The 110,382-nt window shown below is 41.6% G+C and overlaps 3 protein-coding genes across 5 annotated transcripts; 2 read left to right on the top strand and 1 right to left on the bottom strand.

Annotated features, from left to right (window-relative positions):
* Positions 1-32,872: 32,872 nt before the first annotated feature.
* Positions 32,873-57,521, bottom strand: KCNA7 (potassium voltage-gated channel subfamily A member 7). The gene is made up of 2 exons (XM_060780736.2): positions 56,661-57,521; positions 32,873-35,812 (listed from the first exon to the last, which is right to left on the bottom strand). The coding sequence occupies exons 1-2, from the start codon at positions 57,234-57,236 to the stop codon at positions 34,937-34,939; spliced, it is 1,452 nt and encodes a 483-aa protein (XP_060636719.1). The 5' UTR covers positions 57,237-57,521; the 3' UTR covers positions 32,873-34,936.
* Positions 57,522-67,320: 9,799 nt separating this feature from the next.
* On the top strand, positions 67,321-85,874 carry SNRNP70 (small nuclear ribonucleoprotein U1 subunit 70). 2 transcript variants are annotated; one of them, XM_060780735.2, is made up of 10 exons: positions 67,321-67,440; positions 72,619-72,775; positions 73,090-73,152; positions 74,052-74,106; positions 74,214-74,278; positions 74,473-74,535; positions 75,944-76,025; positions 83,438-83,539; positions 84,233-84,320; positions 84,965-85,874. In XM_060780735.2, the coding sequence occupies exons 2-10, from the start codon at positions 72,629-72,631 to the stop codon at positions 85,617-85,619; spliced, it is 1,320 nt and encodes a 439-aa protein (XP_060636718.1). In that variant the 5' UTR covers positions 67,321-67,440; positions 72,619-72,628; the 3' UTR covers positions 85,620-85,874. The 2 variants fall into 2 exon arrangements, with proteins under 2 accessions (XP_060636718.1, XP_060636717.1); XM_060780734.2 differs by having other exon boundaries at positions 84,944-85,874.
* Positions 85,875-91,523: 5,649 nt separating this feature from the next.
* LIN7B (lin-7 homolog B, crumbs cell polarity complex component) lies at positions 91,524-105,381 on the top strand. Of its 2 annotated transcripts, none has more exons than XM_060780732.2 (6): positions 91,524-91,626; positions 94,232-94,350; positions 95,832-95,903; positions 96,452-96,661; positions 97,538-97,701; positions 99,662-105,381. In XM_060780732.2, the coding sequence occupies exons 1-6, from the start codon at positions 91,590-91,592 to the stop codon at positions 99,681-99,683; spliced, it is 624 nt and encodes a 207-aa protein (XP_060636715.1). In that variant the 5' UTR covers positions 91,524-91,589; the 3' UTR covers positions 99,684-105,381. The 2 variants fall into 2 exon arrangements, with proteins under 2 accessions (XP_060636715.1, XP_060636716.1); XM_060780733.2 differs by lacking the exon at positions 91,524-91,626 and adding an exon at positions 91,857-92,023.
* Positions 105,382-110,382: the final 5,001 nt, after the last annotated feature.

Below are 110,382 nucleotides of genomic sequence, written 5' to 3'. Positions count from 1 at the left end.
GGCCATCCAGTCCAACCACCTGCCAAGAAATAGGAAAATCGCATTCAAAGTACCCCCTACAGATGGCCATCTAGCAAATGCTTAGAAGCCTCCAAAAAAAGGAGCCTCCACCACACTCCAGGGCAGAGAGTTCCACTGCTGAACAATGCTCACAGTGAGGAAGTTCTTCCTCATGTTCGGGTGGAATCTTTTTTCCTGTAGATTGAAGCCATTGTTCCGTGTCCTAGTCTCCAGGGCAGCAGAAAACAAGCTTGCTCCCTTCTCCCTATGACTTCCCCTCACATATTTATACATGGCCATCATGTCTCCTCTTTAGCCTTCTCTTCTTCAGGCTAAACATGCTCTGCTCCTCATGGGGCTTGTTCTCCAGACCCTTGATCATTTTAGTTGCCCTCCTCTGGAAACATTCCAGCTTGTCAACATCTCCCTTCAATTGTGGTGCCCAGAACTGGACACAGTATTCCAAGTGTGGTCTGACCAAGGCAGAACAGGGGGGTAGCACAACTTCCCTGGATCTAGACACTAGACTCCTATTTATGCTCGCCAAAATCCCATTGGAGTTTTTAGCCGTCCCATCCCATTATTGGCTCATGTTTAACTTGTTGTCCCCAAGGACTCCAAGATCTTTTTCACATGTACTGCTGTTGAGCCAGGCATTGTCCCCCATTCTGTATCATTGCAATGACCAGGGTTGGCACTGGACATTAACAACAACAAAAATTTCCGCCCACCTCAACTATATATGGAGTGGTTGAAATGAAAAAAGGCAGAAGATGTTTGGAGAATGAGACAGGTAAGTTCAATTCTGATATCAAAAGTATGCTCTTGATCAGTACCATAAATTTATAGCTTTTTTTGAACTTCCCTTCCTTCCTTCCTTCCTTCCTTCCTTCCTTCCTTCCTTCCTTCCTTCCCTCTGTCACATACAACATGCCTGCCTCTCTCATCCATAAATGCTGAGTTCAAACGTCTTAGTTTTTCTTATGAGTGTATTGCCTTTTATTGTGTTACTAGCCGTCCCCTGCCACACATTGCTGTGGCCCAGGCTGTGTATATGTGTTTTGTGTGTGTATATTTTTGTATATGTGTGTACATATGTGTGTTTGCGTATATATGTGGTTTTGCACATGCATTGTAATATTTTTGTGTGTTTTGCTTTTTAAGTCTCTTCTGCTGTGTTTTTCAGTGTTTTTATGAGTAATGGTCACTTATTGGCCTGATAGGTGTATTGTGTCCAAATTTGGTGTCAATTTGTCCAGTGGTTTTTGAGTTAGGTTAATCCCACAAATGAACATTATAGTTTTATTTATATAGATGGCTTTCCAAATACTACTATATGCCTGTTGGAGACATATATTGCTCTTCCCATTAGCCCCTGTTCCCTTCAGGATGACTAGCGTCCCTGCTGTATGTCACTTGGACTCTCCCCCTTCCCTTTGTCCTCAGAACAAACAGAAATCCATCATTTGTACAAAGAATGTGAAAGAATGGGTCAAATCATGTTATAAAGGTCTTACCGAAAGCAGGGGGGTGGCAGATGAATGAACCAATCAAGAAGAATCCTGAAATGGGAGGGGATAAGAAATTGCAGGGGGTGGGTGGCTTGTCCCACATTTGGTAAATATTAGTGCCCTAATCCACCAGTGCGTAGCCATGTGAGCTATTCTTTTATTGTTCATTTTTGCCCCCCTCTCTTTTTTTTTCAAGGACCTTTTCCAAATTAATAAAAGGAATGAATGTGCTTGGAGGGATACGTTTGTGAGAGCTTTGAAGTCTTCCCTTTGCCCTCTTCGATGGATGGATGGATAAATGAATGGGTAGATGAGGAAAGCAGAGGAACAGAAGGACTAAGTAAATTAAAAATAACGGATGGCCTGCTTGTAACATCTGCAGAGCAAGAGAGTGAAACCTGATGACTGTTCACAGGACCTAGATTCCAGCATTAGAAAATGAAGAATGACAATAAGCCAGGCAAGACCATGCTGAAATTGATTACTAGGTCCAAGTTCTTTATTTTGAGCTTAAATGACCAGTCCTTCCAGATATATGATGCAACCTAATATAACATTTATTTCAGGATGAAAAGAAATATAAACTTCAAAACACATTTCTCCAAGTCTTTCTGTCTATTGGGTAATGAGAAATGTGGTCCACCATAGATGAAGGATGTTGGTTTGAGGAAGGCTGCTTTAGATCCTTACTTCAGTGACTGAGTTGCACAGATGGAGGACTGGAAATACATTTCAAGCATGGTACAAATGAGGCAAATTGGGATTGGGGGGTGGGGAGTGAATGTCCTAACCTCCCAAAACAAAACCCTGTGTGTGTGTGTATCCACTCAGGGTTTTCATACACACACATACACACACACACACACACAGAGAGACAGAGAGAGAGAGAGAGATAATACCATTTATACTGGAGCATACGCTCTGACTGAGGGCAAGAAATGCAGCAGCTACTGGTACATTTCAAAATAAAAATAGATACCAATAAAATTATGTTAATTGAGGCATCAGTAGGTTAAATGTTTTTGAATATTTACATAAAACTGTAATTTAAGATAAGATTGTCCAGCTCTGATTAAGCCCTTATTCTAACCATCTTTGATGTAAATGTGCTTATGTATCCTTCCAATAATAATAAAGAGAGTAAAATAATAAATGTAATAAAAATAACAGAGTAAAAAATAAATGTAATAATGACAATAATAGAGAAAAATAATAAATGTAATAATAATAGAGTAAAATAATAAATGTAATAAATAAATATAATAGAATAAAATAATGTAAATGTAATAATAATAATAATAATAATAATAAGAAGAAGAAGAAGAAGAAGAAGTTGAGAAAAATAATAAATGTAATAATAATAATAATAATAACAGGGTAAAATAATAAATAACTTTGACTTGAGTATAAGCTGAGGGGGGCTTTTTCAGCCTAAAGAAAGGGCTGAAAAACTCAGCTTAAACATGAGTATATACATCATATCTTATCGCATATTTCTTTATTATGTATATCCTGTTTTCAATTACCACAAGGCAATGTACATAGTTCCTTCTTAGTCTAAGCTAACAACAATCCAGTGACGTGGATCAGACAGAGAGAGATTGGCCCAAGGCTATCCAGTTAGTTTCATAGTAGTCTAACTGGGTGGTTACCAGCGATTAGACTATTGTGGCCAGTTTATCTTTGTCAAGGAAAAGCTGTAACTTGGGTACCATTCAAAGCTGGTGCCAAGCATTCTTTGCCACAGAATCCACTGGAGCGTCCAGTGACCAGGAGGTGGATCTAGGAGCGTTCTCAATTGTTTTATTCAGAAATTGGGAATAACCTCCCAGTTGCTCTTATTTTTTGAAGACAGGTCCTGTCTTCTCATGCATGAAGAGTGAAAATATGGGATGAGACCAGCTGCTCATTCCCTGGAAGAGGGGAACTGTGGTTTTATGGACGTTTGGGCAGAGATCTATCCTCTCTAAAGTAGGAAAAATTGACAGCTTAGCCTCATAATTTCATTCTAGGAAAGGGAAAGGGAATGTCTTTCAGTATGCAGGATGTTCTAACATTTGATGTAAGGCCATCACTGAAGAGCAAAAATGTGGAATATGCAATCTGTGAAGTGCCTTGTGTTTATCTGCATGCACATATGCCATGTGTACACCATTTGGAAATAAGGTCCATCTTTTATTGTTAATGTGTGTCACAAAGTAGGTTCTGACTCCTTGTGACCCTAAGATGACCTTATTGCAAGATTTTCTTGGCAAGCTTTTTGGGTTGGGCTGACTTCACTTTTCTCTAAGACTGAGAGAGTGTGTTTCCATGGCACTATCTCTAGATCTATTTACTTCATGTGAACATCAACAAGATTAATAGTTTACAGCTTACCTTCTCCATCTCACCTTTCTTCCACTTCACACTGTGGGACAGCAGATAATATCATCTTTTCTCAAAAGTCACATTCACAGTACACAGGATACAGCACACGATTTCTGGTTGCATCATCATCTTTTATGCATAGGCTGTGGATATATTGAAGAAGGGGAAAATTTAGACACCAAAGTCTCAATATACTGGACTATACTTAACCTAATGACTTGTTGCCAAGACTTCTGTTCTCTCTAGGGCAAGGAAGCAGAGAAGCGGAAGGGGCAATGGATGACCTTTGCTAAATAATGCAAACCATGTTCTTTCCAAACCCAGAAGCATGGCTGGGTTGGCAAAGGTGAGGAAGAGGGTGGGCAGAAGGCTCTTGCGGTTACATCTTGACTTGTAACACATTCTTCACATGTGTACATATGTATCTACACACATGCATACCATTTATATATTCTTCCATCCTTAAGGCTTAGTGAAGCCTAAAATCTTATTGAGAAAGAGGAGGAATATTTATTCACCAGAATCCTGTTGGATTGTGACAAATGCCTTGCTGGAGGATGTAAAAATGAGTTGGTGTGTTAACTGAAAAATGCAATGCATGAAGCTGATTGGTTGGGCCACGCACAGAGGCTAGCTGACCCTGGGAGTTTTGGCAACAGTTACATGTTTAAATTTCCTGTGCAGGAGCTTGCCAAGACAGTTTTGTATTTTTGCTTCTTGACTACTGGAAGATCCTTCACATGGACACTTAAGGGCCATTTCAATATCTCTCAAAGGACATTGTGTGAGTCAGTGACTGTATATATGTTGCTCTCCATAAGAGTAAACACCTTATTCTTTACTGATCATCTGCGTGGCATATCTTTTCTCTAGCTAAACAGTGTGTGGATTGGTACAGATGTGAACTACATGTGATTTTCATTCCGCCACATGCCTAAATTAGAGTTTCTCTTAGTTTAGGGGTCACATAGGGACTGTGCAAATCTTCCTTTTTCCACTTAATGGGTAGCAGTTGTTGCCATTGATGGGCATTTATTTCCGTCAACGGGGAAGAAGCTAGCTGACAGTCTACCCGTTAGCTGTCTTTGGTATAACAGGCAAAAGCAAAAGGCTTCTCACACATACACACCCCAAGCACCGGATGCAATGTCTGTTATTGCAGTGAATGTGAGAGAGAGACACACACAAGCTGACAAGACTCCAAAGGCAGGAGAGGTATGATTTATTTCTTCACAAATTGTAGGAGAACATTCTGGACTAGGTCTGGCAAACACAGGAGCTCATTAAATATTATGCTTCTGTAATAAATGCAGATGTGCTTTGAAGAAATATTACATCACTTCTCCTTTTCATAAAGCCAAAAATGAAACAAGTCAATAAACACATCCCTTTGTTGTTGTGTGCCTTTAAGTTATTTCTGACTCATGGCGACCCTAATGTGAACCTATCACAGGGATTTTTTGGGGGATGAGAATGTATGATTTGCCCAAGATCAACCCATAGGTTTCCATGGCTGAGCAGGGATTCAAATACTGACCATCAAAGTCATTTTCCAGCACTCAAACCACTATGAGGTACTGGCTCCCCCACTTCACAGAACACATTACTATAATATCAATATACATATCAACATTAATATATTTGAAAAGATTACAACTGTTGTCATGGGGCCAGAGGTCACCAGTACCTAGCCCACTGTTGAGCTAACCCTAACCCTAATCTTTACCACCATCCTCAAGTAACATATCTTTCTGACAAAAGGAATACTGGATGCCTATCTATGGTTGGAAGTACATGTGTCTCAAGATCCACCATTATCTTCATTTATCTTTCCTTTGTTGCTCAAGGAAGCACCAAAAACCTAGCAGATTGAATTTTGGTTTATCTTGTCTTAAATCTATGGAAGCCTGTGTATTGGGTGTTTTGAACCTGTGGACCAAATATAGTATTACCAAAATAATTTATTTTCAAAGACAAGAACCCTGGAATTCCTTGTCATTTTGAAAAGGGGAGATGATGGGGGAAATGCCATATAAATATACTAAATAAATAAATAAATAAATAATATAAATACAAGGGAAACCCTTCAATTTGTGTTAGGGTGGAACTCGGTTGTTTGCTTTCTGCCACAGATTTTTCAAAATCTCTGAATCAATTTAAAATTTTTGGTAAATTCTTCATTTGCCCTAGTCAAACTTAATAGGTATTGGTTTTTGTAGCACAGGGAGAGTGTTATTGCACCTGTTTTTTTTTTTTTAATATAGTCTTTATTCACATTTTCAGTAGTATAAACAATCACATTGACACAAGTACTGTGGCTAAGACACTTTACAAAAAACAGTTGTATATATAAAAAGAAGGGGTATTATGGTGGGAGGGGGTTGGGGGGGGAGGTGCGGGGGGGGGGAAACATGAGGGAGGAAGACATAGGGGGAGGGGGGAGGTGGTTAAAAGGGGTGTTGTGACTTCCTAAATAGTTTGCAGGATCATACATCAGTCTTTAAATTTAAACTTTCCCTCTTCTACGTCGAATCCACTGTCTTGCTCACCGACGAGTTAACTTGGTATTCATTTTTCCTTTAGGAAAGTCTTTACTGGTTTCCAGTCTATTTTCCTCTTTTGGTTTGTGTCATATATCAGGTTTGCAAGTGCATCCATTTCCATTAAGTCAGTAACTTTTAGAAGCCATTCTTCTGTGGTTGGTAGGTTTGCATTTTTCCACTTACAGGCTAAGACAATGCGGGCCGCTGCCGCCAGGTGATATAGTATCTTTTCTTTATTGGGGTCGATATTAAAATCCAATAGGTGGAGCAGATAATAGTCAGGTTTTTGTTCGAATTTTGTCTGGATTATTTGCTGGGTCAGTCTGTGGACCTCGGACCAGAATCTTTTGACATCTTTGCACTTCCACCAGGTGTGGAAGTAGGATCCTAGCTGCTTGCCGCATTTCCAGCACTTGCTGCTAGCCCCCTTGTAAAATTTTGCTATCTTTTGGGGCGTCAGATGCCATCGGAAGAACATCTTACGCCAGTTCTCTGATATTGTAGCAGATTTTGCAAATCTGATTTTCTCCTTCCATATCTGTTCCCATTCTTGCAGTAAGATGGTGTGTCCTAAGTCTATTGCCCATGCTATCATGTTTTCCTTGACCAGCTCTTTTTCAGTGTCCCATTCGAGCAACTTGCTATAGAGTACTTTAATCAGCTTCTTTTCTTTTACCATTATTCGGTCCCAGAAGTTATCAGGCGGGGCGAAATCCTTTTTCTTGTCTTCTTTGAATGCCTCCACAATTTGGAAGTAGTGGAACCAGGATAAATTTCCGTCAACTTTCCTTAAAGATTCAAGCGATTTTAGTTCCCATTGGTTGCTTGTCTTCGTTATTAGCGTTTTGTAAGTAAGCCACTTGTTACTGGGGAGTTCCCTTTTGTGGTGTGCTTCGATGGGAGATAGCCACATAGGCGTTTTTTGGTAGAGGTAGGGTTTATATTTCTCCCACACCGCTCTTATAATGTGATTGGAGAAGTTCTTCTCAATTTTGGCCTTGCCGTGCCATAAATAGGCATGCCAACCTCTCCTGATGTTGAAGCCTTCTAGATTCAATAGTCTTTTCTTCGTCAGTGTGGTCCACTCCTTTACCCAAGTTAATGCGCAGGCTTGATAGTATGTTTGTAGATCTGGCAGGCTCCATCCTCCTCTTTCCTTTGCGTCCACCAGCGATTTGTATTTGATCCTCGCTTTCTTGCCACTCCATACCAGTCTCGTAATGTCTTTCTTCCAATGCATGAAGCAGTAGTTAGTCCTAAGGACGGGGATCATTTTAAATAGAAAAATCATTCTAGGAAGAATGTTCATCTTTACTACAGCTATCCTGCCGGAGATGTTTAGGTTCAGGTTTTTCCAACTATCTATCTTTTTGGCGATGTCTTTCCAGGTAGTTTCATAGTTGTTTTTTATTAGTTGGGCGTTATTCGATGTTAGATGTATCCCTAGGTATTTTATCTTATTTGTGATTTCACATTGCGATAATTCCTGTAATCTCTCCTTTTTGACTGCGTCCATGTTTTTTGTCAAGATTTTAGTTTTTGTCCTGTTAATTCTTAATCCCGAGACTTTCCCGTAGCTGCTTATTGTATCTAACCAATTTGAGATTGTGTTGAGGGGATTTTCTATTATGCAGACGACGTCATCTGCGTAAGCCTTCACCTTGAACTCGTCTTTTAGGACTTTGGTTCCCTTCAGGTTTTTATCCTTTCTAATTTCCTCCAGTAGAATTTCAAGTGTTAATATAAACAGCAAGGGAGATAGGGGGCACCCCTGCCTGGTGCCTTTCTCGATGTTTATGCACTCAGTTTCGTGACCATTAACCCGGATTTTAGCACGTTGTTTAGAGTAGATCGCACTTATCGCGTTGTTGAAGTGGAAGCCCATGTCTTTTTCTCTAATTGTCTGAAGCATGAAGTCCCAACAGACACAATCAAATGCTTTCTCTGCGTCGAGAAATAACAGACCCAACTCCTTCTGTGGATTCGCTGCATAGTATTCTATGATGTTCAGGATTGTTCTTAGGTTCTCGCTCATATGTCTAGTTGGTAAAAATCCTGTTTGGTCCTCATTGATGATGTTATTAAGGAGTTTCTTCAATCTGTTCGCTACTATACTGGTAAAGATCTTATAGTCCGTGTTCAGTAGCGAGATCGGTCTGTAATTTTTAACATTTTCTGTATCTGTTGCTTCTTTATGTATTAGGGTAATGGTTGCTTCCTTCCATGATTCGGGTATTCTTGCCTCTGTTAGTATGTTATTGAAGATTTCTTTTAGATGAGGAGCCAGTTCTTCCTGAAATACCTTATAGTACTTGGCTGAGAACCCATCTGGGCCCGGGGCCTTGTTGTTCTGGAGACCATTTATCGCTTTCCTGATTTCCTGTTCCTCAATTGGCTTGTTGAGGGCTTCTCTTTCCTCATCCTTTATTTTTTCAAGCTTGTGTTTCGCTGTTATTGCACCTGTTTTGACATCGGTGTTCCAGATAAGTTAAAAATAAGTTAAATCAGCATCACTCGCATGTCTGAATACACTGGGATTCAGACTTAAACTCTGTGAAAAGGTGAACAAACATTGAGAGTCTGAGGCTTGGATAAAATAAATCCACCCCTTATGTTTCTCTCCCCCAAATCTCAGTTCTTTTCAGCCTATCGTAGAATCATAGAATAAAAGAGTTGGAAAAGACCTCATGGCCATCCAGTCCAACCCTCTCCCAAGAAGCAGGAAAATCACATTCAGAGCACCCCCAACAGATGGCCATCCAGCCTCTGTTTAAAAGCCTCCAAAGAAGGAGCCTTCACCAAACACTGGGGCAGAGAGCTCCACTGCTGAACAGCTATCACAGGAAGTTCTTCCTAATATCCAGGTGAAATCTCCTTTCCTGTAGCTTGAAGCCATTGTTCTGCGTCCTAGTCTCCAGGGCAACAGAAAATATGCTTGCTCCCTCCTCCCTGTGACTTCCCTTCACATATTTATACATGGCTATCATGTCTCCTCTCAGCCTTCTATTCTTCAGGCTAAACATGCCCAGCTCTTTAAGTCGCTCCTCATAGGGCTTGTTCTCCAGACCCTTGATCATTTTAGTCACCCTCCTCTGGACACATTCCAGCTTGTCAACATCTTCCTTCAATTATGGTGCCCAGAATTGGACACAGTATTCCAGATGTGGTGTGACCAAGGCAGAATAGAGGGGTAGCACAACTTCCCTGGATCTAGACACGAGACTCCTATTTATGCAGGTCAAAATTCCATTGGGGTTTTTTGCCATCACATGACATTGTTGGCTCGTGTTTAACTTGTTGTCCAAGATCTTTTTCACGCATAGTACCAGGCATCTCCCATTCTGTATCTTTGCATTTCCTTTTTTTCTGCCTAAGTGGAGTATCTTGCATTTGTCCCTGTTAAACTTCATTTTGTTAGTTTTGGCCAATCGTCTCTCTAAGCTGTGAAGATAATTTTGAGTTCTGCTCCTGTCTTCTGGAGTATTGGCCATCCCTCCCAATTTGGTGTCGTCTGCAAACTTGATGATCATGCCCTCTAACCCTTCATCTAAACCAGGGGTCCTCAAACTAAGGCTCGGGGGCCGGATACGGCCCTCCAAGGTCATTTACCCAGCCCTCACCCAGAGTCAACCTAAGTCTGAAACTACTTGAAAGCACACAACAACAACAATTCTATCTCATCAGCCAAAAGTAGGCTCACATTTCCCATTGAAATACTAATAAGTTTATATTTCTTAAAATTGTTATTCGTTTTAATTATTGTATTGTTTTTAAGTGTTTTTGCACTACAAATAAGATATGTGCAGTGTGCTAAGGAATTCACTAGTGGTTTTTTCAAATTATAATTCGGCCCTCCAACAGTTTGAGGGACGGTGACCTGGCCCTCTGTTTAAAAAGTTTGTGGACCCCTGATCTAAGCCTAAGAAGACATGCTCATTGCGATGAGTTGAAATTGAAGTCTTGCCCATCTCTATCCTCAGGGCTTTGTGCCAGAATGAAAATACTTCTGGATAAAGATGGGAAATGATCACAGAAGAAAGTAAGGGACCGACATATTTTGAGTTTTGGCTGAAAAGAAAGGTGATATATACGGAGAAGCCATCTGATTTCTCAGAGCTTGGATGGTTCAGGAGAGTAACTTTTGCAGACCCTAAGGTTGTACCTGGTCAAGGCTGTAATGCTGCCCTGTTGCCACGTGGTGCTGTGAGCTCTTGTCAGTTGCTGTTTCAATCCAGTTTGCATGTGGACTCCTCTTTGATAGTCAGGGGTCAATGATGAGCCTACTCCCATTTCAAGTTGTCTGTCCTGAAGGAGGTGTGGATTTCTGCCTGACCTGGCTTTACCTGCCACTGCCAAATTATTTAACACCTGACATATGATAGGAGGAAAACAGAGAGATGGGAGGAGTGAAAGGCACAGAATCCAGATGGTGTTGGAAGGAGAGATGCTGGAAGATTTATGCGGGTGGCAATAAACCATTTGGACTATGGGGGGAAACTCTTTGGACCCTAGGACCTGATTTCCTGCTGCAAATAAACAAATATTAGAATAGGGAGAGAGACAATAAAAGAAATTGCCAATTCTCTGTACTGTGTCTAATGGAAATGTACTGTCAAAGAGGAGCATATATTTGCAAATAAACCCCATAGATGGTCATACTATAATGAAAATAAATGTGTCTAGGAGCCTATCCACAGTTATAATACTATGATTTCACTTTAACTGCTATGGCTGCATTGTGTAAAATCCTAGAATTTGTAGTATGATGAATTACTAGAGTTCTTTGGATCAGACTTCTAAGGATCCTTCTACACTGCCATGTAATCCAGGTTATCCAATCAAATAATCCAGATCATCTGATTTGAACTAGGTTGTCTGAGGCTGGATCCAGACAGGCCTTTATCCCAGTAGAATCTGTGTTTAAAAAATGTGGATTTTTCTGGGAGCCTGTGCACACCCACCCCAGAACTGCAATGAAGGTCCTGTCTGGACAGGCCCTGAGTCTACACTGCTATCTGGGCCCCCTTGGTGGCACAGTGAGTTAAACTGCTTTGCTGCTGAACTTGCTGACCAAAAGGTTGGCGGTTCGAATCCAGGAAGCAGTGTGAGTTCCCACTGTTAACCCCAGCTTCTGCCAACCAAGCAGTTAGAAAACATGCAAATGTGAGTAGATCAATAGGTACCACTTCTGCAGGAAGGTAATGGCAGTCCATGCAGTCATGCTGGCCATATGACTTTGGAGCTGTCTTCAGACCTGCTTTTTGACTTAGGAATAGAGATGAGCACCCCCTCCAGAATCGGACATGACTAGACTTAATATTAGGTGAAACCTTTTCATTTACATACACTGATATCTAATTCAGGACCAACGTATTTAACAGTCAGTATACTTTAAAGTAGGCATGGGCAAACTTTGGCTCTTCAGATGTTTTGGAGTTCAACTCCCACCATTCCTAATAGCCTCAGGCCCCTTCCATTTCCCCCTCAGAGAATTTTCCCTTTCCTGAGGGGGAAAAAAGGGGGCCTGAGGGTGTTAGGAATTGTGAGTTGAAGTCCAAAACACCCAGAGGGCCAAAGTTTGCTCATACCTGCTTTAAAGCAATGTGTGGAGCATGAAACAAATTCCAGACGCAGCCTCATTTATTTGTGTCAGGCTGCCCTCCACACTTTCCCCCCTTTCCCTGTTTGGAAAATGTGTAGGAAAAGACAACAGAAAGGATCAAGGGATTCCTTCATTCCCAAAAGGCAGAGGGCACATCTCTGGAATGCATGGATGATGAGAAAGAGCATTTCCATACCTTTCCTGGTGCCTTCCAAGTGTGTTGGACTTCACATCTCTGCTAAGCAAGGAAAGCGAAAGGCTGTTTTAAGTATTACAACTCTGAGACACTGCTAGCTTTAAAAAAGAAATATCAAAACAAGGCATAAGTTGAGCAATCACTAGGGCATTGATCCTATAAAAACACATTGCAATAATAAATGTGTAAACGGCAGACTTACAAGCAGAACAGGAGACATCATTTGTATCCAGTCAATGTCTGGTTTCTACAGTATCTTCTTTCAATGTAAATTGATAACAGGTCAAACTTTGCGGTTCCAGGCTCATATCAGATTATACATATCCATTCATCCGCTTTCATAAAATTCAGATTTGAAAGGGAATACAGAGGCCATCCAGTCCAACCTCCTGTTATGCAGGAATACATAATCAAAGGATTCTTAACAGATTTTTTTTCCGTGTCAGGAGCGAATTGAGAAATTGCAAGTCGCTTTTGGTGTGAGAGAATGGTCCGTCTGCAAGGACGTTGCCCAGGGGCTGACAGAGGGAGCTCATCCACGCTCTCACCAGATTCGAACATTGCCCAGGGGACGCCCGGATGTTTTGATGTTTTACCATCCTTGTGGGAGACTTCTTTCATGTCCCTGCATGGGGAGCTGGAGCTGACAGAGGGAGCTCTCACCGGATTCAAACCTCTGACCTAACGGTTTTCAGTCCTGCCGGCACCCATTGTGCCACCAGGTGCCCCTAGACTCAGATAACGCTTGTGCCGGCAGGACTGAAGACCAACAGGTCGGAGGTTTGAATACAGGGAGAGCCAGATGAGCTCCCTCTGTCAGCTCCAGCTTGCCATGCAGGGACATGAGAGAAGCGTCCCACAAGGATGGCAGAATATCAAAACATCCAGGCGTCCCCTGGGCAATGTTATAATCTGGGGCGTGCGTGGATGAGCTCCCTCTGTCAGCTTCAGCTCCCCATGTGGGGATATGAAAGAAGCCTCCCACAAGGATGGCAAAACATCAAAACATCCGGCCATCTCCTGGGCAACATTATAATCTGAAGAGAGCACGGATGAGCTCCCTCTGTCAGCTCAAGGCAAATCTAGCAATTTTCTTAATTGTTTTCCTTATGTCTTGGATCTCTTCCAGACAGGCCCTATATCCCAAAATCTGATCCCGGGTTTTCTTCTTTAAACTGGATTATATGAGTCCACACTACCAGATAAACAGAAAACCTGGGATCAGATACTGGGATATAGGGCCTTTCTGGAAAGGCCCTTGGATAGTTTTCTCAAAAGCGATGGCACTACCCATGCTAGTAGGGAATGATGGGACTTCAAATAAAGCACAATTGAAGAGGACCAAGTTGGAGAAGGCGAATCTAGCAATTTTCTTAGTTGCTTCTTTCTTCTGCTAATTGAGTTGTCCTCCCCACATGTAATCAATCACAAGCATGCCAGAGGACACAAATCCTATTACTACACTCACATGTGATGAAATCTCTTTAGTATATATTTCTTTTTGTTTAATGGACTGTGGAAACATAGCTTCCGGGAGGTTTGTTTGAAACCAATGCGGTTGCCACCTGGGAAATGACCTTAAAGAGACATTCCAGCGGGGAAGCTGTGTGTTAGTTTAAGACATCTGCCGATGTTGGTTTCGGTCTGCAAAAGTGTCTTGCCACAACAAATTATTTAAAGTCTTTCGGTTGTCACAAGATTTGTTATTCTCAGAAACAATTCTTGGTTTAAAGCTTATAAACATGTTAATTGAAAACATAGAGAGAGCCTTTGCCTGAGAACAGTTGGGGAACTGGTTTAGGGTATTCGTGGGAGATGCTATTTGTACCACATTTCATTGTACTGAAGTCAAACATTGCCCCCCCCCATAAGAGATAGTAACTTATAGTTTTGCTAAGGACAAGGACATCAGGCTGGATAATAGGGGTCAAGTCTTGGTCAATTTGCAAAGACACTAACAACAATAACAACAACAACAACAACAGGGACCCTTCCCATGTCAGATAGTGTGTACATTTAATCAAGGTTTTATGCCCTATGTTTCCTATATAGCAGAAGGTAACACATTTATTACTGAGAAACCATCTTCCTTTACACGTATGTAATTCTCTTGAACTTCTATGGGACTTTTTTCCCTTCTGAAGGACTCTTAGAAACTTTTTTGGAAACTTTACCTTTTCAAGCCCCCTATGAATGACCCTTGCCTGACCCTTCTGCCCTGTTCCCTTTTATAAGAAATGTATTAAAAAAATATAAGAAGCCACTCTCAGAGACCCTGGGAAGGAGGAAATCTCCTGTTTGTAAAGAACCTTGTCAAAGGACATATTTGCATGGAGAATACAATGGCCTTTGACTCTGGGGCTCGGAGTTTGACTCCCCCAGAGGGAGATGCCCACTTGGCATAAATGATCATATCTCAACAGAACAAAGGACCTTCAGAAAGCCACACTTTGTCCTGATCTGTTTACTCATTCAAACTTCCCTCAACCGAAACTTCAACCAAAATTGCCCCATTGTCTCCATATCCCAGCTCAAGGAAAATCCGGATCCTGGCAGGCTTGCCAGACATCAACGTTGATTGTCACCCTTCAAGACAATAAGCTGGCTGGCTTGAAGGCCCCTGAGGACTCGCCGGCCATTTGGACACCACATATTTCCATAATCCACTCAAGACTTCATTGTTTCCCTCTCATCCCGCCTCCCTCTCTCCTGATTGGCCAGGGGGCCGAGGCGGCAGAAGCTCACCCATTGGCTGAGGCACTCAGGAGGTGGCCAAGCCTCCTCCCAGCTGTAGAGTGCCAGCCAATCATGGCCAAGCCAGCAGAAGGGTGAGGAACGGGAAATTCAAAATTGACAGCTCTTTATTTATTTATTTATTTTACAGTTCTTATATTCCGCCCTTCTCACCCCGCAGGGGACTCAGGGCGGATTACAGTAAACACATATATGGCAAACATTCAATGCCAGTTTGACAAACAACATTTAACAGACAAATGCACCAAGGCTATTTAACTTTTTTCTGGCCGCCAGGGGAGCTGCTGCTTTTCATCATCCATCAACGACACCGATGAAGTTCTTCCGCATTCCACATTCCCCGGAGTCTTTTTTCTTTATGGCCTCATAAATTAGTTAAATTTTGCCTCCCACACAAGGTGGTACCTTATTTTCCTACTTGACAGATGCAACTGTCTTTCGGGTTGCAAAGGTCGACAACGGGCTACACAATGGCTGGGCACCCACTCCAGCCCGGGCTGGCTTCGAACTCATGACCTTTTGGTCAGAGTGATCTTAATGCAGCTGACACTCAGCCAGCTGCGCCACAATCCCGGTGCTTTGTAAATGGTTGCTCTGTTTTATGTATAAAAAAGATTTATTTTGTATTCAGGCCAAAGCTTGTGTCGTCCTGAGGAGAGTGAGTAGGCCAAAGCCCTGTTAGAATTAGTAGACCAAAGCTAGTGTTGTCTTAAGGAGAGTGAGTAGGCCAAAGCTTGTGTCGTCCTAAGGAGAGTGAGAAAGCCAAAGCCTGTTAGAATTAGCAGGCCAAAGCTAGTGTCGTTCTGAGGAGAGTTAGTAGGCCAAAGCTAGTGTAGTCCTGAAGAGTGTTAGTAGGTCAAAGCTAGTGTCATCCTGAGGAGTGTGAGGTAAGCCTCTGTGTGAGAAAAGCTTTGTATTTAAAGCTCCAGTGTGTGAAGGCTGCTGCGTGTAAAGCTACTATTTATTTGTTTATTTGTGTTATAGAAAACTTGTTATTGTAAATAGTGCAACCATATTGTTTTACTACAGGGAAAAGCCTCCTATGGAAGAGATAACATTAGTCTGTGTGTTTTTGTTCTTTTTATCACTTTGGGCTACTGGTGTTGAGTCACGCCGCTGCTAATAAGTGGCTCTGCTATACATTCATGACAGGGTCTTTTGCTAATAAGCCCATTCGCTCAACACATATGGGATAAATCTGCTTATTAGCAATTTACATATTCAGGTATGGAGGGCTGTTTTATAGTGGTTGCTGAGGAACATAACTGAACTTTAAACATTTGTGGTGTCCAACAGCGCAAAGGATTCCACTCGGACAAGCCCAGATCCACATTCTCAAAGCCTATTTTAAGGCCCATGTGCTCTTGGAAGAAGGCAAAAGAGGAGGCAAGGCCAAGGGAAAATATGTGCCCTCTGTTCCTGAAGATACTTCTATACGCCTAAGAGAATTCAGGTTGGGACAACCCTCTTAGAGTGATCCAAGATATTTCATTGCCACAGATCTTCCCTAACTCAAGGTTCATACTACTTAAAGCCAGACAATTATTTTGGCATATGAACATTCAAAATCCCCACCAGCAGCCTCTTCCCGTCCCTGGCTGTGAAAACATAACCACCACCAATTTAGCAACTAACATTTTGCTGCCCTTTCATAATACCAAGCATCTGTTATCTGACATAGTTGCCGGCGTGTACCTCGTGGGTGGGCACAGCAATAGCTATGATAATTGGATTGCAGATCTCATAATATCTTATCATTGTATATACTTAGAGAGCAGTGTTTCTCAACCTTCCTAATCCCTTAATACAGTTCCTCATGTTGTGGTGACCTCCAACCATAAAATTATTTTCATTGCTACTTCACAACTGTAATTTTGCTACTGTTATGAATCATCATGTAAATATCTGATATGCGGGATGTATTTTAATTCACTGGACCAAATTTGCCACAAATACCCTATACACCCAAATTTGAATACTGGTAGGGTTAGAGAGGAGAGGATTGATTTTGTCATTTGGGAGTTGTAGTTGCTGGGATTTATAGTTCACTTACAATCAAAGAGCATTCTGAACCTCACCAACGATGGAATTAAACCATACTTGGCACACAGAACTCTCATGACCAACAGAAAGTCATGGAAGGGTTTGGTGGGCATTGACCTTGAGTTTTGGAGTTGTAGTTCACCTACATCCAGAGAGCACTGTGGACTCAAAGAATGATGGATTTGGACCAAACTTGGCCTGAATACTCAATATGCCCAAATGTGAGCACTGGGGGAGTTTGGGGAAAATAGACATTTGGAAGTTGTAGTTGCTGGGATTTATAGTTCACCTACAATCAAAGAGCATTCTGAACCCCACCAACAATAGAATTTGGCCAAATTTCCCACACAGAACCCCCATGATCAACAGAAAAGAGTCCCGACCCCCAGGTTGAGAAACACTGTTATAGAGCTTACTGGGAATTGTAACCCCTTCTCTCTTTTACAAAACAATTTAAAATTATCTTTGTTCAATGGCATACGGGGAGGAGAATAATTAAAAGTTTACATGCAATCAATACACCATCTCCCGGATGCTGCTATTATACCCTAATCTTAGTTGATCTTCACCTAATTGGTTTATTGGCCATTTAATATTTTAATAACTACCTCTATTGTTGCTGTTGTTGTTGTTGCTGTTTATTCGTTCAGTCGTTTCCGACTCTTCGTGACCTCAGGGACCAGCCCATTGCTTTAACTATGCGGATCTTCATTGCCAGTGTGATGTCTCTACTCTACTCTTCACTTTTTTTTTTATCAGGATTGGTCCCAAGAAGTAAACGTCTTCGAATTTCCTGGCTGAAATCTGCATCTTCCCTAATCTTTGCACCTAGAAATACAAAGTCTGTCACTGCCTCCACGTTTTCTCCCTCTATTTGCCAGTTATCAATCAGTCTGGTTGTTATGTGTGTTTATATAATTTATGCATAATGTTTTCATACAAAATGTAAGGTAATTGGTAAGTTATATTATTATTTAATTTTTGTTCAATTTTGTCGTAGCTGTTGTTTCCTTTTGATATTTGATCAGTTTGTTTTGTATTTTTATTTATGAATGTGTTTGGCAATGAATGTTTGCCATTTTTTTGTTGGAAACCGCCCTGACACCCCTTGGGAAGAGAGGGCTGAATACAAATAAAGATTTATATTATTATTTGATACACTATGAGATTGGTACACAACAAACAAGATCACTATGCAGGTTTTTGTATTGAATCACACGTCAGACATTTCCCAAGTGTCTAGGACTATGTGATGTATTAGCAGATCTGAGCAGCATGGCCTTTTGCAGCTGGCAGCTGGTAATTTTGTCAGTGCCGATTGTTTTCAAGTACAGCCCAAGGTCTTTTGGCATGGCACCCAGTGTGCCGATCACCACTGGGACCACCTTGACTGGCTTGTGCCAGAGTCTTTGCAGCTTGATCCTTTAATAATAATAATAATAATAATAATAATAATAATAATAATAATAGTTGGGTTGTTGTAGGTTTTTTCGGGTTATATGGCCATGTTCTAGAGGCATTCTCTCCTGATGTTTCGCCTGCATCTATGGCAAGCATCCTCAGAGGTTGTGAGGAATGCAGTTAGTTAGGAATGCAGTTGATCTATTATTTATTTATTTATTTATTTCACGCATTTCTACCCCGCCCTTCTCAACCCCCGAGCGGGGACTCAGGGCGGCTTACAAAAGGCACAATTCGATGCCAACATAAACATAAACAATGGATAAAACATGTATACAGCAATTATAACAATTAAACAGTCACTTTATACAACAAAATCAATAAAAATCAATAAAACTAGTCAGTACTCAGCGTTCACCATCTCAGAGTCCATAAATTCATTCCATATTGTCTAGTCATCATTGTCCTTGTCTAACTGCCAGATTGCCCGAAAGCCTGGTCCCACAACCATATTTTTAATTTCCTTCTGAAGGAAAGGAGGGATGTTGATGATCTAATTTCCCCGGGGAGTGAATTCCATAGGTGAGGGGCCACTGCCGAGAAGGCCTGCTTCTCGTCGCCACCAATCTCACTTGTGATAGAGGTGGGGTCGAGAGCAGGGCCTCGCCAGAAGATCTCAGACTCCGAGGTGGGACGTAGAGGGAGATGAATTCGGACAGATACGCTGGGCCGGAGCCGTATAGGGTTTTGTAGGTCAAAACCAGCACTTTGAATTGTGCTCGGAACTGGATCGGCAGCCAGTGGAGCTGACATAACAGAGGGGTGGTATGCTCCCTGTATGACGCTCCGGTGAGTAATCTGGCCACCGCCCGCTGGACTAATTGAAGTTTCCAAACAGTCTTCAAAGGCAACCCCACATCTATCAGCAGAAAGGTAGTCTACTAGCCTTTCTCAACTTGATCTTTTCCAGATGCATTGAACCACCATTCCAATAATTGTCAATAATATTTGCAACAGAGGATAAATGATGGAAGATATCAAGGAAAACATCCAGAAGGGTGTTATATTATGTAAATGCAGTAAAATGAATAGATAAAGCAAGTAAGCCTTGGACCACATCAAAAAATGACTACACGCAGGTTGCCTTCTCTTGTCAGTACAATGCTGCCCATGAGTTATAACTTCCAGTGGGTTTTTTAAGGGTGTGTGTTATAACAGGTAATTTTCTAAGCCTTGGTTCCTAATTCTACTGCCTTGAATTTAATAAAAAGGACTATTGATTACGAGCTAGGAATTGAATTTAATCTTGTGTGATCTGGGAACCTTCCGTTACGATTGTTGCTGCAGCAGAACCCTTTATAAATCTGAAATAATTATTTAATGCCATGCAATATATACCTCTCCCCTTTTGTTTTAAAGAGGAATTTGGGGATCCTGGAGTTCACAACCCCTTTAGGATTATATTATATTTTAGGGGCTTTTCTACATAAAGGTAAAAGCTTTTAATATTACTGAGGAATGTTTTTCAATTTCGGAGGCCACATTTGTGCTTTTCTGTGATCCTGCACCACTTTAATAGTACCAGTAGAAATCTTGCTGTGAATATATTCACACCGCTTTTCTCAACTTCTTTTTAACTTTGTTGTTCTAAACGGAGTTAGATGAGAATTCCAGTGCTGATTTAAGCACAGAAGAAAGTGCATAGTTTGAAATTAATAAAAAAAAGAATGAAAAAGAATCCAAGGAAAAGTTTCTGGAACAGCAAGGCAGCGGGAAGGCAAGGTAATGAAGAGAAGTCTTGCTTTTTATTGTTTTTAATCTAATACCAACATGGTTATAATGACAAACATACCGGGGAACTGTTGGTATTTCCAGAGTGGGAAACTGGTGGCTTTCCAGATGTTATTGAACTACAACTCTCATCACCCTGACTATTGACCACCCTAGTGGGTGCCGATGGAAACTCAAGTCCAATAATATCTGGTAGGCCACAGTTTTCCAACTGCTACCTGTATCAAAAGGAAGAGGAAAACTTCCAATGCTATATATATACATTAATCTTTCTCTCCTTTTGTACTCTGGAGGAACCCTTGAAATCAATTTTGAGGTTTCAGGAAACTCCTGCATCAAAATAATTGACCAGGACTGGGACCCAAAGCAACTCACAGTTGTCTGTTGACTTAGTGCAACCCCATTCATTGCATTGGATTTTCTTAGGGAAGGAGTATTCAAAAATATATGTTATAGAGGCTTTCATGGCCAGAATCAGTGGGTTGCTCTGAGTTTTCCAGGCTATATGGCTATGTTCTAGAAGCGTTCTCTCCTGACGTTTCACCCACATCTATGGCAAGCATCCTCAGACGTTGTGAGGTTTGGTAGAAACTAGGCAAGTGAGGTTTATATATCTGCGGAATGCCTATAATGGGAGAAAGAACTCTTGTCTGCTTGAAGCAAGTGTGAATGTTGCAACTGGCCACCTTGATTAGCAATTGAATGGCTACAGCTTCAAAGACTGGCTGATTCCTGTGTGGGGAATCCTTTATTGGGAGGCGTTTAATGAACAGAATCTGGCTACCAGTATTTAAAAACTCTAAGATCAGGACAGTAAATAAAAAGTAACACTCAAACAACAGGGGGATTCCTGACATGAAACAATCAGGGCTAGTTAATTCCCCAGACCAAAATCAGCCAGTCTTTGAAGCTGCAAGGTCATTCAACATTGCAATGGTGTAGCAATGGTGAGGTCACGGACCATATTTTAGTTCTTGTGGACCACTGGCCATGGACCACAGGGTGGGAACCACTGCTTTTAAAAAAGACTACATATTTTTAGTCTCTTGAGAGCATGATTTAAAAGCAATATATTTTACTGGAGAGTAGATTTGTTGGGAAGCAACTGAAACACTTCTGAAGATCTACTATATATTTTGTGCATTGGCATAACTGAGAAGCTTAATTTGCCTTGCATGAATACTAGTGGACATTTACCACTAAGGAAAAGATTCACTCAAATAAGTATTTAACTCTTCTTAGGAAGATCATATTTTACAAAAGGTTATGATTATTCCAAATAGTCTGAATGCCAATTAATCTCCAAAAGGGTCACGCTTCCAAAAGGCTATGGAGATTCCTGGTTTTCCAAAAAGTTATGATCGCTAGAAGATCACGACTTTCCAAAACTAATAATCTTGGTTGGTTTCAACAGATGTGATGATGCTCTTACTCATCAGTTTCAGGTTCACACCAACATTCATCCCAACAAATTGGATCGAAACTAATACTGGAGAATTAGAGCTGGGTGGAAAAATAATTAAGTTCACTATGAGTTCGAGAATATAGACTAGCTCTTTTTAGAAAAACAGAAATTATGGGAGCTAGGATGACCCCACTGCCAACTTCTGTAAACTTATATCCACACACCCAACTTTATTTCTGGACGAAAGTAAGCTTGTAAACCTGCAATATTGTTATTATTTTATATTATATTAAAGTAATATTATTTTAAGTCATCAAATTTAAAACAATTTAATTCAGAGTAAGAACCTTGTACAATTTAATTCAGAGAAGAACCTTGTACAATTCAAAGGCCCCATGTCTTTGCCTACTTACAAAATGCAGTTCAATTTCCAGTTCAGTCTGCAAGAGTCAGATGCACATAGTCGAAAATGTGTACACAACATGGATAAATTTATTTTCCAGGCGGTGCTCCCCCTCTGAGATTCCTCCCCCGCCAGAGATCTGGTAGTCCTAATCTGGTCCTTACCACATATTCTCCCTTTCTCAAGGCAGTGGAGGGATATGCTGTCCTTATTTGAGCAGAACCAGCAATTCTGGCTGAGGGATTCCACTTATTGCAGTAGTGAGAAAAGCTCACATCACATGAGCCATCAAGCCTTCCTTCCTTCCCCAACCAGGGACCCTTCTGATCTGTTGGATTGCATCCTCAACAACTGCAGTTCGGACAGCATCAAACTGAGCAAAGGTTTCGCTAAAGCAGCATTTCTCAACCTGGGGGTCAGGACCAGTTCGGACAGCATCAAACTGAGCAAAGGTTTCGCTAAAGCAGCATTTCTCAACCTGGGGGTCAGGACCCCTGCGGGAATTGTGAGGGGGGTGCCAGAGGGATCGCCAAAGTCCATCAGAAAACACAGTATTTTTTGTTGATCATGGGAGTTCTGTGTGCCAAGTTTGGCCCAATTCCATTGTTGGTGGGGTTTAGAATGCTCTTTGATTGTAGATGAATTATAAATCCCTGCAATTACAACTCCTAAATGTTGAGGTCTATTTTCCCCAAACTCCTCCAGTGTTCAAATTTGGGCATATTGAGGATTCATGCCAAGTTTGGTCCAGATCTATCATTGTTTGAGTCCACAGTGCTCCCTGGATGTAGGTGAACTACAACTCCAAAACTCAAGGTCAGTGCCCACCAAACCCTTCCAGTATTTTCTGTTGGTCATGGGAGTGCTGTGTGCCAAGTTTGGCTCAATTTCATTGTTGGCAGAGTTCAGAATGCTCTTTGACTGTAGGTGAAGTATAAATCCCAGCAACTACAACTCCCAAATGACAGAATCGATGCCCCTCCAACCCTATCAGTATTCAAATTTGGGCATATCGGATATTTGTACCAAATTTGGTCCAGTGAATGAAAATACATCCTGCATAATGGATATTTACATTATGATTCATAACAGTAGCAAAATTACAGTTATGAAGTAGTAACAAAACTAATGTTATGGTTGAGGGTCACCACAACATGAGGAACAGTATTAAGGGGTCGCAGCATTAGGAAGGTTGAGAAACACTGCCCTAAAGTAAAAAATTGTTATGGAGAAACTAGTGCTACTAGTCTTTTGCCTTCTTTCTTCTTAGCTGCTACTACTAGATGCAGATGGAAGTTTTCTGCTGCAGTTTCCCTATTTTGTTTGTAAAATTTGGAGATAAGATCTCATTTGAATGGACGCCCTCCAATAGGCCCCCCTTTTTGCTCCTTGGAAGTGTCAATCATCTGCCCAACTAGAAGGGTTTAGAACAGCTGTTGGAATGATAGGGTTCCCCCCCCCCTTTTTTTAATGGGCGGAAATTACATTCTGGGCAGTAAAAGCCAGATGCTGCAGATGTGGGGAAACCAGGCTTGTATTGCTGGGGATGGGTGGGAAGATGGATTAAAAAGGGGCTGCTGCTGATGTTACATACTTAGCAGACTCCTTCTTCATAGTGAGATGACTAAAATAAGAGGTGGTGATATTTATGATATTATTGATGTATGAAAGTAGTCAGCAGGGTCAGAATATAGTATATTAGTGTAGAAGAGCCAGGGATGTACAGGACACAGAAGTATTTGCAATTTGCACATATGCAGGACCTCCACAAAGGTGAAAAATAGGAATGGAAAAAAAAATTAACATGGGAATTCCTCTCTCTAGTCAAGTCTTGCACCAGCTTTACTAAATATAGTCTTGCATCAGCTTTACGAAGAACAAAAACAAAAGATTGTAGGTTGCCATGTTGGATTGTGAATGGATCTGAATCCAAAGGAAGGAATATACCTATATTGTAGGTGTGAGCAGGTTCCAAATGTTGACATACTACAACATGTCACGTCAGTTCCACTGGCTGCCAATTTGCTACCAAGCACAATTCAAAGTGCTGGCTTTAACCTATAAAGCCCAAACAATTCCGGCCCAGTTTACCTGTTCGAACGCATCTCCCTATATGAATCATCTAGGAAATTAAGATCTTCTGGGGAGGTCCTGCTCTCAGTCCCACCACCTTCGCAGGTGTGATTAGTGGGGATGAGAGACAGGGCCTTCTCAGTGGCGGCCCATCAGCTTTGAAACTCCCACCCCAGTGAAATTAAATCAGTGCCTTCCCTCTCGCCTTTCAGAAAGAAAGTAAAGACATGGCTGTGGGATCAAGCCTTTGGTTAGTAAACAATGCAAGAAATTGACAGGGATTATGTGTAATTGACATTTGGAATGGCCTTGGATTACAGTTTTTGGATTATGTGATTTTAATGTTTATATTAATATGTTTTAATTCTATGTTCTAATGTCTAAAAGTTGCTTGTGTTTTATGGTTTAATATAGTTTTTTATGGTTTCCTGGTGGCATAGCAGGTTAAATCACTGAGCTACTGAACTTGTTGACCGAAAGTTTGGCGGTTCGAATCTGGGGAGTGGGGTGACCTCCCACTGTTTGGCCCAGCTTCTGCCAACCTAGCAGTTCAAAAACATGCAAATGTGAGTACACCAATAGGTACCGCTCTGGTGGGAAAGTAATGGTGCTCTGTGCAGTCATACCAACCACATGGCGTTGGAGGTGTCTACGGACAACACCAGCTCTTCAGCTTAGAAATGGAGATGACCACTACCTCCAAAGTCGGACACGACTAAACTTAATGTCAGCGGAAACCTTTACCTATAGTTTGTATAGTTTACTTCATAGTTATATGTTATTGTTTTTATGTTTTTGTTTTTCACATGTATGTTTAACATCAAATTTTGCTGTGATTATGTTAGAAACCGCTCTGAGTCCCCCCAGGGGTGAGAAAAGCAGTATATAAATTACAGTAAATAAATAAACAAATAAAAAATAGACTTCCATCATCCCTAGCAAGCATATCCAATGGTGAGGAATAATGGGTCTTGCAGTCCAGCAATGTATCTAATATTATTGTTTTATTATCCCCAATTAAAGAGTTTCAAAAGAGTAAAATTTTGTGATCATCAGAACTTTTTGGTCTGATGAAGAATATTAATGAACCTGAACCTCACTTTCCTATTTATGACCTTTTAGTTGCTTATTGTCAAAATACACAGGTGATGACAGAAGAGACTACACCTGGCAGAATTTTCCCTTCTGTTGAACACCAAAAACTACAGTAATGCTCTCAGTGTACGGAAATAGCAACCCTCCACCGTCACAATGGCAGAATCCCTATGTCAACACACTTTTACTCTCCCACCTGGTTGGGGTGCATTTGAGGTTGAATTTCAATGCTAGGATTAACATCAGAACAAGAACCGATGATAAAAGATCTCACAGTTGGCCTCATCCTCTCCCCTTTGGGCCCCAGAGGGATTTGGGAAGTTGGCAATAGTTCTCTTTGGTCATGAATATGTCCAGGAGAAAAAGGATTAACAGAACCAAGTATAAAAACGAACTGTGTGTACATGGAGGGGAAAGCTGTTTCCAAAGCCACTCTTCTTGGAAGCATGATCCTGGAATATTAAATAAGGATGGCATGAAGAGGAATGGACTGATGAAAACAAGAATTTAGGGAGAACTATTGTCCCCTTTCTTTTCTCTTCCTTGATCTTTAACAGCATCATAATTCAGCTGTTCAACAGGTGCATCCTTCCAAGCACACAGAGGACATCAGGGAGGTCTCTGCTGTTTCTCACAAAGTCTAAAAAAGGAGGTTGTGAGATATGTTGGAAACTATGTAAGTTGAGTTTATATATCTGTGGAATGTTCATGGTGGGAGAAAGAACTCTTACCTGTTTGGGGCAGGTGTGAATGTTTCAATTGCTTACCTTGATTAGTATTGATTAGCCTTTCAGTTTCAAGGTCTGGCTGTTTACTGCCTAGACAAATCCTTTATTGGGAGGTGTTATCTGGCCCTGATTGATTCATAGCACAGAAATGCATGGTAGTGCCAGCTCTAGATTTGAGAACATTAGGATCTTATCTACCCTAGGATGCTGATTCTACATAGCTGTAGTTTTTGGATTTTCATAAAATAATTGCATTGGGATCTGACCTGATGGGAAACACTGTAATATTTCCCTCACTTCCTCTAAAAGGCACCCTGGCAAAAGATAGGTGGATATTTATTTCTGGCAGTGTGCTAAAAATAAAGACATATATCCTATGGGTTTTCATTCTGTTTGTCGCCATTGCCCCCTGGTGTGCACAGTGAGAGCTACAAAATTTCTTGTAACTAATGGGGTCTGATTTCTCTTTCCAACACGGCTTTGTGAACCTGGGTCACAACTGAATTAAAGACGCCAGCAGCAGTTGTTCTTAACCTGTGGGTCCCCAGGTGTTTTGGCCAGAAATCCCAGTCAGTTTACCAACTGTTAGGATTTCAGGGAGTTGAAGGCCAAAATATCTGAGGACCCACAGGCTGAGAACCACTGGATGATTTGAATGCTGGAATATGACACTGGAGATCAGGATTCAAATCCTGATTCTGCCAAGGAAATTCACTGGGAGACCTTGGGCAAATCATTCTCTGTCTCAGAGGAAGCTAAAGGCAACCCTCTTCTAAACAAATCCTCCCAGGGAAACCTTGTGACAGAGTCACCATAAGTCTGAAAGGACTTGAAGACACATAGCAACAACCTTCTGTTCTTGTATAACTAGAGGACACAAATGCCCTGCTTTGTCCAAAAGTTTCCTCCTCCTGCAACAAATGCTGAAGCATATAGGTGCCTAGTTGAATGATGAACACATTAGGCTGTCAAATATTTGCCACTCACCTTCACTCTGGAACTCCTTTCCACTCTGGGCTTTTCCCATTTCAAAGCCAAGAAGGAGGTAAACCCTGTGCCCCCCCCCCTCGCCCCAAGTTGGCCTCTCAGGTTCCAGGACAGGCTATTCTTAGCTACCTGGAGATGCAGCCTGTTTACATTGGAGACACAAGCTTGGCCTCAGCTGACAGAAAGCCACGTGTGATTCCCAAAACCCAAAGTTAGCAGGAGGTATGGGGTGAGGCATGTGACATCTTTGAACTGCTACCACTGCCTACTGTGACCCTGCTCTTATAAATTTTCCCACCTCTTTCCTTATTCATACATCACTCAGGGGCAGCATTACCCCTAGCATGCCCTCCAATTGTCCCTATTTGGTAGGAACAGTCCCAATGAATTGTCCACCATAACCTTTCCAGCTGCTTTTCAAATGTGTCTTTCCTCATCTGACTCCCCATTATCTACAAACTAATTCTGAAGTTTTTTTTATCATGTCAGAAGCAACTTGAGAAACTGCAGGTCGCTTCTGGTGTGAGAGAATTGGCCATCTGCAGAGACATTGCCCAGGGACACCCGGATGTGTTGCCATCCTGTGGGAGGCTATCTCATGTCCCCACATGAGAAGCTGGGACTGACAGATGGGAACTCACCCCGTCTCACAGATTTGAACCACTGACCTTCAGGTCAGCAGTTCAGCCAGCACAAGGGTTTAACCCAGCGGTTCTTAACCTTTTTAATGCCGCGACCCCTTAATACAGTTCCTCAGGTTGCAGTGACCCCCAACCATAAAATTATATTTGTTGCTACTTTATAACTGCAGTTTGGCTACTGGTATGGATTGCAATGTAAATATCTTCTATGCAGGATGTATTTTCATTGTAACAAATTTAACATAATTAAAGCATAGTGATTAATCACAAAAAAACAGTATATTTGAGGGTGTATGGACAATGGATGATGAGATTTGCCTTACCTACAACAGATCTGTCACTGTGGAATGACAGATCTGGACCAAATTTTGCCAATGACCAAGATAAAATATGGAGGGATTTGAGAGGAATTGACAGTGATTTAATAGTAATAGGTTCCTAGAGTTGGAGGAGTTAGAATCCTAGGGTAGGAAGAGACCTCCAGGCAGGGCCATACAGTCCAACCTCCTTCTGGCATAAGAAAAAAGCACAATCAAAGCATTCCTGATAGATGGCCATTCAGTCTCTGCTTAATAATAATAGAAACCTGGGATAGGAAGAGACACACTCAATTTTTATCTTTCACAGGTTGGTGAATATGCTCTAATAAAATGTATAATAGCAATAGGACCAGTCAGCCCTAATGACCAAAATGAGATAGTTAACACAGGTGGCAGATGCTAGGAGGTGGCATTAATTACCAGAGGAGTGTGCCATGTAATCTGATAAGTCCCCTTCAACCCAAGTGAGCTTGAAGATGTGTAGCCCTGAAAAAAAAACCCGATGGGATATCATTTTGCCTAAGGCTACCAGAGTTTGAAAACTTATAATGCCCAGGAGACTCCCCCACATTTAACCCCAACCTTTAGCAAGGGACTTGTTTTTATTCTTTCTTTCTTTCTTTCTTTCTTTCTTTCTTTCTTTCTTTCCTTTCTTTCTTTCTTTCTTATTTCCTCTGTGACGTTTCTTCTCTCCTTCGGTCTTGCCAGAACTCATACTGGACTGCTGAGGTACATTGAGTGGTGGCCTTTTTATTACCTTGAGGTTCATTTTAGGTCAGGGTGTGATCTCTCAGGTGACTATATTGCTTATGCAGTACAGAATACTATTTACCATGCCTTACTTCAGCACATAAATCCACCAACTCACAAATTAGTATTCTCATTCAGTATATAACTTTGACTTGAAAAAGTGATTCTGAGGGTGTGTGGGCAGCTAAAGTATGGATTTTCCTGGAATAGGTAAGCAGCATTTAATGACCTTGAATCTTGTGCCCCAGAGTAGGGTATATTGGGAAGTACTGGTACATCTCTGTGAGATTTAAAATAGATCTGCACAAGTTTCTGATCTCTCTTGATCTAATTAATCAAGCAAAATTGAAATGTGTCACCTTCCAAGCGTTTACTAGGATTGACTTTATCCTAATAACGTATCTCTCAGCCACAGTGTCTTCCATTTATAAAACTTAAATTGGTTGCTTTTGACCAGAATTGCTTCTAGACCGACAGCAACTAAAATGATTAAAGGGCTTCATATTGCTGTTTAGTCTAATTGTTCTTATTAAGGATCACATAATGACAGGAGAGTTACAAATTGAAGTTGGCAGTGCCGCAACCTGTGGTAACGTTATGTGAATGAAGCAGGGCAACTGTACAAGGAAAGTCTTGTTTGGAAGCATCCTTCTCTGTTCCAGGATAACTTCTTGCCAATATCCAGATTTGGCCCAAGACATTTTGCTGCCAGAGTCTGAGCAGCAAATGGCATCCTCTCCACTGCCAAAGTTGAGATGCATATTACCTGCGCCTACTCATGTTACTTTGGCACCTAAGATAGAAAAAACTCACAAGCAACTCTCTGATTTCCTAGCAATAAAAATATAATCATAATAAATTAGATGACTAACAATATGACATGGCTTTCATGGAAAACAGTATCTGCTCTCAGAGATGACATTCTCACTCTGCCTAAGGGTAGGCCTGGTCCTGCCAATATCATAATCAGGTAATTTAGTTCCATAGAGGTGCCCTCACTCTCTGATCTCTGTCTTCTCATACCATCCCAAGCTCTGTATTTTTGAAAAGCATTGGTTGTCCAGCCAATTTTTTTTAATGGTTGGCCAAGCCTTTCTGGAATCCAGGCTATTCTGACAGCCTATATTTAAACTTTGCCACTTCAGCAGGGCAGAGGAGATGACTGGGCCCCCAAGACTGGGATGCAACTGAGCTTATGCCCTGAGAAAAGGGAAGGGAGGTGGAGGAGGTCATTGCAGGTTGCTCCTGACCTAATCAAATGTCTTGTTACTTAATCTATAACCTTCTCCCCAGGCTTTTTGTTGACAATGAATAGAGATTGGAAGCATGTTTTTTTTTTTTTTTTTTTGTATTTCGTATCCAGCCTTGATTGTGGGATTCTAGGAGTTACAATCAAAAACATTTTTCAAGGTGTAGAACAGAATTCCCAGTATATATGGAACAGGAAGAAAGGAATAACCACAGCATTATTATTCTGCTTCATTCTCAATAAATAACAAGTCTCTTGTACTTTATTACAGATAAAACCAGCAAGATGAGAGAACTTTCTCTTAATAATATACAAGATGGCAGCCCATAAGATCTTATATAAGGTGAAAGAAAACGAGATCACCTATTTTGAAGAGAAGCTCAGACAGTGTTCTGAAAACAACCCATCTTAGACATATTTGATAATGCAGAATCTGGCAATCCATAGTCACTGGGTTTACCAAAGTTACCAAAGTCTCATCTGACATTGTGAAACAGATCCAGTCTCACAAAATGTTTATGTGCTACTCTGTTAAGGCTAAGGCCAAGGACTCCAGTTTCAAGTGATGGAATTTAGAGGCAGCCTCATATAAACCATACAATCTCAAAACATGTCCCTGCCATCCGTTTGAAGTAGCAAAAGGTGGTTTGGCTTTGTTCTCGAAGGGCAAATACAAGAAAGCGGAGGATATATCCATTCCTATTTTGATTTTGAGTTCCACAGAGAGGAAGCAATGAAGTGGCTAATATGTGAAAACACACAAGTTTACTCACTTGTCTTCTAATAAGTAACTGGTAGATACTTCAGATGATGGGTGAGGAAATGGTAGCTGTACTCACAAGAGGTTTTTCCTTTGCAAAGCATACTCAGAAAGCAAGCCAACAGTATCTTGAAATCTCTTTTAAAAGGAAAAAAGAAAAGAAATTCTGTTATTCAAGTGTTCAGTGCATCAGGGGATCCCAAAAGGTTGCTTTTGCTTACAAAAGTCCTTTGCCTTTGAAGTTTGAAGATAACCTCCTTGGGAAAAAATCTTGAAAAGTTGAGCTCCAATCTAAGGTGACAAAGTTTTTTGATGTTCAGTTGTGGTATCGGAAGACAAGAAATAATATCTAAACCTGAGATTCATTTGCTTGGTGGACAATTTTAGGAGGAGCATCATCTGGAGAACGTTGCAGACATTGTCGCTGAGATGTATGATGACATCAGAAGGCAAGTAAATGGGCAAGTAGTAGCCTCTGTCTTTTCACTTTCAAAGATGTGGTAGAGCATATTACATGCATAGAGAACAGAAGGTATAGTATTTCCTACCTGGAAATATTATTAGGTAGTGTACCATACAGAGGAGTAGTAGCACTGTAGTCATAGGTCGCATTTAACTAAATCAGTTTTTATTACTCATCCTTGTATCACTACTTTAGTTTTTATTTGTGTTTTTGTTAATCCATTGTTGTTAACTGCTGTCACTTCAACTTATGGTGACCCTATGAATTAGAGATTTTTACCCAAATCACCATGTTATCAACAGTCCTGCTCAGGTTTTGCAGATTAAAAATCCTGAGTATATACATCTGGATTATAGCCTTCCTTGCCTCCTACTGCCTTCGACTCTACTAAACATTATTGCTTTTTCTATTGAGTCATGTCTTCTCATGATATGGCCAAATTAGAACAATCTCAATTTAATCATTTTTACTACATACCTAAGCAGAACAAGACTGTAGGCTGTTTACTCTGGAGTAATCCTATATCCTACCCTTACCTACAGTTACTTGAAATTAAATTCCATTGGGCTCCTTATGACTTACTTTTAGAAGGTGCATATAACATTGCAGTCTCAAATGCAGATTATACACCCATATTAGAAACACAAAAGTAGTCGGGAGTGTGAAGTTTTGTGGTCCGTTCAGCTTTTCTTTTTTTTATTTTGAACCTGCATTCACTTAAGCTAAATTAGCTATGGTAGTGGTAAACCTTGCCATTTTTAAATATGCATACAAGGCATATGATTATTCAGTAGTATATTTCACTACTATTTAGTAGTATATCAGGAGTATATTCAGTAGTTCATGCATGGTATAACCCTGAGAGCTCCAGTATGGCCTCGTGGCAATTGCCCACCCTTGCCTTGCAGTAGGCATCTATTTACAGTGCCACCAATGAGTGAGCTTTATAATTTGTTCTGCTGTTTCTAAAATATTTTAAAGTTATTGAATTTCTTTCATGGTTCATGAAAGACTATCATTTTTGTAATAGGTGAAAACCTTTTGCTTTGTCATCAGTCCTGACCAGTCTAATTGTGAAGAATGATGGAACATGCACTCTACCTATACCTAGATATTTCCAATATCTATAGTGAAGAACAGATCAATCAGTGAATCTCCCGAAAGTCCATTGTACACAATTAATAATGATCTAGAAAAGCTGTCATTTGCCTCTAGCTACCCTATGCTTTGTTCCAGTATCCTACAAATCCAGTTACAAGCAGCACTTACTACTCTGGCTTCGAGTGTAATTAACAGTTTGGTGAAACCTACACAATTAGCTTATCATTCAAATTCTCTCTGAAAAAATGGGGGGGGGGGACAACAGCATAAATATTATGGTAACTACAATGGCAGTTAGTTTTAATATACAATTTTTCTCAGATTCTCTTTATTTCAGTACAGCTTAATTTCCTCTCTATGAGTTCACCCTTACAATTAGTTATCCCCCCTTATCTCACCCGGAGTTTTTAAATCATTTTATGTACATGCGGCCCGCCCTTTGTTTGTCTGCCATTATGCTTAGCTCCTATGTTTTGTGTATATGGTTTTATATGCTTTGATGTTTTATATTTTACTGTTATGTTGTTTATTTGATTGCAATTTGTATTGTTGTATTGTAATTTTGTTCGGGCTTGGCCCCATGTAAGCCGCTCCGAGTTCCCTTTGGGGAGATGGTGGCGGGGTACAAATAAAGTTTATTATTATTATTATATCCATGGCCTCGTTCACATATGTTGCTCACTCTGTGGTTCATACTTGCAGTTATGGATTTATTCATCAACATGGCATTCCCCCCTCATATTCTCTGTATAAAGTGCTTAAAACTAGCTTAGGGAAAGTGCTGATTGGATGTAAACTTCTTCCTTTCTCTACCCAGCGCGTAAGACTAATAAAAGAAAAATACATATTAAGACAAGTAGCAGGGAGAACAGGTTTCCCATCTTCTTTCTGGATGGACATTTACAGAATTAAGACTTTTAAAACAAATCATTTAACTTTCTTCTCCTGCTCTGTCCCAGGAGATGATTTCAAAAGCAACGTATCTTTTTTTACAGCAGAGATTTTATACTCTGGGTATTGAAGGATATTTCCAAGCTCAGGATTGGCATAAGGAAAACATGCGCTTGGAATGAAGTACTTCTATACCTGCTTAGCTTGTGCAGGCAGGGAGTTGTACTCTGTTTGACTGAGTTTCAAAATCAAAGTAGAAGGTGATTACGATGAAAGAGAGTTGTATTAGACTGAGGAGAACCATGTCAACTTAGGTTGTGTTACAGGGAGATCCTGATGGGTTGTGCAAAAATAGCTCAAGACGTTTTGCTGTTACAGGTGGTAACATCTGATGGAGACTTTAGACCTCTTCTTCAGCATGGTGGTAAACATGATAAATAAAAACAAGATAAATAACCGATTGCCCACTGGTGGGCACCAGGAAAAGTCCAAAACACATTGATGCCTGAGGCGGAGCAGCAAATGGTGCCTCATTCTTAAAGTGCATGGTTCCTGAGGCCTGTTAACTTATTTTGGCACTTGAAGCAGAAAATCAAACAATCCTGGCAGTAAATATACAAAAATAAATTAAATAACATTTTGCTTGCTGTATGATGACACCCCAAATCTGTAGTCCAAAGCATCTGTCTCACTCCGTCTATGGCAGAGCCAGTCACAAATACTATCCCCACACCGGTTACCTGATCCAGGTTACCTCGTCCTGCTTAATGGTAGGGCAAGCCCTAAATTATATCCTCTGATTTGTAACATGATCTAGGTTCCCTCTTCCTGCTTAATGGTGGGCAGGGTTATCAAGTTTGATCTGAGATTGGGGAGTGGTGGGGGGAGAGGGGGCTGCACTGAACTGACCTCCTTGGAGGAAGAAGATGGTCACATTCCTGGCATTGCTTGCTTATGGAGAAACTATCTGTCACAAAAAAAAAACCTTTAAAAACCAGTGTTGCATAAACATTACTGCTTCATTACAGCTTGCCAAATTTATACATACCCTGTGAACTTTTTTTTTTTTAGCAAAATGGAGACCTGTTACGCATTTCATGACTTGGAGCAAGCAGGTCCCACATGATAGGAGACAAAGAGGTGGATTGCACTTTTGCAGCAGCTGACCTCATTTTGGAGATGTATTTATTTACAGTTTCTCCTAAGTGTGATTAGGGTGTTCCCCGTGATACCCTGAGTCTAAAGCAGTTGGCTGATTACATTCCCTTATTACCCCGCCCCGCTTTCTATTTGGGGCATGATTTCTCTTGGTATGTTCCACTGTGCGTTCCAGGAGATGTAACCTTAGAACACATTGCTGTGACTTCATGAAGGCATCTTCATGCTGAAGGCTCCTTTGAGTCATGAAAGGAAGATGGAAAACTGGCCCAAACAGTGAATAAAAGATGCACAGATAAGGTTCTTTTCCTGGGTTGGCTACACCTTAAGTCAACCAAAGAAGGAACAAAACAATAGGATGTGTCTGTGTGTGTCTGTTGAACTGTCTCCTGCAGTGTAGGCCATAGGACTCAATTTTCCCTCCCCCTTGCTGTGACTGTGCTTCAGTGACAGTCTACTGTGACTTGCTCGCATCCCAGATTTAAATGCAACAGTCTCTCTCTAGCCCCCTATCCAAACCAATTGTGAAATGTTCTTTCTGAACTTGTTTTTATCTTTGGGTTAAGCTCAACTAGAGAGCAGTCTCTTTTTTGCTAATTGTCTTATTATCTAGCAGCAGAGTCTTCCAATTAAAGACACTGAAGGGCAGGAAAGGTCAGGTCAGGGTGTAGAGGGATGGCTGGTTGGATGGAAGGATGTGGTGGTCACACTTGGGTTACAAGACGTTTATTGGGCACATCCGAATTGCCCATAGGCACCATCCCATCAAGCAATTCCGAATTGGGCTCAGAAATCGTTGTGTCTTTATTCTGGTGTTTCTCCCCAAGATGAGCCTTTTCCCGGATGGCAGCTACGGATGGAGATGGTGGTGGGGTGTATGGACAGGTAGTGATATGAGTGAATTGGCCTTGTTCTTCACATTCTGTCTCACGATGATAGAAGTAGCTGAAGTTGGAAACAATGACAGGCACTGGTAGGGAGATAGTGAGTACTCCAGCAATGGCACACAAAGAACCCACAATTTTGCCACCCATGGTCTCTGGGTACATGTCACCATAACCCACAGTCGTCATACTAACTACAGCCCACCAGAAGGCCGCAGGGATGCTGGTGAAGTTTGTGTCATCGTGGTCAGCTTCAGCAAAGTAGACGGCGCTTGAAAATAGGATGACTCCAATGAAGAGGAAGAAGATGAGCAAGCCAAGCTCTCTCATGCTGGCTTTGAGTGTCTGGCCCAAGATCTGCAAGCCCTTGGAGTGCCTGGAAAGCTTGAAGATTCGGAAGACTCTCACCAGACGGATGACCCTGAGGATTGCCAAAGACATGGCAGGCTGGCTTACACCACGCTGCTGTGCAAACTCAGTGCCAAGGGCTACAAAATAAGGGATTATCGCCACAAAATCAATCATGTTCATGATGTTCTTGAAAAATGCTGGCTTGCTTGGACAGGCAATGAACCGTACTAGTAGCTCAAAGGAGAACCAGCAGATGCATATGGTCTCTACAATGAAGAAGGGATCTCCATGAGACTTTGTTGGTACAGCATAAGGCACACTGTTGTTTAAACGGTGATGAACAGGCTGTGGAAAGTGGGGAAAGAAAGGAGAGGGAAAGGGAGAGAGAGAGAGAGAAAAAAAATACTAAGGTAAGAAGTTGAAACTTAAAAGTGTGCCAGAATTAGCCATTAGAAACAGTTGACAGAAATAAAACACTATTCCCTAAGATACTAGAACATACTTATTTCATCTAGGTTTCTACCCCCCCCCCCCATTCTAAGTACAATTGTACTTTCCATATGTTAAGTTACATATATAAATGCAAATGTATAAATTAAACCCACAAATGTGGAAGAATGACTCTATATTGACTAGGGCAGATGTGAGTTCCATTCTGTTGCCTGGAGGATTACACTCCTGAAATAACAGGTACCTCCAAATTAAGTCTCATCTTTTGATAATTCTTCAGAAACTATCCTCTGAAAAAATATAGAATTGCTATACTGATAATTGGAAATGGTTGCTTTACAGCAGGCCCACACATGTGGTCAATGCCGGATTTACCATTGTGCTTAGGTGCACATGACCCTGACCCTGATGGTCAGGAAGGGGGCATCTATCTGCCCTCCCCCCATTTTTTTACAATGGATTTTGCTTATGTGGTGCAATTCTAAATTGAAGGCATTCTGTTTCAGAGCAATTCCAGACATAATGATAAAGTTGATAGTCTATGGGAATGTGCCACAAAGCAGGTAGTGTAGGTTTACTGGGCCTATCTCCTTCAGGCCCATGTAAGGGGCCTCATAACTATCACAGGGTCTCGTCCTAAATTCAGCTCTGTGTGTGGCCCATGGACCACATGGAGCACAGACAAGCTGTTGGTGCAGCCTGCTGAGCACTGCTTTCCTCCACCTGCCTGTCCTGACCACCAACACCCGATGCCACTGCTTGCTTTTTGAAAGCTTTTGAATTTCTGAAATGTCAAGTCCATTCTATCCTGTTGGGAAATACTTCCCAAACAACTATTCTTTTTAATCTAATTTAATAAATTTGGGTTTGGGGCCCCTGTCTGAATCATTCAGTTTTTTTCTCTGAGACCATTTCGTGGCTGCTGATTCATCAAGCCTGCAAAGAATCCCTACATCCCAATTTAATAAATTATTAAGCCAAAATGGCAGCTGCTAATTCCAGCTTAATTCACAACACAGAGAAACTAAAAGGCAGTGTAACTCCTGTTGTAAACAATGTGACTCAATGCAACCATAAAAGCTGTTTGAAATTGTAGACTAGGACATTGCAATATTGAACACATTAAGAAATTGGCCAGTGAAAAACTTGCAAAAGACCTCAATTTCAAAGCATGTTCTAATAATGAGAAATGTATGAAGTTCTTAAAGGGATAGGGAACCAGGACTGTACATTTGTTGATCACTGCAAGTCAATCCACCAAATTATTTCATCATCTACATGATGATCTCTGTGGCCCATCCAACAAATTGGTATTCCTATTTCCTGACTATTATTATTGATGATTTTAGTAAATTCACTTATACTTACTTCCTTAAAAAGAATTAAAGTTGGTCATTCATAAGTTTCAAATAGTATTTTAGCCATGCCATTAACAAATTGGCTACAAACCCAAGAAACCACATACTGACAATTTTCATATTTTTTTCATACAGGCAGCCCCCAAGATAGAAACATCCATCTTGCAAATGACTCATAGTTAAGAACATGGTGAGAGAACAGGACATGGGAGAAATCTACCCTTGGAAGGGTAATGCACTCCTGAAATAGTTACCATAGGGAAAAAGGTGTCTCCAATGAAGCTTTCTCACCAGTCCTTTGTTTTCACAACAAGCCATTTTTTCCTTATTCCTTGTACTGAGTTTTATGAATGTTTTAAAAAGTATGACACAGAGGCTTAAAGCCTAGTGCAGAATGGTATAGTAGAGAAGAACATAAAATTCAGAAAGAGATGACAGTGACTGTGCTCTTAGAAGTCAATATGTCAAATCCTCCTGGTCTGAGGCTATATTAACTGCAACATATGTAAATAATGAACAGCCAACTAAACCCAGAGAAACAGCTCCTTACTAGTCACGATGTGGATTCATACCTAATCTAAGTCATCTCAATCTTTTCAGAAGTACAGTCAAGCATATACAGATAGAATATCCCTTATCCAGAATTCCAAAACTCCAAAATCCAAAGTTGTTCCAATGTTCCAAAATCCAAAGTTGTCTGGCTGTGTGGCTGAGATAAGGAACCTTTGCTTTCTGATGGTTCATTCTACACAAACTTTTGTTTCACATACAAAATTATTTAAGATATTGTGTGTAAAATTAACCCCAGGCTATGTATATAAAGTGCATGTGAAACATAAATACCAATAAATGCCATGTTTAGATTTGAATTCCATCTCCAAAGTATATCTATGCCTATGCAAGTATTTCAACCCCCCCCCCCCCAATAAATCTGAAATATGGAACACTTCTGGTCTCAAGTGTTCCAGATAAGGAATACTCAACCTGCAACTATATCCCCAAGCAGAAGAGAGGCAAACTTGACTTCAGAGATAAAGGAATCTTTATCAGCTATACTGGAAATACTTACAAAAGCCAAGATCTTAATGAGCATGCAATGCAATTATCAAGTGCTGTCTACCAATATTTGTTTGCAGAGGAAGGAAAAGGCTACCAGCACCAGAGCATGGAGAAGTCTTTCATCATCCTACTAGCACTCCTTGTACTTCCAGAATACCTGAGTCATAAAAGGCTACTAATGCAGAGGTGAGCCAGAGGTGGCGCCTAGTATCTAAGTGTAGGCGAGAAGATTCCAGCACTATAATAAAGGTGAGCCACCTAAAAATTCTGTTATTTGGCTACAGAAGAAAGGCTTCCATAACCCTCTAATTGGCAAAATATCAAGGGATTACCAGAATCAGGTACTGAGAAGTGGATGCAAGCTGCTAGTGAAGAGACAGAGGTCTTTAGATAAAAAAGAAACATGATCTTTATCATAATCACCCAAATGTAAAAGTGGCAAATGTTTTTTGAAGAGTCTTTAAAACAAAGCAGGATGCAGAACAGAAGAGTTAAGGATATAAAGCAAGACTTGTAGCAAAGCTCTATATTAAAAAATACAGTGAAGATGTGTTGTCGAAGACTTTCATGGCCAGAATCACTGGGTTGCTGTGAATTTTCCAGGCTGTATTGCCATTTTCCAGAAATATCTCTCATTTGAGGTTTTGCCCACATCTATGGCAGGCATCCTCAGAGATTGTGAGGTAGTGAAGACTACAAGGAAACCCTTGCACTAGTTATCATGCATATAACTATGAGAAGTCACCAAATAAAAGCATCAAATAAAAGCATCGCTTCTTCAAAGATAGTGGAACAAACAATTATCTGAATGTATGTGTTAAATGTTAAAGTTTCAAAGATGTTTTTAAACAGGCGATTAGTTACAGTTATAGATCGCCCCTTCATAGTTTGTGTTTTAGCTAGATTTTTTGAAGCAAATTTTAAGTTGTATCAAAATACTTAAAAACTTAAAAAGATGTATCAAAAACGGCAGTTACTTTTTAGTTTCTTAAATACAACATCTGATTACTACAAGTTAGTGGCCTGTGGTACAGTGCAAATTCTCCTTCCATCTATTCGGGCATGATTTTAAACCCACAACAGAGCATGAGGCACAAGCACCAGGCACAGTAGGAGTCAGCAATGTGATATTTCCCCTCCACCATTTGGTAATACCACACTTCTGTAATGATACAGGTAACTGGAAGTTGTAATTACATAGCAACATGGGTTATTTCATATTTTACTAAGTTATCATTGTAATGCAGTGTAGCCAATACCATACCTTTGTTAAAAGAAACAGGGACTCAAAAGCACAGTAGGCCCTTGGTATCTACTAGAGTTTGGTTACAGGATCCCCAAAGATACCAAATCTATGGATGATCACATCCCATTATATGCAATGGCATAGTAAAATGATGCGCCATATACAAAATGGCAAAATCAAGGGGGTTTTTTGAACTTAAAAATATTTCCAAGCCATAGATACAGAATTCGTGGATATGGAAGACTGAGATGTAACATGTTATCATTGTGACTGGTTACCACAAGAGATATGCATACCTAGTATGACCTGAGGAGAGCAAGAAGGGGAGGGAGACATATTTGGATATATGATGTCAATTGAGGCTTTGGGGAAGGAGAAAGGATAATTTCAAGATCTTTACATACAGATTTATCTCAAGGGATTGGTTGGTGGAAGCTTGGCTGTGGGCGAAGAGGGAGAAGGAGGTGTAGCATGTTAGCCTAGATATTCTCAGGAGGACTCAAATCAACGCCCTCCCTAAGGCCTGGAGTAAAGCCGAATGTCAAGGTCAAATGTCCCTCCCAGCTCCGTCCTTTGGTCAGCTCTAATTTCCTGGCTTGCTAATTTTGACTCCTGTTCTTCATGTAAGCAGGGCTCATTTGCTTTGCAAGCAAGCGAGATGCATGTTGGGTTAGAGAGGGATTTCTGTCTCAAATCTATTCAGACAGAGCATAGTCCCCAAAATGGATCACTCTGTCTGATGTCCATGTGTAGCATATGGTAAGGATCTAAGATTGAAGTGGGGTTTTTTTCTATTGGGGGAGAAGAGACAAAAATGGGCCTAGGCTTTGAAGAAACTTTATAATGTCACGCTAAAGCCATCTATGACTATGTAGGGGGAGAGTGATGTTTTAGTGTATACACACAGCTATTCAAATAACCTTGCTCAAACTGTATTTGCATTCACATCCCACATTTCACAGTAAAGTCAGGAAGAACACGGCAAAGCTTGCTTAGATCCCAAGCAAACTAACCCAAGGCACTCTCAATATTTCCAGACTGTAGCTCCCATAATAGATAACAGAATCATAGGGTTGGAAGGGACTACAAGGGCAATTTAATCTAACCCATTGACTATGCTAACTGGAACTGATGTAAATTGAAGACCAACAATATCTGAAATATTACAAGTTTCCTAGTGATGAAGGTTATAGCAGTTGTGCCCTTCATTTCCTCTCCTCAGACTGAGTGAGAATTTGAACCCAGGTCTCAAGAGTCCTAGTGCAAGTTTCCTAGTGATGAAGGTTGTGCCCTTCATTTCCTCTCCTCAGACTGAGTGAGAATTTGAACCCAGGTCTCAAGAGTCCTAGTGCAATGCTCCATCCACTAAATCACACTGACTCCTTGTCTGCTTTTTTTAAAAAAACAACTTATATATGGAATTTTTAGTAGTGTTTTATTATTTTTAAAAAATCACACTGACAAAGAAGGTCTGCACTATTAAAGTAATGGTATTCCCCATAGTAACCTATGGGTGCAAGAGCTGGACCATAAGGAAGGCTGAGAGAAGGAAAACAGACAGTTTTGAACTGTGGTGTTGGCTGAAAATTTTGAGAGTGCCTTGGACCGCAAGATCAAACCAATCCATACTCCAGGAAATAATGCCCGACTGCTCACTGGAGGGAAGGATATTAGAGGCAAAGATGAAGTACTTTGGCTACATAACAAGAAGATAGGAAAACTTGGAGAGGGTAATGATGCTGGGGAAAATGGAAGGAGAAAGGAAGAGGGGCAATCAGGGGCAAGTTGGATGGATGTTATCCTTGAAGTGGCTGGCTTGCTCTTGAAGGAGCTGGGGGTAGTGACAGCCGACAGGGAGCTATGGCATGGGCTGGTCCATGAAGTCACAAAGTTAGAAGTGACTGAACTAATCAACAAAAAAACAAAAACAAAACACCTCTCCAAATATAGAGCTAGCTCATAACAATACGACATTGTTGGAAAAATCTATTTCTCTTTCAGTTATTGTGGAGATTGCAGCAAAACTCAAAAGGAGCAAGGGAGTCTGAGGGAAAGGGATATCAGATGATGCCATTGACCCTATTGTTGAAAAGGTCCTGGATCATGTCTGAGAACTCTGGCTTCATTAGAACACAGATGTGAAGTGATGTGGAGATCACCTTGGAACCTGTTTACAAAGAAATCCTGTGTCTTATCTCTGCAGCCTCTGGTTGCCTCCTACTCACTCATACTCCAGGGAACTCACAGCAGAATTTACTGAACTGTCAAACAATCTCTCATCCAGCTATTAGCCAGTGCCAAGTTTATATCATTCTACAGCTATATTAACCACTTTGAGACTATTCCTTGTAATGCTGATCTACATATTGATTGAAAAGTCAAGCTTAAATGTGGGTCCTTATGTAGCCAACATTGTGTCATCCAAAAGTATTAACGGGCTTGTCAAAACATTAAGATTGACAAGAGTAAAGAAAGAAGCTCAAGTAAAAAAATCACACTCTAACTGAGGAACCCACTTGTCCAAGCAATTAAATAAGGACTTACTGATGGCTTGAAGTCAAACATAGCAAAACATGGGCATGCAAAGGGGAAATGCAATTGACTGAAATAGTGTGATTGGCTAGTACCCTTAACCCAAGCAACATTTTATTTTAATTCAGTGTTCTGCATATGGGTTGAAATTTCATACAAGCTCTACAGACCTGCTCACTGCTCAGCACAGTCTTAAGGATACATGCTGAAACATATATGGAGTTTAATCTTAAAAAATTACACCTGTGCAATACTCTGGTCCCTTGTATCCAATCAGAATCCTTGCACCTTTTTGAACTGACATTGTTTCACAGTACAGCTGATAGAATGGATAGAAATGACCAATGACATTTCTGCCTGATGAAAAGACTATATATAGAAACTAGCTGGATTGGCAGCTGAATTTTCCTTCAACAGCGGCAATGTGCTTCATTGCACCTGAAGACAAGTTTGGAGTTTGCCTAGTAGGTCAAATACTACTAGTACCATTATTACTACTAGTAGTGCTGCTGCTGCTGCTGCTACTACTACTACTACTACTACTAATAATAATAATAATAATAATAGTATTTCTTCCTCTACTCATGGCTTGAGGTGGATTGCAACATAGTTAAAACACATAATCACAAGCATTCTATATAAAATACACATATTAAAATGTATTTCTATAAAATACACATATTACATGTATTTATATAATACATATATGCCATGCACAGGTTGACTGGCAACAAAGAGGAATAGTTGAAAATGTGATAATGCTCCAATAGTTGTTCTGTCTGAAGCAGTTGCCATACTCTGACTAGTAGTAGGGCTGATATTGGATATAGAAGTATGCAGGTTTAGTGCTAGCCTAGAGTTGTACCAGCTCACACCACCTTCCATGGCTCCATAGAAAACCAGTACTGCCTACATTTTTCAAACTCTGAAATTATATGAAGCAAGGCTGAGGTTACATTTCAAAAGTAAGCCTGAAAGCATGTCGCAGACCACTTGCAGGCCTGTGTATATGTACACAGATGGGTGAATGGGTTCTAACTTGAGTTATAATGTAGTGTATGGATTGTTGTTCAGTTTTGTAAGAATTCACCTTGAACCTCTTGAAGACACAAGCATAAAGCTTAAATAAAATAAATAATCCTTCTAAGTCCTCATGTGGAGGATCAAATCCTAGTAGTATTATGAGATTGTGCAGTCATGCTGATCTTAGTGATTAGCAGTGAGACAGATTACAGTCGAGTATGACTGCAGCAGGGAAGCCTAGTAGTGCTTTGCTCCTCAATCATGAGGCACACAGATCTATATCATGTGCAGTTCAGGGTCACAGCATAGCGGTAATGCACCTCCTTTGGCTACAGAAGGTCCCAGATTACATTCCTGGGATCCCTAGGTAGAGCTGGGAAAGACTCCTAGTTGAAACTCCTAGAGGACCATTTGCGGTCAGAGGAGACCAACTTTATAAGTGCTTTCTAGATGTCTTGAACCCCAATTAGCTAACACTGGAGAGAGATAATGGAAGGCAATGTACAAGACACGTTTATGCTACCAGGTAGAGTCTGGCTGATATGTAATATTACTGAACTAGATGGATCAGACCCTGACACTAAACAAGGTAACTTGTTCCAAATCAAAATGCAAATGTGTATTTTTGAATAATAGATTGGCCCTTGCATTTTGGAGTAGCTTGCAATTTCTGTAGACCCAATACCAAGAGCTTTTCTTAGTGTACATAGTTTCCATAGAGGACTAAATTGCTGTATCCGATCCATTAACCACAAGTTTGGAACATACCATCTAGTCCAACATTCTGTTTCCTTTTGCCCAACCAAGTGCTTTGGGGAAGCCCATAAGTAGGCCACTAGCACTCTCCCAGTTATGTTTTCTAGCAACTGGTGCTGAGAGTCACAATACCTCAGTTACTGGAGGACCCACATAGCCTTGGTGAATATTAGCCCTTGATAGCCTTGTCTAATTCCCTTTTCAAATTTTCTCACATTATTGGCCATCACTACGTCTTATGGAAATAATTTCTGGGTAAAAACAGCCAAAACTGTCATATTACACACAGAAAATACCTTAAAAGACACAAGGTTTGGAGTACTAGAGTCCCTGAGCAACTGGTCCAACTCTTCCCCTGGCTGAGCTGCTCTGCTTAATAGTTGTAGTCATTAGTAGTTTATTTAAAACATTTGTACACAATATGCTGTTCTCTCATTGCGTGAGGAATGCAGATGGTAAAAATCTGTATTCCTCCCATAATGACACAAATATAAGAAGATAAAAGAAGAGGTTTGTGTGTGCATGTGCTTTACTTGTTGCATTTTATTCCTCTTTTTTTGGTTTTGGTTTTTGACTGATGCTGTTGTGGAGATAGCAGAATCATTCCTGATTCTGCTATCTCCACAGACATGTCTAAAGATGGGAAATAGTTTGGTGAGATTGTTTCCAAGGCCATTTTGGCACCTGATAGAGAAAATCTCCAAAGCACTTCTGCACCATCATACACTTGGCAATAAAAATATAACAACAAGAGCAATAGTTCTATGTTAAATCCTACTGCTATGTGGCAGTCCAAATCAGCCACTAGAAGCAGCAGCTTCATCCTGTCTAACAAGGGACACAGCTCACAGTTAAACTCTGAGCATGGAAACTTCACTTGAGACAACTGAGGGGAAACATTTTGGTAGAGCAATTACCATTTTAACCCTGCTGTCTGAAATCAGGGCATTATATAAAACAGCTTTGCTGAATATAGATCCAAGTTCCAAGTAATTAGGATTTGGTGTTGATGGCTTTCTAGACTGCTGTGACCAAAATAAGATGACAGACTCCACACAGAGATGTCAACTTCTCAATTTCTGGGAGGATAGAACAGGAGATAACTTAAGACACTGAAAGGAATATCTTGTGAATGACCTCTACAATGCAGGGTCAACTGAATGATGTGGTGAAAAGCAGACTACATAAAGGCTGTTACCCACTAACATCCCCCAAAGAGGAAGGAGAACCACCAGTGACCTCAAAAGAAACACAGTATATTTTCTATTAAATTTACCGGAGAGGGTCTTGATTCCAAGATCCATGAAATTCTACTGTAAACTTCATTATAATTGATCCCCGCCCGCCCAGAGCTCTATGACTTTTAGGCCACCTGTTTCCTTAACAGTAGGTTCAGCAGATAGCAGAAATATTTAATGCAAAAACAGAAGGCTTTGAGGGATTCACCTTTGGGATCACATACAGGTAGGTGCACACAGGGGAAGTTTTAGTGTAATTTTGATCTTGTCAGTTAAAACAACAAATGTGCCATGAAAGAAGAGTGCAAAAGGAAGGGGGAAAGATTTTGCATTAAAATTTATATAGGCAAATGTACAGCTGCAAATTAAGAATTAAGGACCCACATCCCCTCTCCTTTTGTACTCTTCTTTTGTGACACATTTGTTGCTTTAATGGCAAGATCAAAATTACATTAAAACTTCAAAATCAAAGAAATGCTGACTTACCATTCAGCCACGGATTCAATGACTCAACTCTAATTGTGTCCAACAATTAAGGAAACAATTAGTGTTGAGTCATTGAATCTGTGGCTGAATGGTAAGTCAACATTTCTTTAATCTCACTGGTTCAATAGGTCTACTCTAGTTAGATTTAATGATTAGATTTAGGTCCATAGCTGCAGTTCAAATACAAATGCAATAGTCTTCTGTCTAATCATAGTGATCAGATGACCTATTTCCCTGCTTAATCTCCTGCAAAATTGCTCAGTGAAGATAGGTGGCTGAAAGGTACCTGCTGACTCTTCTTAGGTCTCTTTATTTAGAAAACTGGGCTTGGACAGAACAACACTTCAGATGCAAAATGCATTTCAACAGAAGATTATTCTGTAAAGTAAAATACATAATAGCCATGTAATGCTTTGCCATCTGAGCCCCAATGTCCTTTCTCTCTCATCAGACAATGGAGAAACAGATCTGTTTAAGAGGTTAGCTTTTCTTCAGATCCTCCAGATCAGTAGTTCTCAACCTGTGTGTCCCCAGATGTTTTGGCCTTCAACTCCCAGAAATACTAAACTGGCTGGGATTTCTAGGAGTTGTAGGCCAAAACACCTGGGAACCCACAGGTTAAGAACCACTGCTCCAGATTATACACCTGCAACTCATACCTACCCTCTCCATCATGAGGCTCTCCGTGGTAAGTCTGGTTTTACCATTAGACATAAGTCAAGCAGTTGCCTCAGGCAACAGATGTTGGGAGCCAGCTGGAGAAGAGAGTTGTGTCCCACACAGTCTGTTCCATCAAGGCTAACCTTTTACCTTCATGTGCAGTTGTGAATGCTGACCCACTATTATTGTTGGAAAAAGGTTCAGCTGTCAGCCCACTTGGCTTCTGAACAGGGACCTAGAAATGGATGCTGCCTTGTTCCTAACTGTTCTGAAACTGCAACTGTGATCTTTCCAGCCAAAATTGTTTAAACTACAAATACCAGAATTAATTCTAGGACCTTCAGCATTCCAAGCATATGTTCTATCAAAGGAGTGCTGGCAGGTTCTAATACCAGATGTACAGAGATGCACATGAAGGGCATCTTTCAACACTCTGTTTGTCCACTTCCGTGAAATTTAAAAAATGCCTGTAGTGGTAAACTTTCTTAGATTGTTCACATATGTGATCATTAAACTACTTTTTGCATGTCCCAGATATAATATACTGTAGATTTAGAGGTTGAAATTCTTCTGATGCTATCTGGCAGAGTCTTTTAAAAAAGAAGTTAGTTTTACAAGCTCCATATGCATTCAATTCATACTTAAATTAACTGCATTTGAACTTCTATCCCATATTAAAATATGGCCACATGCAAATGAAGAGTATGAAAAGTTTAAATTTACTTTTAGTGTAATTAATAAAAATTTCATCATTCTGGTCATTCTTTCTACTCTCCATGGAAGGCATCCAGGGATACTTCTTGTCATAAATAAAACCGGGGTTCTCCTGAGTTATTCTATCTTGCCACTTTTCCTCCTAGTTAACGCTCACCAGAGGAGGTTGGTACCTTCCATGTCAGTGGGACACTGAATCCATTCCAGGTTTTAGACCAAACATTAAAGGGTCATCCAAGGTACTGAACTCTTTTTACAGATAAAGTTCAGCACCTTGGAGAGCTTCCTTAAAGATTCAGAGCTACGAAACAAGCTGTTTGAAATGCCCCATTTAAATGGAAGCTTCCAATCACCAAGGCATAATATCAAACTTGAATCGTAAATGCAAGTCATGAGGGAGTCTGTACAGTGTATCAGTAAGATGTCTGTACTGGGATTTGAGAGAACCAGGTTCAACATTGCCTTGGCTGTAAAATTGAATGGTTTTTCATGAGTTTTGTCAATGTTATTGATTTGTTGTTATTACAAAATTGGAGCAGGCTCATCTAGTGAAGATGTGAAAGAAAGGCTTTCCTGGGAGGTATAGTTTGCTGCCTTCCTATTGGAAGGAAAAACCTCTAAACAACGTAAAGACCTCTGAACAAACCTCTGAGGATGCTTGCTAAAGATGCAAGCAAAATATCAGGAGCCTGAAAAACTCACAGCAAGCCAAATACCTTTTTTATTTAAGGAAACTCTTGGTTTTTAGGTGTGGCATGCAGATAAAGATTTTTATGAGAGGTGTATTGTTTTTATTTTATTCTGTGTTTATTTATCTTTTCATTCTGTTTTAAACTTGTTTACATATTTTGTTTTTTTCAACAAAACTTAGTTTTATTGCTTTTAAACTTTTGTATTAACCATTTTTAAACTGCCTTGAGTTTTTAAAAAGTTGTATGTTGCTCTGTTGGGAGAAAGTTGTTATATAAAATAAATAAACAAATAAGATATACTTCAGTAGAGACATGTATCACCGCACAGTGCATAAAAAGCTTTCTAGTATATGTTAAATGTGTTACCTCAACTTGATTCACAGTTCAGCCTGTAGGATTCACATTTCCACACCTCTGGTATAGAATATGAATATGCCACACATCTAAAATAGCTGTCATTTCTATTAGATAGACACCGAGTCCTGGTTCAGAGATTTCAGCAGGACTGAAGAACCTGTGATCTACCAGATATTCTTGGATTGAAGCTTCAATAATTCTTACCATTGGCCAGTCTAGCTGGGACTATGAGAACTGTAGTTCAGCAACACCTGGAAGGCTACAGATTGCCCATCTTGTCATTTATGTACCAGTCTATCATAGTTTATTGTCTTGACATCATTAATTCTAAATAGGTTCAGTCAATGAAATGTCTGATTTTCTGTATGGTTCTTCTTTAGAAAAAAGCAAAAGTAGTGGAATGGTAGTAGACTTCAGTTGAAATGTCAATGGAGAGAGCATACCTAATCAGGGCAAAGTTTGCAGTAGAACTGAGAACTAGATTGAGAAGAACTCTTTTCCACCCACTGGAATAGGTAGCTCTGCATTCCTCTGATTTCTTACACTTTCTTGTGTGTTAATTAGACTTAGAAATATGCCTTTCAACACAAATATGAAGGTGCTGAAGATCTTGCTCAAAGGAGTGTATTTGTTGATCTTTTGAAAAAAGTTCACCAAAGCATTCATACAATCATAGAGTTGGAAGAGATCACAAGGACCATCCAGTCCAACTCCATTATGTCATGGAGGAACTTTGAATCAAAGCACACCCCAGTGGATGGCCATTCAGCCTCTGTTTAAAAGCCTCCAGAGACGCCACCATGCTCCGAGGTGGAATATCCCATATTCTATATCCTACCTAATGACAGAGGAAGGACAGATGAAAGAAAAGGGCATAATATTTAGCCATTTGATTAGAAACAGGAAACAACTGGGAGAAAAAGAGAGAAGGGGCTCTAAGGCCCCTTCTACACAACTGTATAAAATCCACATTATCTGCATTGAACTGGATTATATGGCAGTGTATAATATACTGTCCTATATCCCAGAATATCAAGGCAGAAAATACCACAATATCTGCTTTGAACTGGGTTATCTGAGTCCACACTGCTATATATCCCAGTTCAAAGCAGATATTGTGGGATTTCTGCCTTGATATTCTGAGATATATGTCTGTGTGGAAGGGTCCTCAGATAATCCAGTTCAAATCAGATAATGTGGATTTTCTGCTTTGATAACCTGGATTATCTGGCAGTGTAGAAGGGGTTTAAGTCAAGGGCTATCATCATTGGGCTCTCTAGATGTTTGGACTCCAGCCCTCATCAACCACAGTCAGGAGATCTTATGGTAAAATGTTATAAAAATTGTGATTCAGAACATTTGGAGAGCACCTGGCTACCTACTTTTGCCCTGGGAAAAGCAGGATGGGTAGAATTAGAGAAGAAACTGAGTAACAGAGGAAAGGATAAAGTGAAACAAAGTTAGGAAACCCTGTTACAAAACATAGAAACAGAGGAAGATGTATAGGTAAACTAAGAAAAGGAGTATGAGAGGCAAGGATACACTTTACAAAGAAAGCAAGGGAGGATTCTTTCAGGAATCTCATGCAGATGTATTCAGAAGTCACTCTGATTTCATTCAATGGGACTTAATAAGTTTAGGATTATAGCTTTAGACTAAAGCCAAATGTACCAACTGAATTCACAGGGACTACCTTCTGAGAAGGCAATAGAAGTTGCCCTATATTAAATCAAATTCGTCGTCAATCCAGTCAGTATTGCCAACACTGACTGAAGGCAGCTGTCCAGGGTTTCAGAAAGGAATTGTTTCAACCCTAACTGATAAAGATTGGACCTGGGATCATGTGCATTCAAAAGGCAGATAAGGGTTAAGAAAGCAGCTAGAACTCCTGGGCTAGCTGGATATAGCTATAAAAAGAAATGGGCCAAGAATCTAACCAACTCATATGGCAAATCAGAGCCAGGAAAGGAAAGATTTTTTAAACCAATAAGTAGGGGGCAAGATATCACCATCACTTCCACTGAAATCCATATCCTACACAACCTTCCCTACAGCACACATGACACAAGGAGATTCTCCAGCCTTAGACCAGATTTTGAATCTTCACTTGGCCATGGTAACTGAACAGGTGACTGTGGGCAAGTCACATTTCCCCAGCCTCTGAGAAAAGCAAAGGTAAACCCCTCTGAACAAAAATCTTGCCAAGAAAACACTGTGATAGGGTTGCCGTAGGTCAGAAATTACTTGCATGCACACAACAACAATGAACACTGTTGCTGAGGCTTGTGGAAGGGGCAACACCAGCACATGGGGACATTATTTTTTCTCAGACATTGTGTAACACAACAACTCATGAATCATAACTGGACCTTCCCTCCCTGCCTTGTTCAAAATATAGTGGTCCCAGGCACCCACGCACACTGTTTTTTTCTCCCTGGTTCTAACTTTTTGGTATGTATGCACAAATGCCACACACATACAACACTTTTATACTGAGCCTAATTAGGAATGGTTAGATATAGATGACCTGGAGTTAATCTATATCAGATTTGCTCCTCTTCCTACTGAGATGTATCTCCCCAAATGGAGTCCCAAGGAACTACAGCAAATCCCTGAGACTTCAGACTGCACCTTAAAACCTGGTAACTTTAGGACCCATGACAGTTCTTTCAATCTTCAATGTTTTGTTTTGTTGTAGTGGGAATGTGAGAAACAAATGTAAAAACATCAAGTGGAATTCAAAAATTTTATCATTGGACTCCAAAACCAGTTATGCAAAACTGGGTTTGTTTATCCAAAATCCAAGCAAAGAGCTTAGCTTTGCAAAATGTAATTGGAGTGCCGAGTCAGGATTGAAGAACGATTTCCATGGATGTCCATAAGGTGCCTGATTGCATGCCTGTACTGAAATAGGGACACCCTGGTGAGGGGTGGGGTGGGGATGTTTCCATGCAATATAGAAGCCTTGTGTAGCACATGATAGGGAGAAGCAGTGGGGCCTCTCCGTGGCAATGTGCCCTACAGGGATTCCCTTCCTGGCCTCTTAAGTCAGGTTTTGATGGCTTTGAACGCCAGAAACATTACATCAATTCTCTTTTCTCCTCTTTGCTTATGCCCTTGCTCCTCTCAGGATCCCTCCATGGTGAACACAGCACTGAGGGTGTTAATCCTGTCCAACTGCTTATGTCCCAACCCAACTAAGCAGCAGCTTAGTGCCAGTCACCAAGCAGGAAAGCAGGCGCCGAAGAAACCTTGCTTAGAAGTCATTTAGGGGCCCTTGGGCTATCTTGGTGGAGTCTAGGATTTGCAATGGTTTGAGCAGTTAGTTCTCAGGAGGAATGCATGCATGGGGGTTAAATAGGATACAGCTGGGAAGTCTGATGCCTTCCAGCTAACAAAGATGGAATGATTGGGAGAACACTAGATTTGGGAAGGGTGTACATACACACAGCTATTAGCTATTAGAAATGAGTTAATGAATCGAGTTGTTAATATATTTTAGAAATGCAATCCAAACAGATTTGGTACCATTTATGTTAAAACATCATTCATTCCTAAAAGTCTCATGGGAATGATGCTAAAAATGTCATCCATGATTTTATCTATTCATTCCGTTGTGCTTTTGTTTTTACTCCACATGGATTTAAAGTGTTTCTACCACATTTGGAAACCCTCCAAATCTTATAGTAGTGGTTCTCAACCTTCCCAATGCCGTGACCCCTTAATACACTTTCTCATATTGTGGTGACCCCACAATCATAAAATTATTTTTGTTGCTACTTCATAACTGTAATTTTGCTATTGTTATGTAAATACCTGATAAGCAGGATGTATTTTCATTCACTGGACCAAATTTGGCACAAATACCTGCTATGCCCACATTTGAATACTGATGGAGTTGGGGGGGGGGGAGGATTGATTTTGTGATTTGGGAGTTGTAGTTTCTGGGATTTATAGTTAACTACTATTCAAAGGGCACTTTCCCCCCTGCCTCAAGGGATGCAAGCCTTCCTCCAGCCTCACACACTCCCCCTTGTCCACACGTGCGCACCACACTGCCAGGCCTCGCAAGCGCGCCTGGTGGGGACGAGGGACAGGGCCTTCTCGGTGGTGGCCCCACGACTCTGGAACTCTCTCCCTCTGGAGGCCAGAACCGCCCCATCCATCCTAACATTTAGGAAACGGGTGAAGACGTGGCTGTGGAGTTAGGCCTTCGATGAATGAGACAACACCATAGGACCCTGGATGGAAGTTGAGGTAGATCCATCTTAATAGGACGACTGACCACTGTAGTTTTATATATAGTGTTTTTAAAGTTGTTTTTGTAATTGTGATATATGATATTTTAATGAGTGTATATGTTTTTATGGCTGGAAACCGGGCTGAGTCCCTCAATGAGGTTGAGAAGCTCGGTATAGAAAACTGTGAAATAAATAAATAAATAAATAAATGCACCAAGCACACCTGCTCTCCCTTCCCTGCTTGGAGTCTCAGAAACAGCCCTCCCCTTGGATGTGAGGCCAACCGAGAGCCTGGGAGGATTCGCCGTCTGTTTCCAAAAAGGAAGAGAAGGACAGGTGGAGAGATCTTCAGATTTCTCTGCCAATGAGGTTCCTAAGACCATCTGAAATATGTGTTTTCTGATGGTCTTTAGTGACCCTTCTGAAACCCCTCATGACCCCTCCCCCCAGGGGTCCTGACCTCCAGGTTGAGAAACCTTGTCTTATAGGTACAAAGAAAGATCAGGTTTCAGGAATATGGAGAATTTACTGAGTTATAAATTATGGAAGATGGTAATGGAACAATTACTGAGACTGCTAACCCTAAAAGCCTTTAACACAATTCATTCATCTGATTGGGAACAGTTACTTTTTTGACTAAGCTCTGTGAATCTTGTGATCTAAACAGCATGGTTGCCTAATGCCAGGGGGCTAACAAAAATGCTTTAAAAAAGAAGTAAGGTAGCTAGGGTTTGAGTAAAGAACCAACTGGATAGTATACATTTCTTTTGACTCTTTAGTGCAGTTTCATAATTAATATTATCAATAGCTTGTTCCTGTAAGTAAATTAATATTGAACATCATTTTTAAAGTCCTTATTTTGTAAAAAAAAATGTCTAACTCAATTCATAATTTAGTTTCAATAGTTTGTTATTATCAATGGACACACAGAGTTCTCTCAGTTCTTGAGCCCCTCCAGCCAATCAACTTGTCACATTCACTCTGGTCTTTTTTGTAATAGAAATATATATAATATATATGACACTATTTTTTCTGTAATGAAAATCTATAAATTGATTCTGGCTCCCAGGGCTAGCCCAAGATTATTTGCTACTTGATATATGGGACATAATATCATTTCCCTGTTCCAAATACAAGCTGGCTGAACTAACAGATGAACCTTATTTCAGATCTGAGACTAATATTCACCAGCATAAATGAGGTATCAGGATATTTAAGAGGTCCATGACAGATTTTTTTGTCCAGTTGGGATACACAGCTCAGCAATAACCACCAAAAGACTGCCACTGCTGCCATCTGTGGCAATTTTTGCAGTTTTAGAGGCAAGGCCAGCAGATGCTGACTTTTCCAAACATAATCAATGCAGTACAGTGTCATTTTTCATCACTGAACAGAATGCTATGTTCTGAAACCAGCTGCCTTCTGTTCATGTGAAGGAACTCACCTCAATATTACAAAGTCTGAACTTACTGGATGCATATGAAACAACTGAAAAATAAATGCTCTGTATTCAAGGAGTTTTTTAACAGGCTGTGCAATGTGACAAAAGAGGAAGGAGGATGGAAATAAAGCTTTAAACCACCAGTTAAAAATGTATGAAATGGTTACTAATGTGAAACATCTTTTGTTTGTGGCTATGGTACCATATAGCCCAAGTCAAGGAAGTGCTTCATCCCTCAGATTTAGATCACTGAAAATTAATTTAAACCGTAGATTTAAGTTCCCTCATTCAGCCACATTTTTGTGCAAAGAGAAATGTTTGTAGGGGAGAAATCTGCTTGTGGAAGTTCCCTTTATGCCATTTAGAAGAACCCTCCCTATGGGAAGGTGATACGGAGGGTAATAGGAACACGTCAGAGCAGTCAGGGCCAAGAAGTTCACTTCCTTGTGCAATTCTAATGCTTGAACAGGAGTTAATTGTAGGACAAAATGATACACTACACACAAAGTTCAGACATATTACCTTTTTGGTCTATGACATGCAGAATTGGGCATGATGACTGAGGAATTGGGGAAGTTGTGGACCAAAACAGTCACTTTCCAAAGGATCAGTGCTGCATGTGCATTTAGAAGGAGTTAAGTAACATTCTCGGTGCATAACCGTAAAATGAAAAAGAAAATATTAGCAACTTCTTAATGCTATTTCTCTTATTTGGAGTATCTCCTTTTCTCCCAAAAGCACTTCCATACCTGTCTAAAATATATATATAGATATATACATATGCTACACAGTGTGTTTTTAAATGGAGGGAATAGGCTTTGACTGCTACCTGTGTTTCTTTTTCTGAGTTTTGGTTCGAATTTTAAGAAATTAGTTAGGTTGTGTAATGTGCATAGTTCCATAAAACATTACTGTTATCTACTTTGTGCTGTTATGGGGTGAAGAAGGATGGGACAGAAATTGAATTTTAAAAGACAAAGTAATCATATATTCTACTTTTTTTCTTCTTTTACGTTTTTGCTACCCCCTCCCCCCAAGAAAAAAGATAGAAGACATGCATGGAAAATATTGCAGGGCTACACATTGGAAATGATGTGTTGGCCCATTGTAAAATTCCATGAATAAACATTGAAGAGCTAACCAACCAATTTTAATAAACCCCAGCAGTTTGGGGAATATGCATGGAGAAGCAGAAGTGAAGGAATGCTTAATCTTCTCCCTGCCTCCATACCAGGGAACTGCATGGGACTATATCCAATGACTCAAGATTGAGGTATATCATACAGACAATGGAGGCAATGGAACTGTCATAATGATTTGTGGTGACTGAACAAGTGTGCAGTTTGAGGATGTAGACTGTGAGAAAGCAGAAGTATCTTTCCATATCCTTGAAATCCAAAGCGTGCACTTTTGCAGTTGTTTCCTCCACTGACTGTTTCTTCTCAGTAGAGCAGTGGTTCTCAGCTTTTGGGTCCCCAGATGTTTTGGCCTTCAACTCCCAGAAATCCTAACAACTGGTAAACTGGCTGGGATTTCTGGGAGTCGTAGGCCAAAACAACTGGGGACCTACAGGTTGAGAACCACTGCAGTAGAGTAACAAGTGCAGCTAGAACAGGGAATGGTTCCAATGTTATCTCTAACGTTACTAGCATTAGTATCAAAGCAAGTTAGAATGGATCCTTTCCATTTTCTGCACATATTTTAGCCTTCAGATGATTGTTGTATGAATCCACTTTTATTTCCCCTCTTGAAATGGCTTCAGGGTGCTGCTTAAAAGATGCTAAGGCTATGAAAGCACAGCATACTGGACTGCAGACATATCTGTTGATATTCAAGGTGTTGCAGCCTCATAGACCATGTTTACTTTCTGAAATTTCTATCTAACAATAGTATGAAACCTTCCTAATATGAATGTGGGTCTCTCAGGGCAGCCATGCTCGACCCAATGTGCTCCACATACGTTTGACTACAATTCCCCCCACAATCCCTAACCATATTGATGGTTGAGATGATGGGTATTGTAATTGAACATGGCTGGAATTAAGTGTTTTATTGAGGAAGCCTATCCTAGGATTTGAAAATGATGGAGACAAGAATGTTGAGGTTCTTTCCAAAATTGCACTAATTTGACTTGCAAATAGTAAATTTGAATTATTGTTTGTTTCAAACATTAAAATGAACTGTTCCTAAATCCAATGATACTCATGTCTAAAGCAGACCTGGGACCCCGCCACACTAGAGAATGAATCCACTTTAAATTGGTTGCTACCTCCTGCAGAATTCTGGGGTTTGTAGTTTAGGGAGGAGCCTTTAACAGCCTCATTAAACTACAAACCTCAGAATTATGCAGGAGGCAGAAACTGGATTTAAAGTGGATTCATTCTTTAGTGTGATTACATACTAGTTAGAAAGCTTTTAAAAAGATGATTGAAATTCAATTTATATTTGAAAATTAACATTATAAGATATTGATGCCAGCATAGAGCTTTAATGACCATTTTCAGCTAAGGACTTGCCAATTTTCAACAGGGCCTTAGCTTGCCAGGTGAAGATAATAGGACAATTGGGAAATAAATAAAATTAGTGTTTTATAGAATGACATTTGAAATGTACCCTTGACATTTTGCATACATCAAATGCAACATTCAGCATCTTTTGATCCTCATCATTCCAAATTTGTGGTTTTCAATTGATAAACTCTGTTTTTGTTGGTGATTATAGTGGGTGATGAATGTCATGCCTCAATAGTGAAATAGATAAACCCTACATTTCTGTGGTATATGTTTGGATATTAGAATCTTAAAGCTTTGAAATTATTTATAACCCAAGACAATCATTTTAAGAGAAAAGGAAAAAAATGATCTACAAAAATGGCTTTATGGGAACAGTGCTAGGAAAATGGAGGAAAGACAAAGGGTCAGTACAGCGCTTTTTACTTACTGGCAATGATATATCTCTATCATCCCGGAATTCAGGCAGGGTCTCTAGGCAGAAGATCACAATGGAGATAAGAATGACCATCACAGAGATGACTGCAATGATACGGGCAGCTTGAGAAGTGTCGGGATGTTCAAAAAGCAGCCACACTTCCTTAAGGAACGGTCTTTCTGGCATGGGCCGCTCTTCTTCCTTAATGAAACCCTCATCATCGCGAAACTTGGTGAGAGTTTCATCTCCCAGCTGATAAAACTTGAGTTCCTCTAGGAAAACATCAATGGGGATATTTGCTGGCCGCCGAAGCCGTCCTCCAGACTGGTAATAATACAAGATGGAGTCAAAGCAGGGTCGGTTGCGGTCAAAGAAGTACTCGTTGCGCAGGGGGTCATAATAGCGGAGGCGCCGCTGTGGGTCTCCCAGAAGTGTGTTGGGGAACCGGCGCAAGGTTTTCACTTGAGTCTCAAATCGCAGGCCTGAAACATTGATCACAACCCGCTCACAGCAGTCTTTACGATAATGCCCCGTACAAGGAACAGCAGGCTCGCCATCTTCTGCTGGCACAGTCGGTAGGTTCTCCATGACAGCGCTGGTAGCTAGAGGGATCCTGAGATGAGATAAGGAACCATGATTCAAACTTCACGGGAGTCTTGCTCCTCTCCAGAGAAGGAAATCAGTCCTTGAATCCTCTGGAAAGCTATTCTGTGCTGTACCAATATCAGTTCACTGATGCTGTAAGCTGTATCATAGCTGACATCATCTCTCTTTTCCTGCCCTGCTACCATACTAGCTTCACTTTCTTGCCTTTCGCTAATTCACTCCCTACTTCAATCATATCTGCCCTAGCTTCTAGCCTTTCTGCCTCCTCCTCCTTATCCCTTCTCTACTTTACACCATCTCTTTTAATTCTTGCCATTAATGTATTTTGCTAAAGCTGGTCTCCCGCTATTGACACCCATGTGCCAACATCCTTACTCTGTCCCCCTCATTACACTGAATGCAAGTCTGCTTTGATGTTTCAATAGGGGGTAAACCCCACAACCTAACTCCCACCCACTATCAACACCAACTGTCCTTCTCTATGTCCCCTTTCTGAGAACACCCCTGCCTTCCAATGCCAGCGTCCAAGGTTTCTGCTGTAAACAGTTTCCCCAGACCTAGAGGTATCAGGTTGCCCCAGGACGGTACAGACTCTTGGCCCCCTTGCCAACATCCCAGCACCACCCCCATCCCCATGCCTAAAAGCAGTCCCAGCAGTACTCTGATCAGAGGAAGGGAGAGCTAAAAATAGCTGGAATTGTGGTGACATAGGGGCAGGCAGAGTGCCTGGGGCAGGCAACGAGTGGAGGTGGGGTAGGCAGGGCACCTTCAGGATGGTAGAAAGAACTGTCAGCAGGAACTCTTTTGCTCTCTAGAAAGAAAGTGGTGCTTGAGCCAGGACACCTGGGTCTCTGAGAAGAGTTACAGGAAGAATGGTGCAGTCTCCGAGTTAGGGCTCAAGGATCATACTGATGCCACAGTATTTGAGGCGCCAGACTTTTTTAACACCTAATTAGTCCTTTCTTAGCTGTCAATATTCACACTCAAGGGTGATCAGGAAAATACACCATACAGACATATGGTCTCCCTATACTAAACAGGGTTTCAAAAAAGTTAAATTTTTGGACTAGTATTTCCCAGAATTGTTCCAGCTGGCATTACTATTATAGTGGCTAGGGGATTCAGGGAATTATGATTGAAAAGGTAACTTTTGAAAGCTCTTCTGTTAAGATTAAAAATCTAAACTTCTTTAAACTCTTCCTTATGGACTGGAACAGGTGGTAAACAGAATATGCCAGTAAAAAAAGGATGCTTTTAACTAACAGTCTGTCTCCTGACAGCTCTTCATATAGTGCAGTGGTTCCCAACCTGTGGGCCGTGAGACCCACAGGTTGGGAACCACTGCTAAGGTCAGTGGCTCTAGATTATTAAATATGGTTTTCTGTGGGTGAGCAGATGGTGACTACTGGATCACATATGTTCTGTATCAGAAACTAGAGCTGATGTGGTCTAGCCAATGCAATTTTTTGAATCAGCACCCCAAACCGCCCTGAGTTCTTCCAGGGAGAGAGGGCAGTCTAGAAATAAAGTTTTATTATTACTATTATTAAATAACCAAACTGAATCTAAGATAACTGATTCGTAACCCTTTTGGTACTAATGTTGGAGAGTGGTCCCTGGTCAAAGTGGTCCCTGGTCAAGAAAAGGTTGGGAATCACTGATATAGAGGATGGATCTCTGTCAGATAGGACATTTTTTTTCTTTAGATAGTTGACCAACTTTCACTTGAATAACTGATTTAAATGCATTTGTGCCCACAAGTTCTGTTTCATTTGTTTTATTATTATTATTATTATTATTATTATTATTATTATTATTATTGGTGGTGGTTATTGTAGCTGGTATGAACAGTTACGCATGCCATTTTAAAAAAACAACAAAAAACCCCCCCCAAATTGTATTCTACATCTATGCTATTTATACAGCACATTGATGCATGCTTTAGGAACAAACTGTCACTTTCCCAGATAGACCTCATCTCTTTCAACAGCCTTACACTACTTTGGGACAAGGGCCTTTATTCCTGTACAGTAAAACTCAGAATTAGGTCACCTGAGACACTGTTTAGTAGCTGCCACAAGGGAGTCATAATTTTCAAATCTTGTTCCATGCACAGAGTCCTTCACTTTGCCAAATATGTGGTAGTCCAACAGTGCTAGATCCGAGCTATAAGGTGGGTGTGGCAACTATGCCTACACAAGTTTTTCAACCTCACACTGGGTTTGCTGATTGACATGTGGCCAGGTGTTGTTGTGCAACAGCAAAACATCTTGTTTCTGCTGGTGTGAATGAACACGATGCAGGGGAGCTTGAAGTTTCTTAAGAGTTTCCACATATGTTTCCGAATTAATGGAGATCTCTTTAGGCATGATGTTCACTAGTAGGGCTCCTTCTGAATTCTAGAGACAGCTGTCACAAGTTTTCCTGATGAAGATGTAGCTTTGAATTTCTTTTTCGTGGGAGAATTCATATAATGCCACTCCATTGAGTGTCTTTTCATCTCTGGTTCAAAATAGTGTAACCATCTATCATCTCCCATCATGATTCTTGAAAGAAATTTGTTTCCATCATTTTCATACCAGGCCAAGAGTTCACTGCATATATTTTCAGGTTTCCTTGCGTGGATCTGTCAGCTTCCTCGGGACCCAGTTTGCACAGACCTTTAACTGCAACTGTTTATTTACGTATTCTGCACATGCTTGCTTCAACAAAACTCAGTTGGAATGACATTACTTTAATGGTTGCCCATGTATCAGCCTTAACCATATTGTTCACACCTTCACATTATCAGTTGTTTGTAAAGAGTGTAGCTTTTCACCAGAGAACCTGCTCGCACAGCAACTAACAGTACTGTGATCGACAGTGTCATATCCATACACCTTCTTCAGGCTCCCCACTTTCTCATTCTCACAAACCAGGAACTCAATTACAGCATGTTGCTTCTGAGGATTATCAAGAGCAGCAGCCATCTTGAAGGAGTGCTACAACAATGCCCTGTGTGGGAGAAGGTTGAGTTAAATTTGAATAGAAGCTAGAAAGATTTTTGTTCCCTCAGCAAATAGGAAAAACATAGAATAAAATGTGGATTAAAATTGTGCATTACTTTTGGAGTGATCCTCATATATATATACCTTAAAATGTACTGTGTTGTGGATTTTTTTTTTGCTTCTCAAACAGGTCACTAATCTGACCCCCTTCTTCTAAGGCACTCCTTTCTTTTAGCCTCATTTTTTTCTTTTTATTTCTTTATTTCTTTAGGGCTTCTTAGTGATTGTGAGCCTGCAAGCAGAGAACTGTTTATTCAGCAGATAAAATGCCTATAACATTTTTTCTGCTTTTAGTAAGAATACTGGTGCATCCCAAGCCTCTGCTCCTACACTAGTCCAGTTACCAACTTTAAAATGTTTTCTTTAGCACCTCAGTTGGCTTTTCCTGTTGAGATAAGGTCATGGTCATGTTTTGAACCACAGGGAACTTTAAAGAAAAATTATCTTTAAAGGCTCTCCCATTTTGATGCTTTTCAGACTTTTGCCTTTGAGGGACCTCATTTCTTATGTGTTAATCCACTCAGACACATCTGTACATCTGTTTATCCATTTTTACCTTTAAAAATCTAGTTCATGCTTGCTGTTTTATTCTACACCCACATAGACGCATGCTAGATCAGGCAGGTCTTCCTTTGCAACAGAAGAATTAGGCACAAAGGACAGTCCTGAATCACAACATTGTCTTTTGGCAAACGACAAGATAGTGCCATTTTCCTGTTCTGTGGGTGGCCATGGCAGCTGCTGGCCAGAATAATAGCTGATTCTTTCTTCAGGATTGAGGATGAAGAAAGCATCCTCTCCTTCACCTGTAGCAGAATAATTTCAGGCACCTGGGGCAGGATTGAGCTCCAGTTTTAGTGGGCATCTCTAAGTCAGTGGTGAAAGTGAAAATTCTCCAATTTGGGGTGGGGTGGATTCAGGTCTAGGTAAGGGGGAAGAGCTCTGTGCAAATGTATAGGTCACATAATAGATTAGTGGCTTGCTTCAATTTGCAAGACTTCATTGATGTGTAAATGCAGCTTGATACAGCTCAGAAAAGTCTATGGATTTACATAATCTTCTTTTCTAGCTGTTTGCCCACTTCTCTAAGGAAACCAAAGGCAATAATCCTTTTGTTTCGTCTTGATCTAGAAACAATTCTCTCTCTCTCCTCTATTATGTGAACTATACATTAGTATGGCATCTACATTTAAAAAATAAATAAATATTTACTTTTCTGTTTTCTCAGCAACCAACTAAATGTATTACTTTGGCTATTAAAAATAATTGGAATGATACAAGCTGCTGGCCATATGATACAAGAGACACTTTCCTCTCATCCACTTCAGAATCACCTCATTGTCCACAACAAAGGGAAAGAAAAAAGCACGTAGCATAGCAAAAGCCAACATTGCAACCATGTGATAGTTATTATTTGTTATTTTTCCTGTAGCACCTTAGAGACTAACTAAGGTCCCTTCCACAGTCCCTATATCCCAAGATCTGATCCCAGGATATCTGTTTTGAAATTTATCATATGAGTCCGCACTGCCAGAAAGCCTGGGATAAGAAGATATTCTGGCATCAGATCCTGGGTTATAGGGACTGTGTGGAAGGGCCCTAAGAGAACAAAGTTGGTAACATAAGCTTTCATAGACTAATTCTACTTCCCCATAATCCTTCGATGCTGATATGAGTTATTTAGCACTATCCATCTTTAACACTTCACCATTTTGGGTTGTTGTAGGTTTTTTGGGCTGTATTATTTATTTTATTTATTATTTACACTATTTCTACCCCGCCCATATCAGCCCAAAGGCGACTCAGGGCAGCGAACAGTCAGCACAATTTGATGCCACATATAAAAAAAACATACATCAATAAAAATATTACAATATACATTACAATATATCTAAAAACATCAAATCAATGAACAATAAAAATTTTAAAACTATGTCGTCATGTTCAGTCCTAATCCGTTTCGTCGTCTTAGCCATTCCTGGGTCAATGTATGGCCATGTTCTAGAAGCATTCTCTCCTAACATTTTGCCTGCATCTGTGACAGGCATCCTCTGAGGTTGTGAGGATGCCTTCACCATTTTGCTACTTGCTGTGTACTGTACCAAGTAGATACATTTGTTCTGTCAACACTTACCTGTAAGTATGTGGCGACTGGAGGATTTTGAGGATTCATTGTTTAACTCTGATTTGTTTCTTCGACTGGCTGTTCTTCTCTATCTGAAAATCAAACAGAACAAATAACCCTTGGAATTTTGAAAAGTATGCTACTGCTTTGAATATTGTTAGTTTCTCATCTTTACTATATCCAAGTACATTTTCTTTGGATGGCAGCTTCTAAAACATTCACTATCTGACAGTGCCATCTGCTGCTAGGCACTTCAGTTAGCAAATATATGGTATGTGGGCTGTTTTGTACTACTAAAGCTAACTGTAAACTGGGAGTACATCAAATTTGTAAAAGTAATGCCATTTGAGACCAATTTAATTGCCATGGCTCAGTGCTATGGAATCATGGGTTTTGTAGTTTGGTGTGACAACGGCATTCTTTGACAGAGAAGACTAAAGACTGGGTAAAACTACAACTCCCACAATTCCACACAGCCATATAACCCAGCACCCAGTCACACAGTACCTTTATCAATATCCCCTGAAAACATGGGAGGCATCACTACAAAGTACTAAAAACAAAATATTTTCAGTTGCAGGAATATCCCAGCTCTGTTCGGAAAATGAGGATATTCGTATCTCTGTATGTCCATACACCTGGAAAATATGGGATTTTTTATGTTGGTTTGTTTTCGGGTTATACACTTGTGCCTGTTATTCCCAGGCACTAGTACACGACCAAACCTGTCTGGCCAGATGGCCATGCAGCCTCTGAATGACAATAATAATGACAAAGTTCTGTTCCTGGCTTGAAAGTGTCAGTTCCTGTTTAATAGTGTAGTCTTCACTTTGAAAGTAGTGGTCTTAAGCGGCTGAGGGGAAAAAGGAAAGGGACTGATGCTGTTAGGAATGGTGGGAGTTGGAGTCCAAAACACCAGGAGGAAGGCCCAAGTTTGCCCATACCTTTTTAAGACAACCATTCAATATAAATATATTTATAAATATAAAGATGGTACTTCATCTTAAATGTAAAAGTAATTACTTAAATTATTTATTTATTTATTTATTATTTATTAACTTTCTCCCCAAGGGACTCGGTGTGGCTTACATGAGGCCGAGCCCAAACACAACAAAAGCAATAAAACATCAATACAAGCAATTAAAAACATAGACAATAAAGTACACAACATTATCAAAAAAGCAACACATCATTAAAACAGCGGGAAGGCCAAATGTAGAGTTAAAATTGGAAATAATGCTGGGCCATGAACGAAAGGTGATATTAGTGTTTGTGGAGGGCATACAAGCAGACTCAGGGAAATATAAAGTGCTTTGGAGGACAAAGTGCTATGGGATTCATTATACCGGGAAGGCACACTGGAACAGCCACGTCTTCAAGCTCCTCCTGAAGACTGCCAGGGTTGGGGCCTGTCTGATGTCTTTAGGGAGTGAGTTCCAGAGTCAAGGGACCACCACCAAAAAGGCCCTCTCCCTCGTCCCCACCAAACATGCCTGTGATGCTGGTGGGATCGAGAGCAGGGCCTCTCCGGAAGATCGAAGGGATCATGTGGGTTCGTATACAGAGATGCGATCACATAGGTAGGTGGGTCCCAAACCGTTCAGGGCTTTATAAGTAAGAACCTGCACCTTGAATTGGGTCCGGTAGATTAATGGCAACCAGTGGAGCTCCCTGAACAGGAGGGATGACTGCTCTCTGTAAGGAGCCCCAGTTAACAACCTGGCTGCCGCCCATTGGATCATCTGAAATTTCCGGGCCATTTTCAAGGGCAGCCCCACATAGAGTGCATTGCAGTAATCCAGTCTAGAGGTGACTAAGGCGTGGACCACCTTGGCCAGATCCGCCTTCCCAAGGTACGGTCGCAGTTGACGCACAAGTCTTAATTGTGCAAAGGCCCTCCCGGCCACCACCGACGCCTGAGCCTCAAACGTAAGTGAAGAATCCAGAAGGACTCAGCTTAAATATAAATATATTTATAAATATAAAGATGGTACTTTATCTTAAATATAAATATAATTAATTAAATAAATATAAAGATGGTACTTCATCTTAAATATAAATAAATAATTATAAAGGTGGTACTTCATCTTAAATATAAATAAATATAAAGATGGTACTTCATCTTAAATATAAATATAATTAAATAAATATAAAGATGGTGTTGTTCATTCGTTCAGTCATCTCCGACGCTTCGTGACCTCATGGACCAGCCCACGCCAGAGCTTCCTGTCGGCCGTCACCACCCCCAGCTCCTTCAAGGTCAGTCCAGTCACTTCAAGGATACGAAGATAGACTATTTACCTATGCTACAACAGCAGCGAGAATATTATTGGCGAAGTTTTGGAAACAGGAAGATATCCCTACCACTGAAGAGTGGTTAGGGAAATTAAGAGAAATAAGAGAAATTGACGAATTAACTTTTTTTTTCTTGAAAAAGAATACCGGGAACCCGATAAAGAGGACAGATTGGACTCTATATGAAAACTACGAAAAGGAAATAAATAAATAAGAGGAACATTATGAAGTGGATATAATGGAAAAATCATTGAGGACACAACACCTGATGGAGAGATGGAAGTCAATTTTTATCTTCTTTTTTTTCTTTTTTTTCTTTCATTTTTTTGTGTCTTTTATATTTTTGTATTTTTCTGGTGGACTTGGGGGTAGGGGGATGTACTTCTTACTTTTTTTCCTACTTTCCTATCATCTTTTTTAATATTCTCCCTCTTTCGATGTTATTCTTAAAATCTTAATAAAAAAAACTATTATAAAAGGATACCATCCATCCATCTTGCCCTTGGTCGGCTGCTCTTTCTTTTACCTTCCACTTTCCCCAGCATGATTGTCTTCTCTAGGCTTTCCTGTCTCCTCATGATGTGGCCAAAGCACTTCAACTTTGTCTCTAGTATCTTTCCCTCCAGTGAGCAGTCGGGCTTCATTTTCTGGAGGATGAACTGGTTGGATCTTCTCGCAGTCCAAGGCACTCTCAGAACTTTCCTCCAACACCACAGCTCAAAAGCATCTATCTTCCTTCGCTCAGCCTTTCCTAAGGTCCAGCTCTCACATCCGTAGGTTACTACAGGGAATACCATGGCTTTGACTATGCGGATCTATGTTGCCAGTGTGATGTCTCTACTCTTTACTATTTTATCGAGATTGGACATTGCTCTCCTCCCAAGAAGTAAGCGTCTTCTGATTTCCTGGCCACAGTCTGCATCTGCAGTAATCTTTGCACCTAGAAATACAAAGTCTGTCACGGCCTCCACATTTTCTCCTTCTATTTTCCAGTTGTCAATCATTCCTGTTGCCATAATCTTGGTTTTTTTTATGTTTAGCTGCAACCCAGCTTTTGCGCTTTCTTCTTTCACCTTGATTAGAAGGCTCCTCAGCTCCTCCTCACTTTCGGCCATCAGAGTGGTGTCATCTACATACTGAGGTTGTTGATGTTTCTTCCAGCAATTTTCACCCCAGCTTTGCATTCATCCAGCCCCGCACATCGCATGATGTGTTCTGCATACAAGTTAAAAAGGTTGGGTGAGAGTATGCAGCCTTGCCGTACGCCTTTCCCAATCTTGAACCAGTCTGTTGTTCCGTGGTCAGTTCTGACTGTTGCTACTTGGTCCTTGTACAGATTCCTCAGGAGAGAGACAAGGGGGCTTGGTATGCCCATCCCACAATTTATTATGATCCACACAGTCAATGAAGCAGAAATAGATGTTTTTCTGAAACTCCCTGCCTTTCTCCATTATCCAGCGGATATTGGCAATCTGGTCTCTCGTTCCTCTGCCTTTTCTAAACCCTGCTTGAACATCTGGCAACTCTCGCTCCATGTCTTGCTGGAGTCTTCCTTGCAGGATCTTGAGCATTACCTTACTGGCATGAGAAATAAGGGCCACTGTACGAAAGTTTGAGCAGTCTTTCGCATTTCCCTTTTTTGGTATGGGGATATAAGTTGATTTTTTCCAGTCTGATGGCCATTCTTGTGTTTTCCATATTTGCTGGCATATGGCATGCATCACCTTGACAGCATCATCTTTTAAGATTTTAAACAGTTCAGCTGGGATCCCGTCGTCTCCTGCTGCCTTGTTGTTAGCAATGCTTCTTAAGGCCCATTCAACCTCACTCTTCAGGATGTCTGGTTCTAATTCATTCACCACACCGTCAAAGCTATCCTCGATATTATTATCCTTCCTATACAGATCTTCTGTATAGTCTCGCCACCTTCTCTTGATCTCTTCAGCTTCTGTTAGGTCCCTGCCATCTTTGTTTCTTATCGTACCACTTTTTACCTGAAATTTACCTCTAGTGTTTCTAATTTTCTGGAAGAGGTCTCTTGTCCTTCCTATTCTGTTGTCTTCTTCCAGTTCCATGCATTGCTTATTTAAAAATAGTTCCTTCTCTCTTCTGGCTAACCTCTAGAATTGCGCATTTAACTGGGCATATCTCCCCTTATCCCTGTTTCCTTTTGCTTTCCTCCTTTCTTGGGCTAATTCCAGTGTCTCAGCAGACAGGGTACTTCATCTGAAATATAAATAAATAAATGTAAAGATGGTACTTCATCTTCAAAGAGCACATTTTTGAGAGAGACCCCTTTATGAATGTTATAATCTACCAGCATTATTATTATTATTGATATTTTATCTTATTGATATTTTAAAACGAAACCAGGAATAACAGTTCAAGGCTCTCAAATGTGTGAGAAGCATTTCTTCCTCTGGATTTTGGTTTTAGACCCTCTGACTTCATCTCTTTCAAACCCAATCCCCGCCTCTTTTTGCTTTGTGACTGGAACTATATTAGCAGCGTCACTCTTTCTCCTCAGAGCCGCTTCTCCTACAGCAAAGCTCTGGCGGAGGAATCATTTCAAGAGAACAGAAACGAGTCCCGGCGCGGAAGGATCCCGAGCATGCGCAGAAGGACGGTGGAGTAGGCCCCAGCCTGAGGCGGCGGGAGGCGCCGAGGAGAGGAGGAAGCGTAACGCGGCCGAGGACCCCTCCGCGGGGGAGAGTCGAGGGTGTGTGAGGCGCGGTCGGTTGTGGGGAGAAGGTGTTGTGGTGCTTTTGTGGCGGGGAATATGTATATTTATTCTGTTGTGTTTTTGTGAGAGGAAGAAGGCTCCTTTCGCCTCGGCCGGAGTGAGGGAGGGGCTTGGGAAGAGCGGGCGCGGGGCTTGGAGGGAGGCTTGAAGCAGAAGGGCCGAAGTAGGCCCCGGGGAAAGGCCGGAGAGGGAAATTGGCCTCGAGTCGCAGGGGAAGGCCTGCCGCGGAGGAGGGAAGAAGGGGCGTGGGGGCTCCGCAAAGGCTGCTGGGATGCCAATGCAATATTAATGGCCAGCGTTTTTTCCTTACAGCGGCCTTGCGAGGTAGGCGCCACTGCCGTACATTTAACTTTAGTGACGCAGATGAGGACCTGAAGCTTGAGGCCTAGGCCGCGTGGGGTTTACAACAGGCATAGAATCATAGAATCGAAGAGTTGGAAGAGACCTCACGGGCCATCCAGTCCAACCCCCTGCCAAGAAGCAGGAATATTGCATTCAAATCACCCCTGACAGATGGCCATCCAGCCTCTGCATAAAAGCTTCCAAAGAAGGAGCCTCCATGGGCAAACCATTCCTTTTTTAGACACTGGGTTGTGGTGAGTTTTCCCGGCTGTATGGCCATGTGCCAGAAGCTTCCTCTCTGACGTTTATGTATCTGTGGAAGGTCCAAGGTGGGAGAAATAACTCTTGGTTGCTATAAAATTTTCGGGCTGTATGACCATGCTCCAGAAGCATTCTCTTCTGACGTTTTGCCTGCATCTATGACAGGCATCCTCAGGAGGCGAAACGTCAGGAGAGAATGCTTCTGGAACATGGCCATTACATGGCTGTTTGGGTATCAGCCAGCACATCAACGACTTAAATCAAGAAATACTTTTCTTAGATCTACAGTAGGGCTGGGTAACCACGGAAGAATTTGTTTCTAAACTCGATTCGTTTTTAAGGGGTCCATCACGTTTCGTTTCTTTAAAGAATTCCGAAATTTTCCTTTTAAAATTTTTGAAATATACGAAATTTCGTAAATTTCGAATCGATTTGTTAATGGCGGACGCGATTGCACAATATGCTAAAAAAAACCTCCAAATATGCTGAAAAAACCTCCAAATGGGACAGGGGGAACTTCTAAAGCTTCCCTCTCCCTCTGTTGTTGACTGTTGGTGTGATAAAACAAACAACTATAAAACTTGCACCAGGCATGCGAAAATAATTTCGAAACAATTACGAAACAATTACAAAATAAGTTGAAAAATTGTTTCGAATCTATTTAACTCCTCACACTATTCCAAAATGGCTCAATATCGGATCGTAAGCTAATTTAAATACGAATTAATAATGAATTACGAAATTAATGAACGAAACCACCCAGCCCTAATCTACAGAGACACTCGCTGGAACACCTCAGCAAGCGAGAGTTCAAAAGTGGCAGGCTCAAACCCAGCACCTCAATCCGTGGGTGATACCAAATGAGAGACTCCCCCCTGGGCACACAGAAGACTGGGCGACTTGGAAGGCACTGAACAGACTGCGCTCTGGCACCACGAGATGCAGCGCCAATCTCAAGAAATGGGGCCACAAAGTGGAATCCACGACATGCAAGTGCGGAGAAGAGCAAACCACTGACCACCTGCTGCAATGCAACCTGAGCCCTGCCACATGCACAATGGAGGACCTTCTTGCGGCAACACCAGAGGCACTCCAAGTGGCCAGCTACTGGTCAAAGGACATTTAATCAACTACCAAGTTTGCAGAATTTGTGTTTTTTTATCTGTTTGTTTGTTTTGTTCTGTTAGAAATGTAACACAATGGTCTGGTTGCTGATGACACGATAAATAAATATGGCCATACAGCCCGAAAAACTTACAGCAACTAAGAGTTATTTCTCCCACCCCAGCCCTTCCACAGATCTATAAACTTCAGGAGATAATGCTTCTGGAACATGGCCATACATCCTGAAAAACGTACAGCAACCAAGAGTTATTTCTCCCACACCAGACCTTCAACGGATCTATAAACGTCAGGAGAGAATGCTTCTGGAACATGGCCATACAGCCTGAAAAACATACAGCAACCAAGAGCTATTTCTCCCACCCCGGACCTTCCACAGATCTATAAACGTCCGGAGAGAATGCTTCAGGCACATGGCCATACAGCCCGGAAAACTCGCCGCAACCCAGTGATTCCGGCCATGAAAGCCTTCGACAATACATGGTTCTCAACCTGGGGTCCCCAGATGTCCATAGACACCTCCAAGGTCATGTGGCCATTGTCCATAGACACCTCCAAGGTCATGTGGCCAGCATGACTGCATGGAGCGCTGTTACCTTCCCACCAAGATGGTACCTATTGATCTATTCACATTTGGATGTTTTTGAACTGCTAAGTTGACAGAAGCTGGGGCTAACTTATCCCACTCCCCAAATTCAAACCGCCAACCTTTTGGTCAGCAAGTTCAGCAGCTTAGCGGTTTGACCCACTGTGCCATCAGGCACGCCTTCGTCTAGTTTCCAATATACCTCACAACCTCTGAGGGTGCCTGCCATATATGTGAGCAAAACATCGGGAGAGAATGCTTCTGGAACATGGCCATACAGCCCAGAAAACTCATCGCAACCCAGTGATTCTGTGAATGAAAGCCTTCGACAACACTTTTTTTGACAGTTATTCTACAATACAAATATATTTCCGGAGGCCTTATTTGGAGACTTTTGGTTGTGTCAACATTGCCAAGTCCGAAATAGCAATAATAATATGGCTTACCAATAGTTGTCTGGTCATTGCCTTTATAGGTTATTGAGAAAGGCCTGATTCCACAGAAAGGTTTTAACTTGTGAGCAAAAGGCCAGTTACTTCCCAGTTCCTTTCCTCCTTCCTTTCCCCCTCATTGCTTACTCCTTCCTTGACTCCTTTCTTCTATTCTTGCATTTCTCTTCATCCTTTCTCACTTCATTCCTTCTTCCTTTACTTCTTTTCTTCCTTTCCTTCTTTCCTTGGTTGAGAGTTACTATTAAAAATAGACCCAATTACTACTATACCCTATACCAGGCATGGGCCAACTTGGGCTCTCCAGGTGTTTTGGACTTCAATTCCTAACAGCCTATGGCCAAGTTAGTACCCTTGGCAGTAAAATTGGAACCCTTTATTTTCTAGGGTTTCAGTTCCCTGTGCTTTCTTACCCTCCAGCAAGTTTTCCTTTTTTTTTAATGTTTTGCATATACAGACAGTCCCCAAATTAGAGGCACCCGACTTAACATCCAGCTCACAGCTAAGAACAGGATTGAGATAACAGGAAGTGAGAGAAATCTCTACCTTGGAAGGGAAATTCACTCCTGGAAGAGTTATGGGGAAAAGGTGTCTCCACTGAAGCTTTCTCACCAATCCTTGTGTCCACAATAAGCCAAATTTGTCAAAATCCAATTATGACAGGGATAGAAAGTGGAGTGAAATCTTCTGAACAGACAGCAGAACAAACACCACAGGGATGTTAACCCTTCCCTATGCTATCCAAAGGTTATAAATATGTGTTTCTGTCGAGTTAAACTTTAAAAATGTATCTATTCTGACTTACATACATATTCAGCTTAAGAACAAACCTACAGAACCCGTCTTGTTCATAACTTGGGAACTGGTTGATAGGAAAATGGTAATTTTCTTCTCACCGCCTCAAATTGTATGCTTCTGTCAGTACCTCAAGGTTCTGTCAACTTCTGCATGTTCAGTCGCCCTGCCACATTTGCGATTTGGACTTTTGCAGATTTTATTATTCACATATTTTATTGAAAATGTTCTCTCTGTGACTTGTCAATTTCCTCCAGCCACGTTGAAGGGCCTCAAAATCGCTAGAAGGCATATCTCTCTAGGAATCCAGGTCCTCCAGTGTGATTCTATAGACAGCTTCCAGCTGTAAAATATCTAGAAATTAATAAGTAAGTGTTTTCTCCTGTAAAAATGTAGTATTTGCATTATTTGTGGTTTTTCACTTTCATAGGGGTCCTGTGCCCCTAATCCTAGTGAATGTGGAAGGTTGATGGTATAGTTGAGGCCTCTACTCATAACTGATTTGGTTGTAGTTGGACTGGGATTTTGGAGGTCCAGGGTCAAATCTTCACTGAACCATGACCGTCAGGGCCTTTCTTTCCACACAGCCATATAACCCAGAATATCAAGGCAGAAAATTCACAATATCTGATTTGAACTGAGTTATCTGAGTCCACCCTGCCATATATTCCAGTTCAAAGCAGAAAATGTGGAATTTTATTCAACCATGTGGAAGGGGCCTCAGTGGAAGAAATTCGATTTATCCCATTCTCTCTTTCTCAGCCTGACTTACCTCATAGATTTATTGTAAAGCATGAAGAAGGCGAGTTCTGTACTGATGTGAGATCATTAAGGGAAAAGCAAGACATTAATATATCAAAAAGTAGAGGTAGAATTCACACTGGGAAGTTCTTGGTTCACAGTTCAGAATTTTACAACATAACCTCTATCTGCTCATCAGGGTGGGAAAGTGATTTCTCTGGGTGCCATAGTCTTTACAAAGATAGCACTAACTTACCCTTTCTGTGAGAAAATAATGCACCTTGCCTTGAGCATTTGTATTTTTGCAAGAGCTCACAGTACACTTTGTATATTAATGGGGGAAACTGTAAATTAAGTAAATCATGCAAATCTACAGTTAAGAAAATATATTTTAAAACGTGGACAAATTTCAGGGTAGGAAGAAATGGAACATCTCACAACAAAGAAAAAAAAACATTGCTGATGGAGTTGGGGAAAAGGCAGCATAATCCTTGCACTCCACACATCTGTTGCTCAGAAGTAGTTGCTGTAAATTCAATTTTATATGCTGCCATTCTGTATAGGATTACAGAATTTGTATAGGCAAATCCGTGTATGGAGAAATAGAAAGGTGAGTCATGTCTTAAGGGAGCCAGAAAGTACATGAAATATATTTCTGAGTAACAGGCAAATGATTGCAGTGCAACTTGAGCATCTACCCTTCTACAGGTCCAATTGACTTTTTAATCTGAAATGTGCTTATAATCTCTCTGTCTTTGCAAGTTAATAATGCTTTATGCCTGACGTGGATTAATAATCATTCTCTTTTCCGTGCCTTTGCCCTGTTCTTCATTATCTATTTATTATTTCTTTTACCAGATATCTCAACATGACGCAGTTCCTACCCCCAAATTTATTGGCATTATTTGCCCCCCGTGATCCTATACCATACCTGCCTCCTTTGGAAAAACTACCCCATGAGAAGCACCACAACCAACCCTACAGTGGTATTGCTCCCTACATCCGTGAATTCGAGGTAGGCATTTCTTATTTTCCAGAGTTCTCTGTCTTGAGTCGTTTCCTTGAGTGTTCTCTAGTGTCTGTTGAAATTACACATGGCACATCTTCATTCATATTTTGCAATGTAAAAAGTTACAAACATATCTAACCAAAGAAATAATAAGAAATGAATGTGTGTATGTGTTAAGAATCCTAAAACCACTATGCAGAATAATGGTCACTTTCGCTCACAGAGTATTTACATAGTAATACCTTGTTTTCTTGGTGTTTTATCTGTGTCCTTCATTAACTGTTGAGAGTCACTTATTTAAAAGAAAACTTTCCTTTCAGGACCCACGTGATGCTCCTCCACCTACTCGTGCAGAGACACGAGAAGAACGAATGGAACGAAAGGTATGTATAGTACACAATAGCACGTGGGCTACCACACTGTTAGCTCTGGCCCCAAACTCCCAGATTGGTTTAGAGACTACTGTACAAGCCCTGTATCAGCAGAACAGATATACGTGGTTTCACTTACCCACGCTTGAAAAAATATATTCCCTCTAGGCATTTCAGTGTCCTCCAGCATGAGACTGTGGCCAGCCTGCAAAATCTGCTGCCCTCAGAGTGACTTAGCTCCCAGAATTACTGGTCATTGGACAAGCTGGCTAGGGCTTCTGAAAGTTGAAGGCCCAAACATCTGGAGAGCCACAGGTTGTGAAAGATTGCTCTATAGTATATGTGAACTGGAATGCCTTAATTTCAGTAGGTTTTGTTAATATCCACACTTGATGTATCCACATGGTCCAGAAATGTGTTTCCTGTGGATATGGGGACCATACTGTGTGTTAGTAGCCTTTAAAAAAAGAGAAGCAGATGTAGATGCTTGTTGTAGGATCCACAAAGATGGATTTCTGTAAGTCAGATACATGGTCTTGTTTTTGATAATTTTTTAAAAATCCAAAGAAGGAATGGATGCAAATATCCAAGTTCTAAACTTTCTTTGCTGAAGGGAGTAGAGAGTCTTACTTCTAGTTATTCTAGTGTTGTAAGGGTTTTGAGAAGGGGGAGAAGGCTCTTCAATCACTCCCTCAGTGATCCTGGTACAGACCATTCTTCCCTCACTGCTTGCAGCAATATGGAGAGTGAATGTAGTGTGAAATTGAGTGAGAGTGATTTAGTGGGTATGTGGTCAGGATACCTGTGAGGGAACCTCAGTTGAAATCTTAAGGTGTTGTAGCTGTGCACCTCTGTTTTAATCTAAAAAGACATAAGCATTACTGACTTTTCTCTGGCCCCTTTCCTTTCAGAGGCGAGAGAAGATTGAACGCCGGCAGCAAGAGGTTGAGAGTGAGCTGAAGATGTGTAAGTTGGAAATGAGAACTCATGGAAATGAATGATTAATCACAATTTTTCTTGCTTTCTTTCTGTAGCTTTAACGTTTTTGGTAACTTATTTATTTTTGTAATCAGGGGACCCTCACAATGATACCAACGCTCAAGGAGATGCCTTCAAGACACTTTTTGTGGCCAGAGTTGTAAGTAACAATATTCCCCTTTTTCTTACCAACATTTTATTTAAATTATACTTGTATTCACTGTACGTTTAATAAAATATGCTATAACATAAATCAAAAAAATAGTTCATTCATTTTTTCCAGGCAGTTTGACGTTCATTTATTCCTCTGGTATGATCTCCCCTTTCTCATATGGATTCCAATTTATCTTGCAGAACTATGACACAACAGAATCCAAGCTAAGGCGGGAATTTGAAGTGTATGGGCCTATCAAAAGAGTAAGTAGAGATCTTATTTTGGATCAGACATTCACGCAATAGCTATCTTTCCTGTTTCCTGAATTTTTTAAAATTCAGCCCTTCATTTCATAGCAATAGCTTTTGCGTACTAGTATTGTGCTGAAGATAATGTTTAATACTGTTAACTATTTAATTTCACTGAGAGCCTACTTCTCACATAGCTAGATATATAGCTGTTTAACATTTTAAGACAATAACTAATGGTTTATTTTTCCTCCTATATGCTGTTTAATGTCTCTGTTTTACTTTCAAATGTCCCTGATTGGAAATACAGCATATGTTCAGGGACTCCAATCAAGTTCTATACATTTTCCTGTAAACAGGAACACTTAAACTTACCTTTCAAGTGCCTCCCACTTCCTCACCTTTTTTTGTAAGCCCATTGCACTGATACAGCTGAGTAGGTCAAGTGAGATTATAAACTCCCTATTTAGATGAGTGGAATCTACTTTGTTTGCAAACTCTTAAGAGAGCATTTCTTTCTTAAGAGGGAGAACATTTACTTCCAACACAGTATTTTTCACCTTAATTTGTAGGAAATGAGATGAGGGAGGCAGTCTCCTAAAAGCACTGAGGCATCATTTTACGAAAATGTCCTCCAACTATATCATAGCGAGTAAGCTTATCCAAAGAAGTTAAGCGGGGGTGGAGGGGAGGGCATAATAGTGCTTCTCTTTGTCTAGGCCAGTGGTTCCAACCTATGGATTTTCCTGTGGGGTCACCGAGCATGATGAGTTATAAAAATTTTAAAAAGGGAAAACAAAAAATCACATAATCTGCACATACATTTGTATAAACATGTAACAATCTTTCATTCATTGGGTTAGCTTGTTGTGAGGTCTAAGCTCATGAACAGTTCAGTGATTGGCTCTGTGGAATGCAGGTGCTGCTTGAATTGTGATTGGTTTATTCTTAGTGATTCATGCTCGCTGAGTGCCTCTCATTTCTTGTGGGCAGCCATGGTTTATCTTTGATATCAGCAAAGTCTGAAAAATATAAGTTGCATGTCGACACAAATCAAATGGTGCTGCTTCCAGGAATCTGACATCCAGCACATCACGTTATTTCTCTTTGGCTAGCCGAGCAGCCAGCCAAGAGCAATCACTCAAACACTGTACGGTAGTCATCACTGTCACAGCACCAACATCTCTAATTTTAATGTGTTGGGGTTGCCGGTCACTTTACCTCTATAAAATGGGGTTGCGTCTTGGAAAAAGTTGGGAATTGCTGGTCTAGGTGGTCTTTTAAGTAATAGGGCCTTCTGAGACAATACAATCCTTAGACTCGAAGGAATATATCTGCCAGTTTGATAAAAGGATTTACAATTCCGGCGTATGGAATGTTACATTTTATGTTAACTCCTTCCACTGCTGCCATTTCCCCTCAGATTTACATGGTGTACAATAAACACTCCGGCAAGCCACGTGGCTACGCTTTCATTGAATATGAACATGAACGTGACATGCACTGTAAGTACAATCTTTTTCTGGGAAGTTTTTATATCTAGTTTGTGTGTGCGTGTGCATTTTAAATTAAATTCTTTTTATAAAAGCATGTGTCTTGTAAAAAGTTCCATAACTTTTTAAAGCCCTTGAGTTATTCAAGGGCTTAGGCTCCCCCTTGCAGGTAAGTACAGTGTCGGGGGAGCCTGGTTTGGTTTGATGAGCACCCAAGTTCCGTTAATCTGGCCCTGATGAGTTTCCCAAGGGAGCGTTCCAGTCATAAAAATAGAATCCTGGGGGGAAGAAGCTTTTATCCCCCTCCTCTCTGTAGATTTTATAATTAAAATAGGATTTGGTGTTGGGATTTCTTAGTTGACTCCAGATAGCATATATTTTGGGGGAATGCCACTTCTTTTTCTTTGCCCTATTATAAAAGAGGAAATTAATGTAGCTAGGGTGCTACAATTGTAAAATGTGTGCTAAAATAACAGGCAACAGTTCAACAACTCTCTCTGTACCCCAGCCCATAATTACAGTGTGTTTGGGAGGGCAGAACCCTGTAGGTTGAGGGTGGGAAACTAGTTGTGCCTGTTTCTTTTGGGAAGGCTAGAGTTGCTGCTTGCATCATGGGACATAGTCATTCTAAGGGTTGCCCCCGGACTCTGAACTGTTGCCCATCTCCTTCCTGTTAATATGTTTTAAGAGGGAGAATGAATGCTGTGAAGAAGTTCTTCTTCAAAAGCAATTATAACTTTGACCTGAAGCTGTGTTTTGAAAAGATGCTGTTGTCGAGAGGCGTGTTGTGAGCGGGGTGTATTAATTCTGTGTTCTTATTGTCACTGCAGCCACCTTTCTGATGGCTATTGCCACTGCTGGCTTGCAGCTGATCCTTATGCTTCCCCTTTACAACATCTCATTGTATGGTTGGTATAAGGGTTTGTATAATTGGTAAGAAACCTCAGTACCCAACACTCTTCTATACACAAGCCAGGTCAAAGGCAGATGCTAGGAAACATGGTTTAGTTAGAAGTGGAGGGAAGGACGGGTGGGGGAAATCTATTTCTCTTCTGACTTCTGTGCTGCTCTCTTGCTGTATGGAAGGGGAAAGGAGAAATAAGTTGCTCGTTCCATATTGTTGGCCCTGTATCATGCAGTGTGTATTTAATGGGGAGGGAGGGAAAAAGTAGGGCTCAAATATCCTGAGTGAACCCTCCCTCTCCAAGCCACACATATGCCATTTATCGTTTTTGCAATCTGTGGGGTCATGTTGGGGACTCTCATGTCAGGCAGTGTAGGTAGAAACAAGAATTAAGATCCCTCTTCCCCGTTCATTCTATAAATGAAAGCAGTGTGAATGAAGGGAGGCATTTTGAAGTTGTTATTTCAGGCTAGATAAAATAATGTTAAACCTTTACTTTGAACTCAAATTCAAATGATCACAGTATTTGGGGTCATTTACTTAAAGTCTGTAATAATACACATTTTCAGTTAGCAATACAGGCAGTCCTCAGGTTACAAACGTCTGACTTATGTATGATTCTTAGTTACAAATGGGGTGAGACAAAAGGAAGCGAGAGAAGTCTACCCCTAGAAAGAGAAAGTTACTCCTGGAAGAGTTATCATAGGAAAAAGATGTCTCCACTGAAGCTTTTATCACCAAACCTTGTTTCCACAACAAACAATAATTTTCAAAATGTAATTGTCACAGGGACAGATGGTGAGGTGAAATCTTCTGAGCAGGCGCAGACAGCAAAACAAAACAAACACCACAGAGTTGCTTTCTCTATTTGATCCAAAGTCATCCATATATATAGAGAGAGAGCGAACTGTAAAAGTGTATATCTTTACACTTTAAAAATGTACATGTTCTGACTTACATACTAATTCAACTTCAGAACAAACCTACAGAACCTATCTTGTTTATAGCTTGGGGACTGCCTATAGTTTCACATGATGAGGTCTGGTGCTAATTTGAAACACTTAAAATATTATTGCAATTATAATTCAAAGTTCTTACTGTCCAGGATTTAATGTTTCTCTTGGAAATGCAGATGGGTGGCTAGAGCAGTGCTGTCAAACTTGTGACCCTCCCGGTCTTTTGGACTTCTGCTTCCAGAATTCCTAGCTATAAGACAAGCTGGCTAAGGCTTCTGGGAGTTTGAGGCCCAAACATCTGGAGGGCCACAAATTTAACACCTGTGGCCTAGAGTAAGCTATCTCAAACGTTCTAGCTTTCATGAGAAGTTGGTTGGAGCATATTACTGTAGTACTTCAGTCTAAGACAGCCAGGGAGCTATAGTAATTTGAGCATTGGACTATGACCCTTGGAGACCTTGGAAACCACTGGGTGATCTTGAGCAAGTCACACAGCCTCAGTGGAATACAAAGGCGAACACTGTCTGAACAAATTTTGCTGCGTCATAGGTTCCTAAGGGACATCATAAGTTGCAACATAGCTGTTCCCTGGTCATATGTTCCCAGTAATAGTTGCCTTAATATGTCTCCAAAGGGATAGAGCCATTCACACACTGCAAGTAAGGTTATACTTGTGCTTTTGGTTCTCTACACACATTACTTTAATTTATCCTTCTAGCCTCAGATAAATGCTGGTACTTAGATTCTTAAAGAATTATACATGTAGTCTTGGTATCTAGAGTCTTGAAAATAAAATGTCATTCTGGAGACTTTGCATCTGACAGTTTATTCTTGGAACACATAATTTTACAAGACTAATTTTAAAGGGGTGGCAGTGGAGGAAGTATTTGGCAGCAGCTTTTGTTTGAAGTGGGATGGATCAGCCATCCTTTTAGGAATTATTTACCTGGTTCTGTTAAGAAAAAAATAATAAGTACCATAAATGCCCTATGGAACTGTCTTCCTTGAAACAATAAACAAAATTGTGGTTTGGTAAATGAAACAGTCTTAGCCGTTATTAGGATAGTTGAATCAAGGACAATCAATGTAAGCACAAATTCCATTTTGCCTTTTGGCTTCTTTACCAGGAAGTTCTTTATCTCTAGGTACAGAAATGTTTAGATTAAAAATACTTAACCAGGAACAATTGCACCCTACCTCTGATCAGACTTGAGGACAATTGTCCTCTGGTAAATACCCTTACAGCTGCACAAGCCCTGAGTGGCTGGTGTGTGTTTCTTAAGAGGGAGTGCATATTTTTCTCTGCTCTTGGACTTTTTCTTGATAGAAAGCAGGACTGAGGATATTTGAGCTCTGCTTTTAATTAGGTAACTGGTAGAAAGTTTGGGTAATGAACTGGATGTGGGGCACAAAGTTTAGGTAGATGGAGTGGAGTGTTCTGGTTACCCCTGGCATGTTTGCCAAGGACAAATTTGAGCTTCAAGTGGAACACGATTAGGATGTCTGTCTCAACAGAGGTTCTAAATCATTGTTCCCCTAATGTGGGTTTTAAAATACACACAGGCAACTACACCACTGTTGCTGGGTTCCTAATTACTTCTAGAGAAGACAGTTTAGATACATTACACATTCTTTGTTCTTTCTTGTTATCTTCATTTCTGTTTGGCTCCTTTAGCTTAGTTGTTTCAATTGGCTAGTAGTTGGAGCTGTAAACCCTGCCTGAAGCAGACTGTTGCTAGGAATGATAAGAGGGAGGGTGTTAAAATTTAGAGTTTATCCATCCTTTATAGTTAGTGAGAAGAACACATTATATCAGAGGACTTGACACATGGGTTTGGGTTTTTTTTTAATTAACGGAGTTCAGATGGAGCCATTCTGAGAGTGTTTAGCTTGTCTTCTGTTGCAAGACAAAATCTAGAGTGCCATCAAGCCTTTTATTTCTGCTTTTGACAAACTGAAGGCTGATGTGCATCTCTTCTCCACCTTGGCTTTGCTGTGGTGCACTGTTGGCTGGATTGGTAAGCTATTTTTTTAAAAGGAAAAAAACCCTTTTTTTGAAACTTAAGTGCTATTTCTCAATCCAAGGGAAGTAGTGAATAAGTCCTTGGGTTTGCCTTATAATAGCATATAGGGATGAACAGCACATATGTGAGTTTAATATTGGAGCTATGAGTAACCTTATGTGGGCAATGACAATCTTTTGTTTTTGGTTCCTTGAGGGACTTTGTAACCTTTAAAAGTCCTTCTGTAGCCTTCTGATTTTAGATTCCTGCAACCCAGACTAGAATATTAGCTATGCTAAATTCTGATAAGTAAGGGGGTGTTGCTTACAAAAAGATGTATGTTCATTTTTAGGTGACTTTCTTTCCACATCCCTGCATATTTCTTTGTTCTCATAAATGTGCCCACCCACTTAAAGTTGTTATGGGGGCACAGCCAATGGACAAAAACAGTTTCCTCATTTCTTGTTACTTAAGTGTAAGAATATTGAAGTAAGAACTACAGAAGCATTGCATGAGATTTTGTAACTTTAAAAAGCAATACATAATCTCATCCACCAGGGTTGCTGACTTCTCCTAGAAAGGAGAGGCATTTACAGCTCCAGCCAAGTATTGTAAAAGCTTTGAATTGGGAACGTAATTATTTGTAGAGTGTTGGAAAGGGCTTATATAAGCCACTTTCAGTCCCAATTGTAGTATATCAGAATTACTCTAGTGGGTTTTCCCAGCATGCTAGACAGTATTGTTTAAAAGCTCTTTATGTCCCTGAGAAAAGTGGTAGGGCTGTTGTGCTTAAATTGTAAATTGTCCCCCAAAACCTAAAGTGCAGTACAGAGAGTGGGCTCAGGTAAGCAATGCCTCACTTGTCCAACCATGGACTGAATCTCTTCATTGGAAAAGGCCCAGCTTCGTCTCCTTACAACGATAAAACAGTCGTGGATATGTTGGGCAGGGACTCTGCCTCTTCCTGACTTTGGTCCAGTGACAGCCTTGTCTGGAAATGAGCCATGAGACCAATTTGGAGGCTCTGTTTGTAAGAGATGGTGGTCTTTCTTCATGTCCTGACATCCAGTCTGATTGGCTACTCAATCTCAGCATGACGCTTGGCTTCAAGGCCCGGATGACATCGTGGACAAAGTTTTACTCGATGATCTTTTCAGTTCCCATCATCCAAAATGCCCTGCGGCAGCTGATAAATTTCCATGGTGTTTTCATTTTTTAAATGGAAGTAGACATTGGAGTGTTGGAAAATGCATCTTCCATCAAAGAAACTGATTTTATGGACCTGTTTTTAAACCCAAAGCTTTCCTGAATAAATCAAAACAAATGGAAATGTTTTGCATGGTTACAAGTTAAAAACCAGAACTTTTCCCATCTTTGAACTATTTTTCTTGACATAGATAGCTTCTAATTTCCCCCCTCTGGAGTAATAACATCCCCTTCAAAGCGTTTGTATGAAGATGTCTGCTAGTTTCCTACCACCACATTTTTAGTAGCATATGTAACATAGGTCATGGCAAAGGGAAGACAGTGCTGACATTTTTTACATACACATCCAGAAGAGAGGTTATGTGCATCTACATGAAGAGAATTATTTTATTATTTTCCTCTAATATATAGTTAATGCATGGGGTTGACTTGTGGACCTCATCTGTCAACCTTTGTGCTTTCCCACAAAAGCAAGTGTTTGCTTCCTTTTTTTCCTTCTAAAAACCAACTGTTCAAATATTTTCATCCCAGCCCAAAACATGTAATTAATAGTTTCATTTTTTCTTTTTAAAACACTTTCCCCCCAGAAGAACAAGATAAGAATGAGATTAAAAAACAGACAAATATCAACTATAAACAACACATGAAGTCTGTTTGACATTATTCATTGCAAGTAGAATCATACCTAATTTTCATAAAATATCCCATTAAAGATGAGCATTCATCATGGCCATTTTTAAGGACCCAATTTGGTAGTTAACATTATACAGTTTGGTTATCTGCATTTGGAGGTGAGCATGTTCTTAAAAGGGAATAATTTGCAAAATCGATGGGTTGAAGTTCTAGTAGGGCAGTCTTACATCACTTAGTACCCTCTAGATGTTTTAGACTTCAGCTCACATCATTCCTGACCATCAGCCTTGCTGGTTGGAGCAAATAAGAATTGTATTTTCAAACATCTGGAAGGCACTAAGTTATAGGAAAGCTATAATTAATATGTAGTGTTCTCTGGGTGTGGAATCCTCTTGCTGCACTTGTTTTTATTGCCACATATGGTGGCTTATTTGGATTTGAGGGGTGGTGGTATGGGACCACAACAAAAACATAAAACTATTCTCAATTTAGATTTAACATAGTTTGGGGCTTGGGGTGAGGCTGGAGGGCTGGGAACGGGCTGGCAGGGTGGGGGTTTGAGTGTCCGACTTCCGCTGCTGAGACAGGTAAGGCAGGGAAGGTCGGCTCAGCAGCTAAAATGCAAAACCAAAATACCGCCCCAGCCGGGGGCACCCAGGCAGGGGGGAGCTGCGCCTCGGGCCCCAGCACTAGCAACCCGATGCAGTGAGTTTGAGGAGTTAAAAGTTGCATTGGTTTTGTAAGTAGTTTCTCCAGGTAAATGCTTTTATTTCCTTTTTACATGTTAGCTGTGCTCGCCCCACCCCTCCCTTAGCAAGTGGCTTGAGAACATTCCCTTTCCCTGAAAAGCATCCTAAATATTTGCAGTGGGATAACAGCAGCAAGGGTGGGAGTGGGTCGGGGCAGTTGTGGGAGGGTGCCAGCCAGTTCCTTTGGTGTTGTTACCCTTTTTTGTGCGTACTACCCTCTGTCTTCCCTGCCAAGCCTTTCACTATCTCTCTAACACAAGGGGGGAAATCTGTCTCCTCTCCCTTTCCTTCCTCCCTTATTTCCTTCACTTGTTTGTTTTTCAATTATTCATTTATTTATTGTGGTAAGCACTCTTGCTTTGGGTGGGGTTTTTGGCATGGCCAATCTTGGGACTGGCTGGTTGAGGGTGTGCTCCTGGAGGAAAAGCAGAGCCTGGCCCACTCTGAAGTGAGCTTTGGGCAGGGAGGTGGAGGGCTTGCTTATTTGTACCTAGCCCTTTTCCTTCTGGACAAGTGATGTTTGTAGCGTGAGTGTCTTGATTGCTCAATAACCTTCCTTTTTTTGCAGCGGAGGCCAAGGGCTGAATCTGGGGTTGCTCCACAACTCAAGGGATTTGTAGCCAGCATGGTGTGGCTTGGGAGGCAGCTGTGGCTGGGCGCAGTCCATGAGATCTGCTTGCCAGTCCCATGCATCTCTTTCCACAAACATGTAGCCCCTTCCCCAAATACTTACAGGTGCACACTTGTATGTTCTGGTTTTCTCCCAGAGAATTTGAGGCTATGATTCCTTAGCAGATGTGGAGCAATCCCTTGCCCAAGGGGTAGTGGGGCCATAGAAGCCTCCTCCCTTCAGATTCCTTTGTGTGTGGTATGTGTCTTTGGGGGAGGGTGGGCTAGTTGATGGGCACTGTGGATAATGGCAACCCCCTTTGCCATTCCCTTCCCCCTGGATACCCCTCCTAATCTGTTGCAGCGGCATACAAGCATGCGGATGGGAAAAAAATTGATGGCAGACGAGTGCTGGTGGATGTAGAGAGAGGCCGGACGGTGAAGGGATGGCGCCCACGCAGACTTGGTATGTGTGTGCAGTTTTCCTTCCTACCTAAATGTTGAAGTGTATAATATTTTCTGCATATGCTTTTAGAAACCAGCCATTCTCAACATTTTTATTCTAGAGGAACCCTTGAAATAATTGTCAAGTCTCAAAGAACCCCAATATAAAAATTGTATCTATACCTCAAAAAGGCTTTTTGCTCAACCCTGGGGAACCCTGATTGAAAAACCTTGCTCTAGATCAGGCCTGCATGGTCTGCAGCCCTCCCAAGTGTTTGGGCTGTCAACTCCCAGAAGCCCTAACCAGCTTGCCCAGTGGCCAGGAATTCTGGGAGTTGGAGGCCAAAACAGTTTGGAGGGCCGCAGGTTGTGCAGGTCCGCTCTAGACTATTATATAAGAAATGTTTTTTTCTTGGCCAGATTCTGTCATCTTAATGAGATGGAGGCAGTCCTCTTCAGATCTCCAAGCATCCCTCTCAGTTTGAAGGATTTGTTGGTCTCACCATTTCTGTCAGAGGAAATGGATTTCACTGTATTTATGACTCGGATGGTTGAAGATGTGGACTTATAAGATTCTATTATTTCACCTTGATTTTATGCACATTCTGTTCACAACATATCTCACATAAATTGCAGAGCATTCACAAGCTAATGCTATAAAGTAAAATGTTTCTGCTATTGATAGAGCTGACTCGTCATTACCTCTCTTTTGCAGGTGGTGGTCTCGGTGGCACCCGGCGAGGCGGGGCTGATGTCAATATCAGACACTCAGGCCGGGATGATACTTCTCGTTATGATGAACGGTGAGTTGAGCTGTGCAAGTATTTATTTATGAATAATAATAATAATAAACTTTATTGTATCCTGTCCCATCTTCCTGAGGTGACTCATAGCGGCTCACAATAAATAAGTTATATCTAAAGATTTCAAAGTGGAGAGTACTTTTAGTAGAAGCCTCACTACAGCTTATTTTAGGCTGAATGGAACCCCGCCTTGCTGGAGTGAGGCATTTACTCCTGTTACTCACTTAGCCAGTCACCCTTTGGATGCTTTTATAAATCAGGATGAGCTAAGGACTGGAACACATGTGGTGACTCTCATCTGTCCAAGAGTCCCGTTCAAATCCTCAGGTTGCTGATTTATGTGTTGTTCTGTGGAAACATTGTTGACTTTTTTTCCACCGACTTAAACTGGATTTAATTCCGTTCATTTAGAAAGTTCTGTAAGAAAATTATTGCGTATGTTCAATTGAGAAGTGTTTTTAAATCTTGCCTATGTTTTTGTGTGAGGCCATGGTGTGTTAGAGCTAGTCTGTAGCACAGATGTATACATGCTTGTATTTAAGTGCTTTGTTAATTTCTTGCACACTTTTATGTCATATAGTTCCATGGTTTGTTGGTAAACAAAATCTGTTAATTATGTTTAGCATTTCTGCTGGTTCTCCCAGGGATCGGGATCGCGAACGTGAGCGTGATCGCCGAGACCGTAGCCGAGACAGGGACAAAGAACGAGAACGCCGTCGCAGCCGATCCCGGGAACGCCGGCGACGGACACGGAGCCGAGAGAAAGACGAACGAAAGCGCAGCCGGGAACGCAGCAAAGATAAAGACCGGGAGCGCAAGCGGCGTAGTCGTTCCAGGGACCGCAAGCGGGAGCGGGAGCGGGACAGAGACAAGAAGGAGGAGCTGCCAGAAGTGGCTGAGGGCCAGCCTGATGAAGCCACCCTTGGCGAGATGGGCATAGATGGGATAGAGGTGAAGCCTGAAGGTGGGGAAGAAAAGGGCAGAGACAGGGACCGGGAGAGGGACAGGGATAGAGAGAGGGATCGGCGGCGTAGCCATCGTGACAAAGACAGGGACAGGGATCGGGATAGAGAGCGTCGTCGTGATCGGGACCGAGATAGGGACCGGGATCGGGAGCACAAGCGTGACAGAGGTGAACGGGGTGCAGAGAAACGGGAGGAAAGGGGGCAGGACAATGGCATGGGAGAGGCGCTGGAGGAAACCAGCCAGGACATGTTCCTGGACCAAGAATCCATGCAGTCTGCTGATGGCTATTTGTCCACTGAGAATGGATACATGATGGAGCCCCCAATGGAATGATAAATGGAGATGCTTCCTTGCCCCCCTACAGCCCAGTGAGGTGAGGTTCTGCCTCCCAAGCTGCCTAGCCAAGAAGGCCCCATCAACCAGTTGAGATAACTGATTTTAATTGGCTTTGTTTAGAAGGGTAAGTCTGTTTCACTTCTGCGTATCCATCCCCATCTCTTCTTAACATGTAACCTTCCGACAGTCCCTTGTGTATCTGGATATTTTTCTTTAAACAGGAATAAAGTGTTGTTAATGTTTTCTCCTTTATGCGAAATGCGTCCGGGATTGACATACTTGAAGATGAGCTTTCCTGAGCAATACAAAGACAATTTGAGCTGCCTGTCAGGGAAATTACTTTCTGCTGGAACATGCACTGCTCATAGAAATTACATGTTTTGGACAGGGGGAAATAACAAAGGTTGGGGGTGTATTGCAGGTTTAAGAAGGTTCTAAAACTAGGTTTGGAGGAAATGCTTCACTTCAAAAAGAAATATCCCCAGCAAGTGAGGGGGAAAGTAAGATATTTTAGAAGAGTTGCCATAAGTTGAAGCTGACTTGACATCATTTGCAAACACAAAAAGTCACCTAGTTCATTTGGATTTGACCTAAAATATTAAGACCTATCCTGAAGTATAGAATCATAGAGTTGGAAGAGATCTTGTGGACCATCCAATCCAACCCCCTGCCAAGAAGCAGGAAAATTGCATTCAAAGCACGCCTGACAGATGGCCATCCGTCCTCTGCTTAAAAGCCTCCAAAGAAGGGGTCGCCACCATACTCTGGGGCAGAGAGTTCCACTGCTGAACAGCTCTGAGAGGAAGTTTTTCCTAATGTTCAGGTGGAATCTCCTAAACATTAGACATGTAGGGCTATACTTAATCAATGTGGACATGAGGTAGACATGAGTGCTGGTGCTATAGACATGAGGGCTATAGTTAATCAAGGTGGGCATAAGATATACTGACCAAGGACAATCCTTAGTCTTCAAATTTGCTGTGCTAAAAGAAACAAGTTCTATACATAGTTAAAACAAGTACATCAAGAAAAGACTGACTTCTATTCATAGAAATTAAAATCGTTCCTAGAACTTATTTTTTCCAGTTCTATTAAGGATATAGGTAAATGTAGCATAACAGTGTGGTTACTTTTAGTTTTGGCTTAGGAGATCTCTTCAGTGATTACCCATTCATTTTCAAACACAAGCTTAAAACCTATGTTAAAAATACAAAATCAGAGACATGTGGGAAAGAGAATACTGTGCACAACATTTTGGGCTCTTGTGAAATAGTGTTCACAAAACTCAAAGCTAAAGCCAAGGTTCAAGTTGTAAGTGATGACTACAAGTTTCTGGGAGCATTTACAAAGACAAAGATCAAATGGGTTAGAAGCAAATGGGTTTGCTCCCACCTCTTCTGAAGGCCAGGTCTTGTAGAATGGTTGGGCTGATGCTGTCATTTCTCTCACATTGTGTTGTAGTAACACTTTACTGGAGATGCCCTTAATTGCATCTTTCTCCCTTTCCCTAAACTAATGACAGTTTCGTGGCTAATTGTCCTTTTTTGTGTGCATGTATGTATGGGGGGTTGTAGTGCTACCACTCCAGAGTGGCTTAATTTAATAAAAGAGCAGGCTGTTGCAAGCAAAATTGGCAAGAAAGCAAGACAGATAACATTAATTGGTACAAAGCTGGTGTGGCGGAGAGGATTGAGTAAGGATGCCCGGAACAGCGGCAGAGTGTGTGGGAGGAGCATGTGGAGGTTGCAAGCTTGGGAAAGGGAGCTCTTACATAGAAGCTGTGTTTGCTGGTCTGCGTCCAAGCTTATTCCTATGCTATTTCCTTACAATAGCCTTGTGAGAGAGAGATTAAATTGAGACTGATGAGCTTAGTGGTGCTTTGAATCAAGTTCTTTCTGCTCCTAGCCTGGTGCTGTGTGACCATTACACCATACTGATACTTCTAGCTTGAATTGTAGTGTGTGCACCAAGTACTTAACATCTTCTGTTATCTGTTTTTAATTTATTGATACACTGCATAAACAAGCAAAAGCAACCAGTAGTTCATAAAACAAAATTCAAATCAGGTATTTATCAATTACTGTTTGTATTGCTTTACAATCAGCTATAAAAACCCTTCAGTGGTTGCGTAATTAAACCCCAAATAACGGAAAGATACCTAATCACTTCCTGACAAGGCTTGCGATAAGATCCTCTGACTTCATGGTGTCTGTGCTTAGCTCCCAACATAAGCATTTTGAAATACCACAAATGCAACTAGGGGCTTTTACCTTTCGAGGTCTTTGAAGTCTGTTGTAAACACTTGCACGTTAAGGCACCAAATTGAGAAATGCTGGGGTTGGTTCTTCTGTAGTGGTTAATGATTGTGGATCCAAGAGTCGGGGAAATAAAGCGCCATTGGCATTGGGAACAGATAGGAAAGCAGGATGGATGGATTTTGCTTATATAAGGACCAGGGGAGGGGCAGAAGAGGCTTGCTCCAGATTCTCCTTAGTGAGGAGGAGTGAGACTAGGCTTTCAACACTGTCAGTGTCAACAACATGAGCTGTGGGTCTGCCATGCTGTGTATGTATAAGACATGAAGGGAACACCTGAGATTGCCCTCCATTTTTGCTAAGTACCTTCAACATGGATTAAAAGTTACGGTTAACAGTATCCTAAGGTTTTCTTGCCAAGATTTATTTACAAGTAGCTCATCATTTCCTTTCATAGTGTGTCTTGCCAAGGTTACTGGGTGAGTTTCTGTGACAGACAGAGGACGCCATATTTGCTCTCTAGTTCAAAAGTCAGACTACCAAACCATGCTGGTTCCTATTTTTGTTTGAATAGTAGCAAGTATTGAGGTTAACACAAGTCAACTTGAAGGTACAGTAGAGTCTCACTTATCCAACATTTGCTCATCCAGTGTTCTGTATTATCCAACATATTCTGCCTCCCCCCTCATAATGTCCAGGGTGGGAGAAAGAAAGAACCCTTGTCTGTTTTGGTGCTAAATTTGTAAATAACAGTAATTACTACATAACGTTGCTGTGTATTGAACTGCTTTTTCTGTTGGTTTGTTGAAAACCTGATGTTTTTGTGCTTAATTTGTAAATCATAACGTAATTTGACGCTTAATAGGCTTTTCCTTAATATCTCCTTATTATCCAACATTTTCGCTTATCCAACATTCTGTCGGCCCGTTTATGTTAGATAAGCAAGACTCTACTGTAATTAACAATTTCTAAATTCGGATATAGGTGTACAAATTAATGTACGGATATGTCTGTCTTTAATCCTCTTGTCCTTTTCCTCTCATTTGTTCAGACAACCTTCCTCCTCTAGTTCTGAGTCTGAACTTATAGGCAGTAGCTGCCAACTGATGAAGGGAGGATAGTCATTCTGCGCCTCATTCTCCTATGCAGTGGTTCTCAACCTGTGGATCCCCAGGTGTTTTGGCCTTCAACACCCAGAAATCCTAACAGCTGGTAAACTGGTTGGGATTTCTGGGAGTTGTAGGCCAAAACACCTGGGGACTCGCAGGTTTAGAACCACTGTCCTATGGGCTCCAGGTGAGCTGTCTAAAACACTGAAGTGTGTTCCTTCAAGCCCCTAACAGTTTGAAACCAAACCCAGAGCTGGGGCCAGAATCCCCACGATATTTATTGCTTATGTACCTCTGTTTCAGGACCTTTCACCAAGGAACTCTAGTCCTTAGGGAAACACATTTTCCTGCCTTGGGAAGGGTTGGGGTTGTCTAACCCTCCCAAACTTAAGTGTGTACGATTTGACACCAAATTACCTGCCATGACTCAATATTACGGAATGATGACAGGAGTTGTCGTTTTACAAGATTTGTAGCCTTCCCTGCCAAAAAGTGCTAGTGTCCCACTAAACTACAAATCCTGGAATTCCATAGAGTGAAGCAATGGCAATTAAGGTCGAGTCAAACCATTTATTCTGCACCATAAGTCTTAATACAAGCAGGAGGTTGTGTAACTTGAAGATCAACCCATTTCCCTTCCTTTGTGGCTTTTCCCTGAGTGTCAGTCAGAATCGATAGATTTGAGATTCATAGAATAGAATCATCGAGCTGGAAGAGATTGCAAACTGTTTTATAATCAAACATGGCTAACGTCCACACAGGCCAATGTTTTGGCATGACTGGAAGCCTCCCACTCCATCCTAGGTTCAGCCTTGCAGATCAAACTCTCTCTAAACTCTCTCTGTGGCTTTTGATTGAAAGAGGTTTCGAAAACTTACTTAGTTATTTGCTGTTTATTTGTTCAGTCGCTTTCAGTCGCATGTGGACAATTTCAACAGAAAGTAAGAGACCATGAAAATGAACAAAATCTGGCTACCAGTATTAAAAAACTCTAAAATTACAACAGCAAAACAGCAGAGAGGAAACAACCAGGCACAGCTTAACACCTCTCAACAAAAGATTTTCCCAGGCTCAGCCAGGCCTTCAAATGCTAATGAAGGTGGTCAGTTGAAACATTCACACCTAGCTCCAGCAGAGAAGAGCTCTTTGCCCCACCCCAGCCATTCCACAGATATATAAACCCATTGTCCTAATTCCAACAGACCTCACTACCTCTGAGGATGCTTGCCATAGATGCAGGCAAGCATCTATGGCAAGGAGATGCTTCTAGAACATGCGTCAGGAGAAATGCCTCTAGAACATGGCCCTATTGCCCGAAAAAACCCACAAGAACCTAAAATAAATCTCATACACAAATAGCATAAACAATGAACAAGGTACAATGCACATTTAAAATCTAAGGCTAAGCCAAATGTAATTGAAATTTAAAAATATAATGCTGGGCATGAACAAGACAGAGGAGGTGGGGCGTTGGTGGAAACGTACAAGCAGTCCTAAATCAGTATAAAGTGCTTTTAGAGGACACAATGCTAAGGGTTCATTATTCTGGGAAGGCACACTGGAACAACCACGTTTTCAAGCTCCTCCTAAAAACTGCCAGAGATGGGGCATGCCTGATATCCTTAGGAAGTGAGTTCTAGAGTCGAGGGGCCACCACCGAGAAGGCCCTCTCGCTCGTCCCCACCAATTGCACTTGTGATGCAGGTGGGAGCGTGAGAAATGCGGTCACGCAGGTAGGCAGGTCCCAAACCGTTCAGGGCTTTGTAGGTAAGAACCTGCACCTTGAATTGGGTCCAGAAAATGAATGGCAGCCAGTGGAACTCCTTAAACAGGAGGGTTGACCGCTCCCTGTAAAGAGCACCAGTTAACAACCTGGCCGCTGTTTAAAAAGTTTGGGGACCCCTGCTCAAAACTATGGAAGCATGGGAGCTATAGTTTTTTAAGGTCTTCAGCCTTCTATGCCAAAAAGTGCTAGCACTTTGTCGAACTATATATCCTGGGATTCCATAGCATTGAGCCATGGCAGTTAAAGTAGTGTCTAACTGCCATTATGTTGACAGTGTAGATCAGGCATGGGCAAACTTGGGCCTTCCTCCAGGTATTTTGGACTCCAACTTCCACCATTCCTAACAGCCTCAGGCTTAAGTGGCTAAGGGGGGAAAGAAAGGGGGCTGGGGCTGTTAGTTATGGTGGGAGTTGGAGTCCAAAATACCTGGAGGCATCCCCAAGTTTGTCCTTGCCTAGAGTCATAAGAGATGGATTTGAGAACTTAAGAAACAGAGAAGAAAGAGAATGGCATGGTTGGAAGAGGTGACCACAAGTTGTTTCCTAATCATCAACAGGGATCCCAAGCACACACTTGAGTTTTGCCAGGATAGGGCAGAGTCTTCCCTAGACCGGGCAAGGAGGGCACCTGAGGCACGTGCCCAGCTGGCCACAGGCCTTCAGAGCAGCAGCCCAAGAAAAGGAGGGCAGGCAGGAGGGAGGGAGGGAAGAAAGGAGGGAGGGACGCGCGTCAGGTTGCAAATCCGGGAGGCGGGCGTCTTCCTTTCCCTTCGCCTTTGACGTGAGAGAGGCGGCGGCGGTGGGGCTTGGCCGCGAAGATGGCAGCTCTGGCGGAGCCTCTAGGGCTGGAGAGGGGTAAGTCGGGGGCAGAGAGAGGGGAAGACGCCCTATAGCCGCCTTCTCAGGTGGCTGGGCGGGAGGGAAGGAAGGAAAAGCAGGCGCAATGGACCAAAGATGCTCCTAAGAGCGTTGGGAGGCACCTGGGCTGCCCCATAGCTGGAGGAGGAGGAGGAAAAGGAGGAGGGATAAGGCGAATCGGGGTCGAGACGCATCGGAGGCGGAGGAAGAGGCACCCCCCCTGCTACGGGGAGGGAGGGAAGGAGGGAGAGATGAGCTCAGAGCCATCCCCTCGCCTGGCAAGACGCAAGGAAAGCCAGCGATTGGGTCCCCTTCCCTGCAAAAGATGGAGGTGGAAGCAGGCGCCTTGCTTTCCTAGCCATGGCTACCGGGATCGGAGCTGCGCCCGGGAAAGGTGAGGGCCACCATCACCACCACGACAAGAGGGATCTCTTCTCATTCTCATCCCCTTCTTCTCCATGATCATCATCTAGATTCATTTACCCTCCGCTTCCCTCTCTTCAATGAGACGCAAACATTTTCTGCTCTGATTCCTCCCTGCTCTGGAATTGGACAAACAGAAGGGAATTGAGGAAGGAGGGGGAGACCAAGAGGAGCATTCTCCAAAGCTGTGTCCTGTCTACTCTCTTCTTCCTTCTCCTTCCTTCAATCTTTTTTCTACTCTATGGGCCCTTCCACATAGCCCTATATCCCAGAATATCAGGGCAGGAAATCCCACATTATCTGAGTGTGGACTCAGATAACCCACTTCAAAGCAAATATTGTGAGATTTTCTGCCTTGATAGTCTGGGATATATGGCCCTGGGTTGTTATGTATTTTCCAGGCTATATGACCATGTTCCAGAAGCATTTTCTCCTGACGTTTCACCTGCATCTCTGGCAGGCATCCTCAGAGGTTGTGAGGTTTGTTGGAAACTAGGAAAATGGGGTTTATATATCAGTGGAATAATTTCCAAGGTGGGAGAAAGGACTCTTGTCTATTGGAGGCGAGTGTGAATGTTTCAGTTGGGCTCCCACCTATCAACAATGGATTCCCCCAAGGCAGGAAGCAGCCAGGCTTTGAAGCTGCAAGGCCATTCAATTCTAACATATTACTAATAATATTACAATATAATGGTTTAGTACAATATAGTGATATTCAATACTGATATTCAGGCCCGTAGCCAGGATTTTGATTCCGGGGGGGGGGGGGGGGGGGGCTGAATTTGATTCTGGGGGGGGGGGGGGGGCTGAGTGAGTGAAAGAGGGTCTACCCTAGCAAACCTTTTATATCATTACCCCAATACCCCCATGCATATGAGATATATTGAGCATGGTGATCAGATCATGATATGAATAAACATAACAGCTTAAATAATGTAACAGTAAGGCCTTTTTGCAGACCACCATGAGAATTTCGGGGGGGGGGGGGCTGAAGCCCCCAAAGCCCCCCCCCCCCCGGCTACATGCCTGCTGATATTGTACTATGCTAATAACATAACGTAATATATTGTATGTATATATATCTTGTAAGCTGCTCTGAGTCCCCTTCAGGGTGAGAAGGGCGGCATATAAATGTTGTAAACAAACAAACAAATAAATAATCAAGGTGAGCAATTGCAACATTCACACTTGCCTCAAGCAAACAAGAGTTCTTTCTCCCACCCTGAATATCTAACCCAGTACATGACCTCCTGGGCCATCTAGTCGAAACTCCTGCCAAAAAGCAGGAAAATTGCATTCAAAACATCCCAGACAGATGGCCATCCAGCCTGTCTGCCTGAGACAGGTGTGAATGTTGCAATTGGCCACCTTGATTAGCATTTTATGGCCTAGCAGTTTCAAGGTATGGCTTCATACTTCCTGGGGAAATCCTTTGTTGAGAGGTGGTTAGCTGGCCCTGGTTGTTTCTTGTCTGAATTCCCCTGTTTTTGAGTGTTGTTCTTTATTTACTGTTTTTTTTTTTTTGGAGTTTACTGGTAGCCAGTAAATACTGGTAGCCAGATTTTGTTGATTTTCTACTCTCCTTATTTCTTTCCTAGATGAACTGTGTTTTCTGATGGTCTTTGACAACCCCTCTGACACCCCTTCCCACCCCCAGGGGTCTCAACCCCCAGGTTGAGAAAAGCTAGAGTAAAACATTCACCTCTTCTCTCTTGGATTCTCCAAAGCTGCTCTATCTCCTGCCTTCTCCTCCTTCTTCCTTCTCCTCTTCTTCACAGTTTGGCCTTCAATCTTTCCTACTCTTGACCCCTTGTCTGTCCTCTTTATTTCTGTTCTAGAATGGAGAAGAGGGAGGAAATTGAGGAGGTTGGGGACGCCAACGGAAGCATTTGCCTCCACCCTGGATATTCCATAGATGTATAAACCTCACTTGCCTAGTTTCCAACAGACCCCTCAACCTCTGAGGATGCCTACCATAGATGTGGGCAAAACATCAGGAGAGAATGCTTCTGGAACATGGCCGTACAGCCTGGAAAACTCTCAGCAACCTAGTGATTTGGGCCATGAAAGCCTTCAACATCACATTTGCCTCTTCTTCTCTCTTGATTTCTCCAAAGCTGTTCTCTCTACCTGCTGCCTTCTACCTTCCTCCTTCTCTTCTTCATCTTCTTCCTCACAGATGTGGCCCGGGCGGTTGAGTTGCTGGAACGGTTGCAGCGGAGCGGAGAGGTTCCCCCCCAGAAACTGCAAGCCCTTCAGAGGGTACTACAGAGCAAATTCTGCTCCGCCATAAGGGAGGTGAGAGAGATGCCTTCAGCCCAGAGGTTTTGCTAGTAAGGTTTGGGGTGGAGGAGACAAAAAGAAGGCATTAATCTCCCAATAGCACTGCCCCCTCCAAATGAAATTTCCCTCCAGTTTCCACATTTATAGCAGTGCACATTTTCCTTTTCCTCCTCAACTACTTAAGCAGAAAGGACAGGGCCTGAGGCTGTTAGGAATTGTGGGAGTTGAAGTCCAAAACACCTGGAGGGCCCAAATTTGCTCATGCCTGGTGTAGATGCACCCAGAGTTTGCCCATATCTGTTTTAGAAGGGACTTTAGTTGAGCTGTCCAAGGTCCTGAACTTATGTAGAGCTTAGGCTTCAGTCTCTTGGATAGTTATTCTAAAATAAAACAAAACAATTAGAGTAAAACCTGGAATGGAGCCACCAGCCTACTGACATGGAAGCTCCTATCCATTTGTTATTTTGTTGTTATAGTGCTTCTACCTGGCAAGGGATGTTTATGGGATTTCCCACGATGTGCCTCGACTAACTTGCCTTGCTTTGGTGTTTTGTTTACCTTGATGAAAGTAAACAGAAAGGCAACACTATTTACTCTTCTACTTCCAACATAGAAGAGTTTGTGATCAGTTCAGAATTTGGTTCATCTCTTCCATATAATAATTATTTATATTCTGCCCTATCTTCCCAAGGGGACTCAGGGTGGATCACATTACACATACATGGCAAAAGCATTTTTGAATGCTTGGAACACAGCTTTCCAAATGTTTCATGTTGATGACACACTTTTTAGTTATGCATCATTTTGCAACACTGTAATTCAGTTTTACTGGCAAACCAGAGGTTAAACCAACTCCACAGATCCATACATAAATTGTAAAAATGAAATTTATAGGGACACCACATATCTTAAGAATATATTCTTTAAATATATTTTGCATAGACAATACAGACACAGACAGAACAGAAGGAGGTATGATGTGTCAACGTCAACATCCAGCTTTTTGGTGCCTTGGAAGGTTGCACTTGAATCCAGCCACAAGGGGGTGCTGTCGCACCATCCTCTATGACAAAGAGCCATCAGGACTTCCTTCTTACTTTTGGTCACCCAGAATGTTCTGATCTTTTTTCTTTATGGTGCCATAAAATAACTCCCCTGCTTGTTTTAGCGGTACCTAATTTCTGCAATTACAGCACAAGCTGTTTTCGAGCTGCTCAGGTGCTTGACAGTTGGCAGCTCACACAGACCCGGGGCTTTGAATTGGGAACCTTTCAGTTGGTAGATCTTATCATTGCTGGTGATTTACCAGCTGTGCTAAAACCAGACCCATATATTCTGTGATCACTGCTTCCTATCTGTTGCCCATGTACCCCCTTTTATTTCCTGTTAAGTCTATTAACACCCCCACTCCCATTTACTTTCAAAGACATTTGTAGCCTATGTTTCCCGTGATGTTGTCTATGGATCCTGACCACTCTTGTATCTTTTTTGGTTAGGTCTATGAGCAGCTGTATGACACACTGGATATCTCAGGGAGTCCAGAAATTCGAGCACATGCCACAGCTAAGGTAACAAAAGAATAATAACACCAAGAACAACAACTACAATAGCAGCATCAATAATAATAATAATAATAATAATAATAATAATAATGATGATGATGCAGTCTGGGTGCAGTGCCTAAGTACCTTGGCCTGCACACAAAACAATCAGTGCTGACCAAATTGCCATCTGTCAGCTGCAAAAGGCCACCCTACTTGAATCTGCACGCATTATTTGCTGATAGATATATTGTATCACAGTCCTAGATGTGTGATACAATATAAAAGCAAGCATAGTGATCTTGTTTGCTGTGTACTAATAGCACACAAAATGTAAATCTTAAAATCTTGACATTGATTCCTAAAAGGATTGGCTGTACAATAATATTTATAACAAACAAGTAATAAAATTAAAGTAAAGTGAAAGGCGAATTGTTGAAATTGACACACAGAGTACTGTAAATATAGCCGTTTTCTATTATGTTGATATCAAAAGCAAGCTTGTTTACCGCGAATGTGAGAAAAGCTGCCTTAGAACACACCCACACCCACCGCTTTTGTCTTTCTTCATCCAGGCGACCGTGGCTGCTTTTGCAGCAAGTGAGGGACATGCACACCCTCGGGTGGTAGAGCTTCCCAAGACAGATGAAGGGCTGGGCTTCAATATTATGGGGGGCAAGGAACAAAACTCTCCCATCTACATTTCCCGCATCATTCCCGGAGGTGTAGCTGACCGTCACGGTGGACTCAAGCGTGGAGACCAATTGCTGTCCGTCAATGGCGTGGTGGGTACTGAGTGGAGTGAGGAATCATGGGGTGCTTTGTGATGGCTGAATAGTCATCCCTCCACATTTACAGTTTTGACTTGTGTGGATTTGAGTATTGACAGATTTGTTCTCTCGAGGAATCATTAGGTCCTCCATTATGACTTTATGCGATACTGGCTAGACAGTGTAATTTCTCCAGTGGTGTAGGGCGCAGACACCCCGTGATAATGCAGCATGTCTCATTAACAGCCACATCCACTGTTTTAGCGTGGTGAGATGTGTTCCACACCGGGCATGCATACTCAGCAGCAGAGTAGCATAGCGCAAAGGCAGATGTCTTCACTGTGTCTGGTTGTGATCCCCAGGTTGTGCCAGTCAGCTTTCGTATGATATTGTTTCTAGCACCCACTTTTTGCTTGATGTTCAGGCAGTGCTTCTTGTAGGTCAGAGCACGGTCCAGAGTGACTCCCAGATATTTGGGTGCGCTGCAATGCTCTAGTGGGATTCCTTCCCAGGTGATCCTCGGAGCTCGGGATGCTTGTCTGTTCTTAAGGTGAAAGGCACATGTCTGTGGTTTAGATGGATTAGGAGACACGAGAGAAGCCCCTTCGCAGGATTGCAAGACATCTGGGCATCCCCTGGCCAACGTCTTCGTAGGCGGCTGATTCCCTTGCTCCAGAAGCGACATGCAACATGCAAGCAAGCAAGCAAAACAACCAATGGGCCTTTCCAGGACCAACCATTTGCTTCTGATACAATAAAAAAAAACTATGCTGGAGAAGACAACCATTTCTCGAGAGAACACAGCAGTGATGATTGCAATGTAGGAAAGAGCTATGGAGTTTGCAGCACATACTGTGTTTCCATTGTGACCATTTCCCTTTTCTTTTGCAGAGTGTGGAGGGAGAGCAACACGAACGGGCAGTGGAGCTTCTGAAAGCCGCACAAGGGACCGTGAAACTGGTGGTGCGCTACACACCCAAAGTACTGGAAGAGATGGAGGCACGCTTTGAGAAGATGCGGACAGCTCGACGCCGGCAGCAGCACAACAGCTACTCGTAAGAGAAAACTGTGAAAGGCGGTTTTCCGGGCATGGGAGGGGGCAGGTGTCATTATAACCTTTTGAAGAAGATAGAAAGAGCTAGTAGTTCTCAGAAATATGATGGTTTCCATGCATTTGAAACCAGCAATTCTTGAAAAGGAAATAGTACTGCCTCTGGAGATGGAGACTGTACACAGCAGCTTTGAGCTTGATTTTTGAATGCTTGGAGCACAGCTTTCCAAACGTTTCATGTTGATGACACACTTTTTAGACATGCATCATTTTGCAACACAGTAATTCAGTTTTACTAGCAAACCAGAGATTAAACCAACTCCATAGATCCATACATAAATTGTAAAAATGAAATTTATAGGGACACCACATATCTTAACAACATCTTTCCTTTATATTCCTTAAATATATGATTTTTTGCTTATTTCACATAGACTGAGGTCTTGTGTTATGTTTGCATTACACAGCTACACACTGCAGCTGACACAGTTCAGAAAGCTTTGGCCTAGAGCAGTAGTTCTTAACATTCCCAATGCCGTGGCCCCTTAATATAGTGCCTCATGTTATGGTGACTCCCAACCATAAAATTATTCCCATTGCTACTTCATAACTGTAATTTTGCTACTGTTATGAATCATAATGTAAATATCTGATATGCAGGATGTATTTTCATTCACTGGACCAAATTTGGCACAAATCCCCAATACACCCAAATCTGAATATTGGTGTAGTTGGACGAGGAAGGGGGGTTGATTTTGTCATTTGGGGGTTGTAGTTGCTGGAATTTATAGTTCACCTACAATCAAAGAGCATTCTAAACTCCATCAACAGAACTCCCATGACCAACAGAAAATATTAGAAACTTTGGTGGGACCTTGAGTCTTGGAGTTGTAGTTCACCTAACTCCAAGTTCACCTAACTCCAGAGAGCACTGTGGACTCAAACAGTGATGGATCTGGATCAAACTTGGCATGAATACTCAATATACCTGAATGTGAACACTTGTGGAGTTTGGGGGAAATAGACTTTGACATTTGGGAGTTGTTGTTGCTGGGATTGATAGTTCACCTATAATCAAAGAGCATTCTGAACCCCACCAACAATAGAATTGGGCCAAACTTCCCACACAGATCCCCCGTGACCAACAGAAAATACTGTGTTTTCTGATGGTCTTTGGTAATCCCTTTGACACCCCCTTGTGACCCTCCCAGGGGTCCCAACCCCAAGGCTGAGAAACACTGGCTTAGAGCTTTCTGTTGAAAATTGAATGCTGAGCTTGATTCACTTCAGTAGCTATTAAGATTTGTTGGAGCAAGAATCCACCTTACCTTCATTGTTCCATAGAAGTCTAGACCAGAGCTTTGAAAACACGGTTTGTGAGAACTATGGCTTATAGATTTTCCCATGCAGCATGGCCTCTGGGAGGATCTGGAAACTGTATTTCAGAACCTCTCAAAAACATTGGTTCAAGTACCATTATAATCCCAGTGGTGATCGGCACACTGGGTGCGGTGCCTAAAGACCTTGGCCTGCACTTAAACACAATTGGCGCTGACAAAATTACCATCTGCCAGCTACAAAAGGCCACTTTACTGGGATCTGCACGCATTATTCACTGATACATGACACAATGCTAGACGCTTGGGAAGTGTTCAACATGTGATCCAATACAATAGCCAAAAGAGTGATCTTGTTTGCTGTGGACTCATCTTGTTGTGTTTCAAATAATAATAATAATAATTTATTTATTTATATTCCACACTATCTCCCCAAAGGGACTCAGGGTGAATCCCAAACATAAAAGGCAAGCATTCAATACCTGAACATTACAACAACAAACCCATAATAACGAAAATTGACAACCCAACACTCTCTATTTCCATTTGAAATTGAGGGGGATTTTTCTTAGTGCTCATTGTTCTCACAGTTGGTCTTTCCTTTCTCTTTCTCTCTCATTTCCATAGATCCCTGGAGTCAAGAGGATAATTTGCATCATCAATATCTGGTTGCTTGGGCCGCGGCCTGTGACTCTTCCTGCCCCGCCCTTCCCTTCCCTATCCTCCCGAGATGGTTTTATCTGTATAGCAGGAGACATATTTATCTACGTTCCCCCTTCCTTTGGGAGATGGGCTTCTATGTACAGTATTTATTCTCCACGTTCCTCTTATTTAAAGATGTTCTCTGTGTGTGAGTGAGTGTATGTCTGTGCAATCCCATAACCTTTGTGAAACTGGGGGAAATATTACAATTACCAAGAGGGTGCTGTCTTTGTCCATGGAAAACAATTGGCTCTCCACATTTGTGGGTTTAACTTTTGCAGATTTGATTATTCATTGATGATTTGCTTCCACCACCACTGCTGCTCTATGCCATTTTTAATAGGGACTGCAAGCCTCGCAAATATGCAGCAAGGCTCTTAAGTCCCTATTAAAAATGGTGCAAGGCAGCAGAAAGCTCCATCTTCTTCTGCTTTGTGAAGGAACCCTGTTGCCTTGAAGGCATCCACAGTGTAGGTTGTACTTTTTTCTCTGTGTGTTAAATATTGTCGGATGGGGGATACAAAAGATATTCATGTTTTTCCCACTTTTGCAGGATCCTGCACTCCTAAACCCAGTTAATGTGGAGAGTCAATTGTACAGGGCTATCAAAATACAAAAATAGGAGATGTTCCTGCATGAAACCCCTCTCCTTCAGAAGTGGGTTTAATTGGTGTTGTGGGGGAGGGTTCCCATTCTATCTATTCCTCTTTATGTGAGTTGATTGCACCTTTGGAGTAGCGAGGAGCCATCAACTATCCATGATGTGGTGTAAATAATGCAAAGTGTTAGGTTTGGATCTTGGTTCAGGTCTCACCAGTGGACCATATTGCTGCTTCTCAGCCTAACCTTGAGTCCCATTTGGGAGAAAAGTGGGATACCCATCAAATAAATATAAATGAATAAATAACCTACCTCGCAAGGTTGTCGTGAGGCTAAAGTAGTGGAAGCCTGCTGTGTGGTGCCCTTGGAGGAAGGCTGGGATACGGTGCAATCAATACTGTGCATGGGCCCCTGATATAGGGAAGACCCACCCTCATTGAAGTCTGCATGGGAATATAAAGATGCTGCAAAAGGCTACATTAGAGATTTTAGCTCCCAGAGCCCCAAGCAACATAAGTCTGCTGACAAGGGGTTCTGGGAGTCATAGTTCAAAACATGACCTATCCCAAGTTCGGTTTTAAACTGTTAAGGGCCAAAGATATCTTGCTAGATATCTGAACCAGAGATTGGCAGTAATTTGTTTAAAAGATGAATTTGGTACCCCTCCTTTGCTGAATCTTTGTCAGCAGCTTGAAGTGATGTCCATCGATGGGCTGAGCAACTTACTACTATTTCACATTATTTTTGTTATGCTTTGGAGGGACTTTTTAATAGATTTTATTTGTAATTCTGGAAAGAGGATGAAAAGGGCCATTTTAGCTGCTTTTTGAAAACTGAAACAATTGCGTTGCTGTGGGTTTTTCGGGCTCTATGGCCATGTTCCAGAAGCATTCTCTCCGGACATTTCTCCCACATCCTCAGAGGTTGTGAGGCCTGTTGGAAACTAGGCAAGAGAGGTTTATATATCAATCAATCAATCAACTTTATTTATACCCCGCTACCATCTCCCCAAGGGACTCGGTGTGGCTTACATGAGGCCAAGCCCATAATACAACAATACAAGCAATAACAACAACAATACAAGCAATTAAAATCAAACAAAAACAATAAAACAATAACATAAGCATTAACAGTAGGACAACACAGTTTAAAATCTATGGGTAGGCCGAATGTAATTAAAGGTTTAAAAAATAATGCTGGATGTGGGCAAAAAAAGTGATGGGCGTTTGTGGAAACATACAAGCAGACCTAAAACAATATAAAGTGCTTTGGAAGACAAAGTGCTATGGGATCATTATTCTGGGAAGGCACACTGGAACAATATATCTGTGGAATGTCCAGGGTAAGAGAAAGAACAAGATTCCAGACAAGAATCAATCATGGCCAGTTAAAACCTCCCAACAAAGGATTCCTCCGAGCAACAACCAGACAGGCTTTGAAGCTGTAAGGCCATTCAGTGCTAATCAAGGTGGCCAATTCATAGAATCATAGAATAGAATAATAGAATCATAGAGTTGGAAGAGACCTCATGGGCCATCCAGTCCAACCCCCTGCCAAGAAGCAGGAAAATTGCATTCAAAGTACTCCTGACAGATGACCATCCAGCCTCTGTTTAAAAGCTTCCAAAGAAGGAGCCTCTACCACACTCCAGGGCAGAAAGTTCCACTGCTGAATGGCTCTTACAGTCAGGAAGTTCTTCCTAATGTTCAAATGGAATCTGAACATTATGTTCAGATGGAAGCCATTGTTCTGTGTTCTAGTCTCCAGGGCAGCAGAAAACAAGTTCGCTCCCTCCTCCCTATGACTACTTATTTATACATGGCTATCATGTCTCCTCTCAGCCTTCACTTCTTCAGGCTAAACATGCCCAGCTCTTTAAGCCGCTCCCCATAGTGCTTGTTCTCCAGAACCTTGATCATTTTAGTCACCCTCCTCTGGACACATTCCAGCTGCAACATTCACACCTGCCTCAAGCAGACAAGATTTCTTTCTCCCACCCTGCACATTCAAGAGATATATAATCCCAATTTGCCTAGTTTCCATCAGACCTCTCAATCTCTGAGGATGCCTGCCATGGAAGTGGGCAAAATGCCAGGAGAGAATGCTTCTGGAACATGGTGATGCAGCCTGGAAAACTCACAGCAACCCAGTGATTCTGGCCATGAAAGCCTTCAACAACACAATAGTTGTGTCGTTAAGTTATCATTGACAAGGCTTTTGCACTTAGTCACAGGACTGTAGGCAGTTAGTGCAGTTTTTTTTTCTATTTTTGCTTCATTGGGGTTAACAAATAAAACTGGAGAGAGCTTTGATGCATTTTTAGCTTTCTACCAGCAGATGTTGCTGTAACTGCACTGGGCAGATTTTCAGTACCAGAGAGTTGAAAAGGTAGGGCAGTGGTTCTCAACCTGTGGGTCCCCAGGTGTTTTGGCCTACAACTTCCAGAAATCCCAGCCAGTTTACCAGCTGTTAGGATTTTTGGGAGTTGAAGGCCAAAACATCTGGAGACCCACAAGTTGAGAACCACTGAGGTCGGGGGAAACTGGAAGCCCATGTTCATATCAAACTTGGAATCCTACTTTCAAAATATCATGTTTTAATTATTTTGTTGGCTCTCTGTGTATGAGAAAAAGACCCAGCTGTGAGTTCCAAACTGCAATTTGATGCCTTTGACCTTGTCACACTTTTAAGTAAGTGGAAGTTGTAGCTGTGGTCTATTCATGTTGACTAGACATCATACTAGTTGTCAAAGCCACCTGCTGAACTCAGCACGAACCAGTTTTTCACGTGCAAATGTAAGTGCTAAAGAAATACCGAGCTTTCTATTTGTAATGCCAGGGTAGACAGTACTGGGCAGAGTGTGAGTATTGTCAGGCAAGGTAGCAGCGTCTTCAGATAGCCATAGGACTGGCATTGGTAGCTTTCTGTTGATATATTGTGTTCCAGAAGTCTAATTTCTGATCATTATGGCCAGAAAAAGTGCTGTGGCTCTCCAGATATTTTGGACTACAGTCCCCATTAATCCAAGCTCAGAAAAATTACATGTTTGGCCTATAATGTACCTTATAGCCAGCAAGACCAGTAGGGGGTTGCTGTGAGTTTTTCAGACTGCATGGGGCCATGTTCCAGAAGTATTCTCTCCTGATGTTTCACCCACATCTATGGCAGGCATCCACAGAGGTTGTGAGGTCTCTTGGAAACTAGGCAATGTCCAGGGTGGGAGAAAGAACTCTTGTCTGCTTGAGGGGAGTGTGAATGTTGCAATTAGCATTGAATGGCCTTGCAGCTTCAAAGCCTGGCTGCTTCCTGTCTGGGGAAATCCTTCGTTGGGAGGTGTTAGCTGGTCCTGATAGTTTCCTGTCTGGAATTCTCCTGTTTTCTGAGTGCTGTTCTTTATTTACTGTCCTGAGTGAATAAATAAATGCCCTTTATTTACTGTCCTGTTGTTCTCTATTTACTATCCTAAAGAACAACATTAAGAAAACACGAGAATTCCAGGCAGGAAACAATCGGGTCCAGCTAACACTTCCCAACAAAGGAACAATGGCTTCAAACTACAAGAAAGGAGATTCCATCTGAACATGAGGAAGAACTTCCTGACTGTGAGAGCCGTTCAGCAGTGGAACTCCCTGCCCTGCAGTGTGGTAGAGGCTCCTTCTTTAGAAGCTTTTAAACAGAGGCTGGATGGCCATCTGTCGGGGGTGATTTGAATGCGATAGTCCTGCTTCTTGGCAGGGGGTTGGACTGGATGGCTCATGAGGTCTCTTCCAACTCTTTGATTCTATGATCCTCCCAGGCAGGAAGCAGCCAGGCTTTGAAGCTGCCAGGCTATTCAATGCTAATCAAGGTGGTCAATTGCAACATTCACACTTGCCTCAAACAGACAAGAGTTCTTTCTCTCACCCTGGACATTCCACAGATATATAAACCCCACTTGCCTAGTTTCCAATAAACCTCGCAACCTCTGAGGATGCCTACCATAGATGTGGGTGAAACGTCAGGAGAAAATGCTTCTGGAGAATGACCATACGGCCTGGAAAACTCACAGCAAACCTTGATTCCAGCCATGAAAGCCTTCAACAACACAAAGGCCAATAGTAATTGTGATGAATAGTGCTGAGAGTTATAGTCCATAAAAGTACTTTTCCCAATCTCTCCTTCTACCCAGTTAATAATGAAGGACAGTGGGATCTATAGAGAGCGAGCATGGCATCGTGATTTGAGCACTGGACCACAACTACAACAGCCAGGGTTCAAATCCTCACTTGGCCATGGAAACCCGATTGGGTGACCTTGAACAAGTCACACTCTCTCAGCCTGAGAGGGAAGCAAAGGCAAACCCCTTTTGAACACGTCTCACTGAGAAAAACCCCATGATAGGTTTGCCTTGGTGTCACCATACATTGGAAATGATTTGGGGGCATACACAAAGAAACAACAAAGAAGGTTCACTCTTGCAAGAATGGAGGGCCATATCTTCCTCAGCCTGGAGCTAAAAGGGTTGGATGACACCCAAAATCCTAGACAATCACTAAACAATCAAAAGAAAGTCTACCAATGTCAATAGCTCCTCTACAGACTGAATTAAAACCTAGGTTGGATTCAGTGTTCCACTGAGGCTCCTTCTACACTGCCATATAAAATCCAGACTTTGCTTTGAACTGGATTATATTACAATGTAGACTCATATAATCCAGATCAAAGCAGATCATGTGGATAATCTGCTTTGATAACCTGGATTATATGGTATTGTAGAAGGGGCTTGAGTCCCCCCACCATGAGTTGCTATTTTGCACTTGGCTTCAGCTGGAGAGAATAATTGGTGAGTTCTCGTTAAAAAATAAATCCTGAGGCTTCAAGTCTGCTCACCTCTCAGCTTAAAAAAAAAAAGATCCATACGGTTTTACAGTAAAGCGACGGCATATCCCAATAAATCCGGCAGTATTTATGATAGGGGGAGCAGTTGTTCAATTGCTTAAATAAATAAATAAATACCATAAATCTTATACCGAACATTGGAATTCAATAAAATATCGGAAAAAAGAGCATCAGTGTTTTCTTGCGTCGCATAAAGATGGATTGATTGGACCGGGGTGACCTGGATGGATGGATAGCACTTTGGATCTATACTCTGCATCATATAGTAGATTAAACAAACAATGAGGTGGGCTCTGCTCTTTTCCCCAGGAATGTATTCGACTTTAATTTTTACCTTTTCCTCACAGAATTGGGATCCGTCCCTGTTGTGTTTTTGTTGTTGTATGGGATCAGGGACATTACAGACAGACATGGAGAACCATGTTGGAAGATGGAACTAGGGACTTTATCACACAGAGGTGGTGAACCAGCATAAGAAGCAGGACTGTCCCCTTTAGTGATAGTCCCTATCACAGGATGTTGTGTGATATCTATTGCTGGTCTGTCTGTGATGAAGCTATACCAAAGCTACAGATGGGCAAAAGTAATCAATATCCTCTGATCACACCATGATTCCATGTGTAGTAAGGTCTGGATGCTTCTATGGTGGGATATTTGGGGGCAAAATTCAGTTTTAAATCCTCCTCCCCAGATACTGCATGTACTTTACTTAGGCGATCCCTCGTATTCTGAGTAGGATAGTCTTCCAAGATCAGTGTACTGGTGGTGAGTCCATAGGTGACCGTGGAGCCCTATTCTTGATCTGCATCTTCGCCCGTAGTGAGGGCATTGATTTCCAGGTGGAAGACAGTCCCGATTGGGGTTCGCTTGATGCGCCTTCCTCTTGGCATGTTTCTCTCTTTCACCCTCTTCAAATTCTGCAGCACTGCTGGTCACAGCTGACCTCCAGCTGGAGCGCTCAAAGGCCAGGGCTTCCAAGTTCTCAGTGTCAATGCCACAGTTTTTAAGGTTGGCTTTGAGCCCATCTTTAAATCACTTTTCCTGTTCACCAACATTCTGTTTTCCGTTTTTGAGTTCGGAGTAGAGCAACTGCTTTGGGAGACAGTGGTCAAGCATCCAGACAATGTGGCTGATCCAATGGGGTTGATGACGGAGGACCATTGCTTCAGTGCTGGTGGTCTTTGCTTCTTCCAGCACACTGACATTTGTCCGCTTGTCTTCCCAAGAGATTTGAAGGATTTTCTAGAGGCCGCGCTGATGGAATCGTTCCTGGAGTTGCATGTGACGTCTGTAGACAACCCACATCTTGCAGGCGTGTAGCAGGGTTGGGAGGACAACAGTTTTATAAACAAGCACCTTGGTATCCCTATGGGTGTCCCGGTCCTCAAATACTCTCTGCTTCATTCAGAAAAATGCTCCACTTGTAGAGCTCAGGCGGTGTTGTAGAAAAACAAGGATGCAATTCTTTAGTACTCTTGGATCCAAGCTCTGGTACTGACTACCATTGGTCTTTCGTGGTTCTATATAACAATAACAACAACAACAATAACAACAACAACAACGTTTGTTTATATTCTGCCCTTCTCCCTGGGGGGACTCAGAGCGGATTACAGTTTTTGAACTGCTAGGTTGGCAAGAGCTAGGGCTAACAATGGGAGCTCACCCCATCTTGCAGATTCGAACTGACAACCTTCAGGTCAGCAGTTCAGCAGCACAAGGGTTTAACTCATTATGCCACCCATGGCCCATTGAGCCACCTGCACAATTATATGGCTTGATATGGCCTTTGAGGTCAAACAGGTAGACCTTTAAAGGTGGCAGAACAGAATGTATCCTTTCCACCCACTAAATTATCCTACTGACCTTGGGTTTTCTAAGAGTGCATCTACACAGCAGAATCAATGCAGTTTGATGCCACTTCAACTGCAATGGAATCCTGGGATTTGTAGTTTGGTCAAGCGCCAGCACTCTTCGGCAGAAAAGACTAAAGACCTTATGAAAATATAACTCTCTTGATTCATTGCATTGAGCCATGGGAGTTAAAGTGATATCAAACTGCATTCATTCTAGAGTGTACATATACTCTAAGCATGAATGTGACTAAATACATATACGTGCAAGGACATTTAGATGGTATGTCTGCCAGATGGGGAGTGGTGTTGCTTTAAGCAGCACAGGCATAAAACCAAATGTTTTACCAACACGAAGGCTGTTTGTAAAGCTTTGCCCAACCAGTTCTGCCAGACGTGCGGCTGGTTTGGGCAACTGTATCCTGATGTGTCTTTCATAATGAAAAATGGCCTAAGGTGATAGAGGCAGGTTCTTATGAATGCTGCATATTTTTAGAAAGGAGGGCAAAGGAAAAAGCTGAATGTATTTGCAAGAATACAATAAAATAATATTTTAGTCCTATCCATTGGCTTTAATAAAAAAATATCTACAAGGCAATTTATAAAAGCCAAACAATAGAACACAGTAAAAGAAAATCACAACAATATGATACAGCATCATATATTAATTTTAGCTAGAACAATTTCAGACAATTATTATATTATAACAACAGATAAAAATTAGCACTTTCCAAAGCCAAAACAAGACAAAATTCATATCCTACAGGTCTGAAGGTTGGTTAGCCTCTTCAGGAGGGTGCCACCAAGGAAAAGGCCCCATTTGGGGCAGATCTTCATTGTGCTTTCAGTATTCATAGCATCATTTTATTTACCCCATAGAGCCGTGGTTCCCAACCTTTGGGCCTCCTGGTGTTTTGGAGTTCAACTCCCAGAAATCCCAGCCAGCTTACCAGCTATTAGGAACTGTGCGAACTGAAGTCCAAAACACCTGGAGGACCAAAAGTTGGGAACCACTGCCATAGAGCAATAGAATCATAGAGCTGGCGGCAAAAAAAGCCAGTGGCATTTTGGCCTGCATAAATAGGAGTACAAAATTTAGATCCATGGAAATCATGCTACCCCTCTATTCTGCCTTGATCAGACCACACCTGAAATATTGTGTCCCATTCTAAGCACCGCAATTAAAGGAAGATGTTGACAAGCTGAAATGTGTCCAGAGGAGGGTGACTCAAATAATCAAGAGTCTGGAGAACAATCCCTATGAGGAGTGGCCTAAAGAGCTGGGCATGTTTAGCCTGAAGAGAAGGCTGAGACATGATGAGGACCATGAATAAATATGTGAGGGGAAGTCATAGGGAGGAGGGAGCAAGCTTGTTTTCTGCTGCCCTGGAGACGAGGAACAATGAGTACAGGAAAGGAGATTCCACCTGAACATTAGGAAGAACTTCCTGACTGTGAGAGCTGTTCAGTAGTGGAACTCTCTGCCCCAGAGTATGTCGGGGGTGCTTTGAATGTGATTTTCTTGCTTCTTGCCTGAATGGCCCGCGAGGTCTCTTCCAACTCAGTGGTTCTATTATTCTAAGAGGTTTCATGGGCCATTGGGTCCATCTCCTCGCTCAGTTCAGGATCCCCAACAGGTGTCTGTCCACACTATTTTTTTGATGGCACCCAAAGAAGACCCCATAACCTCTTTATGAAATTTGTTCCATTACCAAACCAATTTGTCAAGATGTTCTCCCAATGCTGAATCAAAAGCTACACTGATTCTTCTTGAAGACATCCAAAGATGAAGACCCCATTGCTTCTTTAAGAAATTAATTCAATTGCCAAATCACTTTTACTCCCCAGATGTTCTTCTAAGCTTCAGTCAAAAGCTATCCAGATTCTTCTTGAAGTTATCCAAAGGAAACGCCACCAATTCTTTAGGAAATTGTTTCATTGCCAAACCACTCTCACTGTCAAGAAGTTCTTCTAAAGTTCAATCAAAAGCTACCTTCCTGTAATGTCAACCATTTCGGTCAGCTGAGAACGGACTTGTCCTTCTTCTCTGTGACAACATTTTAAGTCTTTTCTTAATCACATTGAATATACCCAGTTCCTTCAACCTCTTGGCACATGTATTGTTCTCCATACCTCTCATCCTCATTACCTTTCTATGAACCTCCTCTAATTTGTCTATAAGATAAAGGTTTCCCCTTGAAATTAAATCTAGTTGAGACAGACTAGACTTAATCTGGTGCTTATCTCCATTTCTAAACTAAAGAGCCGGCATTGTCCATAGACGCCTCCAAGGTCATGTGGCCAGCATGACTGCATGGAGTGCTGTTACCTTCCCACTGAAGCAGTACCAATTGATCTCACATTTTCATGTTTTTGAATTGCTAAGTTGGCAGAAGCTGGGGCTAACAACAGGAGCTCACCCCATACTGTGAATTCGAACCCTATACTGTGAATTCAAAGCACCGATCTTCAGGTCAGCAAGTTCTGCAGCTTAGTGATTTAACCCACTGTGCCACTGCACCACCCTGTGTCTACATTCTTCTTAAAATAAGACACCCAGTAAGAAGTTCCAAGACCAGCACAACTAAACTTATTTTTCTTTGCACAAATCACTAGAATTGCAATAATATCTGGATTGTATCTATATATATATAAATGCTCTGTGCATAATGAGTACCTTAAAAACAAAAGAACCAATGAATGAAATCACATCAGATTTGGCAACAAAATGTCTCACTACACAAGGAGTGACTCTTACTCAAAAAAATATGATTTTGTCATTTGGGAGTTGTAGTTACTGGGATTTATAGTTCACCTATAATCAAAGAGTATTCCGAACTCCACTAACGATGGAATTGAACCAAACTTGGCACACAGGATTCCCCTGACCAAAAGAAAACGCTAGAAGGGTTTGTTGGGCATTGACCTTGGGTTTTGGAGTTGTAGTTCACCTACAACTAGAGAGCACTGTGGACTCAAACAATGATGGATCTGGACCAAACTTGGCACGAATACTCAATATGCCCAAATATAAACACAGATGGAGCTTGGGGGAAATAGACCTTGACATTTGGGAGTTCTGGTTACTGGGATTTATAGTTCACCTACAATCAAAGAGCATTTTGAACCCCACCAACGACAGAATTAGGGCAAACTTCCCACACAGAACCCTCATGACTAACAGAAAATACTGTGACCCTTCTGACACACCCTCGCAACCCCTCCCCAGGGGTGCCAAACCCCAGGTTGAGAAATGCTGCCTTAAGGCCACCCAGTCCAACTCCCTTCACCATAGCAAGAAAACATAAAGCTCTCCTG

Source organism: Anolis sagrei, chromosome 6 (assembly GCF_037176765.1).
Source record: "Anolis sagrei isolate rAnoSag1 chromosome 6, rAnoSag1.mat, whole genome shotgun sequence".
Classification (NCBI taxonomy): domain Eukaryota; kingdom Metazoa; phylum Chordata; class Lepidosauria; order Squamata; family Dactyloidae; genus Anolis; species Anolis sagrei.
Note: the sequence above shows the minus strand (reverse complement) of the source record. Positions and strands in the feature narration are given on the sequence as shown.

Excerpts from the sequence above, each read along its gene's own strand:
- KCNA7 (XM_060780736.2), bottom strand. The coding sequence starts at position 57,236 with ATGGAGAACCTACCGACTGTGCCAGCAGAAGATGGCGAGCCTGCTGTT. Across the intron at positions 35,813-56,660 it reads ATAGAGATATATCATTGCCA|CCTGTTCATCACCGTTTAAA; the intron begins GTAAGTAAAAAG and ends CACTTTCCACAG.
- SNRNP70 (XM_060780734.2), top strand. The coding sequence starts at position 72,629 with ATGACGCAGTTCCTACCCCCAAATTTATTGGCATTATTTGCCCCCCGT. Across the intron at positions 73,153-74,051 it reads AAGAACGAATGGAACGAAAG|AGGCGAGAGAAGATTGAACG; the intron begins GTATGTATAGTA and ends CTTTCCTTTCAG. Across the intron at positions 83,540-84,232 it reads ATGGCGCCCACGCAGACTTG|GTGGTGGTCTCGGTGGCACC; the intron begins GTATGTGTGTGC and ends TCTCTTTTGCAG.
- LIN7B (XM_060780732.2), top strand. The coding sequence starts at position 91,590 with ATGGCAGCTCTGGCGGAGCCTCTAGGGCTGGAGAGGG. Across the intron at positions 94,351-95,831 it reads TCTGCTCCGCCATAAGGGAG|GTCTATGAGCAGCTGTATGA; the intron begins GTGAGAGAGATG and ends TTTTTTGGTTAG. Across the intron at positions 96,662-97,537 it reads TGCTGTCCGTCAATGGCGTG|AGTGTGGAGGGAGAGCAACA; the intron begins GTGGGTACTGAG and ends TTTCTTTTGCAG.